Here is a 125979-nt window from a genome sequence, read left to right on the forward strand (position 1 = left end):
CAGGGAACATTTATCGCTTTTTAACCAACCCCCCCCCCCCCTTCTAATTTGCCTAAAATAGAGGGTTTTGGCAAACTATTTTCCATAATTCAATAGTATTACAAAAGTTGCAGAAATCTGCATTTCAAAGAATAATAATGTTTTGGTCTATGAATTTGTTGGGAAATATGAGTTATATCACTTTGCTTAAAAATGACTGAACTAAATTCTTCTCCAGTTTTAACATAGATTATAAGTGGATTTAGTCTAAAGCAAGTATGTACAAATGATTGTACAAGCAACTTAGAACCTTATGCTATTGAACAGGTAAAATGTACTGGAAATGTCCTATCATCCAATGTGGAACAGTGGCTTTTGTAGGTGGGAGGAGAAAGAAGTCGTGAAGAAGTATGGAAACAATTAATCAGTGAATCTAATACAAACTTGGGCCAAGAACAGAGGCAAGAAAGCATAGTACTGGCAAGACCTCACCGCACCCCCCCCCCCCCGCTTTTTTTTTCCTACCAGGAGCACCGTGCCAGACAATTTTATTTCCCCTTTAGAGAATAGAATGGGTGAGGCTGTTAATTTCTGTGAAGTCAATAACTCTTAATTGGTTGTATTCTAGAGATTTTTGTTTTGTGCAACTTGATAGATGATATATTTAAAATATGGAATGCATTAAAATAGAACTGGTATGTGATTTTGCCAAATGAATGTTTCAAAATTTTAAAGGAAAGGGGTATTGCCAGTGTATTCTTTGAGATCAGAACAAAAGAGATAAATTACTCCTTTATGTTGGGTAATCATCCTGATAGATCAGTGTAAATCTTGTTTTTCATTTCCTCTTCCTCCTCTTCCTCTTCCACCTCCTTCTCTTCCTCCTCATGGAACTTTTCTTCTTCCCCATCTTCCTTTGAAGTCCCAACTGCAGAATAATAACAAACTCTATGAGGCCACTTGACTCCAGGCATTGGATGAAAATGAGAGCAGCTTCACAAACTATCTTTCTTTATTTTCCTGAGTTGCATTTTTAAAAAATCAGGATTGCACAGTTTCCCCCCTGTCCCTAGAAAGAATCATTGCAACACAATTTTTAAAAACCTTTGATTTAAGCAATGGCTGCAAATCACTGAGTGGATCAGGCCACACAAGCAAAGCTACAGAAGAATGCCGGGCTTATTGCATACTTTTTCAGCCACTCTGTACATCAAAGAAAGTACCAAAGAGTCTCCCTCTAGCAATGAAAGAGGACATAGAAAAGGCTAGGTAGGCTCATAATTAGCTATCTTTAATACGTCAATCCCTTTGAATCCCTATATTGGGAGAAAGAAGGGATAAAAATAAATAAATACAGTTGGCTTTAGGATTCACTGTTTGAAGTTGAGATCCAGTATTACATGCATGAACTTCTGTTCATGCACCAGAATGTCTCTTTCCCCATTTCTCCTAACATGCTCCACATTCGTCCTGAATCTGATCTGGATTGCCCTTGAACCCCTAGTATTTCACCATTTGGAGAAATGAAAGTGTCCACTAGCATCCATTAGTTTATCTCAGCAAAAAAATACTAGTCAGGTTTACAAGTGTACTTTCCTCATGTAAAAACATAGTGTACTGTGGGATCAAGTGATGGCTTACATTTTTCAAATCAGGCATCATAGATCACACAACCTCTTCATCACATTAAGAAGCAATGTTTCTAGGTAAAGGTAAAGGTTTGCTCTTGACATTAAGGCTAGGCGTGTCCGACTCTGGGGGGTGGGGCACATCTCCATTTCTAAGCCAAAGAGCCAGTGTTGTCTGTAGACACCTCCTAGGTCATGAGGCCGGCATGACTGCATGGAGCGCCACTACCTTTCCACAGAACTGGTACCTATTGATCTACTCACATTTGCATGTTTTTGAACTGCTAAGTTGGCAGAAGCTGGGGCTTACAGAAGGGTCTCACCCCGCTCCCCGGATTTTAACCTCTGACCTTTCAGTCAGCAAGTTCAGCAGCTCAGTGCTTTAACCTGCTGCACCACTGTGGGCTCCTAGCAATGCTTCTACATAGGACAAATCTAGAGGAATTAACTGTGAATTAATTATTTGCATCCTATGATTGGCTTTGCTTAAAATTAACCTCATCATGTAGTTCTTCTACTCAAAGTCAGTTAAAATGTGTTACTGAAAAACATTAAGACATAATCAGGTGCTGGGGAGATGTTTGTCTGATCAGCATTAAAATCTAAATACTGGACTTGATTGACTTTAGGATGTAACAGCAATGCAGTGCTAACATTCTTATATTCATCACTGTCCTGCTGAATATTGTTCTATAATATAACTACTAATTGTGAAGACATAATCTGTCACTATTGGTATCCTTAAGGACAAAAACTTTGGCTTTTTATTCAGAATATAGCCCTGCTCATAAATCCTGCCTTACCAATGTATTTATTTTTCCAAGAACATTGTAACAAATCTGAAGTCATTTATAGTACTAATCAGCATCTGGTAGATAATATAAGACAAAAGAAGGAACAATATGTGGGTTGGAGACAAGCCTATCACATAACAGAGCAGTTTGTGCCTCTGTGACTACAGATGGTAAAGCTAACCATTTTGATCTCACTGGTAACTCGCTTTTTTTACTTTGCTTTGTGTTTCTGTTTTGTAAATACCATTTTAAATCCAATGCAAATGCTGAGCACCATTTCTTGTGCCTGAAGTCTTATTAGCAGGGTCCAGCAACGTGATAAAATGAAGCTTGAAGATTGGCAATGAAAGGCAATGCTGAAGGCTCTGCTCCCATGCTTGTGTCTACTGTATTGGGAATCACTGGAATAGCGAGACCGGTTTGGGTTCAAGGTCACTGCTGACATTCAGCTGTCATGGCTTTATTGTCTGCATGCCTTCTCTCCCTCGAAACATTCATGAGTACTATATTGCAACCACAAAGAACCAGTCAATTGATACCATTACACTTCATGCACACATAAACCACAACTCTGTTCAGAACATTTGATACAGTCTAACATTTATTCATTAGTCGAGCCACTGAAACCGCAACTTGCCAAACCTCACTTCTGACAACACAGATATATAATAGTTTAGTGTAAACTTTTTAGTTTTCTTTTTCTTTAGTTTATTTGCACAACCCACTTTCGTTGAAATAACATAATCTGCATTTTAATCCTGGGCTCTATGGGGGAAAATGTCTTAGAAGAATCCAGCCATTTATGTCTCTTGGAAATGGATGCAGCGAAAGAAGGATAACATTAGATAGACACATTAGATAGATATGTGTATGTAAAGAAAGAAGGGGTACTTATTTGGGCTGTGGATGGCATAGAAAGCCAATTGCTTAGAAATGAAATAGGAGTGTGGAGTGAAAAGAAGGAAAACATAAGCTTGGGTCAGGGAAGAGGCAGTGATTAGCTCCATTGTTCGGGCCTCCTTGAGCTTCATTGGGTCTAAAGAAAAAATCACTAATGAATCTATTGAAGCTTGCCAGAACTTTGTATTGAAGACAAGTTAAGTTATGACGCTTCTCTAAGACATGGTAGTAAAACATGTTGAAACTGAAAACAGAGCATGTGTCTCGATTTAAACTTTACTCACAGAAACTTGCAAATAACTTTTGTGGGGATTTTATCATACACATTTGCTGTATTTTTTATGCACATCCCCTTACACTAGAAAATCAAATGAGCAGTGACCCAATTAAATCAATTTTCAGAAAGTATGAAACATAGCAAGCATCTGTGTAATAATCTAGCTGCTAATCAGAAGGGAAATGCTGGGGACCAATGCTTATTCGGTCAGCTTTACTTTTGGTAGCTATGTAGTAAAGACTTTTATTTGATTAATTCTTCAACTAGCGTCCTTGGACTCTTTTAAAAATGTTTCTGGTTTATTTATCAAAATATTGCCTCTAGATAAATGCAGCATTCATAAGGTCGCTAAATAAAATTGTGTATCAAAACTAACAATAAAGTTGCAATCCTAAACACAAGTGCTAAGGACATTAAACCCAATGATGGCTTTTAAGTAAATGTATCTAAAGATCGTTATGTTAATGATTTTATCGGAAATATGCAGTTATATGTCTCTGGTATTTACGCATGTGAAATACACTAGAATAACTTCAGGTCAAAACTCTCAGTTTTATTATCACAGTAATGTTATAGCAGAAACAAACAAGGACGAAGAAAACTTTTCATACACTGTCATCTCAGTGTGTCTGAGCTTTGATGGGTAGACCACCTCTCTAAAGGTTATAAGGTTGCTGAGAGAACCAACAAGGGGGGCAATTAGTGTCAATTAGTATGGTGCTTTGGAGTCACTGAATAGCTTCCCTTGGTCACATTTTGACCACTTGATCCAAAATCCCAGAAGTAGGTAAATGCTATGGCCAGTTATTCTAGCATCCAGTACAATACTTGGTGGCTAAGAATTTGCTTATTGTGGATCAGAACCAGGAACTACAGTATTAATCAGCCCCTTGAAAATGCAAGTTTGTTATTAATGTCATTGTTTGATATTGAATATATACTCATAGAATGATTAACTGAGAAAAAGACATTTCCAGCATAATTTCTGTGGACCTCCAACCACTTTATCGGGAGCTTATGATGATGTAGACGAGAATCCACAAAAGTTAAGGATAGAAATGTGTTTTAGTTTCTAAACTGTCACAAGATTCCTCCATATTTTCTTCCTCTAGTTGCCAGTTATCAATCGGTCTGGTTGCCATAATATTTTTTTATATATATTTAACTGCAACCCAGCTTTTGCACTTGCTTCTTTCACCTTGGTTGGAAGGCTCCTCAGCTTCTCCTTGCTTTCATCCATCAGTGTGGTATCATCTGCATATCTAAGGTTGTCAATGTTTCTTCCAGCAATTTTACTCCAGCCTTGGATTTGTCAAGCCCCACAAATCAAATGATGTGTTCTTCATACAAATTAATAGGTTGGCTGCGAGTATGCAGCCCTGCTGTACTCCTTTCCTTCCTGCTCTATTAATAACTTGCCGTGCTATTAATGCCAAATATATAAATCTGTTTTTTCTTTCTTTCAAAGAGAACAACATTTGTTCTTTCAAAGAGAACAGCAGGTATTCAGATTGGCACCTTATACTGGTTCTCTAACTGAAGAACAAGTTGCCCATTTGAGAATATACAAAAGACAAAAACAGGTAAAGTGACATTTTTGATTGGACAACTTTATGTTGCTAACATTTAGCCCACTTTTGCATAGTAGTAATCTAAATATACACAGAACCATACATAAAAAAGAGTGGAAATAATCAGGCAGCTATAATGGGGTCCTTTCCTTCTGGTCTTGGAACCTATGCATGGTCAGCCATGGTTAGTACTTGGATAGGAGGCTGTTAATGAATACCAGGTGCTGTAAGCTATATTTCAGAGGAAGAAAGTGGCAAACCATCTCTGAGGATTCTTTACTTAAGAAAACTCTATGTAATCCATAGGGGTTGCCATAAGTTGACAGGTGATGTGAAACCAAATACATCCAATACAGCTTAGAGGCCTTCAACTGATGAGTGTGGCAACTGGCAAGTGATGGGGATAGTGGATAACAGAAAAGCATGGATATGTTGGCTCACACCAGGTTGAACCTACTCACTGCAACCTCTCTCTCTCTCTTTCTCTTTCTCTCTCTCTCTCTCTCTCTCTCTCTCTCCCTTTTCCTCCTTCCTTCCTTCCTTCCTTCCTTCCTTCCTTCCTTCCTTCCTTCCTTCCTTCCTTCCTCACCTTTTCTCCAGCTCTGGGATCCAAGACAATCTTCAAAGATTAAATCATATGCAAACATTGATCCCAGCATTAAATTATAATCAATCTACCATTTGAATTAAAAGCATTTAACAGACTTACCCTTTAAAAAAGCAAGAAACGGGAATAGTAGAGCGCTTTCCCCATAAACAGTCAATTCCCAAAGGCCTGTCAAAACAAACAAAAAAGTCTTCATCTACTATTGGAAGGACACATATTTATTTGTTTAAATATTTTTGTACATCTCTTCAGCATACACTGTATATATTGCAGTAAAACACAGTTTCATAAAACAGATGTCTACACCTGACTTAATATTAAATGGAGTTGCAACTGGAACTTTAAAAAAAAATTGGACAACAGCTCCCAAATTCTTCCAATCTCCATGGCCTGTGACCTTGGTAGTGGGCAATTTGGGAAGTTGTCATCCAAAAATGTAGCTCACCCAAGATCAGGCTAGGATGCCCAGGGAAACTGAAACAGTTTCCTTTTTGTAATTTAGTTAGTTTATAGTCATAAAGTGGCTACTTGAACTATCCATTACTGGCTATGCAGTCTCATTTTGTTATTTATTATAAAATGGTGCTAGTTCCCAAGTAGAGTCATACAGCGGAGGGGAAATATCAGTTTTCTCCTTGTGGTTTGTTAGGGCTGTGGTTTCATAGAGCTTGAAAGACCAAATTGTGGGTAGTAATGTGTGTCTCTGGGTGTTAGCTTTATGTTTCATACATGAAATGATGCTTATGGCAGACCAGAACATACCCTCTCCCTTGTGCAATTAAATCATTTAAGTCTGAGGTCTCAAATAGCGTGCATTCATCACTGAGTGGAAAGGCACTGATGATAAATGGAGCATTAATACACAGCCTCTGTCAACTATACAATAGTAAGTGTCTGTGTAAACTCCTCAATATTTTATTCCAAGGATGTTGTAATCTGAAGTGACTAGCATCTCAGTCCCATAAGAGGTTTGTTGTTGCAATAGGGCACATATAGCCTGTGAAGATATAGCCTATGTCTGAGCAAATTGGACCAGGTTTATCTTGTATAACATATACCACCATCATGGTTGCTTATCATGTTTCTCATGCAACTGAAAATCAGCTTGCGTTCCATTCTTCCTTATGTGCACCTAAGCAGAAGTAATTAAAAGTAGTGCACTGAATTCAGTAGGGTTTACATTGTGTTCAGACAATATCCTATTATGAGTCACTCTAGATTAGGTCTACTGAATCCACTGGATTTTTCTTTATATTGACCAAATATTCAATATTTATTCAATAGATCTCATCTAGTTGGGATTAACTAATAGGACCCACATTTCAATCTCCAGGCGCGACAAACCAGCAGTCCAAAGCTATCTAAATATTAAACAACTATTTGCAAACAGAATTATATTCCTAGCTCTAACTGAGCTTAAGGATTACTACAACATAAGAAAGAGAATGCAATTCTTGTGACTTGTTCTATCTTATACTGTCTGCCAGTCCTATAAAAAATAAATGCTTGCCACTATCCATATTGCCCCCTGCCAAGTTGAAGCTGTTTTCATATGTGTAGGGAAGGATGCCAGCCCAAACATCTAACAATCTCTAGTGGGCATCACAACTAACCAGGACTGTGGAGTCAGTATGACAAACTTTTGACTTGGACTCCTTTATCTTTCTACTGTCTTGTGTTTTCCTCTGACTCCAACCCACACACTAAATGACAAAATTAATAAGAAATGCAATCCCAAATTAGTAATAATATATTTATTGCATTAGAATGACAATACAAGAAATGTTATCACCAGTACGTGAATCATCAAGCAACACTGAGCATAAAATACATTTACTTGACAGAAATTTCTGAACAAGGAAACACCCCTAGACTCCCATGGAAGTAAATATGCTATGAACTAGGCCTTTCATATAATTGAAACTGGAGTCAGAGTTGGCACAAAGAATTATAATAAGAGTTATTACTGATTTTGTTAGATACCTTTTGAATTAGCATGGTTGTTTGAGGCTGGGAAAGGATACAAAGCCTGAGAATGGGCTGGGAGAGTGAAATTTTCTCTATTATTAATCTGTTTACATAATTTCCCCAACTTTGGGAAAGAGATAGTCCATGTTTGTGCACACTGCCTTTCTTTCTTTTCTTCCATACTACATTACCCTTGAGAGTCCATTTTTATTTATCTCTCCCTAGAAGGTTGTACCATAGTCCAGGATCTCCCCGTTTAGCCAATGACGTGCAATTGGAATGTTATCCAGGGATAGTTTGGGTAGAATTAGTTGTTTTGGTATCCATTTCTACTATTGGTTGTGGGGGATGCTGAACCCAAGACCACTTACACTGCAGAATTATAGCAGTTTGACAACTGTCAAGGCTCCATCCTATGGACGTGGGATCTATAATTTTTGTGGTATTAGAGCTCTCTGATAGAGAATGGTAAATATCTTACAGTACTACAAACCCCAGAATTCCATAGCATTGGGCTATGACCATTAATGTGGACTGAAATTGCTATAACTCTGCAGTGTGGATGCAGGCTCCATCAGCAGAAGGTCTGAAATGCTTCCTTTGCTTTATAATATATGCTGCATCTTTTACAATCAATAAAGTTTATGTTTTAGCAGTAATGTTTGCCTGGATTCTGCACTAAGTGAAGTGTTGGGGAGGCCTAAAGCCATACCCAATTCCTGCATAGAAGAATTGAGAGCTGTTAACAAAGTGAAAGTATGACGCTAACACCAAATCCTAAAAGGAGAAGGAGGAAATGATATTAACTCTAAGCATATCAATCTGATTGAAGCCAGAGTTGCAGCCCATCGCTTCCAAGCCAAGCCAGCTATGCTAGTCCTGTCATTGAAATCTGAATGTTTTCTAAACCAAACTTGAACATTCAAACTTGGAGCCTCTTGTTTCACTAAGAAGACAACATTGAACATCTATTGAACGGATTACTGATTATATTTCTTTCAAATAATCACAGCAAAGTCATGCTCAGATATTATTAGAGAAAGGTTAATTAATCAGAGATAAAGAACTAACTTTTTGAGGCAAATGCATAACTGCAATTAGACTGGATTTTCAGTTGTAATAGTACAATTTCATGTTGATAAAAATTAGACATTTCAATTCCAGTTTCTTGTTCTCTTGGAAAATAGGCATAATCTTTTCATATTGACTAAGGTAAAGAATGCTCTCTTGCAATTTGCATTTTTGTTCCCACCTTAAAACGAAGACAGAAAATTGTATGATATGTCAGCTTGAGAGACTTTTCCACCCACCTTGCATTGTATTGCAAAAGTTCATGTATTATACCTGGTTCATGATTGGCTGTTTATTGAAGGAGTATGGCAGCTCACCTGCTTAAATAACCAAGTTGCCATTGAGAAATTATGGTTTGTTTGAGGCCCCTGATGTACATACACACACCTACTCCTATTTTGTTATACGAAAGTGTTATTTTTTAAACATTGTTTTGCTGCAAACTTGTAAACTGTTTTGATTATAACTGATAAAAAGGAGGGAAGAATCTTCAGAATAAGTGCTATAATAAATTATAATACCAGACATTTACTTTAAAAAAATCCTACATGTATGCCACTGTCATGGCTTCAGTGTTGGATAGGACTTCTGAGGATAACAGATTTTGCATGACTGCATCTTCCCCTATGAACCCATGCAATCTCTAAGATCTTTTGGGGAGGCTCTTTTCTCACTCCCACCCCCATCTCAGGCACAGTTGGTAGGGATGAGAGAGAGAGGGCTTTCTCAGTGGTGGCCCCTCGGCTCTGGAATTCCTTCCCCAGGGAGATCAGGCTAGCAACCTCCCCAGCCACGTTTCGTAAGGAATGAAAGATGTGAATGTTCCGTCGTGCATTTGATTAAACAATTCCCTTGACAGTTGGCCCTAATCCATGGCCTAAAAATATTATGTCCCTGTACTTTACTACTGCACTATTTAAAGTCGTAATGTGCCTGTTATAACTGCTCTTACCCGCATGCTGCTACATGATCTATGCACGTTATTGATTAGCCTATTTTCTAACCTGTTTGCACACCAGCCCGCCCTCCCACATTGAGACTTGAAGTATGTCCTTGGTTGTTGCTTATGATGATTGTTTTATTATTGTTGTAATGTTGTATTATGCTGTTTTATATTATTGTTATATTTTATATGCTATGTTTTTAACTCTGTGTGATTGGGCGTGGCCCCATGTAAGCAACCCCAAGTCCCTTCGGGGAGATGGAGGCAGGGTATATTATTATTTGAAACACAACAAGATGAGTCCACAGCAGACAAGATAACTTTGCTGGCTGTTATATTGGATCACACATCGGACACTTCCCAAGTGTCTAAGATTGTGTGATGTATCGGCGAATGATACGTGCAGATCCCAGTAAGATGGCCTTCTGTAGCTGGCAGATGGTAATTTTGTCAGCGCCGATTATTATTATCATCATCAACATCATCATCATCATCATCATTCTTATCTTTGGATGAGAAAATTGTGTTTCTGAGGTTACTCACAATACATGGCTGTCTTTGCAGCCCTCACCTTCTCTGCCTCTCTTGGGTTGTCCTTTTTGTGGCAAAAATGGTAAATTGTCTATATTGGAAGTTCCAAGAAATGATTATTCATATTTCAAACGTGAGGGGCTACGTAGCCCCCTTGCATTTTTAGCCTTAAAATCCCATTTTTAGAATCTATCTGTATCATATAATGACAACAGTCTGTGGAATTCCCTGAGGAATTCCCTTTGGGCTGAGAAAGGCGGTATATAAATATGGTAAATAAATAAATAAATAAATAAATAAATAAATAAATAGTATCCAAACCTCCCTAAGTTGTTTGCCCTGCTTGATATAAACTTATAAATATCTGGTTGGATCTTGTAATAGTTAAGACATAAATGTAATTATTAACCTCAAATAAGATAATCCTGGTGAATCAATGACATCAAGACATTTTCAGGTTGCCCTTGAGGATGCAGGAAAGGAGAGACAACCTATACTCCCAGTGCAGTTAGACTGTTCCTTCATTCCTTGAAACTTGAAATCAGTGGCAATGGAGATGGAGAGATGGAGTCAGGTTAGTAGCCCCTGCCTAGATTTGCACAAGGTCCAATAAATTGCATATACAGGCATAATTCCCAGTTCTATCCCCATCAAACACCAATAAGATGATAGCAGCCAATTCTAATAACCAGATCTTAGAAAATTAGTTGGGGTCTTGGGAGGAGGGGCTACAACTTTCACCACCCAAAATCCAGCATTATATTTATATTTCAAAAAGTAACTTTTCTAAGCTGTTTTACCATTAGGGTTGCTAGGTGTTTCTTATTATAAGGGATGCTGCCTGTTTGAGGCTTGAAACAGTTTTCCTTTAATTTAGACTGCAGGAAGAACTTCCTAACTGTAAGAGCTGTTTAATGGTGGAAATCACTGCCTCAGCATGTAGTGGGTACTCTTTTGGAGACTTTAAAATAGAGGCTGGATGGCCATCTTTCAGTGACACTTCGATTGTGCTTTTCCTGCATGCCAGGGGTTGGACTAGATAACCCATGTGGTCTCTTCCAACTCTATGATTCAGTGATTCTAGACCGAATAAAACAATCCTTGCCCCCAAAAACTGTATCTATTAGAATGTGGGACCTTCATAAAAGCAGAAAAGTGTACACCATGCCATTTATAAATGTAGTCCTAGTTTATTCTCATCTACTATGACTAGGCTGGCAACAATCACACACTTTTTCTTCAGTTGCCTCTAGATCTGTCGTTCTCAACCTGTGGGTTCCCAGGTGTTTATTTTCCCAGGTGTTTTGGCCTACAACTCCCAGAAATCCTAGCCAGTTTACCAGCTGTTAGGATTTCTAGGAGTTGAAGGCCAAAACATCTGGGGACCCACAGGTTGAGAACCACTGGGTTAGAAGATAATAATTAGTTATTCATGCATAACTAAGAAGGCTATTTCCTATTCCAGTCCAAAATTCTAGCCTATTTAGTAAGAATATTTTACAAAGTAGCATCTCCCACTCTCTTTCAATCACAAAATAATAGAATGTTAGTTGGAGGAGTCCACAAAGGCCATCTGGTCCAACCCTCTGCCATGCAGGAATGCACGAGAAAGCATGCCAGAGAGGTGACCATACATTCTCTGCTTCAAAACCTCCACTCGCCCCGCAAAAACATATATATTAGAATGTGGGACCTTCATAAAAGCAGAAAAGTGTACACCATGCCATTTATGAATATAGTCCTAGTTTATTCTCATCTACTATGACTAGGCTGGCAACAATCACACAGAGGACTTTTTCTTCAGTTGCCTCTAGATCTGTTGTTCTCAACCTGTGGGTCCCCAGGTGTTTTGGCCTACAACTCCCAGAAATCCCAACCAGTTTACCAGCTGTTAGGATTTCTGGGAGTTGAAGACAAAAACATCTAGAGACCCACACGTTGAGAACCACTGCCCTAGATTGTGGAATGACCTGCTGCAAGATGTTCGACAGCTGAATAAACTGTTTGAACTTTAAACAGCACTAAAGACCAGTGTCCTCCAGCAGAACTATCCAGGTGGTTTCTAAATTATGAATCTTAAATTATGAATTTTAATTATCTACAGGCAGTTCCCGACTTAGAAACATCTGACTTACAAACAACCCATAGTTAAGAACAGGGGTGAGACAACAGGAAGTGAGAGAAATCTACCCCCAGGAAATGAAGTGCACTCCTGGAAGAGTTATCATGGGGAAAAAGGTCTCCACTGAAACTTCCTCACCAATCCTTGTGTCCAAAGCAAGCTATTTTTTTTTCAAAATTCAATGATCACAGGGACAGAAAGTGAGGTGAAATCTTCTGAACAGGGGTACAGGCAGCAAAACAATCACCACAAGGGCATTAACCCTTCCCTATGATATCCAAGGCGCATACACACACACACACACACACACACACACACAGTGTTCCCTCACTTATTATGGGGGTTCAATTCCAGGACCACCTGTGCTAAGTGAAAATCCGCAAAGTAGGGACGCCATATTAATTTTAATATTTATACATTATTTTATATATTTTATATATTATTTTGTTACCTGCACTTCCTTACCCACCTCATCCCAAGGGCACCAGCCTGCCTCCCTGGTCTCTGCAGAACCTCTGGAGCCACACAGGCAGAAGCAAGCCAGGGAGGCAGGCCTTCCCGCCTGGTCTCCACTGGACATAAATATTTATTATTTAATATTTTTATTAATATTTTTAAAACCCACAAAACAGCGAGTCTGCTAAAAGCAGACAGCGAAGTAGTGAGGGAACACTGCATATATATGTGTGTGTTTGTGTGTGTGTGTGTGTGCGCGCGCACACACACGTGTATGTAACTTCAGATATATAGCCAGTTCAGCCTCCAACATATATATATATATATATATATATATATATATATCTCAGAAGTTACACTTAAAAATGTACCTGTTCTGACTTACAAATTCAACTTAAGAACAAACCTACAGAACTTACCTTGTTTGTAACCTGGGAACTACCTGCATACAATTTAATCATATATGTATTGGTTGTGTATGTTCTTTTAAACTGATGTTTTAAATGAGGGGGCCTCTAACTAAGGCCCGGGGGCCGGATACGGCCCTCCAAGGTCATTTACCCAGCCCTCACTCAGGGTCAACCAAAGTCTGAAACAACTTGAAAATACACAACAATGACAAACAACAATAATACAAACAACAATAATCCTATCTCACCAGCCAAAAGCAGACCCACACTTCTCATTGAAATACTAATACGTTTATATTTGTTAAAATTGTTCATTTTAATTATTGTAGTGTTTTTAAGAGTTTTTGCAATACAAATAAGATATGTGCAGTGTGCATAATTCATTCATGCTTTTTCCAAATTATAACCCGGCCCTCCAACAGTTTGACGGACTGTGACCTGGCCCTCTGTTTAAAAAGTTTGAGGACCCCTGTTTTTAGTGGTTTATGTGATGTGTGTGTTTAACTTCTGGTATGTATTGTAATTTAATATGTTGTTGTTTCCCACCTCAATCTGTGGGGAGAGTCAGGAAAGAAATAGTAACCACAACAACAACAACAACAACAATATTCAGAAACACATGACTAAATTCCTGTTTATCATGCCTGTGTATCATGAATGTTGACTGTGCTTTGAAGATGTTTTGAAAATCTAGTAACACTGTTTCACTACAATTCACAAGCTACTAGTGAGAACTCTCCCATGTACACAGACAGGACTACCGTGTAATTAATGGTTTATGAATTGCAGCTAAAAATGCTTTGTTATTATAAATAGCATATCATTATTGTGGAGGAGGAGACTGCTGTCACTACCTACATTCCAGTTCCCCAAAGCCCTCTGAGGCATCATTCACTTTGATGGCATTTTCTCAGCCAAAGTATTTGAGGGCCTGCAGATGATAACTACTGATCCTTTTGTTGCATTTCTGCTTTCTCCGAATGGCTTACCATGCCTTAAATGTACCTGAAAGTGAAGTCGCCTTTATTTAATACTAAGAAATTTACCCAGTGTTGCCTGGATGAATGTTGACAGATTCGATTATACTTTTTAAGGAAGAAAAAAGTTTGACTCGTACCACTTACAGTCAATATCAATTGTTTCCTGCCAAGTTGCATGAAAAATGGACCTCAAACAGGAAGGGGGGGGGGTACATTTTGTCAAACTCTAAATAACAAGATTGACCAAACTATGTATATTAATGTGCATTATGAAACAAAAAAATTGCAGAAATCACGCTCAGATTCATGACCAAGTGGTATATGAATCAGCTGACAACTGCTATGGTGTTCATTTTGGCCCCATTAGATACTGCACTGAAACTGGTGACTCTGTAATCAAGCATGTGCATTTGTCTAGCATAACAAATGAATAGATACTTCACTTTTAAGATTAGTCACTTTTCAGTTAAAGCAGATGCACTTGTGTATTTTAATTTTTTTCACAATAAAGCTTTTGTAGCAGTCTGGCAATTTTAGTGTTGTGTGGCTTGTTTATTATTTGGCTTGTTGATGATGTTTACCAAAGGAGACACTTCCTTTCAGGTCCAGTTCTTGGAACCTCGGGGCTCTCTTTTAGCCAGTTCAGCCTAATGGAATTAAAGTTGACATGTTTCAAGTCTGGTCCTTTGTAAAACAAATGTAAAACAATGGCTCAAATTTCTTATAAAACTCTTTGAGCTGCATAAGGCTTTAAAAAATGTTTTTCCCCTACCCCTTTTACACGTCTGTATATAAAGACCATAAAAGAGGAGTACAACAGGATAAATCAACATGAATCTAAGGATCTACTGCAGCATATTAAACGGTGGAGTCTCACTGAAAGGGAGGGCGACCCTGCGGCTTCTTGCAGTTTGAAGCTAATTGTTTTGGTCAGGATGGGAACGTCTGGAAGTCCACTGCAGTGTCCCACCAGCAAGGCTTCAGTAACTGAGCTGGCCTGCAGAGAATGAACCCACTTTGTAGCAACACAGCAGGCTCAGACACCACCTATTCTGCTCTCCAAACTGTCATGCATAACAACTTTATTGTGCTAAATTGAACTTGAAAGCAACCAAAGGCTATGAGAAGGAGAGGCTATGAGAAAAGCATGCTGTCAGTGCTGGCAAAGGCTGACCTGGAAAGTAGGCCCAGAGACAGGAGAATAAAAGATCAGGGCCCATGAACACAGCATATTGTTTCATTTTAAAGTATGATTCCCATACTAGGGAAAGTAGCAAATGTGATGTAAATTTATTTAAATGGATTCCACGGCTAAAAAGTTTGCCAGCCGCTCTTATCCAACTTTCCCAGCTCTCTGATTCGTTACATACAGTGGGAATATAATGACATATAGTCATCATTGTAACAGCTTCTTTGCAGGGGCACAATGATGATTAATAGCTAGCAGCAAATTTTCACATGGGCTCTAAAGCACTATAGCGCTAAGCAGCCAAACACTCCCAAATCCCCCTTTTCTGTTCCACTGAAAAGTCCTCTCCTTGTACCTTGCAGATATGAACAAAGCCTATCTTAATTCCAATCAGCTTTTCCTCATTCAAAGAGACCTTCTCTTTTTCATAATTGATTCATGTGCATTTTTAGTCTTTCACTGAGCCTGAGCTATTTTTCTTCTTTTCTGTGTACTTTTCTGGTAAGCAGAATCATTTAAGAAATAATTTGATGTTTTTTTTTTTCAAAAACAAATCCATTGAATGGGTTTATTTCAATTAGTTCAAGGTTATTATTTTTTAAAGCAGAGTAATGCAAAACTGAAGAAAATAACTCTTTGCGTTCTGAGGTCTTTGAAATTGGCTACCTTAGAGCTCAGAGGTAGGGGCTCACAGTAAAACTCAGGCAAAGATAAGTCAAAGGCTTGAGCACAACAACAATGCATAGGTTCTGTTTATTGTACAAGAGCTCATTCCCATGAGAGACTTACAGCTGAAACTCATTTTTTTTTTTTTTGCAAGAGAGGGGAGTAATTATTTTAATAGAAAAAAGCAATTTTAAGTAAGTAAGTTTAATTTTTAAAAAACACACACAATTTCTTTGTTTTTTTTTTATTTCAGGATTACAAATATTCATGTCTCATAGAAATGTATGCTTAGCACTATGCATTAATTTTGGACTCACATTTCACTGCGTTTTTGTGTTTTGTCTTTTTCCCCCCTCTTGTATAGCTCTGTTAAGGGAGTTACTTCCTATTTACATCTGTATGAAAATAGCACTGCAGCTTTTGTTTAAGTTGTGAATTTCATTCTATTTATCAGAGGCTAGTCTTGTTGACAGACATGTTTGACATCAAGTATTTTTTTAAAGTTTACCTTATTTGTTATAATTTCAGGATATTCACAATCCATATAAAAGCAGCAAAAAAGATTCCACATAGTACTGATTGTTAAAATATATTCTTGCATATCTGCTGTGCAGCACACTCGACATCCTAATTTATTGACACTAGGGGTAAGCAGAAGGTTGATTATTATGAGGCTCTTTTTAAATAATAGCTTACAGCAGGTTTAGAATTTTCTGTTTACTTCTGTCTGAGTCTATAGGACCCAAATCTGTGATTCTAAACACACTGATTATTTGGTAGTTTTGTTTAAATAACAGTGAATTAATTCTGAAAAATATATACACAGGGTATTATAACGTACATTTTTTGTGTATTTTTGTTTTTGATCCTGCTCCATGAAGTGGAAAACAAAGTTAATGATTTTTTATGTGTGGCTATTTGCTAAATACTGAAAAAAGTTCAGTGTATAGCTGTAATAACTATTTGTTTTCAAATGATTATTGTATCTAAAAATGAACCATTGAGATTCAGACGTTGGTGATTTGTCTAGCCACGAATCTCTATGGGCCATTTAGGGACATCTGGCACGTCTAGACAAGAATAGTGTCTTGTCAGGTTATTAGCATAAAGCAAGGACTCTGTCCACTGAGACTGTTGCGCTGCAGTTGTATTCAACGTACAGAGAGAAAGTGCAATGGGCACTAACAGACAGTCCTACTGGGAAACACTGTTCTGTGGGGTGCAAACCAAAAATATTTAGACATACTCACTTGAGTTTTCCCAACTTTGGATTAAATCCAAGTTGCCAGTCACAATTTCACACATGTTAGTTCATAGTAATCCAAGGTATTGGCACTTAGCTTTAAAGCTCTTAAGAGCTTGGGATCCATGTACCTGACCTATACCAACCTGTTTGTTCTTGAAGATCTACAGGTGAGGTCCTTCTCTAAGTGACTTCTGTAGTAAGAGAAGGAGTTTACCCCCCCTCCCCCGCCACTACCACCCTTTCAGCATGTCCTGGCTTTTGAATATTACTCCCAAAGAAGTAAAACAGTACAATCCTTTCAGCACTAAGACAAGGTTTTGCTGTTTGACCTAGCATTTAAAAAAAATTATGTTGACTTGGTTTACTTGCAATTTTTATAGCATTTTGGTGCTTTTGTTGTGAAAAATACTGTTTTCTTTTTTGTGTGTATTATATCTTTTGTAAAGTATTTTGGAAATCACTGGATGAAAGATAGTTTAGGTATATTTTAAATAAGTAAAGAAATAATAGTAACACAAGTGTGCTAGGCACATTTAAATATATGTTCAACCCAAATACGATGTATTTATGTGTGTTTTTAGTGTTTTATTATAGTTTAATGTATGTTTTAAGATGTGTGACGGCAACTACTAATATTTTGTTTTAAATGTTTTAACTTTTATTATGCATGTTTTTATCTGCTGTAAGCTGTCTTGGGCCCTTAAGTGGGGAAACATGGGGTATAAATAAAACAACAACATAACAACAACAACTTTATTTTAGTACCCCGCCTCTATCTCCCTAGAAGGGAGATGGACCTGATCAACATAGTTAAAATATAACACATTAAAATACATAAACAACAGCATAAAACAGAGTAAAACAATGACATTATGGCAAATATAAGAGCAAGCGTCAAATCAACAACCAATGAACCTGCAATAATGATCCATTTCTGGGTACAGGTGGGCTGGCTAGTGCAAATCAATTGTGAAGATAGGGCTGATGGATAAAGTGCATAAGTCACATGGCAAAAGTAGAGATAGAGGGCAATGTAAGATAGAGCATTATAACTTTGGGTGCAGAACAATAGTAAAGTATGAGGATAAGATTTTAGGTCTTAGCTGGGGCCAAACTAGCTAGGGAATTGTCTAGTCAAAAGCACAGCGGAACACCCATGTCTTTAGATCTTTGCAGAAGATGGACAGGGTGGGTGCTAGTCTATTCTCGCTGGGGAGAGAATTCCAGAGCTGGGGAGTCACCACTGAAAGACCCTTTCTCTTGTCCCCACCAACCATGCCTCCTCAGAAGATCTTAGAGATCGTGAATGTTCATAAGGGAAGATGCGGTCATGAAGAAAGACAGGTCCGAAACCATTTAGAGCTTTATAGGTAATTATCTGTACCTTGAATTAAGACCAGAAACTTACAAATCTATTAAATAAATAAAAATAAATAAATAAGTTGCCTTGTGGCCCAGTTTGCATAATTGCACACTGACTTCTTTCACATAGGTCACCAAAAATGTCACTCAGCAGATTACTGGTATATTATACTATTGGTTTTAACCTAAGAAAATACCACAAAATTCACAGGGTCACCATAATTGACAGGCAACTTGAAAGCACATACGTACTCAGATGAACGGAAACATGTCTATGGGATTTCTCTCATGGTCTAAACTTCCAGTGAAATGAAATGAAATGAATGAATATTGCAAAGCTGGCTTTTTAGCTGCAACCAGAGAGTGTCATGGCCTTTTACTGAGATGCAGGCTATGTGCCAAGACTATCAGAATTCCTAGTCAATCATCCTGTTTCATTTAAATTGCTCTCAAATGGTTAAATACATTTTCTATTAATATATATTGTGTAAAGCATGCTGATAATGCTTACATTTGTCATTAAACACAAAATATTACTCACCAGACAGAAGCAAAATCCTGAAACGGCATATAGATGAAGGCAATCTGTTCATTGGTTTATGGACCCAAAGTTGCTCAGACAGAAGTAACAAATCTAAATGATGTCCCTAGGTATCATATTTTGCATTCAGAATTCTGAGGTAGCTGCAAAGTCTGTAAAATCTTATGTAGTCAAAGATCTACTTACTGAATATGCATTGAACAATGGGTTGTTTACTTCAGAAAATGCAACACATACATACACTCTTGATACTCCCTGAGAGAAGCGTGTGAATAACTAACTCAAGAGGCTCAAAATCTCAAACCATGCCTTTTATCATAATGTTACGACACAGACACACCTCACACAGTCCTGTCAAATGATGTACTTTCAAAAGGGAAATAAAACCACTGCTTTGAGTAGAACATACCCTGGAAGTGCACAATTTCAGCAATAGATTTTATAAAGCTAAGACTCATAGTGGTGATAGTGTACATTCACATGAAGGTGCAAGGAATAAGTGGGAGGTTTGTTGCTGCTGTTACATGGTCAATATACATCACATCCAAGTGATACTAGGTGTGCACAGGTAAGCAACACTATTCATTGAGTAACACATCTCAGCACCAACATTATCTAATCAATGTATGCATTCTCCTTTATTGTCAGAGTAATGTATAACAGAGCTGTGGAGGATATGAATTAGTATGGCACAATAAAAAATATCTGTTCAATTAATGTTCGTTATCATTGGCTGAGGATTTGGAATACTGATTCAACAGTGCATCAGAAATACACTGCCATTGCCCCTGTGTGAACCTATTTATGCACACCAGTGTCTTTGCATAGTCACCAGTCAAATGCATGAACCTATATTTATTCATGGCAAAAGAGAGACACGATGGTGTAATGGTTAATGACTTTAGATCTAAGAGATTAGGGGTCAGATCCCCACTTGGCCATGGAAACCCACTGAGTGATCTTGAGCATGTCATACTATTTCAGTTTCAAAGAGCAATAGCAAACCCTTTATGAATAACTTTCACCAAGGAAATGCTACCCCAGGAGCCCATCTATACTTTCAGAAAATGCACTGTAGATGTTGTTGTTGTTGCTGTTGTTATTATTATTATTTTATTATTATTACTCTGCTTTATCTCCCCGAGGGGGACTCCTTAACCCGGGGCATACAAACATCACATCCAGGAAGGAAACAAGAGCAAATCTTATAGTGGAACCCTTACTTAAGAATGGCCCAGCTTAAGAGTATTTTGATTTAAGAGCAGTTGCTATGCCTGAGTTTTACCTTTACATAAGAGTAGCATTTTGAGTTCAGAGTTAGTGTCAGAGGGAACGCTTGCATGAGAGTACTGGGCTTCAGGGCTTCAAGGGAGCAGCCTCTGTGCCTTGTGCTCTTGTCCACTTTGGAAGATTGCTGCCTGCTTTGCTCTTGCCTGCTTTGAGACACTTTGGGTTAGTTGATTATGTGTGGTTTTTATTCCTGGAATATTTGGCTTCCTGAAGAGAGAGCAAAAGAGGGGGTAGGAAGGCTGGAAAGATGATAGTATGAAGAGAATGCTTCTGCCTCTTTACTTTGTGTTTCCTTGCCACAATTTTGTGCTTCAACTATTGTGCCACAACTTTGTGCTTCTATCATTTTAAAGTTGATCTTTCTTTTTTGTTGGTCCATGTAAATGTGCATTATTTGTTATGGATAGACCCTAATCTGCTTGTAATAAGATCACATTTTGCATTGCAACTTTACTTCCCCCACTGCAACTAGGCTGTAGTTGTCTAACATAACTAATCCCTATCAGCTTGTGAGCACTATCATCGTCAACTTCTGTCTTTAAACAAGAGAATAGGTCCAATTTTTACCACAGATAAAAAATTTGGTTCTAAATCCAACGTATTGCTTAGAGCTGCATGTAAGTCTTCTATTCATTGGCAGAAACATTATTTAATTTTGTCCTATCCTGAAGTATCCACTCTCGCTGCTATGTTGTCACAACCCCTGGATATCAGAAATAATGTTCTGAAAGTAAGAGTTGTTTGACAGTGAAATATACTACCTTGGAGTGTAGTGGAGTCTCCTTCTCTGGAGGTTTTAAAGCAGAGAATGTATGGTCACCTCTCTGGCATGCTTTGTTGTGCATTCCTGCATGGCAGAAGGTTGGACCAGATGGCCTTTGTGGACTCCTCCAACTCTAACATTCTATTATTTTGTGATTGAAAGAGAGTGGGAGATGCTACTTTGTAAAGTATTCTTACTAAATAGGCTAGAATTTTGGACTGGAATATGAAATAGCCTTCTTAGTTATGCATGGATAACTAATTATTATCTTCTAACCCAGTGGTTCTCAACCTGTGGGTCCCCAGATATTTTGGCCTTCAACTCCTAGAAATCCTAACAGCTGGTAAACTGGCTGGGATTTCTGGGAGTTGTAGGCCAAAAACATCTGGGGACCCCAGGTTGAGAACCAGTGCCCTAACCACTCTACTCATCATTGGTTACACAAGGGGCAGACCGATACTGTAGTTTGGCCCTACTTTAACTATCATAAATCAGTGCTGTGGACTCCTCGGAGTTGTAGTTTGATGAGCCCTCTTTGCTCAGAGTTGTAGTTTGATGAGCCCTCTTTGGCAGAGAACGGTAAAGGACTTGCACAACTACAACCTACATGGTGCCACAGTATTGAGCCATGATATTTAAAGCGGTCTCAATGGGTTTGATGCTGCTGGCAACTGGCAGATGAATGGATAATATCTAAATTCTCCTAACTAGCAAGTGAGGATGTAACAAGGAATTGCAACAAAGGTTATGATTGTAACTATATCAACCTCACTTGCTGTTACATCTATCCAAATTGTCCATTTTGTTTCTTCATTCAGTCGCTTCCAACTCTTTGTGACCTCATGGACCCACCCATGCTAGAGCTCCCGGTTGACCGTTGCCACCCGCAGTTCCTTCAAGGTGAAGCCAATCACTTCAAGGATAACATCCACCCATCAATATCCCCCAGCATCATTATCTTCTCCAAGCTTTCCTGTCTTCTCATTATGTGGCCAGAGTACTTCATCTTTGCCTCTAATACCCTTCCCTCCATTGAGCAGCTATGCATTATTTCCTGGAGTATGGGCTTCTTGCGGTCCAAGGCACTCTCAGAATTTTCCTCCAGCACCACAGTCTATCTTCTTTCGCTCAGCTTCCTTATGGTCCAGCTCCCACATCCATAGGTTACTATGGGGAATACCATTGCTTTAACTATGCAGATCTTTGTTGCCAATGTGATGTCTCTACTCTTCACTATTTTATCAAGATTGGTCATTGCTCTCCTCCCAAGAAGTAAGCATCTTCTGATTTCCTGGTTGCAGTCTGCATATTTAAATGCAAAATAAAATAAAATAAAAATTTAAAAATTTCAGAGGAAGGCAAAAATGGGAATGAATGAAGCTATAAATGAAAACATGCAAAATCAAGATGCAAGAGAAACAAACTGATCCAGAAATCCAGAAATATACTTATTTGAAAATATCTTGTATCTGGTTCCTAGGTTTTGTTGTACCATTAATTCTTGGAATTAGCATGGCATCCGAATTCGTTTTTATTTGTTATAGTTCAGAGCTCTAAAACAGAAACATTATTTGTTTCTCTTAGTTAATTTCAGTGCACTTTCCAAGCATTTGAACTTTGCTTGTGTGAAATGTTAAAGATAGAGTTTCCTCCCTGATGAATCCGTCAATAGTCTTTATTGTTAAGAAGTAACCAGATGCTTTGCTAAAATGTTAGGTCCTCTCTCCTTCCATGGAAAGTGATTCCCCCTCCCCACCCAATTTTTCCCCCCTCAAAAAAGGTAGGTCAAGGCTAAAGCATTATTTTACTTTCTTAACAGTGGAAACAATCTGGAGGTATGTTTTAGAAATATCTTGCTCTGGGCACAGGAATGAAGCTATCACTACAGCTAGAAACCCAGTGCAAGGCAGAACCTTGCAAAGTGATTTTTTATTACTGTAAAAGGATTAATTGCATTTCTCAGCTGAAATCTAAATAAGCTTATATACATCTTTTTCACTTGACTTGTGCCTTTGCACATGATCTAAGCTACAGGCATATGTTTCAGAATGCCTGATCTAGGTTTAAATACCTTCTATATACGTTTCAGCATGCGAAACATTACCTTTTCTACCTTTAATGTGATTTATACCAATTAAGGAGAAACTTGAGTGCCCTTTCTAGGAAAGCCTGACATTAATGCATATAAATGGAACAGCAACAGTGTAATTCAGGTATAGCTCATGGGCTTTTGTGGCATTTTTTTCTGAAGGTGAGTGTTTGTTCTTTAAATGTCTGGTACAATGCTCATTTATGCCCCAAACTAATTTCAGATTACTTCTCAGTCCAGGGTGATGTGGGTGTATTTTCCTCTCCGGTTTGATGACTTTTTAATTAACTACACTTTACTACCTTTATGCATTTATTCCTCCCTGCTCTCCGTGTATGTTAGGTGGAATCAGTAACACCTTCTCAATCTCCTGAGCTTGGAAACGTTTCTTGTTAGATAGAATAGGTTAACACTCTGTGTTTATTTATTTTGGCTGCTATCCAGTTAATCAGCAATGATGTCATAAGTTAGACTTCTGGTTGCTTCTAAACTATTACAGGCTCCACAACGAAGACCCATTTAGTGGGCAGACCCTTCAGGCAGCGCAGAGCATTGTGTCCTCCATCTCTGAAGCCAAGAAAGAACAGTGGATCAAGCTGATCACAGAGGTCGACAACATGGGCAGGAGCAGCCAGAAGGCGTGGAGGCTGCTAAGATGGTTTAGCACTCACAAACTAATACCCATGGCAACATAAAGGCAGATCAGATAGCACACCAACTCTTGAAGAATGGGAAACCCAACCTTGCCACCAAAGTAGGAAAGAAACCAATAGCCAGACAAAAAGAGATTGAGAACAACAACCTTCATGAGTCCTTTACATCTACTGAATTGGACATGGCTCTCAATAAATGTAAGAATAGCAAAGCAGCTGGCTTGGATGATCTACAGATGGAACAAATCAAGAACTTTGGTCCAAAAGCAAGGCGCTGGCTGCTGGAGCTGATGAACAACTGCACTACATCCTGTCAGATCCCCAAAATCTGGAGGAAAGCAAGAGTCATCACCATCTTGAAGCCAGGCAAAGACCGTAATGATCCAAAAAGCTACAGACAAATCTCCCTGTTGTGCCACCTCTACAAAGTTCTGGAGAGACTTTTTTTGCACAGAATTATGGAAAAAATAGACCCATGTCTGATTCCACAGCAAGCTGGCTTCAGGAAAGGCAAAAGCTGCACATCGCAAGTGCTGAACCTGACTCAGCACATAGAAGATGGCTTTGAAAGGCAGCAGATCACAGGAGCTGTCTTCATAGACCTGTCAGCAGCCTATGATACTGTGAACCACCGCCTCCTCCTGAGAAAAATGTATAATATCACAAAGGACTGCCACCTCACCCGCCTCATAGGAAACCTGCTACAAAACAGGAGCTTTTTTGTTGAGTTCCAGGGCCAGAGAAGCAGATGGCGGAAACAGAAGAACGGCCTGCCTCAGGGGAGCATGCTCGCTCCATCAATGTTCAACATTTACACAAATGAACAACCACTGCCACAAGGGACAGAGAGTTTCATCTATACTGATGATCGTGCCATCACCGCTCAAGCAGGGAGCTTTGAGATGGTTGAACAGAAGATCAAAGCTCTAGGTGCTCTTACTGCCTATTACAGGGAAAACCAACTGATCCCTAATCCATCTAAAACACAGACATGTGCTTTTCACCTTAAGAACAGACAAGCATCCTGAGCTCTGAGGATTACCTGGGAAGGAATCCCACTGGAGCATTGCAGCACACCCAAATACCTGGGAGTCACTCTGGACCGTGCCCTGACCTACAAGAAGCACTGCCTGAATATCAAGCAAAAAGTGGGTGCTAGAAACAATATCATACAAAAGCTGACTGGCACAACCTGGGGATCACAACCAGACACAGTGAAGACATCTACCTTTGCACTATGCTACTCTGCTGCTGAGTATGCATGCCCAGTGTGGAACACATCTCACCACACTAAACAGTGAATGTGGCTCTTAATGAGACATGTCGTATTATCACAGGGTGTCTGCGCCCTACACCACTGGAGAAACTACACTGCTTAGCCGGTATTGCACCACCTGACATCTGCTGGAAAGTAGCAGCCAATAGTGAAAGGACCAAGGCAGTGACATCTCTAGCTAATCTCTTGTTTGGGTATCAGCCAGCATGTCAATGACTTAAATCAAGAAATAGTTTTCTTAGATCTACAGAGACACTCGCTGGAACACCTCAGCAAGCGAGAGCCCAAAAGTGGCAGGCTCAAACCCAGCACCTCAATCCGTGGGTGATACCAGATGAGAGACTCCCTCCTGGTCACACAGAAGACTGGGCAACTGGAAGGCGCTGAACAAACTGTGCTCTGGCACCACGAGATGCAGAGCCAATCTTAAGAAATGGAGCTACAAAGTTGAATCCACAACATGCGAGTGCGGAGAAGAGCAAACCACAGGCCACCTGCTGCAATGCAACCTGAGCCTTGCTACATGCACAATGGAGGACCTTCTTGCGGCAACACCAGAGGCACTCCAAGTGGCCAGATACTGGTCAAAGGACATTTATTCAACTACCAAGTTTGCAAATTTGTGGGTTTTTTTATCTGTTTGTTTGTTTGTTTCGTTCTGTTAGAAATGTAATACAATGGTCTGGTTGCTGATGACACGATAAATAAATAAATAAGTTAGACTTATAATCATGTTACTGTTTCCTATTCCTATTTATTGTCATTGTTATCAATATTTCCCAAAATCCAACTTTAATTCTATCCAGCTGTGCTGAGAGATGGAGTTCTGACAAGTGGGGCAATAAAAACTGATTCCCCCTCCTACCAGAAATCAGCTCTGTGTTGACAGATTGTAGGGATCTCTGCTTCTGCTTGTCCTTAGCAGATTGGCAATCATTGTCAGAAATGGACTGAATGCATCACCCTTCAGCTTTCTACTTTCCAGAGATCTTTCCCTCGGTGCTGCTGGGTGGATTTTAAAGTGGATTCAAGGAGCTAGATTGGCAGCCCGAGCATAGCCATAACAGTGTGGCTTTGTGTCTCTTGCAGGATTGCCACATTTCTTTATATCTCACCTTCTCCCATTATGGAACTCAGGGTTGCTTACAACAAGTTATAACAAAACAGAGTTGAAAATCCTGATGATAAAAAAGTTTAAACACAATGAAACAAATGGTCATATTAAAATGCCATTAATTTTTTTAAAAAACCTTTTAAAATGTAACAATACACACAAGACTAAAACATGCCCCCCCCCCAATATAACACCCATTCAGTAACCAATGGATCATTAAATGCCTTTTAATGTATCTATGTATGTATGCACCCACTGGTGAAAGAAGACAAGCCTAATCTCACATAGAAACAAATCCAGAGTCTGGGAGCCACTACTACTCTGTACAATTAATACAGTTTGACACCACTTTAACTGTCATGGCTCAGTGTTATGGAATCCTGGGAGCTGGAGTCTGATGAGGCACTAACACTCTTTGGCAGAGAAGACTTAAAAACCATGTCAAACGACAACTCCTCCACTGATGGTAATGGGCAGGTTAACGTAAGGACATGTTGCTCATTATTCAGTCAAAACATAAACAAAAGATTGAGAATATTAATTGAACAAGCTTTTTTTCTACTGAGTCTTGCTAATTCATAACCTTCCCATCTGTGTTACAGTGTACATTGCCCAGGCAATATAGGAGAACACATGTATTGATACAGAAAGGTGCAGAATCCCAAACTGAGGTGCCCACCTATGTTCATTTCCCAGTATTTTGTGTATATGATGTACACTAACCATGCAATTCAGGGAGGGAGCATATGGAATACTTTTCCAGATTTTTTTTTCTTCCCTAATTACACATCCCAAGATTTCAAAGCAATCCATACAGTAATCATAGTGTTATAACTGCAGAACCTCCATATATTTTACAGATGGGAACTGGTACATAGGTTTTCAAGCAACATCCAAGTATGGCCATAATGAAAGAACATAAGAATTAGGAAGACCACAGAAACAACTTACTAAGAAGGGCAAGTTTCCATTCCACCCCAGCTTCCTCCTCTCCTCTGTGCAAACTGTAGTTTGAGTTGAATTTTCAGCAACTAAAATAAGCTGAGGGAAAAGGGAGAGAATAAGAGAAAAACTGAGACATTTAAAAAGGAGATAGAAAAGTGGAAAGACAGGGGATGTTTTAAGACTCTCTGACAAATTAGAACAATTGGAGGATATGTAATTGTTAAGGCTGGGCGGTTTCGTTTCGTAATTTCATAATTCGTTAAAAATTCATTATTTTTTTTGATAACGAAGCGATATTGAACCATTCAGGAGCAACTAAAAAACAAAACGAATTTTTCCAATTCATTTCGTAATTGTTTAGGAATTGTTTCGTTATTGATTCGTTATTGATTCGTAAATGTTTCGTTATTATTTCCGCATGTCTGGTGCAAGTTTTAGGGTTACTGTTTGTTTTCTCAGTGAAAAAAAATATAATTATCACACCAACAGTCAACAACAGAGGGAGAGGGAAGCTTCAGAAGTTTTTTTAGCGTATTGCGCGATCGCGGCCGCCATTAACGAATCGATTCGTAATCGATTCGTATTTGTTTCGTAATTGTTTTATGATTTCTGAAATTTCGTAAATATCGAACTTTTTTAAAGGAAAATTTCAGAATTCTTTTAAATAACGAAACGCAAAAAAACCCTAAAAACGAATCGAGTTTAGAAACAAATTTTTTCGTGTTTGGACAGCCCTAGTAATTGTGTAATGTGAAATGGATCCTGGGCATTAACACTTTGAGAGAGAAACCCTCTCAATATGAAACAGGGCCCCTCTCATTCTACTGTATTCATATGGTTCATACAGTTCATAATTTTAAATTACCCTGCTTTGTCCATATATTTTTGCACTGCAGCCCCCTAGTAATTTTGGAGGCTTTTTTTTGCCAATCACCTAAACATTTCAAAAATTGCAACACATTAAACAGAGTTAAAACAGATTTTAAAAGTTAAAAACTTAGAAAACACAGCATCCAAGTTCATGGTCTGAGTCTGTTCCAAGGTCAATTGCATAAGGTTTTAATTTAAAAATACTGCATTGCCTTCCAAAGGCCTGCTCATAGAGCCAGGTTTTGACTCTTTTCCTAAAGGCTAATAGGGAGGGAGATGCTCTGATGTCGCTAGGGAGTTCCATAACTGAGGGGCCACCACTGAGAAGGCCCAGTCTCTCGTCCCTGTCAGCCACACTTGTGAGGCTGGCAGGAGTGAGAGCAGGGCCTCCCCAGAAGATCTTAATCTACATGCTTATTCATAAGCGACAATTTTTTCAGACAGGTAGCCTGTGCCATGCTGTTTAGCCAGCACTTTGAATTGTGCTTGGTAGCAAACTGGCAGCCAGTGGAGCTGGAGCCAATGAGCAACCTGGCTGCCACTCGCTGGACCAGTTGGAGCTTCTGAACAGTCTTCAAAGGCAACCCCACGTAAAACAGGCATGGACAAACTTTGGTCATCCAGATGTTTTGGACTTCAACTCCTGCAATTCCTAACAGAAAAAAGTTTGCCCATGTCTGGCCTAAGGTTAACTTAAGGTTGGTCTCACAACTTTGATATGAGGATAAAAAGAAGCAGGAAGACCATATGAGGAACCTTGAACTCAATGCCATTTTAAAAGAAGAACATGGGTGATTTCTTTTGCATGCACACATAAAAATAAATATCCCATGATAAAAGAATTATGTTGTCTTTCTGCACAGAACAACCCCCCCCCCCCCCAAATTGGAATGTATGAATATTGTGAGAAAAATGCATAAAATTCTTACTACTGTGTTATTTTTACCAACTGGTTTTCCTGAGTGTCAAGAAACCTATGTTTCAGTAAGGAAAGAAATAATGGTGAATGTTCTTTCTGTCTCTATCTCACAGTCTGTTTAACATGACTTCTCTTGAACTGACAAGGTGATGTATGTGTCTGTCTGGGACTTTGTTCCATGGAAATTGCCATACAGTGTGACTCTGTGTCTATGGTGAGTTGAACTTTTACTGATGCCATCACAACTTTTGACCTACTGCTAAATAAAAGTTAGGAATGATGCACCAAATCATGTGAAGGAACATATTCGTAGCCAGGAACCTCTGCATATGCAGATTTTAGACCTCACAATAACTCAGCAATGTGTCAATAACACATCATTGTTCACAAATCCTTGAAACAGTATGGTTGGAGGGAGTAAAAACAAAGAAAAGCCTGCAAAACATATGGCATGCCAGTTATTTTTAATTATTAAGAGTTCTTTCAAAATACTGGTATCAGCAACTTTAAAAAGCCATGACACAGAATAGGGTTTTTTTCTCTCCTACATATTAGCAATTTACCAATGTTGCTATGGTGTGTGTGCATCTATCTATGTACCTCATCTTAACTGCTACCTTGCTTAGATCAGAGGAATCTATCTTCTTCAGAAAATATAATATAGATTGCATAAAGCACACATATGCCAAAGATTGAAAAGCTGCTACTTGTTGAGACAGTAAAGTGCTCGATTTCTCCAGATAATTCCACCTGTCAGTTAAACATGAACACAAGACATTGAGCAGCCAATCTGAATTTTTTATTGGAAATAAAATAATGAGGGATACTGGATTTTTAATGTTAAAAACACCTCATGCTCTAAAAAAGCATGAATAAATAAAATAGGATTTTCAGACAATGCTTTTTAAATATTAGTACCATGGGAGGAAAAAAATCTGCAGTATATTTGAACCGCTTCTTCCCCTTTTTACTCTCATAGAGGAAAAAGACAGAAAGAAAGTAGAAAGACAGAAACTTGGTTCTGATCTTACCGTGCCACTTTTCATACAATGTTAATCAAAAAGGGTTGTATCTACTTGTGTCTTTTCTGCCAGCAGAAAAGTAACCACTGGAGGAAAAAAATCCTCTTCATTCCTTTAGAGCCATGAACACACTCAGGACCTGCTTTGGCAGGTAGGATAACCTCATGGATCATATTTAGGTGGCATAAGGGTGCAGTGGTGAAGAGGAAATGCGGTTATGCAATATTTTTATTGTTATTTTTCAAGTATCATATGTGGCTGGTTCTCTCCATGTGCCATAGTACATTCATTTTAGACAGTAATGCAGATATCTGATGCTAAGAAATAGATCTATGGGCCACAGGTCATTCGGAGGAATAAAGTTAGCTCTCCACATTTGTTGGGGTTAGAATCACAGGAAGACAATGAAAATTTTAAAACGTGAATAAAGAAATTGCTAATTTTTTACCTGAGATAACAACTTCCTAGGAATTTCTAGTCTTCCGGCATGACTCTGTGGTCAGCTTCCTCTGAAGCTGGCCATAGAATCACTTTAGAGAATGTGGAAGCGTGACTGTACTACAGGTAGTTTATAGGAAACTAGAGAGATTGGTCAGTGAGGTCATGAACTAAATCCAGTGGTTAGCACCTCCTAGAGAACAACAACTGAATCAACAATAGTATCCCCATATCTCAGGACTTGCAACCACATAAAATGTACCTTTGGAAGCATTTTATGATGCTTCCACTCCAGCTGGAGGATGGGTGGGCCCGCTGCCCATTGCACAACGTAAGGTAACTTCCTGTGGAAGCCCCTTCTCCAGCAGGAGGAAAAGTGTCGTACGATGCTTCCTTCTCAACATGGGAGGCTTCCAATGGAGTGAGCACATTTCTGCACAGCCTGGGCAACTCTTCCCCCATGTGATGAGGGAAGGGTCACTGTGAGAGAGTGGTGTGCACGGCCAAGGATTCATCCCAGCTGCCCCTCATTTTGGTGGCTAATATAGTAAAGTTCTTGGTCTCTTTTTTTATTCTCTGGGCAAGTGAGAAGAATATCAGGGCACAAGCACTGCCTTAAAAAGCGTATGTCTATATTTTCCTCATTTGTTACATTTAGACATCTTACTTAACTGGCATATTCAACTGTGGTGAATATTTAATGCTTAATGACATCACCATGGGCTTCCCCTTATAACATCACCAGAAGTCATCCTTGGGTCTCATGTTTTCGATCTGAGATAGCCCTGACCTGGCAACTCTAATCAATGGGAACTTGTAAATCTACACAGTTTGCTAAGTTCCACCTTTTCAATGGGACTTTTGTTGGCACTAAATCAAATTTAGCTCCTCCTGCAGAAAGAATGAAAAGCAAAACAAGATGAAGCAGCTGAATGGGTCTGTTTCTCATACTTAAGCAATTTCAGATGTTAATATGCAGGTCATGTCCAGCTGTTTAAATATATTAAAATTAGTATCTATGTGTTAATATTAGCAATGCTAACTTACATAGAGCCAAATCCACATATACACTGTCATATAATGCAGTGCATTTTATAAGTCTACACTGAACTGCGTTATATGAGTTTGTGCTAACCTCTAAAATTGAAACTCTGGAATTATTAAAAAGAGTGTGCGTGAGAGAGAATGAGACTAAGAAAGACTTGTGATGGCTTAGGTTCAATTTTTATTATTGTAAATCCCTAACAGGATGCCAGACATTGTTATGCTCTTATTGCCAAAATAATGTTACAGGTGACAATATTGTTTCTTGTAACTCATTATTTCCAAGTTCTGCTAGTTCAAGTCTACTACTGCCATGAATTCATTAGGTATTTTCTGAAAGTCATTATCATGCATCCTCTTTATTGCAGTAACAGAGATAGTGGTATAAACCTATGAAAGTACTCCAAATTGAATTAGACCATTTATCCATCTAATCACACATTTATCAACTATGACAGACAACAACTCTCCAAATTTTCAGGAAGAATTTTTCCTAGCCAACCTGGAGATCACTTGTGGAACTTAATTTTCCCCATCCAAATACTAGCCAGGCTCAATCCTGCTTAGCCTTCCAAGTCAACTAAGAATGGGTGGTGTTCAAGGCATAGTGATACTGAATTACTAGATATAATAGAAGTAAGGAATATTTGAAACAGTATGTGCAACAACTGAGCAGCGTAAAATTATACTCAGCTTATTATTGTTATTATCAAAAGAGATGAACATGAAAGTAAAGTGAAGCTATGCTTAAGGATAATAATAGCTAAGATAATAAGTTTGCTGACAGAGGTAAACACACACAAGCCATTTGGCTCACACATGCTTGAATGCTTAGCTAATTGTGGTTAGGAAACAGGAATGAAACAATGAAAATGGAATTTTGGAAATGTAGAATCCTGAATAACATGTGATTATATTTACATAGATAATGGGACAATAAAAAAAGGAGCATTCAATTGTTCATAATTACTTGGAAATGATTTAAATTAATAACATACATCTGAGTAATAGAGAATCTGTTGTAAATGTTTTGTTTTGAATTAAACGTGAACATTTTTTGCAATTGTACTTTTTGTGTTCTTCATTTGGATGGACTGTATAGTTTCAATTCATTTCTGATGTGAGTTGCAGAAAATATAAGACAAATCTTTTCATTTATATGCTATTAACTATTCATTTTATACAAATCTCAGAGTAAAAAAATCAAGAAGATTGGACTTCAATGCTCACAGTGCACTACCAGCATATAGATACCATTTCCATGAAAATCACTTCACTAGTAGATCAGACTGAGAACTGTATCTGCTATTTTAATAGGAACATTCTTAGCATTTTACATTTTCCTGTAACGTTACCAGTTCCAGCCAAATTGTCATTCAAGTAGACAAGGCAGGCTCTGTTGGGAGTTTGATTCAGAACATTGAGCTAAATGTGGCAAACACAATGTTGAACTTTTAAGTGTGGAGAGCACAATTGCTCCCAATAATGACTCTAGAAGTTGTGAGCTATCACATGGTACTATTTTGTCCCTATGCTATGAGGTTCTTATGGACAATTGTTAGCTATCTTTAGATATGATTTTACCAGTATGATAATGGGCACCCAGCAATCTTTCTCTTTTGCAGCCAAAAGAGATGAAGCTAATGAAACTGACCACTGATAAAAACCTGATATACAGTTTTGGGGTGCTCTTAGATTTATCACCACCAAAGTGTCATATGGAGCACCAATGATCTTTTACCAGCTTTGACAGTATGCCAACTACATCTGTACTAGGAATGCAGAAACATAGGTCAAGTCTACATGGGCAAAATAAAGTGGACTCATTTTGTCCCCAGAGCTAACTCCTCCAGGTGCCCTATTCTCAGCAGGAACCGAGTTGGAAACTCAGTTGTAACAGTAAACAAAACAGTAAACAAAAAAAAGTATCTAATTGTGTTGAAGAACAGCATGACAGGACTCATTTTTCAACATGATGTACAGCTGAATTCACAGGAGAAGCACTGCATCCAGTCATTAATGTGGCACAAAGGGAAACAGGATTTACTTTGGAATGATTCCATGGTTTTGGAGATTGGACCAACTAAATTAGGCTGGATTCAGTGTCCATACATCCAATAGATCCAGTGCTGTGTCACCAATCACAAGCAGCTCCCTCGCAGAGGCTTCCTGGCAATGTCACTTTTGGTGAGGTCATAACAGGGTGTGCTTGCTCCATCAATGTTCAACATTTACACAAATGACCAGCCACTGCCAGAAGGGACAGAGAGTGTCATCTATGCAGATGATCGTGCCATTACCGCTTAAAGCAGGTAGCTTTGAGATGGTTGAACAGAAGCTCTCCGAAGCTCTAAGTGCTCTTACTGCTTATTACAGGGAAAACCAGCTGATCCCTAATCCATCTAAAAAACAGACATGTGCTTTTCACCTTAAGAATAGACAAGCATCCCGAGCTCTGAGGATTACCTGGGAAGGAATCCCACTGGAGCATTCCAGCACACCCAAATATCTGGGAGTCACTCTGGACTGTGTCCTGACCTACAAGAAGCACTGCCTGAATATCAAGCAAAAAGTGGGCACTAGAAATAATATCATATGAAAGCTGACTGGCACAACCAGACACAGTGAAGATATCTGCCCTTGCGCTATGCTACTCTGCTGCTGAGTATGCATGCCCGGTATGGAACACATCTCACCACACTAAAACAGTCGATGTGACTCTTAATGAAACATGCCACATTATCATGGGGTGTCTACGCCCTACACCACTGGAGAAATTACACTGTTTAGCCGGTATTGCACCACCTGACATCCACCGGGAAGTAGCAACCAATAGCGAAAGGACCAAGACAGTGACATCTCCAGCTCATCCCCTATTTGGATATCAGCTAGCAAGTCAACAACTTAAATCAAGAAATAGTTTTCTAATATCTACAGAGATACTTGCTGGAACACCTCAGCAAACCAGAGTCCAAAAGTGGCAGGCTCAAACCCAGAACCTCAATCAATGGCTGATACCAAATGAGAGACTCCTCCCTGGGCACATAGAAAACTGGGCGACTTGGAAGGTGCTGAACAGACTGCGCTCTGGCACCACAAGATGCCAACCTTAAGAAATGGGGCTACAAAGTGGAGAAGAGCAAACTACAGACCACCTGCTGCAATGCAACCTGAGCCCTGCCACATGCACAATGGAGGATCTTCTTGCGGCAACACCAGAGGCACTCCAATGGTCAAAGGACATTTAATCAACTACCAAGCTTGCAAACTTTGTGTTTTGTTTGTTTGTTTAAAAATGCAATGCAACTGCTTGGTCTGCTCCTGACATGATAAACATTGAAAAATCAATAAACATATTTATGATAAATAAATAAATAACAGGGTGTCTAGCCATGTGATCAGGAAAAGCAATGTCACCAGCTAGCCTCTGCAAGGGAGCTGCTTGTGACTGGTCCTGGTGCTTTCAGCCCTGCTGGCCATCTGGACACCCAAAGATCTCTGGGAATGTGCCCAGGTTACATTAGGGCAGCTCTGCAGCAGTTTACCCTGAAATATATAGGCATGTGTAGATCCATCCTAAATTACTATGATCCTTAACCATGACACTGGACTACTTTAATACAGTCAGACTACCCTTGAGATTTTTTGGAAGCTACATCTAATGCAGAATACAGAGAATACATTGACAAACAAACAAGTAGAATAGATTGCCATGAACGGAAAAAACCGAACTCACTGCCAGTGTTCTAAGAAGACAGATTCAAGGAATAGATATATGAAGCTCTAGACAACTTAATACTAGATTACCTGAAAGACTCAATAGATCCCTATGATCTTCAGCAGTATGTATCCCCTTGTGTTGATTTCTATTTGGAAGCAGTACAACACTGGGCCTTCTGCACATCAGTGTCTTTCTACTGCTATCTGAAATGAAGTTCCCTCAACAGTGTATCAGACATCGATCCTCATGCGCTTATGACTTATTTATTTATTTATTTGACTTTATATTCTGTCTATCTCCCAGAAAGGATCCAGTGTGACTTACTATAAAGAGTTTTTGAAATCTACCTTAGCTCTTCCAACCCTTTACCTGATTTCATTTGTTTCAAGCTTTGTCTTACAGAGCCTTGTAATTAGCAATATTATTGTATTTTACGCTGTTTTGTTATTTTACAATTTATTGTAAACTGCTTTGGGATTTTTACATGGTTGGGTATGTGTACATAAATGTTGTAAATATACAGATATACTATAACATTGTGAACTAATTTGCTGTTTCATTTCTTTTTGTAAGTCAGAAAGATCTCACTGGGTAGCAAAGTTGCTGGTCTCATTGTTTCCTTGTTTCTTGTGAGATTGCATATGAGGTTTTCATAAGACTCAAGGACACTTGTAACCTTCATTATGGCTTCCCATAATTCTTGCCTAGAGCTGCATGGCAAACAATTTCGTTAAAACGGGGCCTTTCATTCTTGCATACGTATAAGCAGTGAATAAGTGATTAGTTAAAACTATGAGCTAATGCCTTTTGAGTTATAAATATGAAATATAAATGACTCTGGCATTTCAGGTTACTAACTGATCACTGGTGATGAGTCTTTCAGATGAAAAGAGAATGATTTAACACTGAACACAGTCTTCTTGATGTTACCCTCTTTTAAGTCATTAACATCTATTATCTACAAATTTAAAAGTCTCTAAGTAAGCTCCATAGACCTTAACACTCCAAAAGAAATTAAAAATTTTAAATTGCCATAATTATGGGGCCAATCACCCTTTCCTGAGAGAAACCCCAAAGGAGGGAAGTAAAGGGGATGAAATACCCATGTCATTTCTTTTGCTGAAATCGCTCTCTAATTGCTGTGTAAGATGGGTATAGTTGGACGGGACATCCTTTCCTGTGAAGTAGGCCACAGATTTTATGTCTTCCCATGATACACCTAGAAAGAAGAGGTTTTTTTTTTTAAAAAAAAGAAAAACCTTCAGGCTCTTCATTCCATCAAACTGTTTAGAATAAGAGGATATAGAATCGCAATGATATTGGGCTAGAAAGGGACCTGAAAGCCATTTAATCCAGTTCCCTGAGATGAAAACATTGAGCGAATATAAAATAAGATCCAGATTTATAATATTCCACAAAGGGGCTAGGCAAGGGCCATGATGAAAAAGATGTGTAGAAGGAAAGTTACATTTTGGACTCTGCACTTCTGGAAAGGACACAAATGTGATGTTCCCCAAGTTAGAGTGTGGAAGAGTAACACACCTCAGTTCTCCTCAAAAGGAAAAGAGCTGTTTTCTAGATGACCACTTTACTTCCTTTTTCAAAAAGTAAATGGACCCCCAATTTCACTGACTTTAATGTTATAGTTTATACATCAGGGATGCAATGCCTTCAAGTATATTTGAAATTAGTGAGTTATTTTGTGACCAACAGATTAAAACATACAATGCTGTTTCCTTCCATTTAGCTTGCTTTCACTGATTCTACAACTAGTGCTCCACTGAGTGACAAGGTTATTTGTTTCCGTCTAAAGTAGAGAGTTTCCTTTAGACTTTTACACATTGGTTAAATCCCTTTTCTGAGCTTCTGACAGATAATTTCCACTCAATTGTTCTAATTTGACTGATGTACTAATATGCCCATCTTGCTATAACCCGATGGAATAACCAGACCAAAACAATTTGGATCCCCCAAAATGGTTTTCTGTTGGGATTCTGGCAGTTGTGCCTTTTAGCTATAGTTTTGAACTTTTTCTGTTGAATGTCTTACTATGGGGAGAAAGGTAAGCAATTATGCATAAAACTGTGTAGTGGGGTGCTGTTGTTGTTCTTTTTTAAAAAAACATTCTCAGTGTAAATGTAAAAGTACACAGTGTAAGATTGAAACAGTTGGCTAAATACGAACCATCAAGGTTGTTAAGATTTTCTGGAGGGGCCCTGCTCTCGGTCCCACCACATTCGCAATCACGTCTGGTGGGGACGAGAGACAAGGCCTTCTCGGTGGTGGCCCCTCGGCTGTGGAACTCTCTTCCAATGGAGATTAGATCTGCCCCTTCCCTCCCGACCTTCAGAAAGCTAGTGAAATCCTGGCTCTGGGACACAGCATTCTCAGAATGATTGGGAAGTTCAGCAATTAGCTAATAACCACTGACCACACTGGCGGATTGAGACAAATGTGATTTTATCTTGGCGACTTGGTTTGTGTATTTATTCTGTTGTATCTAACTTATTTGATGTGATTATGTTTTTAGTTGTATTTGTGTACTGATTTTCTGCTGTTAGCCGGCCTGAGTCCCTCTGCGGAGGTTGAGAAGACCGGGGTATAAAAGTTTTTATTAATTAATTAATTAATTAATATGTGTCAGGATTTAGTCATCTGTCATTCAGGGTGGTATTTCCACAATAATGACAGTATATATGGAAACTGTTTTGAGTAGGTATCTCCACTACAGGGATAGCAGCTTGACACCATTTACACTGTCAAGGCTTCATCCTAGGGAATCCTAGGATTTATATTTCTGTGAGTACTTGAAATTCTCAGTTAGAGAACTCTAGTGAACCCCACAACTATACCTCTGAAACTCTTTGACAGACAATTCTAAGAATGACACCAAACTAGTAATCTTAATTTTTGTAGTCTGGAGTCATGGCAACTAAAGTGGTATGCAGCTGCTTTAACTGTATTGTGCAGACATATTCTTAGAACTTGATCACATCAAGGTGGAAAACACAGGCATTAAATCAGAACTGTCACCTTTGGTGATGATATCGATTCCATGGTGCCATAGACATCCCTTTGCTAGTCTGCCTCCTTCCCACCTGCCACCTACTATTGATGGTAAAATCCTTCAATAGCCACAGATTGTACCATGCTCCTATCGCTTACTTTGTGCGAGGAGCCTCCTTCTGTGCCAACATGCTGGCACTGAAGTGATGTCAGGGAGTAAGATTCTTCTTCTCTCTTAGGCCCGTCGCAAACTCTGTTCCTGCGGGAGGAAAATTGCTAGCAAGTCCCTGACGTCACGAGACTCCGCCTCTCGCCCCGCCCCTTTCTCCGCCCCTTTCTCTGTGCGAGCGTGGTTTTTCCTGTGCTAGGGCAGCATTGCCCGCATTTTCTCTCAGTTGGCAGAATTCAACTGAGAGAAAATGCGGGCAATGCTGCCCTAGCAAAGGAAAAACCACGCTCGCAAAGAGAAAGGGGCGGAGAAAGGGGCGGGGAGAGAGGCGCAGGCTCATGACGTCAGGGACTTGCTAGCAAGGTTTCCTCCAGCAGGAACCTAGTTTGCGACGGGCCTTACTCTCCTTCCTTCCCCTCACTATACTTGCTAAGGTAAAAGTTTGATTTTATGTTTGATTTTAAATAACCTTCGTTGGAATTACAAAACAGATTTTTATATATATTTTAAATGACAGAACAGCAGAAGTGCAGGAAGGTAGAGTTAGAAGTTTATGTAGAAGTATAATCACAGGACCACAGATTGCCGCACTGGCACAGTTTCATGAATACCAAGAAAAGTGATAATGAGGGTGTTCATCCTGGTATGTTTCTGCTGCTATTAGTGATCATTTGATTGCCATGGAATAGCAGCTTCAAGTAATCAATTTTTTTACATTTCAAAGGGCCGGAGGTTTAGCACAGCTGGTAAATCATAAGATCTATCAACCGAAAGGTTGCAAGTTCAAAGCCCCGGGTTGGCGTGAGCAGCCGACTGTCAGCCCTGCTCACTGTTTACCTAAGCAGTTCGAAAACAGCTTTAGCTATAATTAGAGAAATTAGGTACTGCTAAAAGTAGGGGAGGTGTTTTACAATGCCAAAAAGAAAAAGAAGATCAGAAAAATGCTGGAATGAGGCAGTCCTGATGGCTCTTCGTCATAGAGGATGGAGTGATAGCACCCCCTGTGGACTTGAGCCCAACCGTCCATGGCATCGAAACAACACCTCCTTCTGTTCTGTCTGTCTGTGTACTGTCTATACAAAAGCATTGAATGTTTGCCGTGTATGTGAACTTGTGATCCGCCCTGAGTCCCCTTCGGGGTGAGAAGGGCAGAATATAAATATATTATTATTATTATTATTATTATTATTATTATTATATGACTAATGATTCTGCCATGCCTATATTTGGAATTAAAACAGATTGAGTTCAATGATACTATTTATTTCCAGATAACTGGTATAGTATAACAACCTAATATGCCAATATCCAAAAATATTGTGCTACTAGTACAGACAACATTGTGCTGGAGGATGCATAGTTGTGAACTATGCGTGTGGGGAATCAAATACATCTACCAGTTGAAGAACTGGTTTTGCAGCTAAGAGTGCAATCACAACTGGAGCCATGTTGAGGAACCATGAGAACAATGAACCACTGTTTGCAGAAGTAGAAAAAAGTATGCCACCATGCAAGCAACACCTGCTCAAATTCTCTTTTCTACAAAGCCATTAAAGATACAAGAAACCTGTCCCTTATTTCACCTGAAAACCTAGCACAAGGCTTCTCAGGCTAGCTGCAATAGGGAACTGACTATTTCCGCCCCAATGTGCCAAGGACCAGCACCATATTTGCACCTTTTGCTAACAATTGTTTCTTTCTTTTCTTGAAATTGCCAAAGACTGGCAGCCAATGGCTCATGGACTAGTGCCAGTCCAGGGACCAACACACTGAATAGCATTGATGTAATGTATGAAAGATGATGTGTGTTCAAACAACTTGGTTTCTCAGTTTCCTAGCTTGACATTCTTGCATTGGTTTTCATTACAACATTGGTACTAAAATGTAGGTGGTTTTTCCTCACTAAATTGTGTGATGCACACTTTCAGTCCAAATGAGTCTGTTGCTTTTCACACACACACACAGAGAAAGACATTCTGTGTGAGAGACTGAGATTCCTTCCTTAACAGTTTTGCTTTGATCTGTTATGTTTTCTTTTTCAAAAAAGAAAGAAAGAAAAAGACTAGGGATAAAAATCCTTCAAATTTTACTATCTCAAAAATAAATAAACCCAGGCTTTAATAATATAAAATATTTGAGCGGGATTTTCTCACTCTGTTTAGTTACATTCACTGCTTTCAGGGGAGGAAGAGATGGGATATTTTGGTACATTGAAACATTTAGATATAATGAATAGGTAGTATAATATTTCTACTCATGCTTCTGGCTTTATTTAAAAACACAAAATTAGAATGTTTTGTATAGAAGGATAGTATTGCTTCCTATTCAGTAACTTTGTCTTTACAAACACTAAGGGGGGGAATTCTACAGCCTGAAATTAAAACAAGCCAATGAATTCACTGAAGCCATTTGTATAAACTCTCACTGTATCTGATAAATATTTTCTAACTGCTCTGAGAAGGGGAGTAAGGGAAGAATCCAGAAGGCAAACTAAGGATGAATAGAAACAATACTGGTCAGCTACATGTGTTGCATGTTGTTTGAATGAACAGTAATTTATCACTTCTGAAGTAAAAAGCTGTTTATTCCTGCGTCTCACTGTCTCTAAGAATCTTTACAATATATCTGTGGGGGGAAAAGTGAGAAACTGTACCATTATTAGCATATGAATGCTTGACACATGAAATTGGCTGTACAATAACAGAAGGACATTTGCGGTTGGTGTATGCACACAGACAAAGCAGCCATTTTGGGGGAAAAAATTGAAATGGTGTTGGGGTTAACCCTTTGGCTGTCTTTCTGGTTTCACACTATTGCTTTGATAAGAGTAGTGTGGGAGCAAGGCGTTGAAATCCTGGGACACACACAGGCTGTTTTAATTTTCTTTTTGAAAAACCCAGAACACAACACAACAACCCTCCCTGATATAAATGCATTTAGTAAACTCTGCATGTAATGGGAGTGGGGGGAGAGAGAGACTCAAAATACAAACCAGTCAAAGAAGAAAAGAGAAAGTCCTATACATCTGCGTCTCTTTGCTTGCATTTATGCTAAGTCCTGAGCTGGAGGATGGGGCGGGGGGGGGGGGGGAGGCAAAGCCAACCCATGCGGAGAGTGTCCAGAAATGAAACATTGCTCTGCCTGTGTACACTTTGAAAAAAATTCATGGCAACAACATTGTGGTCCTTGGGTCAGATGTGTGGAACTATTTCTCAAAGACGCTGCATACATAATTGAGGCCCTATGATGGGTTCTCAGTGGAAGTTGCCAGGCTACATTCATTTCAAAAGCAGGGCCATTTGTTATCAAATTTAAATTAACTCTCTCCAGACTGAAGCCATAGATTTTTAAAGCAGTAGTTTTAAAACCCGAGAGAAAGAGAATCTGGGAACAGTAAATAATACTCCCCCCTTCCTACTTCCAGTATCAGGTGATACACTTAATTGGACTTTTAAAGCAACAGTCTAAAAATATTGATTTCTGGGAGTAAGATTCTGATTCCACTTTATCACGTTTACATTTCACTTTAATTAAAATATGCACAACATGCTTTTAACATTCATGATTTAGCTTTCGCCAAGTATAATATCTCAATATATTGTGTTTGTATTGACTGTGGAGGCATCATCTATATACATTGTTATACATATAGAAGCACAGAGTGAAAAAGAAATAATTTGCTATGGCGAACTCAAAGAATGCACAGAGCTCTGAAGTTGTTGCTCTGTTTATACTCTCTCTCTTTCGCAGCACCCCACAACGAAAGTCCCCAGTCTTGAAGGGCTGGGGTAATGATGTAGCTATAGGGGCAGGGGAAAATGAGGACATTGCCCCCCCCCCCCCAAGGATTCTTTTCTCCAGTGAATTTTCCTCCAGATTTGTAGCATTGCAGAGAATGAGACATTGAACAACCCAGAATTTTTGGATTTGCTGGGTTCATATTCTCTTGATAACACTGCCTGCCACTTTTCTTTGGATGCCTAAACTGTACTTCCAAGCATTCAGCAGAAGTTTTAAGTTACTGCAATGATACCAACACTGAGGGAACATTTTGTTAAAAGAACATAATTCTTATTTGGGGTTCAAGTGTGCTGTTATTTGTCCCCTCCTCCCCGGTATCTACATCTATGATTGAAAGACTCCAGAGTCAAGTGTCCCCCGGTCTGTAAGAAGACATGGAGGTGCCGAAGGAAAGGGGAACAGGAAGGTCTTCTTGCAGGAATATTTTTTGTTGCTTAAGATTAAAACCTATACTTTTCAATTGTTTATATGGTTATGAACATAGTTAAACTATTTTTATTTATTTTGATTGAGTTTTAAAAGAGTAACTTCATGCACAAGGCAGACTAAGCTCAGTAAGAGAGAGATATTTTTGATTCCTAGTCCTCATTTTAAAAATTCACAGTGAATCTACCAGTTAGAGAAAAGTATGGCAACTAATTCTGATCATTTTTGGAAATATGTTGTATAGAGTTTTACATTTATGTTCAACTAAATGTTCAGTGTACTGTAATTTCATGCTACAATCCTATATGTCTTCAATAACCTGTGAGTAAGACTTGATGTACTCAGAGCTTTCATTTATAGGGTGTATTATGAGGAAACGAAAAGTTAGTCATCATTTTAGCCAGTAATTGTATCAATTATATACTCGTAATAGCATATACAATATTTTAAAAAAGGAAAAATGCCCGTATTCTCTATCAGCTCCTTAGGTAGTTAAATAGCTGATAGATCAGAATTAGGGCAGTGCAAAAGTATTGTTAGTCCTCATAAGTTGGATCAAGTTAGTTAAATTTGTACTTATTACACGATGTCTGACGTGGGTGTGGCCCATGCCAAAAACCTAAGAATTGAAACTTACTCAATACTGTTTAGTTTGAATTTTGTAAAACCCAGAAGCCTCCCAAAGTCAGTTTCATTTTCAATGCAAGTAAGCAAAGCAAAGCCAAAAAGGCTGCCATTGCTCTTTAAATTAATGGCTTCTCACCATTAGGAGAGAGAAGCAGCAAGGAGAAAGCAAAATCTGCTGGGAAAGAGAATGAGAAAGCACAGAATTCTGGGAAATGTAGTTTAGGAAGGTGAGGAGCCCTATGTCAGAGAGTTCAAAAGGCCCTGTCCTAAACTACATTTCCCAGAACTCTGTTCAGCATCAGAAAGCCCCAATCAGGATAGGGAATAGTAGCAGCAGCCAGCCAGATTTCCGATAAATTATTGAATCTGCAAAGAGGAGGACTGACTGCTACTTTCAGTAAGTAAATCTCTTTGCTGGGTTGGGAAGAAATCCCTAAATTGAATTTCTGTTGGTTAATATGAGAGACATTCAATGAGATAGTTGTTGTGGCTTTTTAAAAAAGTTTGTCAAAACTTTTTTAAAATCTCTAAAATCAGTAGATATATGAATATTTCTGAAAGTTGTGGGGAATTATCCCCTGATATCTTGTGTGCTTGTATAGAAAATTCAAGGAGATGGCTTTTGTAGTTTTCTTTTTAAAAATATTGTGTATAAAAATTTTGAAGTTCCCTAAAAATTTGTGGAAGTGAAACGTTCCGAAACTTGATGGGCTAACACTGGTAAATATTTTACCATCATAGCAAGTTTCACCCCTATAGTTGCAAAAATTAGGAAGAAAGGAACCCTTGAAGTTTTCCCACTTGCACAATTACTATAACAAAAAAGCAACAAAATTCTGTTGCTCTTGTTATAGTAACAAAATTTTCATTATTGATAGTTTATAAACACTTTAGAAATGAAACCCCAGCACCCCCTAATTTTGTAATGAGTTTTGAAACATTGTTTCATCGCTTGCACAGTCCTAGTAAGTATACAGTGCAATCTCTATATCCATGGGAGATATGTTCCCAAACTATATATGGACATGTCAAACTGAAGATAAATAGCAAACCATGTTGAAATGAAGGACTTCTTACCCAAGAATATCATAAAGTTGCTCTGGAGGACATTAAAAATGTCTAGAGGGGACATATTTTGTCAGAAGTAGATAAATGAAACCATAGATATTAGTTGTATAGATAGTGGGGTTATATTGTACTTAGCTAAGTAACCTCACCTGGCCTGACCATCCCAAATCTGATGGAAGTGTGATCTGATGGCAGGTAGAGACAGTGATGGATTTACCATTGTGCTTAGGTGTGCTTAAACACAGAGACTCGTTGGCCAGGGAGGGAGGGAGGGCGCATCTTCCTGTCATTTTTTAATTATTGATTTTACTTATGTGGTGCAATTCTGCATTTGAAGGCATTCAGAGCGATTCCAGACATAACGATAGATTTGCTAGTCTATGGGAGTGCAACACAAAGAAGGCAGTATAGGCCTATCAGGTCTCCCTCTTTCAGGTCCCAAGTAAGAGGTCTTATCACTTAACTAGCACAGGGCCTCATTTGTCCTAAAACCAGCACTGCGTAGACTGGACAACCTCCTCCTCATGCAACTGATAAAGTAGTTTGGGTGCGGGTGGGGGAGAAGGCAGTTATAATTGTGGCAATAGTGTCACAGTCATAACTAAGTAGCTCTCAGGAATATGAAACAGTTATCTAGATGTATTGTTTGTTTGTTTATTTAGATCCTGCTTTTTCTCTCTTAAAAGGCTCAAAGTGGCTGACTTTAAGATTTATTCATCCATAACTACTTCATTTCACTCTCATTTGAAAAGGATGGAAACATGCATGTGGCTTTGGATGAGACCATAAATTCAGGCCCAGGATTCAACCCTACAAATGTTGTTAAGTTGTGCTCTCCAGCCACCACCAGGAACAGGGTCTTATTTTATCAGTGATACAAAGGAAGGGGACATGGCACAACTTAAATGGGATGGAGAGAGCCAGGAATGTGGCAGCCTTGTCGCAGGAAGACCTCAAGAGTCCTCAAGAGCCAGTAGGATCACCAAACCCATGGAGGCAGAGATAAAGGATTAGGATCAGCGGCAAGGGCAGAAACTTGTGGAAAGGGGCTTAATGTAGCAAGCTCTTTTCCCAGCTGAGTTCATATGCTTGGCTTTGAATCATCAGCTTCAGGCCGGAAAGCTGTCACCCATGCAAAGCCCTAACCTACATACACACATATATACATATGGACTTATTTTGATTTTGATTTTTAAAGGCCTTCCCTACAAAGAGTTTATGCTTCTTAGATTGGCTGCTCAGTTTAGCTTTTCTTTTAAAAAAAATTGAGTAACTGACAGCTTTCTCTCAAATATCTTAAGCATAACTTCACCAAAACTTTACTTCCTTTCACAGGCTGATTTTTTAAAGGCTATTATTTCTGAACAGCAGATATCTGTGCAAAAGATAAGCATATGGAAGCTAAATGTTGATCTGGGAATTGAGGGAGCAAAAATGCTCATTGCCTTTAGATACTTCTTTTGCATAGTTCTCCTTGATGGTGTAAATGTTGGAGACTTGGGCTCTGGAAGACCCATGTTCAAATCCCCACTCATCCATGGAAGTCTAGTAAAAGATAGTGGTCAAGTCACACTCTCATCAGCTTTAGAAAATAGTAATGTAAATCTGTGAATAAACTTTTGCCAAGAAAACCCTTTTATAAGGTCAAATAAGCTGGAATCGGCTTGAAGACACAGAAAATAATAACAGAAACAACACCTGAAAATTTCAAAAAGATATGAAACCATTTATAAAATGTGATGGACAAGATGAAATATAATGCTGGGAATGCAACATTTATTTATCCATAAAATAAATTGATATATTGATATATAGAGATGATAGACAGACAAACAGATAGGCAAGAGCGAGAGCAAGAGCGAGAGTGAGTGAGTGAGTGAGAGAGAGAGAGAGAGAGAGAGAGGGAGAGGGAGAGGGAGAGAGAGAGAGACTCACCCCATGATATCTGCTGGGTTTTGGTTCCCATTATATACAGTAGCATAGTAAAATAGTGTCCCTTATAGACAATGGCAAACTCAAAGTACGCTTTCTGGGGTTTTTTAAACACTTTCAAGCCATGGATGATTGAATTTGTGAGTGACTGACAATAGCTAACAAGCAATGAAAAACAAAGGGTAAATTGTAAAGGCTATCAAAAGTAGACATATTTTGAACATGCAATTACGAATTAGAATTATATCAATATTATTTCCAATGGTTATGAATATGTCTGTTACCAACAGGATTCCAACTGGTGAGTGCAATGCTGTAGTTCTAAAAGCCAACCTCAAAACTATTGCAGACTGGACTTCAAAAGCAAGTGACAGAAGCAGGGAAACCACTTCAGAGGACCTCAAGATTCTGTGGAATCTATAAGGAAAATTGTGGTACCGCAGGCAAGCAGGTCCCAAGTTTCTTAGGGTTTCATATATTAATCACCACTTTCAACTTGGCCAGGTAGTAGATAAGCAGCCAATGTAATTCCTTGTATGGACTTGATTGCACTGCCTATAGGTTCTCCAACAAAGAAGGCTAACCAATGAATTCTGCAACAGCTTTCTAGACCAGACTTTTGCAGAGAACACACCATAATTATCCAGCTTTCAGGTTACCAATATCTGGGTCATTGCAAACAAGCTATGCCTGTCCATGTTCTCAATATCTTAAATAAAATATAGGCACATTTGAGAGAAAAAAAACAAGCTCCTAGTAAGGCCCTTTGGAAGCAATTGACCTGTTCATAACTAATTTAAGACCACTGGATTTCTTCTGGATGTGCAACTTGATGCCATGTATAGGTATCCACATATTCAATTTTGTGAACCTGTGTTCACAAAATTACAGCCACATAGTATGATATTGAATATTCTTAGTCAGGAAAAAAATCTCCTTAAGACCAAATCAGAAAATATATTAAGAACATGATACGCTATGACGTGCTTGTATAATAAATAGCAGCTGCTGAGCAGAAAGGGAATGAGATTCAAATTGGGTTTACAGCAAGGTGTAGGGATGGCGGGGGGGGGGGGGGGGAGGCTACTTTAACCCAACATTACAGATCTGGGATTCCACCTCACCCCCCTCCTCCATTACCAGGGCCATACCCAGAAAAAAAATTCTGGGGGGTGGTGGAACACACATTTTTTTAGCAAAGCATTAAAAGTAGGAACACAACACAAAACAATTCAAATTATATAATTCATTATATTTTTATATAGGCTTAATGAAATCAAATTTCTATTTTTTAGTTACAAACTTTAAGTCTTTAAAAAACTGAAAATGATTCTTAATTGGTAATTTATGGTTACAAAACAATCCCACAATGTCTGTTGGAAACACTGGAAAACTGTGTCAATACACTTTGACAGAAATCAGGCTCCAACAATAAACTTTGGTGGACACTCAAGAGTGCAAGTCTAATCAGTCTTTCTTGTCCCATTGTGCTTCTTATGTATGTTTTTAAATGTTTAAGAGTTGAAAATGACACTGGCAATGTTGCAGAAATCTGAAAAAGTTTCTTCACATTCAGAAAAATCTGTCCACCACAGACAAGATATGCTTCCAGTGCATTTGATTGTTTTTCTGCAGATATAATCTTTTTCAATTGTATCTTGAAGGCATTCATTGTAAAGTTCTGTGCACTTCTTCGAGTTGGATTTGAAATGGCCACAATTAATAGGGAGAAACACTTTTACAGTTCCTGAACTACTTCCCTGTGTCTTGTAAACCTTTCTTGAAGCTTACTGCAGATGGACACATTGAGCCTATAATATTCCATTGGTGTGGTGAAGTTGCCTGCATGTTGTTTTCATAAGTCTGCCTTGAACAGATGCAAGGAATCCTACCTTCTTCACCCATAGATTCCACCACTGATCTTGCTGTGTCAAAGATCTTTTGATATTCTTTCACAGATTCTGTGCGCATCTCTCTGTCTTTTTCTAAGAGACTGTCAACATGTTGCAGACCACCAAAAATGTTCATAACTAGTCTTGTAATGTTTTGCTAAGCTGAAAGGATAATGACAGAAGCTTTCCTCAAAATGTGTGTGATTATTACAAATTCAGCATTTAGAACAGCTAAAAGAAGGTGACGAGCTTGGGAAGAAGTCTCTCTTATGTATAGAAGACTCTCTTTTAGTTCTTCAGGTGTTCTCACCACCACACTGTACAATTCAACAAAACATAAAACTGCATCATGTTGCCCATACTTACTTAGAAAGCTGCTCATACTTACTTAGTCCAATTGAACTGGACATGCTAATATTTAGATTTGCAGTTTTATTCATGATTAGCTTTTCCTGAATTATGGTTTATAACAAGAGAAGTTGGTGGTGGCATTATTTCAGGGAGCATGCCCTCTTTCAATCTCCCCCTTCCCCATTTAGTACAATTTTCACTAAATAATTGACAATAGCTGCTTATGAAGGGTATTAAAGGCTACTTTGCCTCATTTTTACTTTTAAACCAATATGGGGCTCTTTTCTAGACCAAAAGGGATTGTCTGGTCACATTAAACTACCCTCCTCTTTTAAAAAAAGCTTGGGTAAAATTATATTAATATAATAATTTGGTCCAAGAGTAGTATAACTTTCAGTGCCCAAATGGTGCGGGAGCAAAGATTCAAATCTTGGGTGTGGAGTCAAATTTATTTTTAGGTTTCTTCAGTTAATTCAGTCAAACTAGTCACTCCATTTTTCACAAGTAAAGTATATCTTTATGATAACAATCCTGTGAATATTGTGTATGGTTTAATGGCAAAGCCTTCTGATATGTATCACAGACTTCTGAAAAATGAATGAACGAAAATGTGTTTTATGAAAAGAATATAAAACGCAATCTCAAGGTTCAGAGAAAAGCAACCTGGGTTCAATGTAAGTATCCATATATATAATACCCTCATTGCAACCTTATTGCAAACATATTAATTGAGATGGAAATCCCATTAATTTTAGTGGAGCAGGCTTCTATTTAATGTGTTTATGGCTGTGTTCTAATTAGATACAGCCATGCTCTTTTCTGTGTCCAACTCAAGGCTGTCTTGATATGATTTATATATCATCTCAGATAATTTCACACACATTCCTTCCTTAGCATTTGATGCTGATTTTTCAAGCCTGTTATAAATGTTGACAAATATGTAAGCAAGAGTGGCTAAATGCTGCTTTCCTGTAATTTTAGGACAGAGAGGGGACTTTGTTTCAGAAAGGCTGCACTTGAAGTCATTAAACACAATTTCCTCTCAAAACACCTCGATTCTAAACACATTTCTTTCCAATTGAAATCAGCTGGAGTTGCTTTTAAGCCGTTTATTTCAGACTAAGATGAGGTGTTAGCTATAAGAATGATTTTCATGCCTATGGTAATAGAGTAACAACAGAAGGGGGCAATTCATTGGAATGTTCTTCTGCTTAGCATCCATTGTAATGAATGGAGCACATGGTCCTATTCATATTAACAGGTTTTGTAGAGCACTTTCCATTGGATTGCATCATTTTTTAAAAAAAATACACCCACCCAATGAATTGCTTTTTTTATTGTACAATCTCATACATCTTTCTTCAGAAGTACATCTTATTCAGTCCTTTAGGGTTTTCTTCCATGGAAGTGGGTACAGAATAATATGTTTAATTCACAGTTGAATTAAGCATATATCATGCCACGAAATGTGAAAGTCATCTCTACTTCATTGTGTTTCTTCAAATCTCAGTGGTATTTACCTCTTCCTTTTTTCCTATAAGGTTGTGCGACTGAGGTGAGATGAGTTCATCTAATATCTGTGCTCACTTTTAACATGTTGTCCCTATTGTACATTTTCTAATATTGATTATATAGCACCTCTGTGGAACTTGTTTTCAACTCTGTGTGCCTCAGTCATCCACATTTTCAAACATAAGCATCATTTTGTGGGTGCTTTATTTTTCAATATATCCCATAAGTCTTTGCAGATTCTCAAGGCAAATTGTGCTTCTTGTGACAAGTTTTGGCATGTGGAGAAACACATGCTGGCATCCTGTTAGGGACATGTGCCCAGCGTAACATGATTGAGAGGTCTTGGAGATGGTGCCATTATCTCCCTAGTCATAGGTCCCACTCCCATCTACACTATCATATAATGCAGTGTAGAAATTGCACTAGCCTAGCCTGCTACATTCAAACAACACACACAGGGTAATGCAATTGACCCTGGGGGGAAACCACTTAATGCATCTTGACTTTGGGTTTTAAAAAACACCAGGAAATGTCTGAATCCTGTGGCAAGATTCAGACCTTTCCCAGTATTGGGGGAGTGGAGACTACTACCCTGGATCCCAATGCAGGATCCATCCTTGAAAGCACAGGTCTGCAACTTGGGGGTCCTTCGCTAAACCTGGAGGCCCAGGTGTCAGCCATGGCCAGGAAAGTCTTTGCACAATTAAAACTTGTGCACCAGTTGTACCCATACCTTAAGAAGCTACATCTGGTCATGGTGGTCCATGCCTTGGTTACATCCCACTTAGACTATTATAATGCAATCTATGTGGGGCTGCCCCTAAAGAGTGTCCAGAAGTTCCAACTAGTCCAAAGAGCTGCAGCCAGATTACATACAGGAGCTGAAAACAGAGAGCGTACCACCCCACCTCACCCCCTGCTACAGCACCTTCACTAGCTGTCAGTCTGTTTCCAAGCTCGATTCAAGGTGCTGGTTTTGACCTTTAAAGCCCTAATGATTCGGGTTCAACTTACTTATCCAACCATATGTCTTCATGCCAAGCTACCTGAACCCTAAGATCACCAGGAGAGGCACAGCTCTCACTTCCGCCACCATCCCAAATATGGTTGATGGCAATAAGAGAGAGAGAGGGCCTTCTCAATAGCCACCCCAAAGCTCTGGAACATCTTCCTCAGGGAGAGGTGTCACCCTTCCTATCAGTCAAGCAACATCTGAAAACTTTTCTATTCAAGCAAGCCTTCCGCAAAAAAACCTTAGGCTGAAGAGAAGAGAAAGTTTAATCCTTACTGGGCAGTCCTAAGTGTTAAAGAAGCTTAATACTGAATATGGTTTTAAATGCTTAGTTATGTTTTACTTTGATTGCTTATGTGTGTTTGATTGCTATTGATTTCATGTTGTATTTTAACATGCTGGAAGCTGCTTTGAGTCCCTTTGTGGGAGAAAAGCAGCATATAAATAAATATTTATTATTATTTTTAATTATATTTATTAAAAGTTTTTATAATTAACATATAATAAAAAATGTAGACTAATTGGGGAAGGAAAAGACAGATGGGACAAGGAAATTGGAATATTATTATCCAAGAGTGTGTTCCCACAGCCATCCTCTGCTCCTCAGAATCAAACAGCCATGAGGGTGGAATCACAGTCACTTCCTGTCTCTCAGCACCCACACTGCCCCCCAAAATGACAGAAAATCTCCACTTACCAAGACTGCTAGCTCTTTACTTCTTGATTCTTTGCCATTCAGGGAGAAAAGCAGTTTGAGGGGAGGGGGCTCACTCCTCCCAAGTTGCTTTGCTCCCCAAATTATGAAGAACCAGGAAGTAAAGAGAAACCTGCCAGTAAGGGGGATTTTTTTGTGGGGGGGGGGGGGGCTAGAAAGGTGGAAAATTGAGCCCTTGCCCAACCTTGGTGAACCAGCTTCAGCATGGTTGTGTTGTCAGTTGCTGTTTCACTGCAGATGCGGCTTAGGGCAGCCTTGTGTTGCTCAGAACCAGCATTTTCTTCCTGTTTCCAAGCTGCATTATGTAGCTGTGTGGAAGGGCTCTTAGAGACATTGTTAGTTATTTCTCAGAAGACTTCTGCATTTCATGAACTACTACATGGTAGCATAGGAGACATAAGTTGGAAGGGGGAATGTTCTGTCTCCTGAGCTAACTTTCAGGTGCCCAATTCTCAACAAGAACAGAGTAGAAAACTCACAACAAAAATGTGTAACAATAAACAAAAATAATTCAATTGTACAAAAGATCAGTACCCCAGCTCTCCCTGGGTCTCACTAATGAACAAATACTTTAAAGGAACAGATGGGAGCCCAGAACTTAACCTGGATCCTCTTGATTACTTTCAAAGAGATCTTCCTTTTTGTATTCTTAAACTGAGTTTCCTCAACCTTAGACATCTCAAACTGGGTTTCCTTGTTAACCTTTGACTGGAGTTTCCTAAACTTTAAGTGTGGAAGATGTTTCAGCCTGTAGTCTCCTGGCATCCTTTTACTAACTAAAATGGCTGCAGAGGAACTGCTGAGGAGAACTGCAATATCCTATACCTGAAAACATTCTAATGAAGGGGACAACTGAAGCTTGACAAAGAAAACAGTAAAAGCCTCTGTGGGGTCATGGCAGGAATGAGAAGGGGATTCCTCTCATTCCCTGTTATGGCCCCATATCCACAGAAGATATGTTCCAATACTCACCATAGATATCTGAAAGTACAGATAACAACAAACCCTTTCTTTTGACTATACTTGTATTGGAAGCATACCATGGAATCACCTAAGCCCTGCCATATACACAATGGAGGACCTTCTTATTGCAACACCAGAAGAACTCCAAGTGGCCAGGTACTGGTCAAAGGATATTTAGTATAATGCCAAGTTTTAAAACCTTTTGTTTTTAAATACATTACAACGATACCCTCGTTTTGCTTCTGACAGAATAAATACCCTGGAGGGCCTTGAGAAGCCCACAAACAGTTTGGGGAAGGGGGGGGGGGGTGTTAAGTTTTTTGGAACATGAGTAAATGAAACCATGGATATTTAATCCATGGATAAAAGGGTTGTAACTATAGTTCCATCTGGAAAACTCTACATTTTGTCTTCCAATACAGGATCACAATTATCATTTTCACTGAAAACTGTAGAATTCAATGACACATAAGCTTCAACACTTACTTAACCACATTGCCGTCGGTTAACATGCATTAAATTCTGCATAAAAATATTGACATGAACTTACTGGATCTCAGTTGCTTGTCTTTGTCCCTCATCCTATGTATGTTTACAGTTGGAAACCAGTTGAAATTGAGAAAAATATGGAAAAAATATTTGTAAAAAACCAATATTCAACCAAATTAAAATATAACAAGGATAATACAATTTGGGAGTATAGCAGTAGCATGAGCATTTTTATAGATCATAAATGCACACACAGAGCCATACACTTCCTCTCACCCTGCATATTAGTTTAAACTCGCAGCCATTTGCTTATTTAAAGCTCTCAGCAGCTAACAATACTACAAGGCTAGTAAATCCTACCAGGCACTCTTTCAGAATCTTTATTTACTAGTGGAAGTAATGTACCTTACTTGTGTATCCATGACAACAGTGTAACATGCCAGAGCAATACTAGAGTTTTCCTTGCAACTGCAATATGAGATTAAAAGTAAGAGGCTAAATCTTATTAAATAGCAGAAGCTTTTCAAAAGATAAAACATAAAGTTTATGGGAGCATATGATAGTTGTTCATCGTAATATATTTGTGCCATTTCCTTTCTTCAGTTAGGTCTGTCCATTGATCGTAAACAGCTCCGAAGGGGAGGGTGCAGGTGTAGCCTACAAAGATACAATTTAGCAATTCCTACTGTAGATTTCTGCAATTGGGAAAGGTGTGCTCACAATGTTAAAGGTGAATTGTTAACAATACCTGTTTGAAAAAGTATTAACTAGGATCGTTCTCACTTTTTTTGTTGTTGCCACAAAGGCTTTCTGGCAGCCAAAGTTTATTTCATTCTCATACCAAGTACTTTGATTAAAAATGTAGTTTGATCCAATGGATTAGTTGACATTTTTTGCTTTGCTATATTTATAAATCCTTGGACTTCCTTTACAAATGTGTCTCTTTTGTGTTACAAGTATTAATGGGAATACATAAATCCTGAGTTCATAATGTGATGGTATAAATCTGGAAGCTGTATATACACATTTTGAGTGAAGTTAAAATTGTATTTCTTTGGCAGAAGTAAAGGCTTAGAACTTAGCAACAAGTCTTAAGACAATTGCACTATTTTTGGAAATTCACATCAGAAAGTAAAACAAATCTTATTTTCACACTTTTAAGCCATTGTATTTTTGCAAGGAGTTTTAAAGTTAATATTTAACCTTTGCTCCAAATTCTAACAAGTTATCTCTATCTTATTTTATCTATTTACTACTTATTTATCTCTTTCTATTTTATATCCCACCATTCTCCTGGCAGGGGACCCACCACAACCTATAATCTAATTAAAAGCTTTTAATAAAAGTTTTAAAACATTCCAATGAGAAACTATGTTAAAACTACCAGTTTTCAAATGTTTAAAACAAAAAATGTTCAAAGCATGATAAAAAGGCCGAAATATAGCATATTCTAGAAAGCAGGCATGATGTCATAATTTGACCACTGAGCTATCACTCTGGAGACCAGGGACCTCATAACACTAGAGAATGAATCTACTTTAAATCTGGTTGCTGCCTCCTGTGGAATTCTGGGGTTTGTAGTATAGGGAGGGGCATTTAACAGCCAGATTTCATTCTCTAGTTTGATGAAGTCACTTGATTGGAATTCCTACTCAAACATGTAAACCCACTGGGTGAACTTGGGCAAATCACTCTCTCTCATCCAAGAAAACAACATCATAGGTTCACTTTTGAGTTACTATGAGTCAAAAAGGAGGTGAGTGAAAGTATGGTAGCTGGGACCCAGTGCTGGCAGCACTACACTGGTTGCATAACGTGGCTCAGAATTAGAGAAGGGAACATATGTGCCAGACACAGCACCACGTGCACGAGAGACCGCATGCAGTGAGAGAGGCAGCTATGACAGAATCAACAAGGTAGTTTGGTAGAAAGGCGGGGGCAGGGGGAGGGGAGGGGGGAGGGGAGTCGCCTGTTAAGGGCTGAAAAATGCGGTATAGAAATAAAGCAAATAAATAAATAATAATAAATAAGTATACTGATGTAGGCTATCCAGAGATCCTATGCAAGGTAGTTCATCAGAAAAGGGGAGGAGAAACAGCCAAGCATACTGATGTAGCTATCCAGAGATATTCAAAAATGTTGTTGCAGGGGAAGGAAGGTTAAAAAGGAGGGGAGAAATACGAGGAGTGGTGAAAAATGAATCAAATCCAATCACTCTTACATTACTTCACTGTTATCCTGTCCCGCCTGTGTTACATTACTTCACTGGTAGCCTGCCGTAGCTGCATCTCTCACTCGGTGCGCTGTCTCATGCACGTGTTCCCTTCTCTAATTCAGAGCTGCGTTGTACAACCAGCATAGTGCTACCAGCACTGGGTCCCAGCTATCATACTTTTACCAGGAAGTGAAAGGCACACTGTCATGAATCTAACCTTTTGCCAGGAAGGCCGAGGCCTGAAGCCAGTAGCTGGCATGTTGAGAGATAGGCAGGGAAGGCTAAGAGGCAGGAGAGAGGAGTCAGCCGACTCCTGATTGGCTAGAGCAGTCAGGGGAGGAGCTAGCTTTTAGAGGGGAAAAAAAGCTGTGTCTTTTTGACAAGCCGGGGAGTTGAGTTTTAAACATGGTAGAGTGAAGAAGTATTTTAGAAAGAGGGAACTGTGAAGAATTTAGGCAGGGAGGGAAGTCTTTTGATGTGAGCCTTGGGAATTAGAGCATAGGGAAGGCAAAGGTTCCTGGTTCACTGTACATAGTAGGGTCAGTGAAAGGAAAGCCTGGTTTGCTCTGTGAGACAGTGAGTGGGCTGTTCTCAGAGACACACTGTGTCAGAGTTAGTGAACAGTGTGGAGCAAGGAACTCACAGAGAACAAAAGTTAAAGTCTTAAAGTAAGACTGCCTGTCTAACCAGCTAAGCCTCAGAAACTGCATCAAGCTTATTGTACCACTCTTTTTAAGAGTTGATTTGTTCACCAAGTTTTAAAATAAACCTGTTTCTATTTTCATCTTTCTTTTTTTATTTTGTTTTTATTAAGTTTTATATTTGAATACCTACATACATACATACATACCCATATATACATATCGACAAAACTGACAGAACCGACAAAAACCCATAGTGATAGATCCTCCACCCAGGTGACTTCCCAAAGTATTCCAAGACGTTTTGTACTTTAAACAATCTAGTATATGACAATATAAATGCCCTTATTCTTCCTATTTGCTGGTGACTTTCCCTCTTTTCCTTTCTTAGATGCAAGTCAAATCTATTATCATCGGTATTTTTCTTTTCCTTATATAGTCCTTAAAACCTGTCCAGTCCGTTCTTCTGGTTACTCCATTAATACTTTGCGATAAACTATCCATTTGGATGATGTCGAAGGCTTTTATTATCCATTCTTCTTGAGTCGGGGTTTCTTTTTGTTTCCATCTTCTAGTGAGTACCAATCTTGCCGCTGTGCTTAGCAGAAAAAGAATTTTTTCTTGATTTTTGTTCATTTTGGTTTCTTTTTGTATCCCTAATAGATATGTTTCCGGGGCCTGTGGGAAGTCTATTTTTAATATTATTTGAGATGCCCGATGCACTTTTTTCCAATGACAAATCTCTTCTGAATAAATGTAGCCAAGAAGATTCTATGATAGGGTTATACTATGTTTAGATGTACATGGGAAGCATCTACACTATAGAATTAATATAGTTTGACACCTCTTTAACTTCCATTCTCAATGCTATGGAATCATGGCAGTTGTTGTTTTATAAGGTCTTTAGCCTTCTCTGCCAATGAGTTCTGCTGCCTCACCAAACAACAACTCCCAGGATTCCATAGCCTTCTGTCATAGTTAAAGTGGTGTCAAACTGAATACATTCTATAGTGTAGGTATACTCTACAAAGTATACAAGATTAGGCTTTTATTGCATCGTGTTGTCCATGTAAACTTGAGCCATAACATATAGATGTCTTTACATTGCCACAAAAGTGTTGTCTTTTAAAAACCTGATACATCACTGAAGATACATTCTAAATTATTATAGTACATATTTTAGTAGCACAATGTAATGGCTTGCTGAAGATTAGAATGAGTTTTATAGCACACTCACATCCCACACATGCCTCCAAAAGCATTGCATAACAAAGAACAAGCAAAGGAATTCCCATCTCATCAATCAGTGGCTATTTTGTCATCATTATCATTTTTGAAAACAAAATGCTACTCATGCTCTTCTGGTCACTTGTTCTTGATAAGGTTGCAAAAACAAGTTAGTGGTATGGTAATGAAACATAATTAAATTGGACTGTGGATGATGAACATTTTGCCAGTTATATGAGTGAGAAATATTACTAAGCCAGAAGGATATGATGTTCCGGTGCAACAAATGACCTACATATTTATGACAGAATGCTAATTACTAGACTTTTAAGTTATGTAAACAACAACTAGCCTGCAGGGAAGCAATGGCTGTTTGGAAATATAAGCAAGACCTTTTGCACGGGCTAATAAATATGGTTTGAATTGAAAGGGTCAGTTGAAACAAGCAATAATGGTCTGATAGTACCATAGATACTTTATATACAAGTGGCCTTTATGATGAAGCTATTATTATTTGTTATTACAATATGCAGCATATTATTTAACAACTACCATGTCAGGCTACACAGAGAAGCCTTTGAAATCTACAAGCATGTGGACAGAAAGGAAGAAACCATGAAAATGAACAAAATTTGTCTAAAATTTGTCTAAAATTAAAACACTAAATAAAAAACAAAACTCAAACACAGGGAAACTCCAGACAAGAAACAATCAGGAACACCTAATCACCTCTCAAGAAAGGAATTTCCCAGGCAGTAACAAGCCACACCTAAAAACTGTCAGTCCATCAAATGCTGATCACCCTGGACCTTCCACAGATATATAAACCCAATTTTCCTAGTTTCCACAAACCTCACAACCTCTGAGGATGCTTGCCACAGATGTAGGCAAAAGACGAGGAGAGAACGCTTCTAGAACATGGCCATACAGCCTGAAAAACCTACAACAATCTAAATGAAATTGATTTAAAACAAGAGGACCAGACCTTATTTCAAAGGTAGGCAGAAGGATTTCATCTAGTAACTCAAAGACAGGTTGTTCCCTAACTGAAGTGCTCTTAGAGAGGTTGGACTGCCATTTTGCTAATTATCTTTCCACTGGAGGTAATGACCTTCTTATTACAGCAGGCCTTTGAGAATTACTTCTTAAGGATAAATAAGCCTATATAATGTGCTGAACTTTTGGGTTTTAGGTTTTTCGGGCTACATGGCCATGTTCTAGAAGCATTCTCTCCTGACGTTTCACTTGCATCTATGGCAAGCATCCAGAGGTTGTGTCTAGAGCATGGACATATAGCCTGAAAAACCTACAACAACCCAGTGATTCCAGCCATGAAACAATATGCTGAACAATATGCTGAACTTTTATTGGTTATTGCTATTTTAATGGTTTACATTTTTTTAAAGAACTGAATGCATTTTGTTTGAGTTTTAAATAGCCTTTTATTCATTTTATGATATGGATTTTAATTACTGCAAACTGCCTTGAGTCCCACACTAAAACAAAAAGTGGGATCTATATATCATCATCAACAGCAGTGGCACCATCACTCTGGAATACTCTGCCACCTGTAGTCCGTGCCTTGCGGGACTTGTCGGCTTTCCACAGGGCATGTAAGACATACCTGTTTCGACAGGCCTTTCATTTTTGATATTGCTGTTTTTAAATTGTTTTAAATTGTTTTTAAATTTAGCCATTTCTGCAAGCTGCTCCGAGCCCCAGGAGAGTGGCGGCATGTAAGTTCAAATAATAAATAAATAAATAAATAAATAAATATAAACAACAACAACTGAAGATACTGGGTTATATAACAATGTATTACCATGAAGCAAAGTGAGGCAACTGACTTGGTCAGTTGATGCTGTGGGCTACAAAATATTGTCTTCAAGGGGACAAATGACTACTCTCCTCACTTTCCATATGTTTATATTGCTCCACCTCATCTTCCTCAAGCTAGTGCTCTCCCTAATTGTTGGATCTCAAATCCCATCCTCCCCAAGCAATAGGATCAACATCTAAATCACACTAGGGACCTTATCACATTGATGAGGTCCAATGTTTTGAATCGCCAGCCTCTGTGGTGAATCTGCAAGGCACTAGGGCAATCTTAGCACTCTGCGCCTCACCTGACCACATGTAGGGAAGTATCACTGTGCAGCTTTCCCCCATGCTGGCCCCGCGATTCCTAATGGAACATGAGAGGTCTCCCATGTTTTGGGCCAAGCGTTCTAGGATGCTTGTACCCTGGTTGAACCATGGAGCCACACTAGAAGTGGGCCTGTGTCTTCTGATGGCCAATGTAGGGCTCTGTGGCTCAACTGCGGAGACAGTATTCTACTACACTGAAAATTAATTGTGTGATGAGATTGTTGGTTAGGAATCGCTCTTCTGATTTTTTTCTCTCTCTCTCATTTTCTCCATTCTGCTACCCTGTTTTGTAGATGCATAATTAATTTTCCAAGTTTTTTTAAAAAATCATGTCTTATCCTGGAACACACATCTTTTTAAAAAAGAAACTGGAAAGCAGCAAATGAAGTATTCTTTCCTCTATCCAGCAAGGCAATCCTCCACAGTGGGGCATTCCACTAAATGTACAACTATCATGAAAAGACCATAGCAAAGTGATACTCATGCTTTGCTTGGGCCAAATTGTACTTTTCAGCTCAGAAGAGAAGGAAAGAGTGGATTTATTTATTTTTAAAAGCTTCTGATGTGTTTGTAGAAGATCAGTTATTTGCAGTGTATTCCATTTCTCTCTCTCTCTCTCTCTTCCAAGCAGTATCCATCTGCCTACAAATTTGAATATTCAAAAGACAGATTGAGCACGTACCTTTATTGTAAACTGCATGAGCCCAGCTGTAGTCAGACTGGGGTAAGGCCACAACCCCCTCCCAAAGGAGAAGGTGTTTTGTGAATGGCTCTGTCACGTCTGAGACACCATTACGTCGCGGACAGCACCAGGAAGAAGTCTGTTGCTTGGCTTCAGAATTAAAGCAGCACTTAGACATACGGCTGGGGGGATTCTGAGAGTTGCACTCCCAAAAAAGTAAATTTCCAAGTTCTTGTAAGTGTTTAATACTTACTGATATTACAAGCACTTACAGTCTCTTTCCAAGGATGCATTTAAAATGTAGAATGAATGCAGTTAACAACTTTGTTAACAATCATGCTATGGAATCCTAGGAGTCGTCATTTTCCCAGTCTTTTGTCTTCTGGGTGAAATAGTTGTTGGTGGCTCATCAAATCCCAGGATTCCATAGCATATTGTTTTGAAGGGGAAAAAAAACTGGGGAAGCACACTTACTTGGTTTTAGAATGTTTTATACTGCCCTAAGCAGATCCAAAGTTTTTCTTTTAAGAAGAACTTGAAAATACAATAGGAGATGGACAGAAATACAATGGGTAAGGATAGAAGTGCAATATGGGACTACAAATTAATATAATGACAACTTGGACCAGCACTGGAATACGATTTGGATCATGTGATTTTAATTGATATTTTAATGCTATGTTTTTATTGGGTTTGGTTTTAAAGTTTTTGTTTAATTACCAATGTATTAATATATGGCAGGGGTCCACAAACTTTTTAAACAGAGGGCCAGGTCACAGACCCTCAAACTGTTGGAGGGCCGGATTATAATTTGAAAAAAAACATTAATGAATTCCTATGCACACTGCACATATCTTATTTGTAGTGCAAAAACCACTTAAAAATACAATAATTAAAATGAAGAACAATTTTAACAAATATAAATTTATTAGTATTTAAATGGGAAGTGTGGGCCTACTTTTGGCAGATGAAATAGGATTGTTGATGTTGTTGTGTGCAACCTAAGTCATTACAGACTTAGGTTGACCCTAAGCGAGGGCCGGGCAAATGACCTTGGAGGGCCGCATTCGGCCCCAGGACCTTAGTTTGAGGACCCCTGATATATGGCATTGAATTGTTGCCTTTGCAAGGCTACCCTGAGTTCCCTTCGGGGTTGAGAAACATGGGATATGTGTGGTAAATAAATAAAATAAAATAATTGAAATGAGGATAAAATTAGGTCTAGAAGAAGTTGATTAAAAAGGTAACTTCATTGGTTAATAAGTGTGATGCCAAATAGAGGTGCTTGAAAAAAACAACGCAGGCCAACACACATTTTGATGCCTCAAATATTAGACAAATTTCTGATAATAATAATAATAATAATAATAATAATAATTTTATTTCTTACCTAACTCTTCTCACAACTTGAGGCAAGTTGTTTGACCTGCTGATTCCAAAAATGGCACTGGTTTTACCTTCTCGGCTCTAGTTTGGGCTACAGAACATATGAATTGAATTGTTGCCTGTATGTAAAACCACTTTGAGACCCCTTCAAGGTAAGAAGGGTGGGGTAAAAATATAGTAAATAAATAAATGTAAATAAATGCCATATACTAGTTTTTAACTGTTTGCCCATTAAAAAAATCATAACTATATCTAAGGAACTAGAGCTGATGTAGTCTATCCATTAAAACTTTCTGAATCAGCACCCCAAATAACCCCCTAAACAGGCCTAGAAACCAAGACACCAAGAATTGTTTTTATTGGGCTGTTTAATATATGTTACAAAGTGCAAGGATAAGTGGGTTAGGCTAGAAGAATGAAATTAATATGCTAAATATGTTTGCTACTTGTCCTACAAGTTTGTATTAGTTGTGTTGTTGTTTTTTCTATTCCTTTCCTATACTCACTCTTCTAAAATCACCTATGATGCAATATTTATATTATAATTTCTGAATTAAGAATTAATTTAGTAATCTGTGCTTTTTCTAGTCTGCTGAAAAACTTAGTATTCGAGGGCTGCCATATTTGATTCTAGCGACAGGTGAAAAAAAAGGATAGTATACTTGATATTCAAAGTACTGCTCTGTTCAAAGAGTTATCAGGATGATCAGTGGAGTTTTTCATGTCTACCTGAAAAGAATACAACAGATATAGGGATTTTTTTTGTTTTCCTAAATAAATGGAATAACTAAGCAGAACCAAAGATAATACCTTCCCCATTGATCGTATCTTTAGGCCAATGTGGAAATGAATTGCATGTTTCAGGGATATTTGTCTTTTCTACTATGAAAAGGTAACATATTAATTCTTTGGTTTTTTCAGATGACATCTTCAGGAGCTCATCTCTAAAGGATGGAGAGGAACATTTTCATTGCTGCAGTTAGATGTTAGAGCAAATACGCAAAAAGAAAATGAAATCAGTGTGTACATTTGTGTGTTCTTTGCAAATGTAAAGCAAAAGTCAAAATTACAGATGCCCTGATCCAGGAAGATGAACAGGAATTGTGTTTTTTGCGCACAATTGAAGCAGCTGTCTTCATATGTCTGACACACATGTATACTGTAGTTAATTCAGCCACTCTATTGCCCATTTAGGACTGGATGAATGTATTTAGTTCCTCAATTGCACTACTTTTATAGTTCACTGATCCAATAATCCTATTGAGGATACTGCACAGTTTTTGATCCATGGCATTTGGTGACTCTGATGGGTAGTATAGTTTGGAGTTTAGTATCAAGTTTGAAGCAGCTGTTCAAGGTGCTTAGATGCCCAACATAGATTCAGTACTTTGAATAGTTCCTTTAAATTGGGGGGGGGGGGAATCCCAGAGTGACCCTACAGTACCACTAGCATAAAAGTCAACATCTGAGTCCCTCTTTGGAGGTCAAGAAGACCAGGTTATAAAAGCTCTAAATAATAAATAAATAAATAAATAAATAACATCTGTCACTAGCAAAGGAGACAAGAATAGGATGAGAGACTGGGATAGATGCTGCAGGAGGTCTCATTTGACTATGTGTTCATTGGTTTTGCAGCACTACTTCAAGCCTATGGAAGATATGGGTCTAAGTTCTATTGTGGATTCATTAAATCAAAGGTTTAATTCTCTTCTTGCTGGTCATGTGGGCACCCATTGTGATATCAGCAGAGGCATCTGTGATTAACAGGAACTCAGATGGAGCTCTGTAGGTGGTTAAAAGCAGCAGTGGTGACAACATCCTTCCCCTGTCTCTGTACTGATGAACACATGAAAAGGCTGCAGTGTCCAGTCTGGACAGCAACTCAGTCTAAATTAGACTACCCCGGCTATTTTCAAGCCCAAGAATACTCTGGAGTTTCCAGGAAACTCCGGGATATCCCTTGAGCTTGCTAAAAGTGGGCCAAAGATGCTTTCCTGTGATACTAACTGGAAGTCACTATATTTCATGAGGACAGTTAGTGATCCATTCTCAGGGCATTTGGTTGATGTACACAAGTCCTCAAATAGTCAATAATAAATATTTCATCCTGATTAAGTTATATTAAATTTAATGGGTTTTCTGTCAGCTAAATGTGCACCTGATCCCAATGCCGCTTCATGTTTTCCTTTTATCAAGCAAAAATGTATAATCTTTAAAAAATTAAATTGCAACTACATGCAGCTAAAACCAATTGAGAGTTCCAACTAGCAGAGATTGAATGATTCAACGGAAACTGAAGTCTCTTTGTTTCAAATGTTTTGTCAGGGCTGCATTTGAACCTTAGAACTTAAGATAAACTTAATTAGTGCTACCTCATTGCTGAATTGTGACTTTTTTCCTGGTGATTCTGCCCGTAATAGTAATAACCAAGTATAATTGCACTTGAAGAAAGCACCCACAACTTGGAATAGATCACAATGAAATTGTCTTATTTTCCTATGATACAGGCTTGACTTCTGTGAAAATGTATAGAAGATGAAAATACAACACTGCGTTTGTGTTAGCAAATGGCCTAAACATCTAAAGGCAAGCACAATTGTCCTCATTATGCAAGCTTCCCACCCTCCCTCTATGCTGATGTTCTGGCTGATGCCTGATAACTCACATATTTTCATATTCAAACAAAACACATGAGTTGGGAGGAGAAAATGTTTGCCTATTGCAATGGCTTACACTGAAAAGAAAGCGCACATAGGAGGCCTTATGCTGTACTGTGATTTAGAAATGTGTCTATTGTAGCCAATCTGGTTGCACAAAGCAATGACATAGAAGAAATGAACAAATATGTTTCAAGGAGATGGGATTTATTTCATTAGTAATGTTGACATTAAATTAAAATTTAGCAGAGCAGTCATTTACTGTACCAACATTCATATTGTTAAAAAAAGAGCTTCATGGGACATGTGTAAAGGATCAGCTGATGGAAAAACCATTCAAATTCTGTGGTATATTTTCTTAATCTAAGAACATGCTTATAGAAAGTGTTGTCAGCATGTGCTTCAACTCAAATATACACCCTACCTTCCTTTTCAATCTATCTTTTTAGTTTGTGTCTTTTATTCTGTATAGTTTTGCAATTGTATTATTTTATACTGTTTTCATTACTGATCCTTATAATGATTATTTCAGATATGTGAATACTATTTTTAATATTTCAGTTTGGTATATAATTAGAAGTTTATTTGACTCTGTCTCAAGCAGCTGATTTAAGGGTGTCATGAAAAAGCAAGAAGTGTTTAGGTGTTGACTTTTCTATTACATTTTAATGCAAGGGATGGAGAGAGAAGGTTGTGGGATGTCCTGCCTTCTGCACCTAAATAACTTTGCTTGGTATAGGTGGTATATATTTCAACATTTGCTATTTTGCCCCTAGAAGCAAGATGTCATGGCATGTCTCCTGAACACACATGACAACCACTTTCTGAAAGTGGTTTCAGAAAGATGTTCACTCTATGTCACTGGTTTACCAACTGTTAGGATTTCTGGGAGTTGAAGGCCAAAACATCTGGGGACCCACAGGTTGAGAACCGCTGCTCTATGTGTTAAGTAAGTTATCATACACTGAGCTGGCATGATCTACAGCAGTGGTTTCCCATCTTTGGTCCTCCAAGTGTGTTGGACTTCAGCTCCCACAATTCCTAACAGCTGGTAAGCTGGCTGGGATTTCTGTGAGTTGAAGTCCAAAACGCCTGGAGGACCAAGATTGGGAACCACAGATCTAGAGGTTTAAAGTTTATACTGTTAAGAGTACAGTGTTTGAATCCCTGCTGAGCCATGGAATCCCACTGGAGCACACGTTCTCCATCTAAGACAAGGTCAATGACAAGCATCCTAGATTGAAAAAAGCCTTAGGATAGAATCACCATAAGAAACCCCTATGTTAGGGTGACCATAAGACAGGTCATCATGGGAGTCCACTTGAAGGCACATAACAATTATGTGCTATAAGTGGAACAAGCACGATATGTTTTGAGCATTGAACTATAGGAGTCTGGGATGCTAGGGTTTGATTCCCTGCTGAAAATTCACCCTGGGGTAATTATACTCAAAAAAAAAAAAAAAAAAAAGCAATGGCACATCTTCCCTGAATAAATCTTGACATTACCCAGGATGCTTTATGCAAGCTATTTTGTAAGGGCATAGAGAGGCTATTTTGTAAGCTTGAATGCAACATCTGACTGCCAAAATAGGGCTGAGGCTGTTCCATCGACAACAAAAAGCAGCAAAACAAACATCTCCTGAATGGTATATAATACTGATCTTCAATTCAGGAAGAGGACGAAGAGAATTTCAGAAGCTTCAAACAATATCTAATCTGTTTAATGACTGCACTCATTTCCTCTTTTTTGCCATCCTTGGGTAGTAGCCAGCCTCCAAAGCATTTGCTGTGGGTGCTTTCTGTTATTTTTGTCACACTGCAAGTAGATCAAAGAATTAATAAAACCTCCCTGCTCTAAAAGGTCATTTCCAAACTAAATGCAGCAATTCAAAGTGGGAAATGGAATGAGTGCCAAGGTGATGTTTAATGAAGTAACATTCGAGCAGTATCCTTTCAAGAACATTTGCAGAATTGTTTGATTGCCTTAGAGTACACAGGAAACAATAAACCTACACAGCACTAACAGGGTCTCTGATGGCTACATTTTGCTGAAAGGCTGCCAAACGACTTAGAATTATAAGTACAGTATAGTCCGGGCTGAATTATCTCATGCAGTTGTTGCCACATGTTTGGCATCACAAAATAGTTGGGGGAGGACTCAATTTTCTGGTTTAAAAATGCTCAAATACAATTAACCTGTGAATTCATATTGCACGTTATACAGCTATTTAAAGCACATTAAGAAAACCTCTCAGGGCACATTTGCATGATACCACCCTTCCCCCATTCTTTGCCACCATGCTGGTTGAACCAAAATATAACTTTTGTAGCAATGATTGGAGCTTGCTGCATCCAACAGTGGGAGGGGGAGAACTTAAATAAGCAGGAATGGCCCAAGGTCTTAGATATCTCTGTACTAATGTACTAATGCCATCCAGCACTGTTTTTTTTTTACCCTTATGATTATTAATAGTGAGCCACAAACATTCTGATATCCTTAACTGTGGCTCCGATTTGGCCCTAAAATGATTTGGGCAGGTTCTGAAGCAGTCTGAGCCAAATAAAGCATTTCTCGAAATTGATGCAGCTGTATCAAAAATGCCCCTTTTATATACGCCCCCTCTCCCACCACCCAGACTCAAATGTGATACCTTGCTATTAATGTTTGGTATAGATTTGCATTTAATCACAAATGTAAATAAAACCAGCAAATCAAGGACTTTATCGCACAATAGGTTATTACATGATTGCACTGGGTTACTCTTGTTCAACCTTTCCTTATCAGTCAGCATCACGACTCTCCCATTGTTGCATTACATTTTAATCATGATTGTGTCACAACTTTTCACTGGTGAGAAAAACCCATCAATGGAACCAATTACTCTGCCTAGGGAGGAATCACCAGCATGCTGCAATCGTGCAATTACAGTGTCCTCCACTTGCAAGAAGCATTAAAATTGCATAATTACACAATTGCAGCATAAAAAGGAGAAAAAAATAGTGTGCATGCACTGTCTAGGGAAGGTGGAGGTTAAACTAGGCAGTATAGAAGATCAATTGTGGGAATGTGCATCACCAAAGCAGCGCCGTAGCTATACTGGAGAGAAGGTGTGGAAGTGATTGTTTCCATATCAGTATGTTTCTGTTTGATTAAACAATATGATTGTTATGAGATAGTAGGCTGGTGTGGCAAAGGCCCAAAATAATGTTTTCTCTTAAGTCATAGATGATAACCAGAGAGATGCCATCAAGCTGATAGTGTGATCAGCTTGATAATAATAATAAAAAACTTTATTTATACTCCACCAACATCTCCCCAAGGGGACTTGGGGCGGCTTACATGAGGTCAAGCCCAACAATTACAACAATGCAAATATACAACATAAAAATACAGCAATAAAATATAATGAAAATAATAATACAAAAATAATACAAAGTAAACACACAATGCAATATAAAATCACAATAATTTAACACAATGAGCAAGGCCAGTTGCAAAGATTAAAAGGTTTAAAAGCACTGGGTGAGATGAGCAATGTATTGTATCTGGAAGGAGGTTCAGGTGGGATGAAACAATGGGGTTTAGTTGTACTAGAGGGTGAAAGAAAGTGCATCTGGGAGCAATTTATGCAGGGTTTGGTCAAGGTCCGGGATTGTTGTTCATTCATTGAAGGCACACTGGAACAGCCAAGTTTTTAGACTCTTCCTGAAGACTGCCAGGGTGGGGGCTTGCCTAATTTCTCTGGGGAGCGAAATCCAGAGCTGAGGGGCCACCACAGAGAAGGTCCTCTCCCTCATCCCCACAAGTTGTGCTTGTGATGGGGGTGGGAATGAGAGAAAAGCCTCTCCGGAAGATGTAAGGGATCCTGTAGGTTCGTAGAAGGAAATGCAGTCATGAAAGTAGGTGGGTCCCAAACCATTCAGGGCTTTGTAGGTAAGAACCTGCATCTTGAATTGGGACCGGAAAATAAACAGCAGCTAATTGAGCTCCTTAAACGGGGGGGGGGGGGGGGGTTGGGGTTGACCACTCCCTATAGTTCGCACCAGTTAGTAGTCTGGCTGCCAATCATTGGATCAATTGAAGTTTCCAGGCCGTCTTCAATGGCAGCCCCACATAGAGTACATTGCAATAGTCCAATCTAAAGGTAACTAAGACGTGGACCACTGTGGCGAAGTCAGACTTAACGAGGTACAGTTGCAGCTGGTGCACGAGCTTTAATAGTGCGAAGGCCTTCCTAGCTACCGCCGATATCTAATAGCATTTAAGCACTGGAACATTGCTTTCTTGGACTACAACTCCCAGAAAAACCCACTTGCTATGCTGGCTGGGAATTTCTAGAAGTAGTTTTCAGTTTGTTTTTTTAAATAACTTTTCTAAGAAGCAAGATGTACATATTGTAGTGACTAATGAGGTGACTGTGCAGAACTTGTGATGAAAACTTCAGAATGAGAGGCCCACCAAGATCACAAAGGAAAAGCTGCTGTGTTATAGTGGTTAGTGCACCAGACATATATGTGGCAAACTAAGATTCAAACCTCCATTCACCATGTGGAAGATTCTCACTACATAACCTGAATTACTCACTGTCAATAGTAGAATAACCATCCTCATGGGATCAGTGTGAGCATTAAATAAGTGGAGAAGGAAGAATTATCTGAGCTACTTTAAGTCTTAAGAGAGGAAAGAATAGTAGTTCTTATTATAAATGAATGAATGAATGAATACATAAATAAATAAATAAATAAATAAATAAATAAATAAATAAATAAAACTACCACCATGAACACTACTGTGAGTCCTTGAAGGAAAAGCTGGCTGTAACTGAGCAATACTATTCTTCTGAGATGTACTGTAAGTTTCATTGAGTTCAGTAAAAGTCTAACTTCAGGGAATTGTACACAGGATTGCAGCCTAGATGTAATAATACAAAATATTCTCTTCCATGGGTACCATGAACATTAACCCTGAAGGTGGATTATTGAAAGGAAAAAGAAGACATCTATTACATACCTTTCTGTATCTTCTAAATCCTATGGTTTATAAATACCTTTTTCCACTGAAATGCCAACAGTGAAATAGCATACAGACTTTGTTTGTCAAAAACAATTACAGTTAGTGGTCACTCTGAAAAGGGTGTTTTTAGAGAGGCTGTGGTGTGCTGATGCTTAATTTGAGAACATGGGTGAGGAAAGTGTACTATAAGGCATTTTTTGATACCTTCAACTCCCATTTGTATTTGCTAAAGCTTACTTTAACCTCAAAATGCTCTCTAGGTCATCTAGGAGACAATGGGGCAACCTCAGCATCTTTCAACTATATACAGGCTCTTTAAGACTCATAGTGTGAATCTAAACAAGGAAATAAAAAATAAACTACTTCTGTTATTTCCCCCTTGGTTTCAGAAATCCCCACCTTAGGTTTACAATAGCCTGGGTGGTCATGGCAAAATTGTCCTCATATTCCCTAGAAGGTGTGTGGAGTAATTTGCTAAAAACAAAGTCCCATAAAATATTCTGAACAGCTTGCTGTCCACCCTTGGGTTGTTGTAGGTTTTTCGGGCTGTATGGCCATGTTCTGGAAGCATTCTCTCCTGACATTTCACTTGCATCTGTGGCAAGCATCCTCAGAGGTTGTGGGGTTTGTTGGAAACTAGGAAAATTGGGTTTATTTATCTGTGGAAGGTCCAGGGTGTGAGAAAGAATTCTTATCTGTTTGAGCTTGGTGTGAATGTTTCAATTCACATTTCTGAGGATGCTTGCCACAGATGCAGGAAAAACGTCTGGAGAGAATGCTTCTGGAACATGGCCACATAGCCCGAAAAACCTACAACAAGCCAGTGATTCCGGCCATAAAAGCCTTCGACAATACATTGTCCACCCTTGCATCAAATTGTTGAAGAAAATAACCAACATCATGCTTGCAATGCTTCCAACTCTTATCCTTGGTGGACTTTTAGTTGTTTTATTAAGAGGTGTTTTAAGAACAGTCAATTGAATAGTGCTCTTCCCAATATTTGAAGCTTTATTTGATGGATTCAGCCATTACACCAACTGGAGATTTTTAAAAATAACAAAACAGACATGTAATGTGGCAAAAATAGCTTTATTTTTTTTAAAAAAAACATGTATTTTAATTACACATGACTTTGTTTATAAAGGTATATTGTGTACAGCTGGCAGTTTATACTAGTTTGAAAAAGATTTTCTGTTTGTTTTTGACAAGGCAGAGGAGAAATCACATTGTATTTGTTGATTTAAGCATATAATCAATCTAGTTCACATATGTATTAATGTATTAACAACATTCATAATAAGGTGTTTTTGCAGTTTTGGCAAAATATATTCATAGATGGGAAAGTACTAATAATACTTCAGTCTAACACAGAATCCATGTTTCCTGGCTTAATTATGACTTTATGATTGTCATCATCAAAATGACGAGAGCATCAGAAGCGGGAGATTTATTTAATTATAAAAGGCACTGTTTCATAAAGCTAATCACAAACTAATCGGCCCTCCTTTCTCCTCTGTCATCTCTATCACAACAAGAGGGGTTTTTTATTATCTCTCTTGCTTTCCACAGGAAAAACAGCAAATGTTTGTCTAAATGAAACACCCATTCAGTCAGTGAGAAAGACAGCCCAGAAAATATTTAGGAACTACCACAAAAGCATAATTTGAAGAAAAGATGACGGACTTTAACCAAATATTTGAAATTATTGTCCGCAATATTGCCAAATCCCATTTCCATTTGTACATCTACTCCAATTGGTCAACACGATACATCACTCAACTTGATGTGACAACTATTCCATTTTGCTACAATTTTTCACATTACATTCATGCTGCAATTTTCATAGAAGTAGCCAAAGGTGCATCTAGAAGAAGAAGAACTTTATTTTTCTACCCCGCCCCCATCTCTTCAAGGGGACTCAGGGCGGCCTACATGGGGCCAAGCCCAAAGCAACATACAATTAAAAACAGAACAATAACATATTAAAATAGCATAAGAACAGCATAAACAATAATAAACAAGCATCTTAAGCAACAACAGAGATAACCTCTAGTCTCATTTTTTGGGGGGAGGGAGGCAATGTGTGAAATGAGTTAAAGGATAGACTGGTCAATAAGGTGAATAGGGCGTATAGTAGCATAGGAATACAGCAATTAAACAGGATCATTTCAGCTTAACTTAAAAGTGTAGTAATCAAATGTAGGAACTTGAATTCAGGTCATGGTTAGAGACCATCTGTCAAAGGAGTCATCAGTCGAATGCACAATGAAACATCCACGTCTTTAGTTGACACCGCATTATTATATTGGTCCAATACTATGGAATCCTGGGAGCTGTAGTTTTACACAGACTTTAGCCTTCTCTGTTAAAGAGATGCTAGTGCCTTACCAAATTACATTTACCAGGATCCCATAGCAACTGAGCCATGGCAGTTAAACTGATGTCAAACTGCATTTACCCTCCAATTCAGATGGGGAGGGGAAAAAAGAATTTGGCAACATCTTTAACTGGATGTGAAACAAAAAGCACTAACAGCATTAATCCTCCAGTTTAGATGACAAAATGAGAAGGGGAAAAAGGATTTGGCAACACCTTTAACTGGACATGAAATAAAAGGCACTACATTTTAAAGGTGCTGCCACATTTCTTTTTGATTTCCCTTCCTTTCCTCCTTTTTATCTTCATGCTGTAATGTATGAGGGGATGTGTCACCTACTCTCAAGCACTTCAAGGTTTTTTTTTAAAAAAGCAGACACAGAGAGAGACATACAAACACACAAAACAACCCCAAACACAGAAGAAGAAGAAGAAGAAGAAGAAGAAGAAGAAGAAGAAGAAGAAGAAGAAGAAGAAGAATCCACACTGCATTATATTTCCATTCTTACACTGCAACAGATTAACATGAAAACCTCTGCACCCTACTTTAACTGATGAGCTTTCCAGAAATTGTCATAATTGTATGTGCAGGGTTTTAATGACTTTCGTGTAAAATACCTTTGGTGGCGCAAGATCAAAGTGATGCTGAGTTGCCTGCTACAAGATGATAATTCAAGTAAACACACTCAAGAGTACAAATGCAAATTTCCAATGAGATTGATTTTGCTTCCATTTACGGTATGCTTTTTGCCTGCCAAAGCAACAAAAAAAGTTCAAACTAGCTCCCATACTTGCAGTTAATATCAAAGATAATGTTAAAATGGAAATTTTCCATGGTTCTTTTCCTTAAAAAGGAAGGGAAAGATTTAATCTTGGTCTTCAAACTTTTATTTTAGTCAGTTCTCTTACTTGTCAAGCAACCAAGAGAGCTAACATGGTGCAGGAGTTTGAGCATTGGATTATTGACTCAGAATAGAATAGAATAACTTCATTGCCATTGAAAATTGTATAATGAAATTAAATGCTTTCCCCTCCACACTCCCACCAACACCAATGCACAGCACCATCAATACCACATCAATGTGAAGCCATAGAGTTCAATGTGCTCTAGTATAAAAGATATCTCTCAGGCCCTTTCCACACAGCTGAATAAAATCCCACATGTTCTGCTTTGAACTGGGATATATATCAGTGTGGACTCAGATAATCCAGTTCAAAGCAGGTACTGTGGGATTTTCTGCCTTGATATTCTGGGTTATATGGCTATGTGGAAGGGTCTGTTTGAACCATTGAAACCCTGACCATAGAAACCTACTGGGTCACTTTAGGCAAATCACATACTCTCAGCTTCAGAGGAAGGCAAAAGCAACCCTCCTCCAAAACAACTCTTTCCTGCAAAACTCCATGATAGGATTTCCATAAGCCAGACATGACCTGAAGGCACACAACATCAAAACAACCAGAAGGAGCAAATTCATAAAAACAAGATTAGCCAGAAATACCTACAAAAACTATTGACATGTTAACCAAAATAATGCCAGAATGTAGCATTCCTGCTTTCAGTCAGGGCTAACAGCTATGTTTTTTTATGTGTATAAGATGCAAACACGAATTAACTCATTAATTTATTATTGGAGTAAACATGTACGGAATACATTGGGATCATAAAAATTCTCCAGCCCTGGTTTTTCATGTAGCAGCTTATGTGTGTGATAGAGATCTATTCTCCTATTAATCAAAATACTGCAGGCAGATGAATTCTATGAGTGATCTCCAGTATAAGGGGGAATGGAAACAGGTATCCTTTTCCAGACTATTGTGATGGAGGTCTCTCATGGGAAGTGGGTAAAAATGTCAGTCTGCTCTGTTCCAGTTGACGGAAGAATGGATTCTTGATGTTCACAAATCCTATAAATTGTCAGGCTCAGAGGTGCTACTTAGGTACACAATCAAGGTAATTCAATAAATGTGTATGAGGAATTACAGCAAATATTTTGGAATACTTTATTTATTTGAATCTGTAATTAGCATGTAGTGATTTCCTGTCATTCCTGGCAATGGATTTTCTATTCTCTTGCAATACGGAAGTGACATTTTGAGCACTTCCAGTATTCTTTTATGGTAATTTAGAGCATGGAATTTTGCACATGGAAAGTTCCAGGTTCAATATCCAGGTAAAGCTGGGAAATAATCCTACCTGAAACTAAAAGAAATGGATCAGACCATGAATACTAACACTGTGGAAGCTCTGATGTTTGTTTTAATCTTACTTTATTTCTTAAGTATACTCTAACTGTTGTACTCCTTCTTTTTTTCCAAGCACATACTAAACCAGAGCTTTCCAATGTGTGTTTTGTGACTCATTAGAGTGTTTGCTGAATCACACAAATGGAACAAGAAATCTGAGTCTTTGTGAAATGAATTATGAATCATATATTTTTAAAAAAAATATGAATGAAAGGTTTTCATGGGATGTGCTGTATCCCACTATATTTTGTTATTACAATTTTTGTATGTGTCTATATCTCTTATAAGAAGTTGGTTTAAGCTCTGGTTTACTAGTAAAACTGAATTACTATATTGCTAAAAACCCAATGATTCCATGAGATGTATCCATGGCAGTTAAAGTAGAATCATAGTACTCTGACTGTGTAGGTGAAAGGGCCCTACATCAGAGACTTCAACGCCCAAGAACGAAGAAAAAAATTAAACTTCAGTTCATATTGCTGCTTACTTAGAAAGATCAATTTATATAAAAAATTTACTTATGACCAATTTGAACTGAAGCCAGTTAACCTTGAAGAACGAAGGAATTTCCAACTCAAATCCTCAGCAGGAAGAACCTAAGAGTAAGAAGAAATTTTGGCCTTCAAAGCACAAGAAAGATTTTAAAGAACTGAAAGGAGAAGGCCATAAAGGCATCAAAATGATACTGTGGATATTCTACCTTTCCATTCTAACTTGATATCATTATTGATTGTGGTTTTGAAATGTCTTTATTCGTTTAGTTTGCTTTGTTCATGTAGCTCAAACCCTTCAGTCTAAGATAAAATGGCTGTATGCCAATTTAAGGAAGACATCCAATAAGACATCTGTTGAGAGGTTTAATCTCCAAGCAGCAGAAGACAAATTAGTCCCTTTGGCAGCTCTGAGATCCTGATTTAGTGTGAATGTTGCCCTCCCCATCCACATGATATTAGAAATCAGAATATTTTAGATGTAATTGTTTCTTAAGAAATGGTTTTGATCTGGGCTGAGCATCTATTAAAAGGGATTGGTACTGTTTATACTGAGATATAAAGAACAATGTATAGACTGTTTTATAAGTTTTCTATATATCACAGTGTTAAAGAAGTTGTCTAGAAAGCTGTATCTCTGCAGGAGGAAGCCTAACCAGATATAAATTTAGATGACCCAGTTCAGATTGGATTATATGATGTGATAAACTGAGTGTTTTATGAGAAATTCCCATATATTTTCACACCATTTTAAGAATATCCCCATCTTTTTGGAACAGGCTCCCTCAAAGGGTCTCACAAAGATACCAAAACAATACATTGTTTAACTGCTACTTTTAATCTACTGGCTCTGATACTTTTATTCCTGCAGTTATGTAGTTCTTGCTTGTCCTGCAGGGAAGGAGTTGTTTTCATTATGTTCCTTTTGCTGATTCTGCCAAGCTGCCTTGAGGACATTCACCAGCAAAGGCAGGGTAGAAGCCCTAGAACAAGTACGGCAAATCAAGATTGATCACTTTATGCCAGATCAAAACCAATCCATTCATGCTAGTTTGAATCAAGCAAGAATGTTGGAAGGCATGGAAAAAAAAAAAAGAATTGATTCAACAAGTCCTTTTCTTCTAACACAGACACACTCAGATTCAAGTAAATAGTTGCTAGGGATCAATTTTTTCCGTTGCTCCCTTATTCAAATGTTATCATTTTCAAGTTATCTCAGGGTGCACCTAAACTTTAATTGCCATGGCTTAGTGCTGTGGAGTCACGGGAGCCGTAGCGTTCAGTCTTCTCTACCAAAGAATGCTGGTTCCTGACCAAACTACAAATCCCAGGATTCCATAACACTGAGCAGTTAAATTGGAGTCAAATTGTTTCAATTGTACAACGTAGATGCATCCTCAGAGAAACACTGGCAAATGTTGGGACATTCTTATAAAATGACCCAAACATCTCAGTCATATACACTGGACAGTTCAAATCACTGCAACTATTCCATGTAGTTGATATAGATAAAGAGGCTGGCTTTTAAAAATGGAAGTGGCAACCATAACAAGCACCACATACATGCCTTCCCCTTGGTGATGTACCTAGAAAATTTTATGAGGGTTACAGAGATCAAAGCTATGTTGAAGCATATTATATAACATACACACATTTCTTAGGGTAATTTGTATAATTTCTTCAAAGAGGAAGTCCATCTTAAAAATTCAGGAAAGAAGCCTATGGGGAAAGAAAGGAGAAATAATAATTAATTCCAAGTCCATGAAGATCATCCAACTTTCCATCATCACAGTATGTCATTTACAGAAACCAAGGGGGAAAATATTCCTTGTTTCGTAAGCATAGTTTCGATACCTAAGAGGATGAATAGTGCAAGGTTGTCAAATATATTAAGTTGCATTTATTGTGGTGGAGTGAGGCATAAAACTGAGGCTGTTAACAATGCAGAAGTGAAAAATTATACCCTTGCAGAAAGAAAGAAAGAAAGAAAGAAAGAAAGAAAGAAAGAAAGAAAGAGGAAAAGCCCCCCCCCCCCATTAAATTCACACACACTATATTGCCTATTTTGTTTGTTACATGCATGTACTAAGGTTAAAATCAGTGGCTCTCAACCAGTGGGTCCCCAGATATTGTGGCCCTCAATTCCTAGAAATCCTAATAGCTGGTAAACTGGCTGGGATTTCTGGGAGTTGTAGGCCAAAACACCTGGGGACCCAAAGGTTGAAAACCACTGGTTTAAATACTCCAGGAACACAATTTCTTGAGCTCAATGGGGATTCCTTGTGAGTAGTTTAAAACTGCATGGCAAAAGTCCACAGTAACTTCTCAAATTTAAAACTGAGCTTGCAGATTTGCTGCAAAGAAAAAGGTTCGTGGTGCACACTCACTAAAAAGAGAGAAATCAGATAACAACAGATTGGTTGGTAGTTACCAATATGCAATTTTCCAGTCAAAAACCATAGGCTAATTTGCTGTGATGTCACAGAAGGTCTAAATTGCAAAAGTTTTTACTTCCACTTAGGAAAATGAAACAAGTTATTAAAATAGTATTTCATCGCAATAATAATGTATGTATGTCATTAGTTTAAACTTAGCACTTTGTAAACAAAATATTATTGCATGTGTATTGTCCTTTCAGTTCTAATGAAAGATACAATAAGATATGCTGCACATTATCAATTGATATGCAACTGCTTTCCTCACCCCTTGCATATTCATTAGCAACCTCTCATTTCCCAAACTATTTGAACTAGGGAGTCATTTCAAACAAGTAGAATGAAAATTCACACACCTTAATAGCATCCTCTCAGAACTGTTAGATAGAAATCTTGGTTGTCATGTCATAATTTGATTGCACGCAATGGCCCATCACAGATCATATGATATACAACCCTTGCCTGCATACTATATCTGGCGCCACCTATGTATTCATAGAAAAAGTGTCTCCCCATATAAACCATCTAACATACTTGATGACAGAACACCAGTCAGACTGATGTGTTGTTGGCATGCTCACACATGTGATAAACATAATTCTATTTGATTGAGAATATGTGTTCACCTCAACAAGTACTTCATTCACAATACTTATATTTGTTTCTCTCAAGTGATAAAAGTTGGGACCAATACCTTCAAATTTCACAGATAAAAACTGGGATGCATATGACCAAGCCACATCAGATTGTGGTCAAGATTAGTAATGATAATACACAAACTAAGAGAGGGCACAGAAGTTTGCCTTACAATCATAGAATCATATAGTTGGAAGAGGCCTTGTGGGCCATCCAGTCCAACAGCCTGCCAAGAAGCAGGAAAATTCCATTCAAAGCACCCCTGACAGATGGCCATCCAGCCTCTGTATAAAAGCCTCCAAAGAAGGAGCCTCCACCACACTCCAGGGTAGAGAGTTCCACTGCTGAACAAGTCTCACAGTTAGAAAGTTCTTCCTCGTGTTCAGGTGGAATCTCCTTTCCTGTAGTTTGAAGCCACTGTTCCCCATCCTAGACTCCATGGCAGCAGAAAACAAGCTTGCTCCCTCCTCCCTATGACTTCCCCTCACATATTTATACATGGCCATCATGTCTCCTCCCAACCTTCTCTTCTTCAGGCTAAACATGCCCAGCTCTCCTCATAAGGCTTGTTCTCCAGATCCTGATCGTTTTAGTCACCCTCCTCTGGACACATTCCAGCTTGTCAACATCTCCCTTCAATTGTGGTGCCCAGAACTGAGCACGTTATTCCAGGTGCGGTGTGACCAAAGCAGAATAGAGGGGTAGCATGATGTCTCTGAATCTAGACAGCATACTCCTGTTTATGCAGGCCAAAATCCCATTGGCTCTTTTGACTGCTGTATGACATTGTTGGTTCATTTTTAACTTGTTGTCCATGAGGACACCAAGATCTTTTCCACATGTACTGCTATTGAGCCAGGCATCCCATATTCTGCATCTTTGCGTTTCATTTTTTCTGCCTTAGTGGGGTATCTTGCATTTGTCCTTGTTGAACTTCATTTTGTTAGTTTTAGCCCATCTCTCTAGTCTGTTAAGATTGTTTTTTGAATGCTGCTGTTGTCTTCTGCAATATTGGCTATTTAGACTCCCAGTTTGGTGTCGTCTGTAAACTTGATGATCATGACTTCTAACCCTTCATCTAAGTCATTAAGCAGCAAGGGGAAACCTACATCGTTTAACAAGTTCAAAAAGTGCCATGTGCCATATTTTAGCTTTGTGGGTAGCCTTGGTATTTAATTTAACTGTATTCCCCTCCTTTAGTTCATGGTGGTTGGTGGAAACTTTGAAAAACAAATTAACTCACCGAAGTTTCTGAGCAACAATTCTATCAGATAGAAGTTGGAAAAGTTCATTTTTCAACAATAATTCTTAGAATCCTTGGCCAAAATTGCTATGTTATCTGGAGAATTTTGAGTGTTATAGTCCTAAAAGTAACTTCCCTAGACTCTGGATCTCTTTTATTATATGGTTGTTATGAGTTGTGACTACATTAGAAAGGGGGCAAGTATGAATGCTTGCAAGATTCTATAGGCAAGATTCAATTGTTTAAAAAGAAATAATTTAATTTACTTTTTAGGCTCAGAGTAGCTCTAAACCCTGTTCTCTACTATTTGGGTAGTATATATGTGTACGAGATTTCTTTGTCTACTTTGCAAACTGCTTTCAGACTTAGCAAAAATGATGCGAACTGATAAACTACATTACTCTCTTAGAAATGTAACCCCTAAAGTGTGCATTTTATCTCAAAGAGAAAGAAAGAGATAAAAAGGAAAATCAGTCATTTCCTTTAGGAAATCACAACATGAAGTGAAAAAACCCCAACAACTGGAAAATAAACTTAAATGGTTAGGTAGTGTAATCCCCAAAGAGAACTCTTCAGTAATGCTGCACTCACAGCAGATAGCTCACAAACATGTAAATCATTTTATCTATAAATAACTCAACAGTCCAAGAATTCAGGTAAAGAATAGCTTCAGTTAGGATAAAACCAGCAATCAGGACTGCTCAACGTACCTTTTGATACGTAATATATACAAGAGATCTTTCAACTGTGTAGACTGGTCCTGCCCCTCAATGCTGCTGTGTGTCCTGGTCATGACTGATTGATGTACACATTCAAGATTATGTGGATTCTAACCTGTGTGGGATTCACAAACTCCAGTGTGATCTCTAGGACATGTCACCTGGGATTAGTGGGTGGCATATGCCTCAGTGAAAGGGCCCCATCCAAGATTTGGTACACAAAGGTACTGAATACCTAAACTGGGCTTAAGAAAGGCATGGTTTCTCAGCTAACAGGGTTAGAGATCAGGCTTTTGCTTTCAGTTCTCCATCACCCTAGTTGCAAACTAAGAAATACTGTTACAAATACAAATGTATAGGCATGCCAGCCTCTTAACAGGTGCAACCGTGAGGCCTACTGATACCTTTGGTGACAAATGAAAATGAGAATGCTCTTGTTGAATTGGTTCCATTTTTGTTGAGTGGCTGCAGTAAATATGTAACGTACAAAAGTGGTCCTTTTTGCTTTGGCTACAAAAAAGATCAGAAAGAGAGAGCTAGATAAAATCACCATAATGCTAATTTGATTTTTCCTAAAATTTTATCTGTAATCATCTGTCGTTTACAATGCTTTTAGTCTTTGTGTGAACATGATACTAACTTTTGTTTAGTGTCTTCTGTTCCTGATTTACTCTGAGCATACTGGTTTGTACACTTCATAGCTTTCTGCCATGGCCTTGGGCTAGTACAATAAGTATATTGATTGACTGACCGACCTTGAGACAGAATCCTCATTTGTTGAAACCATGATATTGGACTAGAACTGATCTGATATAGCACAGTTCCTCCTATGTTCATACACGTGAATGGCATCACACCCGTTATCTTAGGTCCAGTCTGTGACTTATCACCAAATAACTCTCACTGACAATTTCCGAAGGGGAGAAACACAGCAAATGCAACTTTGCCTTACATAGTAAATGCAACTCTGGTGCATGCACCCACATTTCTCATAAAAATGAGGGACAATATTATCCCACTTATTTGTGCTTTAGGGTCTAATCACTTGCTCGTGTAGTCAGAGCATTCCCATTTTATCTAGAGACTATCTATGGTTCAGTGGAAATGACAGCTTTGCATTGCTGTGACTGTGACCTTACTAGGACAATGAAATGCCATACTTTAAAATAGTCTGATTTTCAGGATGTTGTGTAAGAATCTGATACCTTAGGGACTCCTGAAAATATATAGCCAAAACCAGGTTGCAGAGAAACAAGAAAAAGGTCAATATGTTGAATAGAATCTAAGTTTTCCAGAAAAACTTGGATTCTAATACTTTTTCCACATTATATTAACGGAACTATCCCATCTCAGTCAGTCTGAGTCCCTCTACGGAGGTTAGAGAAGATAGAACATAGTCCATTTTACAGCCCAGTATAAAAACAATGGTCTCTCTGTGTGACCTCAGAAGGGACTTGAAGATTTTTCTCTTGAAAAACTTTGGAGGGTTGATGTATGGGTATATAATGCTTTAAAATGTTGTGGAATGATTGTTTATATCAGAATATAAATGCCTTGCTCTAGAGGAGAATTGCTGTTCCTGGAGGATTTCTGGGATCATTTCTTATACTCACCACCAATGCTACCATCACTACTGCTGCTTCTAAATATAAGCCTTCATTCTGCATCAAGTACTTTGTCACAAATATGTTACATGTTCTGTATTTAGTCATGATTGTGACATTATTACTACTGTCATAACTCCCCTCCAATCCGCTTCCCTGAGAATCAGCAATTGAGGGAGATAGAGGTTCATTGCGCTGGTGACTGGAACACAAGTGAATGTGACCTTCAGGTTTGGAGAATGCCAAGAGAGGTCTTAACTAAAAGTATCTGATGTAGGATACTGGTTTTAGAATAGGAATGGGTAACCCCAGGACCATCAAAATGGGTTTGGTAGCCATATATGGTCAGAACATTTCCACATTGTATTAACCGAACTATCCCATCTCTGACAACTCTGTGAGGATGCTCAGAGGTCACCAAATGCTTAGGTTCCAATTGGAATCCTTACTTAAGGGACAAAGGAAGGTACTGAAACAGCTTCGCTATTTCATTTCTGGGCACAATTCCAACTGCTGGCTATTATTACCCAGAAAGCTCTCTATGACTTAGATTCATATAATTTGAAAGTCTCTGTCTCCCCATATGTGATTCTTAAGAAGCTTTACAGAGAACTTTCTCACAGTCCCACTATTCTTACAAGCCCAGCTGGTCAGGACAGAGGAAATGGCCTTCTCAGTAGCTGCTCCCAGGCAGTGGAACTCCTTTCCAACGAAGGCTAGCCTAGTCTCCTCTCTGCTCTCCTTTTGCCAGCAGGAAAAGTCCTTCTAAATAAGACCCTCTAAATTATAACTGGCATTTGTTAGACTGGTTGTGGGGAGTCTTTTTTCAATGGGAGATGTGCTGGAATTTTGGTGATATTTCTAAATGATTTTATATGTTTTAAATTTTATGACATTTAAATTACTGGTTTAACTTTTCCACCATTGGTATTTTTAAAGCTTTGTATTACTTTTATATTTGTTGGCAGCCACATTATCACGCATTAGGAGAAAGGTGTGATATTAAATAAATGCAATACATACATACATAAACTCTTTATATTAGGGACAGGGATCCAATGCCCTTCCAGGTGTTTTGGGGCTTAAACTCCCAGCATTACTCACAATTCCTTAAACTGGCCAGGGTTGCTGGCATTTGCAATCAAACAACATAATTTCCACTCCTACCAATCTCTGGTCTATCCAGAATCTATTTCTCAAAAACTACCTTTGCAGTATGGAAAGGTGGGAAGGTTAATAATTTTCACTCTTCCATTAGTGACTTTTCTATGTCATCCACTATTCCATAAAGAATCAACATCATTGCAGATTCAGTGCTTGGAAAAGTTAACTTATACAGAATAAAACATGGGAGAGAGTTGGAACTAATCCAAAGATAGGAGGAAAATTAGCTATGCAACTATGCCCAATAGAATACTCATGGTTTCAGATTCACCAAATCTGTCTTTTTTTAAAAAACCATCCTGGAAGTTAAAACACAGGCAGTGAAACCATTAAAATAATTTTGAGACGTTAATTATTCAAGCATAAGCTAATCCTAAAGGCTTAGCTTCTAAAATATATAATGTCTTATTGGACCTTCAGTATGATAATCTAAAGGGAATGAAGAACACCTTGGAGAAAGATTTTAGTATTACTATAGATCAAAAGAGCCTAGAACTCCATATGGAACAATGAACACATGAAATTGGTGTCTGCTAAAAGCAGGGAGCACTGCCTTAAATTAATTCATAGGTGGTACTTAATTCCAATGAGAATAAGTTTTATGAATAATTTTATAGGCTGATACTATTCAAGAAGATATGCAGCTCTAGGATCTTACATGCAGATGTGGTGGCAGTGAGATATAGTATAGACATTGCAGTTAGATGTCTTTCAAGAAGTTGAACATGCTACACAACAAGACTTATACATTTTTCTAGAATATAACATTGGGCATTGATCCCCAGCTTGGGAAATAAATTTAATAATCAATTAAAGAATGGAGAAAAGTACCTTATAGTAATGGTAAAACTGGTGGAATGAATTAAAGGGATAAGAAATAAAAATTACATTAAACAAGTATATATTCCTCCAAGCTGACATAGATCCTGCCCTGAAAGATACCTTCAGCTAGGTTTGGGCAACTGTTGCATGTCAGGGGTTCTATTTTTCAGCCCATGAAACACTGTATAAGTTGTCAAAAATGCCAAAATAATGCAAAACACCAAAGTGGCCAGAAATCCACTTCTAGTTTTGAAAACAGACATCTTTAAACAGCTTAAGTGGCCTCTGTAATTGCTTTTAAAGTTTGTGAAGTTCCAAAAAGAGGTGTGTTATTCTCCCTTCCTCCTTCCTTCATTTATTTCTTTGATGTTGTGTCCACAAAACCAGGTGTGGGGCCATATGCCAATCCTTACCAAAGAATAGCAATAGCAATATTTATTTTATGAATTTTACATGAGGTAAACCTCAAATACCAATTACAGCTCCAACAATAACTGCCTTTTTTGTTAATTGTTAAATGAAATCTATTTGGATGCTGTTACTGATCTTGTTATGAACTTCTTCTTCAACTGCACTGTACTTGCAACCATTATTGGTTTGGAGCAATGAGCAGTGAAAACCAAAAGAAGAGACTATAGTTGCTGGTTCAAGAGGAGGGAGTAAGATGTGAGCTGCAGTATCAGAATCTTATCACCTTGAATAAGGTAGTGATATTTTCAGTTATGTATTTAGGGCGGAACAAAAGGGTAATTTCTATATTGTATTTGCACTGAGTTTCTATTTAGGGTTTTAAGATTCCATCCAAATGTTGCAATGCTGCTGAACTGAGTAGTAAAGGCAGAAGAATCCTGCAGTCAAGTGCTTCAAAGGTACATCATTGGATACAATGAACTTTGGGAACAGTACATATGGGTCAAATTTAATATATAATTTGTTATGTATTAATACAGCAAATTGTATATAGGGCCATACATTGCACTTGTGTTTGCAATATTCCGTTATAGTTGCTCCTGTAGAACGAACTAATATATTTGAATATTTAATATTTGATTTAATATTAAAATTAAAGCTTAAAGAAATAATAAAGATATAGATGAAATTGTATAATCTAGATTTAATCATTTGTCCTTGGTTTGGATTCACAATCCCTACATATACAACAAAGTCGAGAAAACTGCATAGCAACCACTGCAAGCAACAGAATTCTTCTCTGCACTCAATTGGGATTCAACAAACTGATGTTTCCATCTTCACCTCCCATTCACAGCTTCTGATGAGTCATGTTAGGTGATCCCTTGTAGTGCAAGGATGATGATCCTCCAAGTGTAGTGTCTTGGCAGTGGGTCGATAGGTGGCTATGGAGCCCTATTTTTGATCCGCATGTTCTCCCACAGTGAGGACATTGGTTTCAAGGTGGAAGGCGGTCCCTGTCAGGGCTGGATTGAAGTGCCTTCCTCTTGGCACATTTCTGCCTTTCACCCTCCATTCATGCCTCTTCAAATTCTGCAGCACTGCTGGTCACAGCTGACCTCCAGTTAGAGCGCTCAAGGGACAGGGCTTTCCAGTTCTCAGTGTCTATGCCACAGTTTTTAAAGTTGGCTTGAAGCCCATCTTTAAATCTCTTTCCTGCCCACCAACAGGAGTATAGTGACTGGGAGACAGTGATCAGGCAATCGGACGTGGCCAGTCCAGCAGAGTTGATGGCGTAGGAGCATCGCTTCAATGCTCATAGTCTTTGCTTCTTTCAGCACACTAACATTTATCCACCTGTCTTCCCAAGAGATTTGCAGGATTTTTCAGTGGCAACCCTGATGGAATTGTTCCAGGACTTGAGTGTGACATCTGTAGACAGTCCATCATTTTGCAGGCATGTAGCAGAGTTGGGAGGACAATAGCTTTAGAAATAAGCACCTTGGTTCTCCTACAGAGGTCCTGGTCCTCAAACACACTCTGCTTCATTCAGAAAAATGATGCACTTGCAGAGCTCTAATGGTGTTATATTTCAATGTCAATGTTGAATTTTGTGGAGAGGTGGTTGCCAAGGTAGAGGAAATGGTCAACATTTACACTATTACACTATTACACTATTAAGCTGTATTTCTAGCATTGCAGAGGGATTGGCTAGTGACTGCTGGAAGAGCACTTTGGTTTTCTCAATGTTCAGTGAGAGGCCGAGCTTCTCATATGCTTCTGCAAAGGTAATTAGAGTGGCTTGTGGGTCTTCTTCTGAATGCACACAAACTACGTTATCTGATGAGTGGATGAATTATGACCGGGATCCTGCACTGGAGACCACTAGAGGGAAGGGAGTAGAAACATCATTCTACCATGTCCCAGTTGACAGAAACTTGTGTTACTTAGCTGCATAATTAAAGTAGCTCTATGGCTAAGTAGGTGATTTAGAATTGTAGCCAATACATTTTTGAAGTACTTTCATTTTATCAACGGAGACTTCAGGCAGCACTGTTAATAGTAACACTACTTGTCTTCCCAGAATTATAACACTTCAGGCTTCACCAGAAGTAGGAAGCTACATGTTTGAATATTCCTGTTTTAAACTACAGATCATTGATAAATGTAGTAATCTAAGTGTATGGGAAAAATATTACTTTTCTCTCTTTCATGTGCCAGAAAGTTGATGGATATGTTTATGAAAAAATAGTTACAAGATGCTCTTCAGTCTAAATTGATACAGACTAGGAAAGACTGTAACATTGGTATTTTCAGCATATTTAAATCAGCTTGTAGTCCTTCTGTATTCAATGAGAGTATACAGGTAATCCTAGACACATTTACTTAAAAAATAAATCCCATTAATTTACACAGGATTTTCTTCCAGGTAATATGTTTAGGATAAACTTTAGCTGATCTGGGTAATTAATCAGCCTGTATTTCCGTCTCTAAATTCATTTTGTTATGGCTTGTTAGGTTTTTTAAAAATTGGTATTAGCAGATGTACAGGTACTCACAGTGTTTATAACTATTTTCCTACAAAATTAAATAGTCTGTGGGTTGCAGTGTCCCCTATTGACAAACTCCAAAGGTAAAACAGCGTGGAAAACTGCTTTATCAGATTTTTTTTTTCCTGTGGTCAGAGGCGACTTGAGAAAAGCTGCAAGTTGCTTCTGGTATGAGAGAATTGACCATCTGCAAGGATGCTGCCCAGGGGATGCCCTGATGTTTTGATGTTTTATTATCCTTGTGGGAGGCATCTCTCATGTCCCTGCATGGGGAACTGGAGCTGACAGAGGGAGCTCATCCACACTCTCCCCAGATTCGAACAAGGGTTTAACCCATTGCACTACCAGGGGCTCCTTATCAGAAAATACCAGCATATCATCAAAGGATGTGATTGATAACAAATTCTTATCATATTAACTCATTCTTGGTGATTTTGCTACAAGAGGAACCCAGCTATACTTTTGAAAATGATAAATATAGCCTCCCAACAGCTGTATCATAAAAACTGATGCTATAATAAATGTGTTTAGTCTTAAATATTCTATAGAATATTCTATTCTAATAGTGTAATATTAGAAATTGTTGGCTATTTTGCTGCAATAGACTAATCCATATACCCTTTTGAAAATTACTAATTCAGTTGCCTCTGAGCAAGAAAATGTGCTTTGTCCGATGGATATCTCCTTTCTCATCCAAGCCAGCAAGAGATCTGGCCATAACATGTCATCCACATCACATCTACTCACCATTGGACCATCATATACTCGCTCTGCTGTCAGCCTGGTGTGGTCCTCCCAGCAGAGGCCTCTCTTGCATGTAAGTTATGAAGTGGAAGGATACTGCTATGGCCAGGTGCCCACAGCATATTGCTCATGGGATAGCATGCCAATGATACCACAGTGAGGTGGTTTGATCTAAATCGTCAGATTTGCATGCCAACATATATCAGCACACATATCAGATTTAACACTGCAACATTGATTGAGATTGCATATGAATTCAAACCCAAATTTCTTTTTAATTCATTGGCATTTTAATATTTAGAGTTTGTCCTTTGACATTATAGCTTGTTGACTGCTTTTACCAGTACCTGTTTTGATCTTGTTGTGAGCTGCCTTGAATCACAGTTCTGGAAAAAGGTGGGATAAATAAATAAATCTAAATGACTAAAGAAAAATTTGCAATTAAGAATGACTAAAATTTAAACAAATTCAAAAACATAAAGTATAATATCAAGACTTCAGCTGAACTTGACATGATGTTGAGAAATAAAGAAGACATTATTTGAAACATTGGATACACAGTGGTGATCTGATATAATAGATATGCCTGAATAATAATTATTATTTTGCTATTATTTTACATATATTGTAAAAAAACAAGGCCAGGGAACATGATGATTCAAATGAGAAGATTCATGTGCTGAAGAAGATTTTAGCATAAATGTCAGTTTTTTCAAGAACTGAAGATACAAATCAGATGCATACCACAATATGCATATTTTATTTGCCTAGATGGGAAGCTGCACCTAAATTGTTATTTTTTTAATTGGATGTGCATCCAAATAAAGGAGAAAGGTACATAGAGTTATGTCTAAGAACCCATGACTGTATCTTATATTTAGAATATTCAGAAATTACTAAATATACCATGCACAGAAAAAAGGTGGAACTCTTAAATAAAGGTAGTAGGTTACTTTTTTTCTTTTTCTGTTTTTACTAATTGACAAATGGAACAGCTGACAATTGTTTTTATCAGCGAGCATCCAATTGATCATAATATTCCAACAGGGACAAATTCAAGATACTCCACGTAGGCAGGGGGAAAGAAGAAACATGAAGATACAGAATGAGGGACGCCTGGCTCAACAGTAGCATGTGTGGAAAAGATCTTGGAGTCCTCATGGACAGCAAGTTAAATATGAGCCAACAATGTCATACGGTGGTAAAAAAAGCCAATGGGATTTTGGCCTGCATCAATAGGAGTATGGTGTCTAGAAGTCATGCTACCCCCCTACTCTGCCTTGGTCAGACCACACCTGGAATACTGTGTCCAATTCTGAGCACCACAATTTAAGGGAGATGTTGACAAGCTGGAATGTGTCCAGAAGAGAGCAACTAAAATGATTAAGGGTCTGAAGAACAAGCCCTATGAGGAGCAGCTTAAAGAGCTGGGCATGTTTAGCCTGCAGAAGAGAAGGCTGAGAGGAGACATTATGAGGGCCATGTATAAATATATGAGGGGAAGTTATAGGCCTGTTTTCTCCTGCCCTGGAGACCAGGACGCAGAACAATGGCTTCAAACTACAGAAAAGGAGAATCCATCTGAACATGAGGAAGAACTTTCTATCTGTGAAAGCTGTTCAGAAGTGTAACTCTCTGCCCCAGAGTGTAGTGGAGGCTCCTTCTTTGGAGGCTTTTAAACAGAGGTTGAATGGACATCTGTCAGGGGAGCTTTGAATGTGATTTTCCTGATTCTTGGCAAGGGGATGGATTGGATGGCTCACAAGGTCTCTTCCAACTCTATGAGTCTCTGATTCTGTAATCCATTTGCTGTGCCTACTTCTTCCTTTTGGGCAAGACTGAAGTGTGATTCCTCGCATGGACCACCACATTCCAGCAGTGGGAAGTTATCAACACATGTGGGAAACAAAGTAATATCAGATGTAACTCTTACCAAGTGGATGTTTTCCCACAAAGTGTACAAAGCACAGATCAATTCTAGGCAGGAACCAACCGAGTGTAAAAGTTGGTGTGGTGTAATAATTGGAGCACTGGACTACAACCATGGAGACCAGGGTTTGATTCCTCACTCATTCATGGAAACCAACAGTGATTTCAAGCAACTCACATTTTTTTCGGCATCTGAAGAAGGCAAAGAAAACCTTGTAATCTGTCTTGGGATCACCATAAAATGACTTGAAAGCACACCTAACCATAGCAGCAACAGCAACAATGGCCCACTGCAGCAGTTACCTGGGCTGCAAAGCAGAGCTCCTTGAAATAGCTTAATAAAGCGCAGCACAGCAGATCGCAGTGTATTCAGCAATTTCCCAAGCAGCAAAGCAAAGCTCCATGTTAGGTAAAATAACATCTTGGTTTTAATCACTAAATGATAAAAAAAAAAACATGAGGAGTTCATGGTCTAAATATGGAAACTTCATGAGTCACATCCAACCCATGGGCTAGAAGGTCTTTATCCTTTAGTTACAGAAAGGGTCATAGTTTTATGTTAGATTATATACTTCATTATACAGACATTCTAGGTTCAATTGCTGGCATCTCAATGTAGAATTGGGGAAGTATGAAACCTGGAGAGCTGCCACCAGTCAGTATTGATAATATTGACCCAGATTAGCAAAATGGAAAACTGCATTCTACGTTTTAACCTATAATTTGCTTCCTATCTGTAGAATTTTCCAGTGGCAATTACATACTCCTTTTGCATCCTAGAACCTGTCTGAGACCTGGGGAAGGCTTTCCCCAAAACCAGAAGTGAGCAAAAGTGACCTTGGTTCTGGAGGAAAAACCCTCTTTCAAGACCTATATCAGACCTGTGGAGCTGTAAATTGCCCTAGAAGGCCCATTGTGGCCCCTTGAGATTTCTGGAGTTGTGACTGACAAATGTTAGGGAATAATGGCACTGGAGGGGGGGCAGGGGATCATAAAATGTCAGATATATGGTGGGACAGTTGCTGGACTTTGATTCTCAAATAAGTTCAGTGCCTTGGATAGCACGTTTTAAAGGCAACCGAGAGCAAAGCCATTACTCCAGTAAGTTGAAACCCACCAACTGTTATGATTTATCTGATTTTGGAATGTAAGCAGAATCAAGATGGGGAACAATCAGGATCTCCATTTAAAACTAGGGGGGAATGAGCCTGGAACCTTGGGGCATTGACATGACTGGGCTAGATGAACCAAGTCTGACATGGAGCAGCTCGGCTTCCTATGTTTCACAACAGACCTTCTATAATTGCATGCCATTAACATAGCCCTGTCATGCAGCAGAGTGAAACAACCAGCTTTAGGTAGCAGAGTAGTGTCACTGTAGTATCTAAAGAAAGCAGCAAGAAGCAACTGGGAAGGATGCTTGGTGGCGTGTGATGGTGGATTGCTACGTGACCCAACACACTGGATGTGTGTCTTTTTCAGAGAATTAACCGGAGCCCCCGGTGGTGCAGTGGGTTAAAACTCTGTGCCGGCAGGACTGAAGGTTTGAATCTGGGGAGAGGCAGATGAGATGAGCTCCCTCTTATCAGCTCCAGCTCCTCGTGCGGGGACATGAGAGAAGCCTCCCACAAGAATGATAAAAACATCAAATCATCTGGGCGTCCCCTGGGCAACGTCCTTGCAGACGGCCAATTCTCTCACAACAGGAGCGACTTGCAGTTTCTCAGGTCACTCCCGACACGACAAAAAAAAAAGAAAAGAAAAAGAAGAGAGAATTAACCTATGAAGAGCAACAAAGTCATACCAGTTCCGAGACGTCCACCTGGATGTTTTCTTCATATGTGTATCCCCATGGAACACAGTAAAAAATGAGCTCATGGGTTATCTTTTAAATTTCAGCACAATCTGGCCTTAATTTCTGGTCCAAAAATCTTAGGATTATAATACACCAAAAAGAGGAAATCATAAAAGGAAAATAAAAATAAAAACACGAAAGTAACTGGACCAATTTCTGAATGCAGGACTGTATGAAATTGGGGTGGCAAAGTGGTTCAAGTGTTGGACTGCAGTTTGGGAGATCCATCCAGGTTTAAGATGGCCATGAAAATCACTGGGTAATCTTGGACCACTTAATCAATTAACCTGACCTACCTCACATGGTGGTTGTTGAAGGAAAGCGGATGGGGATAAAAGCCACATACACAGCCTTGAATTCATTAGAGGAAAGGCAGAAATGCATGTACTAAGTAAATAATCTGTTGTTGTAGTAGGTTTTTCAGGCTGTATGGCCATGTTCTAGAAGCATTCTCTCTTTCTCCCATCCTGGGAGAAATATATAAACCCAATTTTCCTATTTTCCAACAGACCTCTCAACCTCTGAGGTTGTTTGCTATAAGTGCAGGCAAAATGTCAGGACAGAATGCTTCTAGAACATGGTCATACAGCTCAAAAAACCTACAGAAACCTAAATAATCTGTTTCGCACATATTGCATCAACAAAACAGTCCTTTACCTTTCAAAAGGATTACAACTTCTATGACATAAGGTTTTTCTACCAATGACCATTTTCTCTTCTGGAAAAACACATAAGACAACATGAATTTTTAGACAGATGTTATTCTTGTTCACTTGGCTTAATGTGAATGTTCTATCTGTGCTTTTTCCTCTGTACCTTCCATTATCTGACAGTCATCCAGGCCACTCCTCTACTTCTGTTCTTACTTTCAGTCCCCAAATTGTAGCTATAACTCTAACCCCATTTAAGTTGCCTGATGGGCCAGAATATACTATAAATTACTCTTCTGGCCCATGTATCTTTCCTTTCCAGCTCTGTACAAAGAGATGAATAAACTAGGTTTTCTTTCCCGCTGAACAAAAATGGCTAAGATCCTAATTGTCCACAGCAGGGGAGGGGGGTTGCTAACCCCTGAGGGAGAGGGAGGGAAGGAGAATCATAACTTTGAAACATGGAGTCCTGTATTTACCCACAGGTCAAATACAATGTAGAGAGCCAAGAAAATGCAAGCTGCTTTATACTGTAGAATTTCCTTCCCTACTGGTAACCTCAGCTATGACCTGCAACAGGCAAATCTCTTTTGACTGAAAAAGTGGAGTTCATTTTTTCACTTCTGCGAAGCCAGGAACTAAAATTACTGTCAGAGATAAAATGCAGAGAACGAACATACTCATGGAGAGATGTTCCCTGGGGTCTGTGCAGGAGTTCACAAGGAGCTAATCCACCCTGGGTTCATTCAAGGTATGAGTGCATGTTTGTTTTTCTTAGGACTAGTTTTAGTTTCCAGCAGAGGTCATGAAATCATACACCTGAACTCAAATGACTCTGTTGGCATCTACAGTTATACCTACTATTAACAGATCAGGAGATGCTTTCCAGGACCAGCCCAAGAATTAGGCAGACTGAATTGCAATGGGGCAACAGTCTCTCAATCAATCCCTTCCAACTGAGGGCTTGTCTACATAGATCACAAACCCCAAATTGGGCCAAAAGTCAATCCTGAGCATCCAGGTGAGATCCAGGGACTTTCAGCTCTCAATACAGGGAAAAACTGGTTAACCCAATTTCCCCTGCTCCATACTTTGGTGTGTATATGGATGGTTGGGCCAGGTCTAATTCAGAACCAGTCCTGCTGTTCACATGGGCCAGTGCTGTCATCTTGTTTCCCCTGTGCCCTGCAGCCTGGGGGAAAGGGATGTTACCTACTTTTGTCATTGTTTGTCACCACAGTGGCAGCTACAGAATGTTCTGGAGAGCTCTGGAGATCATGGCCACCATTCCAGTGGGAAAAATGGTGTGTTTCAGATATAAAGGGGCATCAACACCTTGCCAAAATCTGGAGCTCATCTGAAGCAGCAATGCTTTGGACCAGCTCCAGATTTAGGTGCCCATGTAGTTCACCACACACAATGCAGCATGTCCCATGTAACCGGCTCTGCATCCCTAAATGTAGCCTGCAACCCTCAGGATTACATTGTCCCACAGCCTATATCTCCTCTGAGCCTAGCTAACATTCAAGATTCTCAGCAGAGATCCTGTTTTGCATCTCACCACTCTATGAGGTTAGATGAATGGATACACATAACAAGGCTTTCTTTGTAGCAGCACATTGACTGTGGAATTCTCTCCAAAGCTGGTTCTGTCCCTTCCAATGGGCAGCCAAATCAATGTTATTTCTCATGATTCGCCTTCTTAAAACCAGGAGACACAACTTTTAGTGTTTTAATTGTTTGTTTAAAATTATTTTAAATAAGTTGTTTTAATCTGCTTTTAAATCTTTTTATTTGTGCATTGTATGTTTTTATCTGTAGGGCATTGCATTGCCAGGCTGAAAGGCAAGAGATAAATTATTCGAATTAATTAGCTGTAGAGCATCCTTTAGCCAGTTTTCTGAAACCTAGATAATCCAAAATATTAAATTGTCCACATGGATTCTTCCTGATGGTTCAGTGTGCATGGACTTTGTTTTATGCACAAAATTATTTAAAATATTATATAAAATTACCTTCAGACTATGCATATCAGAAACATAAGTTAATGTTCTTCTTAAACATTTCTTATTTCCAGATTTCATTATGTACATATTTGTAAATTTCAAGTATTCCACAATCCAAAAGTAAATCCAGAACACTTTGGTCCTAAGTATTTTGCATAAAAGAGACTCAATCTGTAATTAATTTAGAAAGCAAGAAAGCAAGCTGCTTGGCTAGCAAGTTTAAACTGGCAGTTTGGGTTGCCTTTGGATCTGAAATTCTGCATTTGTGATGCAGAAACATCGTATGTTACCTCAAGACATGCCTGGAGCCAATCCTGCTGCTTTCCCATGGCAAGATCTCCTGCTATAAATATCAGAACTATATGGCCAGTTGTGCAGGTCCATCTAAAGGTAAAGGTAAAGGCTTTCCCTGACATTGTCTAGTCATGTCTGACTCTAAGGGGTGGTGCTCATCTCCATTTCTAAGCCAAAGAGCCAGCATTGTCCATAGACAATGCCTAGGTCATATGGCCAGCATGACTGTATGGAGCACCATTACTTTCCCGCAGAAGTGGTACCTATTGATCTACTCACATTTGCATGTTTTTGAACTACTGGGTTGGCAGAAGCTGGTCCTAACAGCAGGTGCTCACCCTGCTCCCTGATTCGAACTGCCAACCTTTCAGTCAGCAAGTTCAGCAGCTTAGTGGTTTAATTCACTTCATGAAGAAGTTGGAATGAGAAATAAAAAACATTGTCCTTCAAAAATAGGGTGGAAGGAGAAGGAACATTTTGGCAAATGACATATCAACCAATTTGTACAATGCCCCCATTTCCAATTCTATTGATGATAGTCCTTATGGTGAAGCAGCTGCAACCTAGAAACAGAAGCTTTGGGGACTGCATCTCTTAGAATTCCCCAGCCAGTATGGTTGCATTGGCTAATTCACCCATGAAGAATACCAGAAGACCTTTGGGTAGTACCTCTCCCCTCCAATCAGTCTATCTTATGAGTCTTGAGAAGATGTCATGGTGGGACAGTGTTATGTAGCACCCTGGTGACAGTTTTCAAATTTCTTGCTGTGTTATTCACTAAGCTTCTTCTGTGTCAAGGCACTGCCAGGATTGGACAGAGGTTTTCTTCTAAACCAAGAGCTGCTTGGATATGGAGTACTTAATCTGATACTTCTTGGGAAGTAGCTCTTCTTGTACTGAGTCACATACACACCATCCTTCCAACAGATTCTGTTCAGCTTATAGGTTTGTTAAGGGAGCCGATTATTACAGACATGATGAGTCTTTGATGTGCTCTCCCTTTCAAAATGAAACTGACCTTGCCCTGAACTGATGAAGCCCTTCGCCAAGCTGATCATTGCAGTGTAGAAAAGAAATAAATAAAAGAGTCTTACTGCTCACAAAAGGGAGGTACAAAGTAGTGAATCTACCCTTTCTCTTCTTTCTTTTACTTTCTTTCTTTCTTTCTTTCTTTCCTCAACAGATCTACAATCTACAAGAGGCAGCTGGCTGTTCCATGGTCTTGCCACGAATGTGTCAATAGTTTATAGAAGATTCATGCAAAGTTTTATGATGTGGTTACACAGTGCAACACATTATTGTGACTGTGTTTTTTTTTATTATTCACTCATATTTTAAATGGCATTCATTATTTCTGTGTTCGTCATTTTTTCCAAACCTGAAGCTATAGTGTATACAAGGTATATGGTCATTTCTTCCTCTTACTCTCATGATATTTTAATATATATGTTCTTAATTTGGGCAATGGAGAGATGGACCAGTTTTGATCTTAGGATACATTTTTGCTGTAAGAAATAATCAAACACCTAAGCATCTTCAATGATCAGCCAGGCCTCCTCATTTATCACTTTCAAGTCTATCTCCTAATTCTAGCAAATCACATTTTAATTTCAGGGGTTGGGAATTTTTATCACATGTATTATTGTGTATGTTGTATGTGTAACATACCACACTGTAAGAATGAGATGGCCTTTTATGCTTAGCAGTAATGAAGATTAATAAACACAGAACATGCTTCCAAGGCTGGCTATGCTCAGCATCCATATGCAGGTTTTATGTCATAGATTGAGGCATTACAATAAAGCGAGGAGGGGGAAAGAGAGAACAGCTGATATACAAAAGGGGCCGTCTAGACAGTACCCCATCAGTCTGGCTAAATTTGGTGTTGGCATTCCCAAAGGGATTGTAATATAATTGTTCTGGTGTCTGCATCCATTTCCCTTGTCAAACACCATCACAAACAATAAATATACATCCCCTTTCACATACAACTCACACAGACTGTACAGCTGATGTGCAGTTTAGAGCACACTGCTATGAAAGCAGCTTTTTGCACAAGGAAAATAAAAATAAAAACACGAGGTGCAGCTAAGCAGTTGTCTAATTTCTAAGAGAAGTGTTGCCCTATTCATTCATTTAATTCAAGCAAATCATAGTTAGCTGAAATTGCGTAAGTGACCTACTTAAATGTAAACAGTTAAAATGGATCCTTTCAGAACACGTAACTTTTCAAAGGGCTCTTTTTTGCCTCTTCACTTTCTGTTTATTAACCTCCCAAAGAAAATTTAACACACACTTAGAGATGTGGGAAGTGTAATGATGGCCATGGACCATAAATTCTAGAGAAGGGGAGGGGAAAACCTAATGAAAAGGGGGAAAGAGATAATAAGAAAAAGCATGGGAAATGTAAATGTCATTTCATAGTTAAAATGAGGCTTTCCACCTTTCCCAAATTTCTTTTAAATATAAACAGTTTTATCTCAATGTTCAAGATGCAATCTTTTGAAAACAGAAGTTTAGGGTCACCGAACAGGACATTTTGAAAGCGGCTGTTTCTGGTTATTTAAAATAAAAAACTGAATTAATTGGATTCTCATCTCATTCACTAACACCTACAGTAATATTTGAAGCAATGCAATGTTTTAATGAAGATCCATATGCAGGTTTTATGTCATAGATTGAGGCATTACAATAAAGCGAGGAGGGGGAAAGAGAGAACAGCTTTGCCTTCTCACTTTGCCTTTTTCTGTTGTAATAGTGCTTTCCAATGGGCTGTTGTTCCTCTTTCTAAATAAAAGCTACAGAAATCAAACAGAAAAGGGCTCTCTTCCACAGCCCTGAACTTGAAGGAATATTCTCCTGTTATGATTATGGAAACATACTTCTAATTAAATGTGCTGAGGATTAGAAAATTGTTTCGTTTTATGAGGTCCAAGGAATTCCTTGAGATCATGACATTAAAAAGTATACTATTCACACTGAGACAGTTTAATCAAAGACAAATTCTGTTCCTTTTCAAATTAGTAGAAAGGCTGCTATTGATAATTTCCACGGAGATGGACTATGACCACTATGCTTTATCAACGTTTTCTATTGAAAGCATATTTTAACATTCTGTTTATCTGTTTTTGGCATGCAAGATCAGCTGCATCTCTGTTATTTAGATTAAAACCACTAATTCTCTGGTTTCAAATTTAGGAAAGTACAAAATGAAACAAAACCAAAACAGGACATGGATTTGCTAGTTTTTTTGCTTGGCTTCTGAAGCAATTTTGGCTCATATTCCAAAAGAAAGAAAACCACAAAAAGGCAGTCATAATATTTGGATAATATTTAATATCTAATATGAGTAATATTTAGTTGAAGCAAGAAACAGAATTTAACCCCCAATAATGATTTGGTCACATGGATGTCCAAAGTAATGCCAAGTCACCTCTCTTTGCAGTTTCCTGTTCATGAATACAGTCTGAGCCTGTTAAAATGGGAAAATATAAAACCATCTAATTTTTTAGTTTCAAAAATAACCCAAAGTGGTTGTAATTTTTTATTCATTTTTGAAATTATTGCATTGTCTTTCTATTTTGTTTTGCGCATGTGTGCGCTTAACTTAGCCATGGTAATTTGTAATAAGAGCAATAAAAATACAGCCAAACTGGAAACAGAAAAGTTCATTGAAAACATGGCAGTTATACATAAAAATGCCATTAAAAGGTGAAGAATATAAAATAAAAACCATCCCTAAAAATCATGGTTTTAAAAGGCCCAAGGCAGAAGCATTCTCGTTACATTCCCAGGACTTCAGATGGCTGGTTAGATGAAATCCACAAGTGACCATTCTCTGACCACCTACCCCTTTTGCTCAAATTATGAGTCTTTTTAATACACTTTTAGGGAATCATAAGCACAGTGTATAGTCCCTGGAAGCCTTATCCTCCCCAATCCAGTCCACTTCTAGATATATAAAAAGGCAATTGGAAGGGATCCCGTTGGTTGTATAGTCCATCTCCTTCCATATGCAGGAATTCACACTTAAAGACTTCCTAAATCACCATACATTGAATATGACTTGGACATGACTATTTTTATTGTTACTGCATGCCTTCAAGTCATATCCAAAGTATGATGACCTTAAGATGAACCTACCATGGAGTTTTCTTTACAAGTTTTGTTCAGAGGGCTTTGTCATGGCCTTCCTCTTAGGCTGGGAGAATATGACTTGTCCAAGGTCACCTAGAGGGTTCGCATGGCCAACAGTGGATTTGAATGCTGGTCTCCAGAGCCATCATCCAGCACTAAGACTACTATACCATGCTGGCTCCATGCAAGACACATATCTATCCAAATTCAAAGGAATTTCAAAGGAAGGAGTGTACGTTGTCTTCCAAAATAGTCTGTTCTACTGCTACACAGTTCCTACCTCTATCAAATTCTTTCTAATATTTTGTTGAAATCACATGTCTTCAAAACTGAATCAAGTGTTTTACCGCTTACCTTCCAAAGCAACAGAAAGCAAGCTTTCTCCATGTTACACATGGCAACCCTTGAAATATTTGAAGATGGCCTCTCAGCCTTCTCTTTTCTGGGCTAAATGTATTCAGCTTTCTCAGCCATTCCTAAAAGGGTTACTTTCCAGACCATTTGCTATCTTGGTCACCTTTGCTCTGGATGGTTTACAGCTTGATGTTCTTCTTAACTACAATGCCCAAGAGAGATACAAGATAGAACAAGAATACTACTATTATTTGCCTCGTTATGATGCAACATAGATTTGTGTTGTGCTTATTTCCCTGCAACATTGCACCACTGATTCATATTTGACTTGTATTTTAGTATGAACATTATGTTATTCTAGCATTACTGACAACAATTGTTGCTTTTGAGAATGCTTCCATGCTAGAATATGAAATATTATTATCACACAGTAAGTTGTATTGTAATAATGTCAATTTGTTGTAAAACATAATGTTTTGGTGCTTAATCTATAAAATTACAATGTAGTTTGACATTTGATAGGCTTTTCCTTAATCCCTCCTTATTATCCAACATTTTTGCTTATCCAACGTTCTACCGGCCTGTTTATGTTGGATAAGGAGCCCCCGGTGGCACAATGGGTTAAACCCCTGTGCTGGAAGGACTGAAGACCAACAGGTCGCAGGTTCGAATCCGGGGAGAGCGCAGATGAGCTCTCTCTATCAGCTCCTCATGTGGGGACATGAGAGAAGCCTCCCACAAGGATGGTAAAACATCAAAACATCCAGGCGTCCCCTGGGCAACATCCTTGCAGACGGCCAATTCTCTCACACCAGAAGCGACTTACAGTTTCTCAAATCGCTCCTGACACGACAAAAAAAATGTTGGATAAGTGAAACTCTACTGTATACAGGTTGTTCCAGTTTATTATTGTTGCAAACATTATTTGCATGGATTTCCCCCCATTATTAGCTGTTTTAAACTGGCATGTCAAACACACTGAAAAATATCTTACTTAAGGCCTTCAAAACAACTCCATATTTCTAGGAGTGGCCATCTTACTAGCATTTATAGTTTGCTTTCGACAACAAGTTACAGATTTGAGAGCCATTAGAGACTATATTTTTACAGTTACATTTATTTCGATGACTTGCCAGCAAATAGAGATTTTTTATAAGAAATTACCAATTTGTTAATTAGATATTATATTTTTGCAAGTAATTTCACACTACAGTCATTTCCCATATATGCTGATAGTCTATGCTCTGAATTGTAGAGTTTCATTCAGAGTTCTACCTCTGCTTTTATCTTCATTTGTTATTTTCATGGGCTGCTGATTTTACTTTTGCAATAATAATAATAACAACAACAACGACAACAACAACAACAACAACAACAACAACAGCTTTATGTATATTCTACCCTATCTCCCTGAAAGGACTCAGGGCGGATTCCAAACATAAAAGACAAACATCCATAGTAACGAAATTTAGTAACCCAACATATAAACACAAATTTTGATTTAACAATTAAAATTAAATAAAAAAACACGGCATGTCTTATCAGACATAAGACAAAGCTATATTATTATTATTATTATTATTATTATTATTATTACTATTATTGTATCAACTATTATTAATATACCATTACAGGGCTTTTATTATCTGAGATATGTTCATTTATTATGATGATCCTATTCAACTTGTGTTCCTGAGCCACACTTTATCCCATCTCTCAGAGAGAGAAAAAAATATAGACAAGGCTCCTAAAAAATAATGAAGCTCATAAGGGTGTTGTAGGCCAAGGACTAATCTGTTGTGAAGAACATGACCACAATCCTCTACACATTTATCTGGACGTAAGTCTTATTGAACTCAGTGGGGCTTACCCCTGAGTAGACATCTATAAGATGGCATTGAATTGATCATGGGATTAAAGCTAAATAGAACCAGAGCAGTGTCCTTTCGCATTCAATCCTACATATTAAAGAAAAATGTAATGAAAAGCCAGAGCAATATTCTGGAACAATTATCAGCTTGCTAAGTCACAAAAGAATGGAATCTTTGATCCACAAGTCTTATGGCTTTTTTTTTTTTACTTTTGATATTTTATTGGATTTTTTTTTACAAGATCATCATCCTCTCCCACCAAGGATATAGTCATTCGTTTTAAGTACCATAGAATCTGTATAATTATAAACGAAGTCATACTTCTTATAAATGAAACTGCATATACACATACACGCACATGCACACACACAAACACACACTAGATATGCTCTCTCATACATGCATAATACACAAACTAGTTCAAAGACATATCTACCAACACATACCGGAAAAGAAAAAGCCATGAGCCATGGTCGAACCATTAAGAAAAATGGACTTTAAATATCAGTCTTTTTTTTACAAAAAAAATAATAAAATGAGACAATAAACTTGCAGAGGGAAACGGTTGTCCTACATCACAGTTTTCTCCAGTTTTCCCAGCTATGGGTTGAAGTGCGGAAAGAATCAAAACCTAGTATCTTTTGGGTATCTCCCAGAAGTTCTTCACAATTAGCTTGATGAAAATGAGATGCCTGAATTGGTAATTAAAAGAGCTGGAATATAACGAGCTGCCTGCTGTTGACTCCCACTCCCCAAACCCCTGTGAGATCTTGCTCTGTGTGTATGTATGTGTGTGTGTGTGTGTGTGTGTGTGTGTGTGTGTGAGAGAGAGAGAGAGAGAGAGAGAGAGAGAGAGAGAGAGAGAATGTAATGTACAAAAGTGTGTTTGTAAGGGAAGGAGGGAAACACCTCCATTTCCTCTGAGATCAGTCACTACTGAGAAACCAAAGGGGTTCTCCCTTTTTTTGAAACAGAAATCATAGAGAAATGTTAATGATTTTATGAAAGAATGCAGGGGGAGAAAGAAAGAGGGGAAGCAGAAAGATTAATATTTGCCACAGGGTGATGGTAGTTGTTCCTCCAGCGAGTAAATGCCCCTTTCCATTAGCATAATATGAAAAGAAAAAGGAAGGCTGTGTTGTTGTGAATTTTCAGGGCTGTATGGCCATGTTCCAGAAGTTCCATTCTCTCCTGACATTTCACCTGCATCTGTGGCAAGCATCCTCAGAGATTGTGAGGTCCGTTAGAAACTAGGAAAATTTTGTTTATATAATGTCTGTGTAATGTCCAGGGTGGGAGAAAGAACTCTTGTCTGTTTGAAGTAGATGTGAATGTTGCAATTGGCCACCTTGATTAGCATTGAATGGCCTAGCAGTTTCAAGGTCTGGCTTCTTACTGCCTGGGAAAATCCTTTGTTGGAAGGTGAGTCCTTTGTTGGGAGGAAGGCTGTGTTGTTGAAGGCTTTCATGGCTGGAATCACTGGGTTGCTGTGAGTTTTCAGGGCTGTATGACCATGTTCCAGAAGCATTATCTCCTAATGTTTTGCCCACATCTATGGCAGGCATCTTCAGAGGTTGAGAGGTCTGTTGCAAACTAAAAAAGTGATATTTATATATCTGTGGCATGTCCAGGGTGGGAGAAAGAACTCTTGTCTACTTGAGACAGGTGTGAATGTTGCAATCGCTGGTGTGAGTGTTGCAAAGCATAGTTTATTTATTTACTGTATTTATATACCGCCTTTCTCACCCCAAGGGGGGACTCAAGGTGGTTGACAACTTATTAATGGCAAAAATTCAATGCCAACATACAGTACACAAAGAAATCATAATAACTAATTACTACATATAACGATGAACTTAAAATCAATTTAAAACCATTCAACATAAGACATACCTAAAAGGGTGCAAGTCACTTTTGGTGGCTTCTGGTGTGAGAGAATCAGCTGTCTACAAAACTGTTCCCCAGGGGATGCCCGGATGTGTTCAATCCTGTGAGGAGACTTCTCTCATGTCCCCCAGGCAAACTTCACAGGATGTCTGCACCCTACACCACTGGAGAAATTACACTGCTTAGCTGGTATTGCATCTCCTGACATCCGCTGGGAAGTAGCAGCCAATAATGAAGGGACCAAGGCATTGACATCTCTGGCCCATCCTCTGTTCAGATATCAGCCAACACACCAATGTGTTCAATCAAGAAATAGTTTTCTAATATCTACAGGGATACTCACTGGAACACCTCAGCAAGCAAGAGTCTAAAAGTAGCAGGCTAAAACCCAGCACCTCAATCAATGGCTGATACCAAATGAGGCTCCCTTCTGGGCACACAGAAGACTGGGTGGCTTGGAAGGCACTGAACAGACTACACTCTGGCACCACAAGATGTAGAGCCAACCTTAAGAAATGGGGTCACAAAGTGGAGTCCACAACATGTGAGTGTGGAGAAGAGCAAACCACAGACCACCTATTACAATGCAGTCTGAGCCCTGCCACATGCACAATGGAGGACCTTATTATAGCAAGTGTCCAGCTACTAGTCAAAGGGCATTTAATATAATGTCTGCATTTTGTGTTAAACTTTGTGTTGTTTTTAATGCATTACAACTGTGCCCTTGATTTGCTCTGATATGATAAATACCTAAAATTTGTTTGCGCCATCTCTACCAGAGGCCTATTGCTGGCTATGGTGGGCCTTATGTCAATGCTGGGAAAAGGAATGGCATCAGATGCCCTTGGTTGAGTTACGGTGGGGGATTCTGGCCTTTGTGGTTTGTTTTGTTTGGTCTGCTTGGGAAAGAGGCAGCTAGAGGGGGTTTTGTAGGGGGAGGGGGGCAAAGAGAGTAAACAGTCTGGAATTTCAGGTTCAGGTTGGAGTGCAAGGAAGGGGATTGTTGGTCTGTGCGAATTTTGCATTTTGTGGCTCTCCACTCTTGGAGGCTGCAGTTCAAGGGGGATTGGGGAGAGGCGGGGAAAGGAGGGGGGGGGGTCCTGTCTGCAGCTGCCCCTCTCTCACACTTGAATTTTTCCCCCTTATATAAAAAAAACTCTTTAAAAAATCAAGAGGGAGGGGAGACAAATCCGTGAATGCCTTTCGCCAATAAGAGATGAGGCATATTGAAAACTATATTAAATTACCCTGATTAACAATTTAACCACGAACAGGGGAGCTTGGGGAGATCTCTATAGGCAAGGCTGAGGGCTATTCATGCCAGCAGCGAAGAGGTCGAAAGGGTTCTGAAGTTCACAGGCTCGGAGCTTTTGTTATGCTAACAGACAATCTCAAATCAGCTGCCTAGTGGAGTGTGAAATATAAATGATTCCTTGAGAACTTCCAATAAGTTGTCACTCTTGCTCCCTCGCCAAATACCAGGACTGGCTGCAAAAATCTCCAGCCGGCCCCTTTGGCCAGCGCCCAGAGGAGGCAGCCCAGCCAAGGAAGGAAGGAAGGAGATGGAGGAAGGAAGGAAGGAAGCCCTTTGTTGCTCCCAAGTTCACTTTGTGTTGTTCTTATTGATGTTCTCCTACTATTACAAAAAGAAAATTTGGGAAGAGGTGGCCAAAGCGTGGCCCATGGACCTCCTGTACCCCCTAGTCCTTTTGTGCAGCCTTCAAAGACCCAATGAATAAATTGTGGAGTCTTCCAAAAGTTGTTGAATTCACAGCTCTCACAGGAAACCCCAAATGTATTTTGGTTTTGGGCCTACGCTATGATGGATGAGGGTTTGGCTGGGCTTCATGTCCCACCGAAACACACATAGCCTAACCAGATACAATGAAGACAATCTGCCCTTGCGCTTTGCTACTCTGCTGCTGAGCATGCATGCCCAGCGTGGAACACATCTCACCACGCGAAAACAGTGGATGTGGCTCTTAATGAGAAATGCCACATTATCACAGGAGGTCTGCACCCTACACCACTGGAGAATCTACACTGTTTAGCCAGCACTGCACCAGGATCATCTCAGCAAGCAAGAATCCAAAAGTGGCAGGCTAAAGTACAGAACCTCCACCCATTCTGATACCAAATGAGAGTCTCCCACCTGGGCTCACAGAAGACTGGGCGACTTGGAAGGTGTTTAATAGACTGCACTCTGGCACCATGAGATCTGGCACCACATCTCTCACAGTCAGGAAGTTCTTCCTCATGTTCAGACGGAATCTCCTTTCTTGTAGTTTGACGCCATTGTTCCGCGTCCTAGTCTCCAGGGCAGCAGAAAACAAGCTTGCTCCCTCCTCCCTATGACTTCCTCTCACATCTATACAGGGCTATCATGTCTCCTCTCAGCCTTCTCTTCTTCAGGCTAAACATGCCCAGCTCTTCAAGCTGCTCCTCATAGGGCTTGTTCTCCAGACCCTTGATCATAAGATGCAGAGCTAATTTTAAGAAATGGGGCCACAAAGTGGAGTCCATGACATGCGAGTGTGGAGAAGAGCAAACCACAGACCACCTATTACAATGCAGTCTGAGCCCTGCCACATGCACATTGGAGGACCTTCTTATAGCAACACCAGAGGCACTCCACTGGGCAAAAAGGACATTTAATATGATTGCCAAGTTTTTAAAGTTTGTGGGTTTTTTAATACATTACAATTATACCCTCTGTTCGCTCCTGATGCGATAAATAAATACATATCGTCCTCTCTTCCACTCCTTCTTTGATATTCCCAGGATTTGGGGGCCCTGGGACTGAAGTGTCGGCCTTTCTCACAAAGCGACGGGTCCTGGCAAGAGGTGCAGCCAGGAGCAGCAACAGCTTGAACCCTGGCGTGCCTTCGGACTAGCCTTTCGACCTCCTCCCCACCGAACCCAAACAAAGCCCGGGAAGATTTACGGGGCTCTGAACCCTGTCCCCAACCCTAGACAATTCGGGAACCCACCGCGATCTGATTTAGGGGCCAGGCCGGGAGCCTTCAAATGCCCTTTCTGTAGCCACCCAGTCTGAAGCCCTCTCCTGGCTGTCAACCCCGGCCAGCCTGCCTTGCAAGGGCTTGGCATTTGGAAGTTGGCAGTTCCGGGGCGAAGGGGCGAAGTGGGGGGGGGGGGGCGAAGGGGAGTGAGCCGAACTCTGGGCACGATTGTCTTCCCGACTCAGCAGCAGAGAGAGGGGGGAGCGGGCGGAGGGGGGGCCGAGTTGGTGGGAAAACGAGGCATAAAGGGACCGAGAACGAGTTAATTATCTTTACTGTATAAGGAAGGGGATTAATCCGTGCTGGGCTCTGATCTCATCCCGGGGAAAGGAGGGGGGGAGGGAGGGAAGGGGGGGGGGAGAGAGAGAGAGAAAGGGCGTTTTGGACGCGGGAAGGAGCCAGCCCCAAAGGCGCGCGGAAAGGCCAAGCCTGTGCAGACGTGGCGCCAAACTTCTGCGCCCAGACACGCGTGTTTGTGTGAAGGGACCACAACATAAGTGGGGGTCTGTCTAAAGGGGGATAGGAAGTAGATCCAGTCTCTCCCCAAATTTTGCATAAACCTGACAAGAGAGAGGTGGGGAAAGGAAAGGAGAAGGAGAAAGGGAAAGGGAAAAGGGAAAAGAGAAGGGAAGGAGAAAGGAAATGAGAAAGGAAAGGGAAAAGGAAGGGGAAGGGAAGGAGAAAGGAAGGGGAAGGGAAGGAAAAAGGAAAGAAAAGGGAAAGGAAGGGAAGAGAAGGGAAGGAGAAAGTAAAGTAAGGAGGAAAGGAAAGGAAAAGAAAAGAAAGGGAGGGGAAAGGAAGGGAAGGAGAAATGAAAGAGGAAAGGAAAGGAAGGAGAAAGGAAAGGAAAGAGGAAAGGGAAGGAGAAAGGAAGGGAAAGGAAGGGAAGAAGAAAGGAGAAAGGAAAGAAGGAAGGAAAGGGAAGGAAGGGAAAAGGAAGGGAAAGGAAGGGAAAAGAGGATATTGGATAACATTGCGCTCTCTCCTCTGCCTTTGATTTTGATATTTTAGGGACCCGCATCTGTTTTATTTGCTGTGGTTTACGAAATGGGTTTGAAAAACAAAACCAAACCGGGAATGGCAGGCTGGGTCTCCATTCCAAAGATGAAGGCTGACCAGGAGACACAACCTGTCCCCCTCCTTGTGTCTCACCTTAAACCCCGAGTGCCTCTCTTTAGAAGGAAGCCTCCCTGTTTTGGTTCTCCCTTTTTTGTTTGTTTGTGTGTTGTTTAAAGTGGAGCTTGAAATCCCACCCCAAGTCTCTTTCAGCCGTAGTTAGGAAGAAGGGGAAGAATGAATAGCTAATATTGGGCATTCTTTCATTCTCTCTGCCATTTGCATTTTCTATCTCTGTGTAAGTGTTACCTGTGGGTGTGGATATGCTCCTACATAATCCTGACATTGACACCTCCCGCCGCAGACACACCCACACAACACACACACACACTTTTTTCTCCAGGTTAGATTTCTGATGTAGATATTACAGATAGAAAGATGTTTTAATATAATAGTCCGTTCATCCAAAGTTGTTCAGTAGTCATTTGTGTAGTTCGAATTTCTCTTTGTTTAAAAACATTTTTTAAAATTCTTCTGTAAACCTAGCTTTGAAAAGAAAAGCAGCCTTTCTCACTTTAGTCTCCTTTTTTGCAAGGAGGGTCTTTGAATAAGGTAGCATTTCAATTGAATTTGCCACCTTTGGTTTGTTTACAACGGATTTTTATTTTTTTAAAAATAGGAAATTCTTTCCAATGTATTTAGAAGTTGTTGCCTTTATCAATAGCTGAACGTCGTGGATGGCCTAAAACTATGAGACTGTTTCATTGATAAATGGAATAACTAAATTATAATTTCATAATATTTACCAATGCAATATCTCTTTAAGCTTTTGAAAAATGGCAAATTGGAGAATTCTGGTGTTTTGAGATGACAGCACTGATTTGATATTACTTCTTCATTTACACAATTAGCAACAGAGTTACAGATCCCTCTCATTTAATTTCCCTCAAAGTACAAGAGAAGGTATTTTGGAAATCATCCCAAGTACACTTATTTAGGAATAGGTTCCATTGAACTCAATGGGGCTCTTTTGAGTTAGTATGAATCTACTAAACATCATTTTGTATAAAAGTATTATCATTGTCCAGCTTCTTTTCTTCATTTTCCCTCTGCAATAATAATAATAGTAATAATAATAATAATAATAATAATAATAATAATAATATGCTTTCTTTATATTCTGCTTTATCTCCCAGGAGGGACTCAGTCATTAGAACTATAAATAAAGTATTTAATAATGTCAGAAAAAAACAGAAGTCAACTGAAAGCCAGTACAGACTTTGAGATAAATCCTATCTGAAAGATTTGGGGAATTTTTATTCCATATGTTTTTCAGTTAACAGGCATCACCACAAAGTATACAGACTACAGAATTATATATATATAACGAATGAGGGCCATTACAGCTTTTGGAGTAATTAGAAGGATTTCCTTCAGTAATCAATAACAATAATAATAAAAGAAAAAGCTTGAAAGGGCACAAGAAAAACACTTGATATGAATAAATATGTCAAAGGCCAATTACGATTTTTTAAAAAAATCTGTTGATAATGCTGGATAACCATCTAAGAAGAAAAACTTGGAAGATTATCACAATATATTATAGCTGCAGCAAAAATCATTTATGCTCAGAGATGGTAGGAGTCAGTAATCCCAGCTCAAGAAGAAAGAGAATGGCTGATCTCTAAATTTAGTTGAGATGGATAAACTGTCATTGCTGATTAAGGAGAAATCTGTGATCAACTCCAAGAAAGACTGGGACTAGTTTATTCTCTTCTCACAGCAAGAACGGGGGCAATTGTCAACTGTGGGATTTATGAAATTAGAAGAATGTTCCTCAAAGTAGAAGTGTGAGGGGCTTTTTCATGACAGAAGTGTGTAGTAGAAGTGTGGGTTATATTATACCATTTAAAGGGAGTAGAATAAGAAGGATTTTTTTAAAAAAAGCACAAGAGAGTGAGATTTGGAGAACTGCTTCCTTCCTAGTTTGTTAATTTAGGGTTTGTGTGTTTAAGTATGTGATTCTTTTCTGTAGGTTTCTAGGTGTAGTGGATAGAATGTAGCTGTAGAATTATATGTTATAAAATCTTGTTTCTTTGTTAGTTTAGTTTGTGTATGTTTCATGTTTGCCATTGTGCATTGATATAGGTATGTAATGACTTGAAGTAGCTAGAATGTTGCTGTGTAGCTGTAGCATTACATATCCCAAATTCTTGCTTTTTTGCAAACTTGGATGTGTTTTATTTCTCTGTTTATTCTTCAATGTAGGGTTATTGTTAGTTGTCACTGCTAGAATGTAACTGTGTAGTTATACCATTATATATCACAAAAGCTTGCTTCTTTGTTAGTCTAGTTTTGTGTCTCATGTTTGTGTTTGTGCTTTGATATAGGTTTGTAGTTAGTTGGAGGTGTGTAGTTGTGGGATTATAGATCATAAAATGATGCTTCTTTTGTTAGTCTAGTTTGAATGTTTCTCATGTTTGTGTTTGTACTTTGATATAGGTTCATAGTTAGTTGTAAATGTGTAGTTGTGGGATTGTGTATAATAAAATCATGCTTCTTTGTTAGTCTGGTTTGCATGTGTCTCATGTTTGTGTTTGTACGTTGATATAGGTTCATAGTTAGTTGTAGGTGTGTAGTTGTGGGATTATATATCATAAAACCATGCTTCTTTGTTAGTCTAGTTTGTGTCTCATCTTTGTGTTTGTGCTTTGATACAGGTTTGTAGTTAGTTGGAGGTGTGTAGTTGTGGGATTATATGTCATCAAATCATGCTTATTTGTTAATCTGTTTGCATGTGTCTCGTGTTTGTGTTTATGCTTTGATATAGATTTGTAGTTAGTTGTAGGTAGGTGCAGGATTAGATATCATAAAATCTTGCTTCTTTGTTAGTCTAGTGTGTATGTGTTTCATGTCTGTGCTTTGATGCAGGTTTGTAGTTAATTGTAGGTGCATAGTTGTAAGATTATATATAATCAAATCATGCTTCTTTGTGTTATGTATGCCTTTCTGTTATTCTCATTTTTGAATAAAAATAGCTATTAAAATAATACATATATATTTTAAAAAATAAGGGAAAAAATAAAAATGAAAGAATGAGTATGAAGCTACAGAGATTTAAATGACACCCACAAGATGGCTGCCTCTCAGTCTCCCCTCTGTGGCTGCTGCCTAATTTCAACAGACAAATTAATTTCAAGGCATTGTTGAGCAATGCATTAAGAAATTTGCAAACCAGAGGAGTTTGCCTGCCCCCCAAAGATCTGGAGCCCTTGATGGAAGGATAGATAGATGCAACGTCTATTGACAAGGGTACATTAAAAGGTGTCATACTGTACACATCATTCATTATGTTGGTTTTCTCTCCCCGCCTCTGTATGGGGTTGAGAGTGACAAACAACCCAGTGTCAGGGAAAGAGGGCGCACAGGAAAAGCCTTCCTTTTTGGGGAAGGGGGAAAGAGAGAGAGAGAGAGAGACCTACCAATAAAGGAACATTGCAGCAACCAGATTACATCACCTCCCCTTCTTTAAAAAAACAAAACAAAAGAGTAGTAGAGGAAGGTGGATAGTAGTATAGGTTGGTTCTTTCCTTAGAGACACATTGGCAGCAGGACTAGTCTGAGAAGGAGTGCATCTCCTTCTACAGTTAGGAAGCATTTGCTTCCACCACTCTCATTTTTTTACAAAATGCATACTTAATTGGGTCAGGTTCCCAACTAATTCATTCCTTGTTTTTCAAATCCTTTCTCCTGTTTACAGGATGCAAATACATTTAAGGTCACCCCTTTCCTTCCAATCCCAGAAAAAGCCTTCCCAAGTCGTACTTCTTATTGGGACCCCTTACAGAAATACTATTGGGTTCCCACCAGAGAAAATAATAATAATAATAATAATAATAATAATAATAATAATAATAACAACAACAACACAGTCCTAGACACTTGGGAACTGACGTGTGATCCAATACAACAGTCAGCAGAGTGATCTTGTTTGCTGTGTACTAATCTTGTTGTGTTAATAATAATAATAATAATAATAATAATAATGGGTCTGCTGTCTGCTGTGTCAGCTGTGGACTCATCTTGTTATGTTCCAAATAATAATAATAATAATAATAATAATAATAATAATAGCAGAGTGATCTTGTCTGCTGTGGACTCATCTTGTTGTGTTTATAATAATAATAATAATAATAATAATAATAATAATAATAAGCAATCTCATGTTGACTGAAGACACCTAGGTCAATGCATCTCATAAAGGGAAGTAGTTTCATCTTGCTCCAAAAAAATAAATAAATCCCTGAAATTCAACTGGGGGCAACCAGTAGGACTGTAACTCCTTTTTTGTGTGTGCCAAAGAGCGAGTTTTGAAAAGAGCCCATTCAACAAAACCGGGAGGTGAAAAGGTTACTCCGGGAGTTGACACTGCGGACGAAAACAAAGCCAACAGTTCAGTTCCAATAGGAAATATAATAAAACCCTCTTTATCTCCAAGCCATCGGGGACAAGCACCCAATACAAGTTAACAAGTAAGAACTGATAAGATAACATTTATAAGGGGTCAGGAGTCAAATGCCAGTCAAAGGCGTTTAACCTCTTGGGTCATCGGCAGGAAGAGTTAAAACACATCGAGGGTTATTTATCGGATTTTGAAGGTACCTGACCAGTGTCAGGGGAGGCTTACCCAATGGGGATTTAGGCAAGGGAGGGCTGGGGGGGGGGGGCGTCCTTAACAGAACTGTCAAACCCTATGCCTTTTCTTAAAAGGGGGGGGATAAGGCGGAGAGAGACAGGAAGGAGTTTCTTTCTGGCAGCTACAAATCTCGGCCATCGAGCAGGCAGATCGATGACTACATCGGATATATTTATATATATATTAAAGACAAGATCACACCCCCATGCAGGCATCATTTGAAACCACTTTAAATCCACGGTTAAATAAGAGAAGATGTGAAGATGGGCGAGGCAGGAATATCAGGTTTTCACTGCCCTTTCCCACCCCTGTGCTTCAAAATGTTGCTCAAGGATCGGACAGGTTCCCAACTAATCCTAACTATTCACCTCCCAACAAAGGATTCCCCCAGGCAGTAATAAGCCACACCTTGAAACTGCTAGGCCATTCAACGGGAATCAAGGTGGCCAATTGAAACATTCACACCTACTTCAAACAGACAAGAGTTCTTTCTCCCACCCTGGACATTCCACAGACATTATATAAACCCCATTTTCCTAGTTTCCAACAGAACTCACAACCTCTGAGGATGCCTTGCCATAGATGCAGGCGAAACGTCAGGAGAGAATGCTTCTGGAACATGGCCATACAGACCGGAAAACACACAACGACCCAGTGATTTCGGCCATGAAAGGCTTCGACGATATATTAATTCCTCCTTTGTTTCTCAAATCCGTTTTCTTGTTTATATTTAAGTTTCACCCCTTCCTTTCAATCCCAGAAAAAGCCTTCCAAAGTCGTCCTTCTTTTGGGGATCCTTAGAAATACTAAATAAGAAGAAGAGGAGGAGGAGGAGGAGGAAGAGGAGGAGGAGGAGGAAGAAAATCCTTAGAGATACTATTGGATCCCACCAGAGAATAATAATAATAATAATAATAATAATAAAATAGATCCTTAGAAATACTATTGGGATCCCACCAGAGAATAATGATGATGATGATGATGATGATAAAAAGATCCTTAGAAATACTATTGGGATCCCACCAGATAATAATAATAATAATAATAATAATAATAATAATAGATCCTTAGAAATACAATTGGGATCCCACCAGAGAATAATAATAATAATAATAATAATAATAATAATAATAATAGATCCTTAGAAATACTATTGGGATCCCACCAAAGGATGATGATGATGATGATGATGATGATAAATAGATCCTTAGAAATACTATTGGAATCCCACTAGATAATAATAATAATAATAATAATAATAATAATAATTAATGGATACACATCGAAAGAAAGACAGGAGCTAGTTGCAAGGCCTTTTTTTTTCTAGGCCTGCTGCTTGCCTAAGCACAGGGTGTTTTTCCCCCCCAAGAAGGACGAACCTCGTGGATTTCAAAGGCTTTTAAATATTTATCCGAAGCCTTGCCTGGCCAGATTCAAATGACACCTGAAGTGCACTCACCTTTATTGACAAGCTCTGTCCTGAAAGTCCATTTGCCTCCCGAAAACCCCCCAAGCGGTGCAACAAAGACGACAACCCGTTTCCATTCAGTTAATGTTTAAAGGGGGGGGGGGGGCAGCGAGGAGAAAGGGGGGGGCACCCCGAGCCACCTTAATCAGCATGCTGATTGCATCGTCAACTAACAAATAATTTACTACTCCGAGCATTGCATGCCATTAAAAGCTCATTAAATTTTCTGTTCTCCAATGGGAGCTTTCGCTTTTCCACGGCATCCTTTGGCTTGGAATTATCACTTATTCAATTTTCGCAATATTTCCTCCCCCCCCCCCCCCGTCTTTCCCCTAAATCATAAGTGAATATTTAAAAACACACATACACAGGAAACACCTTTCCCCGCAAAAGACAATCCAAGCGGGAACACGCCTTGGTTGCCTTCCTTGACTTTAACCTTATTTGTGATTTTGTGTGTGCATGGCTGTGACTGTATATACGTTTACATGCACACATATAGGGCGGTGTAGTGTGTGTGCATCTAGGGAGAGAGAGAACAGTCATGTATGTATGTATACTATATACTCATACATGCATGCACAGCTCCCTCTCTGTGTGCACCCAGAGATAGACGGGGCTGTTCATGTCTGTGTGTATAGACGTGTGTATATGTATGCATCGATCTATCTATCTGGCTAGAGGGAATGTGTGTATCTGCCTATCAACTATCTATATGGGTATATATACATATATATATGAGGTTGGCTATGCCTCTTTTTCTCTGGAGCTGTGTATGATCTACCAATCATCTCTTCATTGCTGTGTTTGCATTTCTCTCTCTCTCTCTCCCTATATATAGGGCAGATATCTATCTGTATATATAGGGTTGTATATGATCTATCTAAGCATCTCTCTAAACTGTGCATCCCCCCTCTCTCTTTATATAAGGCTGTGGATATGTGTGTGTATGGTTGTGTATGTGTGTGTGTATTATTATTATTATTATTATTATTATTATTATCTATCTACACGGCCATATCTGTACACACACAGTCTGTATATGACCTATCTATACGGGACTGTGTTTGCATCTATCTGTGTGTGTGTATATATGCATATGCATGTATGTGTGTGTGTGTGTCCATATAACATATGTGACTGTATGATCTCAATCTGACTATATATGTATGTGTATGATCTTTATCTATCTGACTATATGTGTTTGGATATGGATATAGATATAGATGATATAAATAATATATATTACTGTATATACTCTCAAGTATTTATCTATACACACACACACACACATGATTGTATTCTATCCATCTGGCTATATATGTGTGTGCATAGATAGATATAGATAGATAGATGACTGTGTATGCTCTAACGTTATTATCTATTTGGCTATATATATATATACACAGACACACACATGATTGTGTATTTCATCTATCTGGCTATATATGTGTGTGCATAGATAGATAGATAGATAGATAGATAGACAGACAGACAGATGACTATGTATTATCTCTATCTGACTATATATGTCTCTCTGTGTGTGTATACATATACATACATACACACACACACACACACACACACATATGATTGTGTATCCTCTCAATCTGTTTATCTATCTGGCTATATATGTGTGTACGTGCACACACACACATACACGCACACACATGATTGCATATTCTATCTATCTGAATATATGTGTATGATCTCTCTACACATACACACGATTGTGTATTCCATCTATCTGGCTATATATGTGTGTGCATAGATAGATACTAGGTAGACAGAGAGAGAGAGAGAGAGATGACTATGTATTATCTCTATCTGACTATATATATCTGTGTGTGTATATATAGATATAGATATATGACTGTGAATGCTCTCAATCTGTTTATCTATCTGGCTATATATGTGTGAGCGCACAGAAACATACGCGCGCGCACACACACACACACATGATTTCATATTCTATCTATTTGAATATATATGTGTGCTCTCGCTCTCTCTACACACACACATGATTGTGTATTTCATCTGGCTATATATATGTGTGTGGATAGATAGATAGATAGATAGATAGATAGATAGATAGATAGATAGATAGATAGTGTATGTTCTCATGTATTTATCTATTTGGCTACACACACACACACATGATTGTGTATTCTATCTGGCTATATATGTGTGTGCATAGATAGGTAGATAGATAGATGACTATGTATTATTTCTATCTGACTATATATCTCTCTCTGTGTATATATATAGATATATGACTGTGTATGGCCTGTGTGTAGATATATAGATATATGACTGTGTATGGCCTCAATCTGTTTCTCTATCTGGTTATATATGTGTGCGCGCGCACTCACAAACATACACACATACACAAACACACACACACAATCGTATATTCTATCCATCTGAATATGCTCTCTCTGCACACACACACACACATGACTGTGTATGATCTATATCATCTATCTATATGGGGCTGTGTATGTATCTCTGTCTCTCTCTCTCTGGGGCCCTGTCTGCTTGTGCGTACTATGCAATGCACAGCTCCATCTCTGGGGAAGGGAAACTATTCGCACCAGGAGATGGGCTCCTGCTCTCCGCCTTCCCTGGCCTGAACCCTGTGGCCAAAGAGGTGGCTATCTCGGGTTGCTTGCCCCAAAAGCGGGGGGGGGGGGCAAATTCTGCCTGGTTCCCGCCCGATCCTTGGCTCGCTCCTTGCAGACAAGGAGAGGCTACGCGGGTTGGAGGCCGTGTGTCTGTATGTTCGTGTGGACTGAATGCTCGGTAGAACCGGAGTCAGGAATGGAGTCCTCGGCATGGTCAGGGGATTTGGGGGGGGGGGGGGGGAGGAGGAGCCTGCCTGGTCTTCCTCACCCGCTCGCCTCGTAAACCGCGCGTAACGATGATATTTAATAAGTAAAAGGCAAGGAAATGTCAGCTCCCAAATTAACATGCATCGGGGCTTGCTAATTGTGCTCGCTGCAAATTTGGGTCATTTTGCCTGAGTGACTCTAATCGGCGGGAAAGAGAGAGAGAGAAGGCTCCGGGGGCTCTCTCTGGCTCCCTGATTGTGCGTCAGGTGCATCTCTCTCTCTCTCTCTCTTTCTCTCTCTCTTTCTCTCTCTTTCGGCTCCAGCAGCTGCCTCGGCCTCATCAATGCAAATCAGGCAACGCCTCCAATCAAAGCCTCCGGAGGAAGAGGAGGGGGGGGGGGGGGGCGGCTGATTGCTGCGGGCGGGAGGAAGCGCACACACATTCGCACAGCACACGCGCATGCGCACCTGGCTCGCCGAGGAGGAGACTGGAGTGGCCCGCCAATTCCAGATGCCCCCCAAACAAAGGAACCCGTCGCCCATTGACTCTGCCTAGGAGCGCATCTACACCGCAGAATGAATGCACTTTGACGCCGCTCTCTCTGCCATGTGGAAATCTCGCAGTTGTCGTTTGATTGAACATCTCTCCACTTTCAGAAAAGGCTCCAGAGATTTTAGGCTCCCAGGATTCCATAGTATTGAGCCGTGGCTGCAAAAGTGGTCGCCAACTGCATTGATTTTGAGGAGCAGAGGCAACCCTCCTGAACTGTTATCAAGGTCACAGGCCTTTGAGCTGTGGCTCTCAACCTTCCTAATGCTGCAAACCCTTAATACAGTTCTTCATATTGTGGTGACCCACAACCATAACATTATTTTTGTTGCTATTTCATAACTAATTTTGCTACTGTTATGAATCATAATGTAAATATCTACTATGTGGGATGTATTCACTGGACCAAATTTGGCACAAATACCTGATACGCCCAAATTTGAATATTGGTGGGAGGGGGGGGGATTGATTTTGTCATTTGGGAGTTGTAGTTTCTGGGATTTATAGCTCACCTACAATCAAAGAGCATTCTGAACTCCACCAATAATGCAATTGAACCAAACTTGGATTCCCCTGACCAACAGAAAATACTGGAGGGTTTGATGGGCACTGACCTTGAGTTTTGCAGTTGTCGTTCACCTACATCCAGAAAGCACTGATGGACCTGGTCAAAATTGGCACAAATACTCAATATGCTCAAATGTGAACACTGGTGGAGTTTGGGGAAAATAGACTTTGACATTTGGGGGTTGTAGTTGCTGTGATTTATAGTTCTCCTAGAATAAAGAGCATTCTGGACCCCACCAAAGGTAGAATTGGGCTAAATTTGCCACACAGAACCCCATGACCAACAGAAAATACTGTGTTTTCTGATGGTCTTTGGTAACCCCTCTGACACCCCCTCACGACCCCCCCTAGGGGTCCCAAACCCCAGGTTGAGAAATGTTGCCTTAGAGGGTTGACTTTAAGAAAGTTAACCCTTTTAAACCCACAGACGCAGCCAAAAATAAGTGCAAAAATATTATATACAGATGGTGTATAAGGATTTCAAAGTGTCCCTCTCTTTCTCAATCTCTGCACTCACATACACTCCCTGCTCTCTCCCACTCAGACTCTTTCCCACACTCACTCACTCTTTCATACAGTTTGCTTTTCTCTTTCATTCAGACACCCAATCCTTCTCTTTCTCGCTCACATTCTCTCTCTTTGGGCCTTTCCAAACAGGCCCTTTATTCCAGGATCTGATCTCAGGTTTTCTGTTTATCCCAGATTATATGATAGTGTGTACTCATATAATCCAGTTTAAAATACTGACTATCTTGTCATTGCTGCTCAAGCAGGGAGCTTTGAGATGGTTGAACAGAAGCTCTCAGAAGCTCTAGGTGCTCTTACTGCCCATTACAGGGGAAAACCAGCTGATTCCTGATCCATCTAAAACACAGATATGTGCTTTCCATCTTAAGAACAGACAAGCATCTCTAGTTCTGAGGATTACCTGGGAAGGAATGCCACTAGAGCACTGCAACACACACAAATACCTGGGATTTACCCTGGACCGTGATCTGATTTACAAGAAGCACTGCTTGAATATCAAGCAAAAAGTGGGCACTAGAAATAATATCATATGAAAGCTGACTGGCACAACCTGGGGGTCACAACCAGATACCGTGAAGACATCTGCCCTTGCACTTTGCTGCTGTGCTACTGAGTACCCATGCCCAGTGTGGAACATACCTCACCACACTAAAACAGTAGATGTGGCTCTTAATGAGACATGCCGCATTAATATGGGGTGTCTGCACCCTACACCACTGGAGAAATTACACTGTTTACCCGGTATTGCACCACTGACATCCACCAGGAAGTGGCAACCAATAGTGAAAGGAACAAGGCAGTGACATCTCCAGTCCATCCCCTGTTTCTATACCAGACAGAACGCCAATAACTTAAATCAAGAAATAGTTTTCTAAGATCTACAGAGACACTTGCAGGGACACCTCAGCAAGCGAGAGCCCAAAAGTGGCAGGCTCAAACCAAGAACCTCAATCAAGGGCTGATACCAAATGAGATACTCCCTTCTCAAGACACGAAAACTGGGCAACTTGGAAGGCACTGAACAGACTGTGCTCAGGCATCACTAGATGCAGAGCCAACCTTAAGAAATGGGGCTACAAAGTGGAATCCAGGACATGCGAGTGTGGAGAAGAGCAAACCACAGACCACTTATTACAATGCAACCTGAGCCCTGCTACATGCACAATGAAGGACCTCCTTATAGCAAAATCAGAGGCACTCCAAGTGGCCAGCTCCTGGTCAAAGGACATTTAATAGAATGCCAAGTTTGCAAACTTTGTGTTGTTTTTAAAAATACAATACAACTGTTTGGTTCGCTTTTGACACGATAAATAAAATAAATCCAGTTTAGAGCAGAAAACCCAGGATAACATCCTAGGATATAGGGCCTGTCTGGAAGGGCTCTTTCTCTCTCACACACAAACTCTCTTTTTCTTTCTTATCTCTCATACACAACTTCCTCTTTCACTGACACACTCCCTTTCTTCTTCACTCACACATAGGCTTCTTCTTTCTTCCTCTTCCATTCACACATACTCCCTCTCACTCATTCCCTGTCTTGCACACTCTTTCCTGGTTCTGCTCACACTTCCTCTTTTTCTCTCATTCTCTTGCACACACATTCTCTCTTACACAGACTCCTACCCTCTCTCTTTCACACACACTTTCTTTCTCCTTCACTCACATTCCCTCTTTCTCTTTCACTCACACATTTCTTTTCTCCCTTACTCACACATCTCTTTTTCTTTCATTCACATGCTCTCCCTCTTACTCTCACTCCCTATTTTTCACTCAGACTCCTACTTTTCCCCTCTCACACATCTTGCTTTAGTGCTCCCTTTCTTTCACTTACACACACTCTTTCATTCATTCACCCTCTTTCACACAGACATATCCACCTTGCCTCTCTCACTTGCACTCACTCTCACTCTCTCTCACTCTCTCTCACTCAAACACTATATCCACTACTATTTTGGATTTTCTCTCTCAAAATGCGCCTAACTACACAACCATTAGACATGTCTTCCCACTATGTTTTAATCCTTAATATGTATTAATTTTATTTTTATTTTAATGTTACTGGAATTGTATGTGTTTTAAGGCATTGGATAATTACTTATATGTATTTATTTATTTATTTTATTTAAATAGGGTAAATAAAATAAATAAATAAATACATCTCAGCAAAATGTGACTTAAAATATTCTCCAGGTTTTAGATATCATAGAATGGTTTGGGTTTTTTTTTTTCAGGGAGCAAGACCACTTCTTTTGAGCACAACTGGGTTACCCCTCCAGCTCAACCTTATGTCAAGACTTTCGCTTCAGGTCCAGAAGTTTATAATCTGGTGACTTGGGTTAAGATGCCAAACACAGGAATCAGAAGTCTGCTTTATGAAAAGTTTATTTATTATTTATTTACCATATTTGTATCCTGCCCTTCTATCCCCGGAGGAGACTTAAGGTGGCCTTACAACAGGCAGTGATTTGATGCCATACATAAATATAATCCAGGGCCAAAACCAAACAATTAAAACATGAATTATTAAAACATCAATTAAAATCACACAATCCAAAACATAATCCAGGGCTGTTCCATTTGTCAATCACATTGGTTCGTGGTCACTTATTACACTTATTAGTTGTGAAAAGCTTGGTCCCAAAGCCACGTGTTAAGTTCTTTCCTGAAGGTCAGGAGAGAAGGGGCTGATCTGATTTCCCTGGGGAGGGAATTCCATAGACAAGGGTCCACCACTGAGAAGGCCCTGTCTCTCATCCCCATCAGTCATGCCTGCAAAGGAGGTAGGACTGAGAGGAGGGCCTCCCCGGATGATCTTAATATCCTAGATGGTTCATAGAAGGAGATATGTTCGGACAGGTAAGCTGGGCTGGAAACTGTTTTGGCTTTTTTGGGAAGAATAGGAAACACATACAGAAATGATGCAACGGGACTTCTCCCCTCCTTTGAGGGAATCCAGAGGATTTAAAGTGGAGCAAATTTATGCTCTAATGCCTTTTAAAAAAGGGATTCGATTATATCTCCTTGGACTGGGATTCAAGGCAGTGAATAAAACCAAAACCAAAACCAGACCCAGCTAAAAACAAAATAAATTATAGTATTAAAAATTAAATCAACATACTGAAAGAATGAGATGAGAAATAATAAGAAACAACAGGCATTAAAAGAGTATTCAATCTACTCATCTTAAAAAAACCTTTCAGCAATACACTTCTACCTCACACACTTTTTCTCTGTCGCAGTTTAACAGTCCTCTTCTTTAAAGACAAAACATTATTTGTCAAACTATTAGAATTTGATTAATTAATCTAAATCATTGATTAAAATCCTTTTGATCAATTAAAATGCATCCCTAGTTATTCAAGCCATTTTTTTAAAAAAATGCTAGTTGTTGTACAAACACACATTTAGGAAGAACGTAGACCAATTAAAGAAAACCTAAGCATTAATTGGATGTGTTATAGTGGATTTATTGAGTCATTTAATGGATTGCATCTCCATTAATAAAAACATGGGCAAAATTGGGTGGGCGGGCGGGGGCGAGGAGCATGGATTGGAACATATAACTTAAAATCATGTGAAACACAGAAGAAATCTTATGGCACATGCACACTATAGAATTAGTGCAGTTTAATAACACTTGAATGTCATGGCGCCATGCTATGGAATTCTGGGATTGACATTTGGGTGAAGCACCATCGCTCTTTGGCAGAGAAGGTATAAAGAGTTCCCCTTTGATTTATCATCGATAAAGTGGTGTCAAATTGCATCAATTCTACAGTTTAGATCAGGTATGGGAAATCCAGGCCGGAGGCCAGATGTGGCCTCTTGGGGTTTTTTCTCAGGCACTCCTGTCTCTCACCATTCTATCCTATCCTTCCTTCCTTCTTTCTCTTTCCTTTCTCCTTCCCTCCCTCTTTCTCCTTCCTTTCACCCTTTTGTCCTTCCTCTCTTTCCTTCCTCCTTTCCTGCCTCTCTCCCTTACCTCCCTTTCTCCTTCCCTTCCTTCCTTCCTTCCTTCCTTCCTTCCTTCCTTCCTTCCTTCCTTCTTTCCTTCCTTCCTTCCTTCCCTCTCTCCCTCTTCATCTCTCCTTCCTTCCTTCCTTCCTTCCTTCCTTCCTTCCTCCTTCCTTCCTTCCTTCCTTCCTTCCTTCCTTCCTTCCTTCCTTCCTTCCCTCTTTCCCTCTTTCTGCCTCCCTCCATTCCCTTCCAACCTTTTGTACTTCCATCCTTCCCTCTCTTTTGTCTTTACTTCCTTCTCTTTCCTTCCTCCTTACTTCCCTCCCTCTTTCTCCCTCTTTCTCCCTCTTTCCCTCCTTCCCTTCCACCCTTTCGTCCTTCCTTTCTTCCTTCCTTCCTTCCTTCCTTCCTTCCTTCCTTCCTTCCTTCCTTTTCTCCTTCTTTCTCCTTCCTTCCTTTGCTTTTGTCTTTCCTTCCTTCTCTCTTTCCTTTATCCTTTCCTTCCTTCCATCCATCCTTCTCTTTTTCTTTCCTCCTTCCCTTCCTTCCTTCCTTCCTTCCTTCCTTCCTTCCTTCCTTCCTTCCTTCCTTCCTTCCTTCCTTCCTCCTGCCTTTCTTTTTGTCCTGCCTTCCTTCCCTCTCTCCCTTTTTCTTTTTCCTTCCTTCCCTTTTGTCTTTCCTTCCTTCTCTCTTTCCTTTATCCTTTCCTTCCTTCCATCCATCCTTCTCTTTTTCTTTCCTCCTTCCCTTCCTTCCTTCCTTCCTTCCTTCCTTCCTTCCTTCCTTCCTTCCTTCCTTCCTTCCTTCCTCCTGCCTTTCTTTTTGTCCTGCCTTCCTTCCCTCTTTCCCTTTTTCTTTTTCCTTCCTTCCCTTTTGTCTTTCCTTCCTTCTCTCTTTCCTTCCTCCTTCCCCTCCTTCTTTCCATCACCAGGCAGTCAGGCCTCCTTGCAGGGAGTGTTAGTATGCGGTCCCCCAAGTTAGAAAGTTTGCCCATGCCTGGTTTAGATACACCATTAGAAGAGGATGGTGCATTAGGTTTCTAGGCTTTCTTTATTTCAGCATACTTACAGAATAAAGAATGTTGTGTGGGGAGATTGCTTTTTGTTCTTATGGGGCAAAACAATAGAGAGCTAGAAAGCATTAGCTATCTATAGAAAATACATGCCCTGAGCTAGTTTCCACAGCCTAGTCCATGTCTAGCATACTGGGTAGTAGGACTTGTATTAAACACATAATTTTAAACTTTCTATAAACCTGATTAATGTCACACCCACCACGCCTCTTTCCAATTACTGGAAGTAACAGTTAGTCTATACATATAACAGCATATTAAAATGGAAATAAGGTGGTAGGACAAACCATGGCACTTGAGACTGCAGGTGCAAAATCTAACCCCCTCTCCTTTAATGCTCCCCTGCAAATAGAGCAGGAAGAGGCCTGGGCTAGAATATTCCCTCCCCAGTAAACTGTGTTTTATAATTGGGAGGAAGGGAGGTTTTTTAATTGTTATTACTTATTTAGATGGGAGGTCATTCAGAAATGTTAAATACCACCTGCAGCATGAAGTGGTCCAAGCCAGAAATCTACCACTTCAGTCAACAGCCTCATTCTCTCCTGCATGTGTGGCTCAGGCTTAGGACAAGAGCATGAGTCTGGCATCAATTAGAAAATGACTTTTTGTTCTCCTTGGATGTGTGAAGTGGGTCTTGGGGTCTAATCTGTCTGCTTGGCATTTGTTTGTAACACAGTGGCCAGGATGCAATAATAGTGGTGTTCTGGACAGAATGGAATGACTTCACCTCCTTCCTCAGCCTTAAAAAATTCTGCCCCAGAGACAAAGTGCCATGGAAAAGAGAAGACAAGGAAAATCCTCCCTCAAGCTCAGGGGGCAAATGATGGCTTTTATATCAGTGGGGCAGTGAATTTGCTCTGGCTTTTACACTCTACTTTAAATGAATGAAACAAACTATAGAGTTCAGCACCCTGGATAGCTTCTTTAAAGTTTACACTAAAATTTGGAGTGGATTATTACTAGCATTTGGAGTGGATTATCACTGCTGAGCCGAGCTGCTGGAACTCAACTAACACAATCTATATAAATAAAAATGTAATGTTCATTTATGGGATTAACATAACTCAAAAACCATTGGACGAATTGATACAAAATTTAGACACAACACATCAGTCAGGCCAACAACTGACCATTACTCAGAAAAACACTGAAAAACACAACAGAAGGGACTTAAAAGGCTAAAAAAGCAAAAAGATGTTACAGCGTATGTGCAAAAACAACTCCCTCTAGCAAAGCACACAAAAGCATATCCACCCTCTCTTTCAGACTACAGCTCCCAGCATCCCCTAGGTCCTTTAGAAGAGGAGAATGATCCAAATGCACTGCTTCCAAGATGCAAGCTTTCTTCTCCTTAGATTTCTTTGAGAGCATCCCAATTCCTGCATATTTCCAATTTCCTATTCCTGGATTGCAATTCCCAGCAATCCTCCATATAGATAGATTAGATGGAGATAGGTAGGTAGATTGATTGATCGATTAAGGAGGACTGCTGGTCCAAGAGTTGCAGTCCAAGAATAGATAGAGAAGGAAGGGAAGAAAGAGGAAGGGAAGTAAAAGGGGGAAAGGAAGAGAAAAGGAAGAGAAGAGAGAGAATAAAAGAAAAAAGGAAGTAAGGAAGTAAAGAGGGAGGGAAGGAGAAAAAGAAAGAAGGAGAGAAAGAAAAAGGTTGTCCACAGCAATGCATGGCGGGTACAGCTAGTTCTGGATATAGGAGTTCTTTTGAAGCATCAGTGGACTCTGCATCAACATGAAAGATGTTTAGGCACTTGTGTGACGGGAGGCAGGAAGGTCTGAGTAAGGCTTGGGAAGGTGTCTTTTTCAAGATCCCAATTTCCTGATTCTCCATGAAGGATTCTGGAAGCTGTAATCTAAAAAGGCCCTTCAAATTCTGGACTACCTGGTGCTGCTATTTGAATCAATTGAATAGCTATATAGGACACTCTATGAGCAAGTTCAAAGGGTAATTTGTACTAATTTGGGGATGATTCAGAACGTGGCTGTTGGCAAATACCAAATAAACCTCACAAAAGATTCTGAAAGAAAGCAGGGACCAATGAAATTTTGTATGTCTTAGGTTGGGTCTGTTTCTTCCATCTTTTTGTAGGAATATTTAAAGCTTGGTTTTGTCAAGTGATAAAGTATATGCACTGCTCTCTTTTCTCACTGAATTGGGTGCATGGTCTCTCCTAAACCAATAAAACTATTCAGTAAAATTGCCAATGTTGCAATTTTATATGCTCAGTTATAAGGATCCATTTAAATCAGTGTTTCTCAACTTTCCTAATACAGTTCCTCATGTTGTGGTGACCCCCAACCATAACATTATTTTCATTGCTACTTCATATTGTAATTTTGCTACTTTTATGAATCGTAATGTAAATATCTGATATGCTGGATATATTTTTATTCACTGGACCAAATTTGGCACAGATATCTGATGTGTCCAAATTGGAATACTGGTGGAGGTGGGGGGATTGATTTTGTCATTTGGGAGTTGTAGTTGCTGGGATTTATAGCTCACCTACAATCAAAGAGCATTCTGAACTCCATCAATGATGGAATTGAACCAGACTTGGCACACAGAATTCCCATGACCAACAGAAAATACTGGAAGGGTTTGGTGGGCATTGACCATGAGTTTTGGAGATGTAGTTCACCTACATCCAGGAAGCACTGTGGGGTGGACTATAACTCTCCCCAGTGAGCCAGCATGGTATAGTGATTTAAGTGTTGGACTATGGGTGGATCTACACTGACCCAATCAAGGCCAGTCTGACATGCTGAATGATGGATTAGCCCTGGGTTATGGTTCACACAGGGATTCCCCCAGCTGCTGCACAAGCAGGATGGAGTCCCTGTGGTAGACAGGGAGGATCCATGTCATGTTTAGAAACCCATGCAACATGAAGGACTGTGGGGAGGACACTGCCATCCCATGTCCCTGGGCCACTCCAGCTCAGGAACCACAGGATGGCATTGTGGATAGTTGCATCTGGTTCCATTTCAGAATCACCCAACTGTTTCATAGTTTCTAAGTTGGGGAAAGTCTGGATTTTGTGGTAGAATTTGAACATTCCTTCGATGTTAGCTAATACAGGGCAAGGCCACATTAAGGTGGACTTGCCCGGCATTATCCCAGATCAACCTTGTGTAGTGTTTGGCCATCTCACTATGTGGTCAATGTAGATGGGGCCTATGACTCTAGAGAGCAGGGTTCAAGTCTGTGCTCCGTTATACAAACCCACAATGTGACCTTGAGTAAGTCACTCCCAGCTGCAAAAAACCTTGTGATAGATTCACCTTACTGTGGTCATAGACCAGTGGTTCTCAACCTGTGGGTCCCCAGAGGTTTTGGCCTTCAACTCCCAGAAATCCTAACAGCTGGTAAACTGGCTGGGATTTCTGGGAGTTGTAGGCCAAAACACTTGGGGACCCACAGGTTGAGAACCACTGTTATAACCTGGAGTTGTCAAAGTCCTTTGAAAGTGGGCAAGGAAGCCCCAAGGCCCCAAAATCTAGTCTGAGCATCTGTGATGATCTCAGAAATTAGACCCACCAAGACCCCTCAGACTCTTTTTACTCAGACTTGTACTACATGTTCAAGCATTCAGAACAATTAAGACCATTTGTGCCATTGAGTCCTCCCAGGAGTAAGAAGTATGCTTGCAATCTGTTCTTCATATACTTGCATGAAAGTAGGGGACACGGAGCTCATGAGAGCACTTCTAAGTGTACAGTGTGCTTGTAACCATCTTCATAGTTTAAGTATGTTTGAATGATAATGAATGGGGAAAGTAATTTGCTCTTGCCCCTGAAGTACCTGCAATTAGACAATATTAATAACCACCCACCTCATAATGTTGAGCCCCTTGCCTTAAAAGCAGTTCTGAGAGTACCTGGAAGATGTAGTCCAGAAAGTAGCATTTTCAAGCTCTAAGAACAGTAGAAACCACCCTCCTTCTGAGATTTATCGATAACAGTGAATTTTATTGCTTATCTAGTAATTTAAACTATCTAGAAATCTAGTATCTAGATTACAGTGTACTTCAATTTAAAAAGCTCTCTGAAATGCTAATTGCAGCTGTTCTAAACCTAATTAATATTCTTCAACAACATTTCTCTTTTCTTTCTTTTACTCTTCATTTTTTGTGGGATTATTTTATAGCAAAGAGAAATGTTGACCAGCTCCTGTGCTGATTAAATTTTTTTTTGCTTCATCCTCATTTTAAAAGTGTTTTCAGTGATTGCAATTAGTAAATTTTAAATTGGCTAGGTGAGGTTTTTACATAAATTAAATGGCTGTAGTAATGTATTAAATTGAGAAATGAAAACATTATAATGTGTACTGATCTGAAGTGCCAACTAGTTTAAAAACACCTTTTTTTTATAAATGTTAGAACAAAAAATAAATTCCTTCCAGTACTTTTCAAAAGTTTGTGCATCATAATCTTCATATAGGACAAAATACTTTGGCGTCATCAATACTGCCA

General features: G+C 39.1%; 1 long non-coding RNA gene across 1 annotated transcript; it reads right to left on the minus strand.

Annotated features, from left to right (window-relative positions):
* Positions 1–329: 329 nt before the first annotated feature.
* LOC132767136 (uncharacterized) lies at positions 330–112080 on the minus strand. Its single transcript, XR_009630603.2, has 4 exons — positions 111976–112080; positions 27378–27467; positions 5859–5924; positions 330–907 (listed from the first exon to the last, which is right to left on the minus strand). It is a non-coding gene; the product is annotated as an uncharacterized lncRNA (long non-coding RNA).
* Positions 112081–125979: the final 13899 nt, after the last annotated feature.

The sequence above is a fragment of the Anolis sagrei genome, chromosome 2 (assembly GCF_037176765.1).
Source record: "Anolis sagrei isolate rAnoSag1 chromosome 2, rAnoSag1.mat, whole genome shotgun sequence".
Lineage (NCBI taxonomy): Eukaryota > Metazoa > Chordata > Lepidosauria > Squamata > Dactyloidae > Anolis > Anolis sagrei.